Source organism: Manacus candei, unplaced genomic scaffold, assembly GCF_025592945.1.
Source record: "Manacus candei isolate 608988 ecotype Guabito, Panama unplaced genomic scaffold, ASM2559294v1 h1tg000024l, whole genome shotgun sequence".
Classification (NCBI taxonomy): Eukaryota; Metazoa; Chordata; class Aves; order Passeriformes; family Pipridae; genus Manacus; species Manacus candei.
This window is the reverse complement of record NW_026138072.1, coordinates 2,533,805-2,675,293: the sequence shown is the minus strand read 5'-3', so window position 1 is coordinate 2,675,293 and position 141,489 is coordinate 2,533,805. Positions and strand designations below refer to the sequence as shown.

General features: G+C 40.8%; 2 protein-coding genes across 2 annotated transcripts; one reads left to right on the top strand and one right to left on the bottom strand.

The window, feature by feature from the left end:
* Positions 1-58,725: 58,725 nt before the first annotated feature.
* On the top strand, positions 58,726-61,807 carry TMEM252 (transmembrane protein 252). The gene is made up of 2 exons (XM_051788401.1): positions 58,726-59,069; positions 60,920-61,807. The coding sequence occupies exons 1-2, from the start codon at positions 58,795-58,797 to the stop codon at positions 61,275-61,277; spliced, it is 633 nt and encodes a 210-aa protein (XP_051644361.1). The 5' UTR covers positions 58,726-58,794; the 3' UTR covers positions 61,278-61,807.
* Positions 61,808-66,771: 4,964 nt separating this feature from the next.
* Positions 66,772-140,536, bottom strand: PGM5 (phosphoglucomutase 5). Its single transcript, XM_051788395.1, has 11 exons — positions 140,122-140,536; positions 133,515-133,677; positions 130,874-131,020; positions 126,632-126,757; positions 124,045-124,235; positions 123,055-123,209; positions 90,718-90,833; positions 81,803-81,938; positions 80,666-80,849; positions 77,248-77,382; positions 66,772-69,145 (listed from the first exon to the last, which is right to left on the bottom strand). Exons 1-11 carry the CDS (start codon positions 140,380-140,382, stop codon positions 69,056-69,058), a joined length of 1,704 nt encoding a protein of 567 aa, XP_051644355.1. The 5' UTR covers positions 140,383-140,536; the 3' UTR covers positions 66,772-69,055.
* Between the last annotated feature and the right edge of the window lie 953 nt (positions 140,537-141,489).

Sequence of the window (141,489 nt, the reverse complement as noted above, 5' to 3'; positions counted from 1 at the left end):
CTGACTGGTGACTTTGGGAATTTGGGTTCTCCTTCTCCCCCACCACCTGCGAATCAAGCATCGCTGGATCCAGTGGGCAGTGACTATATCCATTCCTTTGCACTCTCAGCTTCTTTTTTCCCTTACTCTCATCCTGTTTTTTTCTCTCTCCTAAACAGTTTCTCCCGCCCCAAAAGTTATCTCTATGTTGCATCGTTTTATGACAACACCCAAAATGCTAGCATACTTGTTGATACAAAATTGTTAAAATAAACTTTGTTTTCAGACACAGATTATTTAGTGTTGTTTCACTTTAATCCACCCCAAGGGAATTATTGATAAAAACCTGAGTTACCCCCCCGCCCCGCCTTTTCTTGGGGCGGGTCGTAACAGTTGCCAGAGGGTCCTTTGGCTGGGAGGTACTTGATTTGTGGTCCCTGTTTTCTGGGTGGACACGTCCCACCACAGAATGACCTTTCCCTGTGAGTGCCAGGCAGTCAGACTAGGGACATGCAATAGAATCAGTAGAAGGTAAATAAACCACACGAAATACACTTCTTCTTTACAAGTACACCCAGCAAGTAGCAACTTCTGTAATTTGATGCCACCATGGTCAGAAATGTTTTAGATGAACACATGGACCACAGTTTTACTCAGGGATCTGGACAGGATGGCTCAGAGGGGTGTTCACCAACACGTCTTGTGCAAGAGCTATGGCTGTAGAGTCATTGGAGGAAAAGAGGTCCCAAGGAGGGCTGAGGCTTACATTTGTATCCCAAAAACTTCTCCCATTGCTGCAGCAGGAGATAGAATTTAGGTCTGCCAGCCTGATCCCACTAGAAGATCCTTGCACCCTAATGCATTCCCATGTCTCTGTGCATCAAGGCTTATTACATCTGGGTCTCAGGTGAGCTGCTAGAAGTTTTCTTTATTTGGTTCCAAGACAAGTACTTCACATGGATCCTCATAATCCTTTTAGGGCACAGAAACATATTAGGCATTGATTTGTGAACAGAGCATTGAGCAAAGGGGAGCAAATCTCTCACCCCAGGCCATGAAAGCACTCTGTAGTCTTTCTTGGAGTTGAGCACTGGTATTGTTATTTAAGTGCCTCATTTTTCAAACCATTTAACTAGAAGGCTATTCTCTAACTAGGTTGGATGCAGGGAAATACATCAATCCCCAGTACAGTGTGTTAGATACATGAGAAACAGGAAGGGATATGCTGTAAATGCCAACACCACATGATCATATTATGTGTGCTCAAAGCCATGTACTCTGACACACAGCCAGTCAGTCATGTCTACTGGCAGCTAACAACATTCTGTTCTGGAGGAAATCCTCACCAACTTGAGGTGCTGCGTCATGGCGCGTTTTCTCTGATGGAGAATGCTTCCATCTCTGTCCCTGAACAGAAAGAGCCAGAGCTGCTGCAGATAGTAATCTTCAAAATTATGCTATCAAGATATTTACATGTGTACAGCCTGGAGCAAAAAAAATCAGTGCTGTGACATGGCAATGATGAACCATTAGCTTCCTCAGGAGAAGTAACAGTTCTGCTGTGCTCACCACAGGCTCACTGGCTGGACACAATCAGATGTGATTCAGGACTGTCTGACTCAGCAGCTGTCAAGACTGCAGGTCATATGCCAGTGCAAAAGTCCTGTCAATCTGCATTCTTACATGGAAATACAAAAGGAATGTATGTGATCTACATGATAGCTGTAACGCTACACTATTAATCACATGGGTACATAGAGCTCCCAGGATAAGAGTGTGGATATACACATTGTGGTTCAGCAGAAGAATGACTTTTTTGGCTTCTCCATTTGTAGTCTTCTGTAATCTGCCATACTTCGCTCACCTTATCCCGTAGTAACTATAAGACCTCAGACTGCAGAAGAGTGATGCTGTCTGGAAGGCCAGAAGCCTGCTTTGCCAGCTGTGTGAACCTTTGTGGCACTGATGTTGGATGGATCTTGTCTTGTGGGGACAAGTCCACATCTGATTCCTCTGAGCAAATAGAAAATGCTCACCTTGATCTTCTAGGAGCAGGTATCATTTTGGATGTCTCACTCAAAACTGGGTCATCACATAACTGTCCTATGCAAATTCAGACCTCTGCAACCTATGGAGTTGGGCAACTTGAGGCACCCAAACTCACAAGCCATTTGTTAGATTTTATGCTAGTGCTGACTCATTTGCTCCCACAGTATCTGCATCAAGACAGTAACAAGACATGGGCAGAAGCTCAACCTCTCTCAGACATGTTTCCTAAGCAACCTGCAGAAGACAGTTTTCAGAAGCTTTTACAATTCCAGCAGGCTAGGTTTTATGCGCAGGTACCACTGATGTCTTAATGCCTTCAACTGCTAACAACTTTCCTTAGTATCTCTTAATTTATTTGTTCAATATTAATCATTAATTTGTACAAATTCTCATCAGTGTCACTACACCGCTGAATCTCTGTAGTCTTTTATTTACCCTGCTTAGATTTCTTTCACACAGAAGATTGGCATAACTCCCAAAAGACACGAAAATAACAAAGGATTGATTTCCACTGTGACAATTATTTGCCCATTTAAGTTATAAAGCAAGAAAGCCTGGCATGTAGATGACACTGGGTGAGACTGTCTACAGTAAGTGCTTCAGTCTGGAGATTTCATAGGAGAGAAATATACCATCATGTGAATGCAAAACAGTGATAAAAGCAAACAGAATTTATTTTTTGTAACAGTGGGACTTCAACTGCCATATTCTTGCCATCACTGGCTATTCTACCAGCAGTGCAACAACAACTACACAGCTATTTTACCACCCTTATCTCAATTCCTTCTGAATACTATAATACAAGTACTATTTCCTTCTTCCTCCTTTGCAATTATTTCCTCAGATAACATTATCTTCACTTGAATGTAGGCTCTAAGTAACTCAGTAACTCAAAGACAAAACATCACAGTGATGCTGTAGATAAAGCTAACTACACATTAAAAATGTACAAACCAAATGGCGAGGATGATGTAGTGTTGATTATTGGTATCAGAGAACTTGTAAAAACCAGATTAAAAATCATCAGAGTCATAAATTGTCAAATGCAGAATTATTGTCCACTGGGGCATAAACTGTAGTTACTACAATGATGACAATATATTTCCAGTGATTTTTGAAGATCTAATTTCATTCAACCATTACAAGCCTTGCAAAAAAATGGCTGGTATTTGGCTGAAATATCAAAACCCAAAATCCCTAAAGCCAAAACCAGAGCTCTGCTGAGCTTTACTACTGCTGCCAAAGCAGTGATATCTCATAGTGCAATGGACGCAAGGGAAAAGATATGGGCACTTCCTGGATGTTCCCATCACCTATTGTGTTCCCAGTTCACCGGTGAATCCCAGGCTGTAAGGGGCAGCTGAGGAATGGGCAATGGCAGAGTTCCTCATCTGCTTTTTGAAGATCAGAAAACTTTCCTCTACCACTTGCTCCTAGTGGCTGCATGCCAGCAGAGCTGCCAAGCCATGGGCAAAGGCACCCAGCTGCTCAGCAGGAATGTCAGATGGGGAGCAGCCCCAGCCCAACCAAGCACTGGGACATTGACTGTTTGGCAGGGGGCTGAAGAGGGTAAAGACAAAGGAGCAGGAGCTGATCCTGGCGGGATGCTCCTGACATCAAAACATTTATGACACAAATTGAGGTCATAGTAATAAGACAGTTACTATCTATTTCTGTTTGACTGTCTTATTTTTTAGCAGGGAAAAGCAGGCAATGCATTTTTCTGCTTTAAAAGAAAAACTATAGTCTTCTATTCATCAATAATTAATCCTATTTTTCCCTCTTTATTGGCTGCCAACTGTAAGAAACTACAGTCTCTCGAAGGATGAAGTCAGGATCCACACTAAGAAAGAGGATAACTGTCCTACACAGGACAGTGTTTTTTTTGTTCACCATCTGAAAGCAAACACTGACACATATAATGGCAGTAAATCACACAACTGACATTAGCATACAGTAGTCATCTACTTTGAATAGTGCTGTGAAATAATGCAGCACTATCAGAAACAGAAAGAAATTTCAGTTGTATAGTTCTTGATGCAAACTATACAAATCCTCATCTTCAAAGATAATGTAGAAGGTACACAGTGTAGGCTGTATATAAGTCCTAGCCCTTGCCTGGCTCCTTAGTCATCATCTCACAATTCCCACAGGGTGATAGTCTCCTTCCAGCATACACTGAGTCTGGCATGAGGTCCTTCACGGGCTGCAGGTGGATCTCCGCTCCACCACGGACCTCCATGGGCTGCAGGGGCACAGCTGCCTCACCACGGGCTGCAGGGGAATCTCTGCTCCAGTACCAGGAGTACCTCATCCCCTATCTTCTTCCCTAACCTCAGTGTCTACCAAGTGGTTTCTCTCACATAGTCTCATTCCTCTCTCTGCCTGCAGTTGCACAAGGTTTTTCCATCCCTTCCTTAAAGATGTTGTCTCAAATGTGCTGCCACCATTCCTGATGGGCTCAGTCTTGGCCAGAAGCAGGTCCACCCCAGAACCAACTGGCATTGACTCTGTTGGATGTGGAAAACACTTCTGGCATCTTCTCACAGAAGCCATCCCTGTAGTGCCCTCATCCCCCACCCCAAATTGTCACCACATAAACCAAATACACATAGAAAGTGATCATTTCTCAAAGATGCATTCAGACATACCATGTGAGAGAAAACTGTCTGAAACACTCTCTAGGAAGTGACCAAGGCAGGACTGTACTATGATTTCTATTCCTTCCTGGAACTGGGACTATTAAAACATTATTTGAGAAACAAAAGGAGTGGTATTTTAAGTATACCAGGGAGGCAAGATAAGTTGATGTACCATATAATTTTCTTCAAACCCTAGCTGAAGGGGATAAAACTAAAAGCAACTGTTTGAAATTGTGAAAGAAGACAAAGCAAAACCAGCTAAACAAGGAAGAACCACAGGCAACATTGAAAATAGGGCAGAAGTCTTAGTATCTGACAGCATTTAGTTTCAATTAATGTACAGTATTTAATCTCAATTAATGTAGTAACACAAATTATAGGATCTTGGGAATAAAATGTCAAAGAATAAAAGGAGTTCTTGCTGAACAGAGATTTTGTAAGAAATACAGTCATATATCTGTAACTTGTGCTTCTGAGTTCTTCCAGTGCTATAAAAAGGTAGTCACTCAATCAGCTTTGGAATTTCAGGTCTGACACATCTGGTTATATCCAATCCCACACAATTCCTCAATTGCTAGGAGCTTAAAAGAGTACTTCAAGATCAACCTGAAGACAACTGTCAGCAACAGCAAGTAATGAAGAAATATTTCAAAATACAGATATTTTGTTAGCAGTAGCAGTTATATGGATGAGGAAAATATTGCAAGGTCATAGTCACTTAGTTTAGAGTAGTTCATCAATACAGTGTTATCAAATTATCAAAGCAGTGTTCACATTGTGCCTCTGTGTGACAGATATGCAGACAGTGTTTCTGTGCAAATGAGCAGGTAGTAGAAAAACATGAATTTCTAAGTCTCATGGGTGTAGGTATAGGCAACAATTTTCAGAACAGATTACTGAAATAGATCATTAAAGTGCTAATCTTTGTGATTTAAAAAAACATTCTAACAAAATCTGACATCACCATTGTTCTATTTATTAGGGATGTAAACCAGGGAGTTAATAGAACAGCATGCTGTGGATCCATGTCTGGGATCCCTCATTACAACCTCCTTAGAAATTAGAGAAAGGAAAATATTTAATTTGACTAATAAAATGAAACTTTGATATGCTACATTTAATGCATGTCACAGGAACTTTGGATGGCCAGTTTGGACACTTATGTACACCTTCTGTCTGCCACTGCTCCAAAAATTTACTTTTGTTTTAATCAAATATCTCATGTTCTTAATATCTGGAAATACAGAAATGCTGGAGCTTTATTTCCATGGTACATTCTAGCATCTCTACATTATAACAAGATGAGACGAGAACAGATTCTTGGAGAAAGCTTTTGTAAGTAAAACCAACAATCCTGTTTCAAACTTTTATATGTGATTCAAATGGTAGAAGTAAAGTAGAGTTTCTGAACATTTCTTTATCCCCCACTGAAAATAGTTTATTAGTGAGAAAAAAATACTTGATCACAGGTTTAGATCTATGGCTTTGGTTCTATATGATACCCTGGCACAAGACTAACTTTAAATTTGTGAGCAGTCCTCTAAATTAAATTATTCACATTTCTAAATTAGTTATCCCATAAATAATGAGTCCTCTTTATGATTACCAAAGAAATTAAAACAATCGCTGGCAATCAATCCAGTCACTATACAAGTTAGATGTACAGTCTGTATCTTTCTTCCACCTTTCCTGCAATTCTAAAAGTTATTCTTAATTTGTGAATAAATTCTAATAGCAATGCATTAAACAGATGTGAAAATGGTGAGAGACAACTGATTATCAAATGCTATCAATTTCCTTTTTCTTTTATTGCCCCAAAATTATATCTCCCCTTAAAAAAAATCATTCAAACAAAAAAAAACATTTTACCATAGCTATATTAAGCAGAAATAAAAATCCAAGCATGGAAATTTCTAACTATCTCTGGTTACACTTTGCCACGATAGATGATCTGTGCTCCACAGAGCGTGTTCCTCAAAACTCAAGGTTCCATTTAGGTTTTCATTACCTGGGCTATCACAGTAATTTCAAAATTCCCTGTTTCTGAAAAGGGGATTATTTTTACACAGAGTTGCATTAGAAATCCTGCATTACAGGTCTTTTATTCTGTGCATTTCAAAAATGCTTCAGGCAGAGGAATATATTTTTCTCATATTCCATATTTTTGTCCTATGCAAAAAAAAAAAATACAGCCACATGTAAAAACTGACTGTGACTTCAAAATGCTGCATTTAACTGAAAGAACAAGGCTTCAAAGGTCAGTCAGCTACAGTATATACTGAAATGGATACAAAACAGTGACACTGTTGGAAAAAGTAATAGAATATTGATCTCCCTACTATTAGTGTATCAAAAAGGTAGAGAAAGCGATAAATTATCATCGTCTGTCATTGGAAGGATACTTGGGTCCCAGTAAACAAATGCAGAGTCTTCCTTCTAGATCTCTTCTATTGCTGCTTAATGCTGATAAAACGCTAGTTCTTGGATCAAGCCCCAGGATTGGAGGCAGTACATCAATATACAGAAAGTAGACAGAGAATCTTCAGTCCTAAGGCTAATTTAAGGATTCTTCTTACAGAAATGCTTTGTGATATCCATGCATATGCTTGTGGCTTTTCTGTCCTGCGTCTCACTATAAAATTGTAGGAGGAAAGCTAAGATCCATTTCTGACTTTTATATTTATTTAGAATTATCTTTATCATCACTGCTCTCTCCATTTTTTTAACTAATTGTAGGCAAGTGTTTATCTATTTAGCTACTAAGCTGACTACCTGATTTTACGAGCCCGTAATGCTCTGCCTCACTATCATCACTATTTGTAGGCCAGCTAGGGATGATCCTATGATCCATGTGAATAGACACATATGCTGCCCCTAACCTGAGTTGCTGGTGGTCAGTGTTGACCACAAGCACATCCCATTCTATTCAATAACCCGTAACTTGCTCTCTCCATAGAGTTGCAGAGCAACTGGGCAACAGTTAGTAAGAGGGAGAAAAGGTGGGAGAAAAAAAATTACCCGGAAGACCAGCATTTATTATCATTGCTGCTCTTGCCAATGAACTTAATGCACAAATCTAGGTTGCAATAAAACAGAATGCAAATTGAAAAACTAAAACAATCAGAGAAAGCGACATACAGGAACACATGCCCCATGATCACTGATTGTTCTTATTTAGTCATGAAAATACTAATCCTTCAGAAGACACACACCTATGCATCACATAGTGCATCAGTTAATGCACCCAAGACTCTACTCCTTCCTTTTAAGGAATAACTAGGCATCTGACAGCATACTCCAGCTGTAACACAGTGAAGTCTGCCCACAAGTACAATAAGGTGATAAAACAAGGCAACACGGCCCCCAGCAGAACCACAAGAAAAGAAAGACAAGGGGCAAAAAAGCAAGAAAAAAAGCAGGAAAAGAAAGGCAAGAAAAAAACCAAGAGATACACCAGATGAGGGCAAATATGCCAAGCTGCACCAGAATAGCAAAGGAAAGGTGATTATGGACTCAGGTCAAGGTGAAAATAAGATAGCGCTGCTTAAGAACAAAGGGTAAAGACCCAGTTTGGGCAGATGGGAGAGAGAAGGGTCAGGAAAGCACATAAGGGAAGAAGAGAAAAGTAGGAACGGGATTTGCACTAAGCCCACTAGTATGGTGGTGGGGTGGTCTCCAGGGCCTCTTTCTCTCCTTGCTCAAGTGTGAGACAGTATAAAGCACTAAAATGTATGCCAGTGCTTTTCTGTGCTAGATTTGTCAGTACTGCAGTCACTGCGATGCACATTTCCTCTAATCTACAACAGTATTTATTAGCAATTACTCATGTAAGAACTGGAAAAGGGTAGGTGATGTGTCATGGATTTAATATTGGTCCCACCATGCCTAGAGACTGCAGACCCCTTGCTAGTTTATAAAAAGACTAACAGGTAGAGCCTGAGGTAAGAGCAAATTAGAACAAATAATTTTAGAAGCAAATGTCAAATTACAAAACCTGTTTGGACTTCTAAACCACAAAGAATTGGAATGTGATCTAAATGTTGCTTTGCTCTAACACGTCTTTGCAAATGGAAGATTAGTAATACAAATCCATGAAATGTGTTGCCTTGTGTCTATTTCTTTTTTCTAAACCAAACATCCAAAAATATTATCATTCTATATTTTCCATTTTACACCTAACAAGCCAAATTTTCAAGTGAAATCAAAAGGTCATTTTCAAAAAAATACAGAACAATTACATGGCTAATTTTTGTTCAGTTACCTTGACAGCACCTACATAGCAGGTAATTTTTCTTCCAGATGGGCTATTATGTATCACACAGATACAGAAATGCAACTGATCTTACACAGATTGTAGCTCTTAGGGATTTGGTGCCTTTCTGATAAGTAGAAACAAAAGGCACAATGAAAACCCATTTCCCTACTCCTTCTTTACTATTGAATTCATGCATGATTTTAACATTTTAAATATTTTCTGAAATCAGGTTTAGCTCTAACAGTTCTTGCAAGACATTCGATTATAATAAGAATTTAATCCAGTAACATTGAGTTTCTCAGGAACTCTACTGAATTTACTACCAGGTCTATTGTTCTCATCTATGCACTTCTATGCAGATGTCCCCTTTTTATTTAATTCTCGTTAAAAGAACTTCTGTAGTTTTGCTTGATTCCCATTGATTAGAGTGGTAAAGAATGCTGTGCATCAATCATTGAGCAGTACAGTAACTCCATTAGCCCTGCAGCTGCTGCTGCAGATGCAACATATGCACTCTCACAGCAAGCACAGCTTTCTTAAAAAGCTGTGATGGTGCGTGGCGATGGTAGGATTCCTGTTCCCTGCCTGGGGCAGGTAACGATGCTTCAAGATCTAGGCAGCCTCTTCACTGTCTTCATCCTCTCTCAGCACAAGGATTTTACAGGGAGTTTTATGAATCACCTCCTTCTGAGAAATAGCACCTTTCAAGTCATATTTGAAGACATCAGAAGAGTTTTTTTCTGGTTCAGTTGTTCCCTGTTTGCCCCAGGAGCTCTGGAGAAGGCTGCAGAGCCAGCCCTCCATCTTGTGGGTCTGCACCATCTCCAGCCCGCTAGGATGAGGGAAACACAGACTCTCTAGACTGCAAGTGCTTTCTGGGTGCTAATAGCACAGCCTAGATGGAGAGTCCTCTTGTCAAACATACTTACTATTTTTCAGACAAGCAGAATTGGTCTATTTTCTCAGGTGGGTCAGTAAGTCAATTATCCTCCCAAGCAGCTCATTTACAATTAGTCATTTACAATGGAAGGGCCAAGATGAGGCATAGGCTCTCACAGCTTCTGTACCCGACTGTGGAGTCCATGCATGTGTGTCCTTCAAGGGGAGGAGGGCAATGACAGTGTCCCCACTCTGCCTGCCCCACTCTCCAGTGAAGGCAGGCACTGGAGGACTGGGAGCAAACGCTGGCACAGCCTTTGTCTGGTCTTATGGCAGCTGGCATGGAGCATACTGCAGAAGCAGAAACAAAGCTGGGCTCAAGAATGGGTTCAATTTTGCCCTTCTGGTCACCCAGAACTCAACTCCAGTTAAATGAAAATGTTTTGCAGAATTTACAGAAATTAAATTCATAAATAATGTCCAACAGTGGATTATCAAAGTGGGTGGCAGACCATAACAAAGATTTGACAAAATCCACTTCTACACTGGTATCGCAGGAGCTTAACTAAAAGTATTGGTTCTTGCTACTATATTTTAGAATTACCGTAATTTATGGTCCTTGCTTCACAAAGTTGCCACTGTTTCCTGATAGTGAAAGGGAGAAACAATATATATTTTTAAAATGTGTTTTTACTTTTTTATCTAAGAGAATGAAATCTACTCCCAGTCCCTATAGTACCAGCCTTTTGGAGGGCTGACAGCTTTCAGGGGCAGAGAAATGCAGAGAAGACAAAACTTAAGAATTAGTAATTGGTATGGATACAACGGGTAAAATATGAGAAAAGTCTAAGTGGCCATCTTACAAAACAGATCAATTCTGCGTTTATGCTGCTGACTGCAGAATCATTCCCTATGGTTTTTGACCACTGAGCCCTGGCTGTGGGAAAATGCCCCACCTCTTGCTCTGCAGCCCCAAGTCATCTGGAGCACTGAGTTGCAGGGCACTCAAGAGAGAAAGCAGAGACCTGAAAGCAGGGAACTGATTTCTCCTCCTAGATTAAAAAGTTAAAAAAAAAAAAAAAGGATTTCTTCATTTGGATGAAAGGCAGACATGTGAGTCAATGCCTGACAGCCTTGTTCTAAAAACCAGGCAGAAGGCTTAAACAGTCACTTTTATGTGTTTTTATGGACTTTGATTTTTTTCCCTGCACTATCAAATTTTTACAGCACCAGGATTTTGCCAACTGTGTGTGATACCAAAGCAGAAAGTTCTGCCAAAGGATTTACTTGAAGGTAGAGGAAGAAAGAAGGCAGTGTTCTTCAATTTTATGTCCAAGATGAGCAGTTTATAATGTCTGCATATTTAATGCACTTTGCATTGTTCTTGCATAATTCCAGCCTTGCTTTGGAAGCAAATACATGACTGATCATCTCAGTTGCGTTCAAAAGGTTCCATTTCTTGACACCAGCTGACATTTTTTGAATTGTTTACAGTGAGACATTGAAGCATTCATTACATGTCTCCTCAAAGCTTAACCTTCCAAGGTGAATGTCTAGGTTTCCTGACACTGGAACATCTCACCCAAAGACTGTTTGCAGTCTCACCCTTATGGCCCTTCAAACCAATCGCTGCCGTTCCATCAGCCTGCAAGCTCAGACAATTGAAAATTTGTGAAATCCAAAGAATATATTTTTTTCTTAAGGCAGGAAAGTGTCAAGCTCACTGTGAGAACCTCTGAAAGACAAACAGATAGAGGGTCTGCAGTGAACATCTTCCTCACCAGATGCAAATCTTCAAAACTGCCATATCAGGGAAGACACAGTTTGGTGCAGCAGACCCAGCTCGGGTCACGCCTGGGTCACTGCATTGATTCAAGACTGTGGATTAGAGTCTTACCTCTCCAAACTATTTTATGCCCTGCAGTGAAATACAAGTATCGTACTTGATGCATTGTTTGGAAATGTAATTGATTTTAAAGAGCTCGCAGTCTCTTGGATGAAGCCACTAATAGCACGGAAATCTGTTATCTTCATTCTAAAACTTGATGAATGCTATAAAGAACAAAACTCTACCTAACAATCTAATGAGTGTTTCTTTTTTGTATTTTCCTGTTCAGAAAACCTACATAAAAAGTAAGAAATTTATATCATGCTCTGATGAGTCAGGTAATGTGTTGAGGGTATACTGGCAGCATAAAGTGCACATTGCCCTATATCAAAACAGAAAAGTGTATGTGTGTGTACATGACTCTTATCTATGGACCTAAACACATGCAAAAGAGAACATGGGTGCAACAAGGTAAATACAACAAGATAAATGCATGTCCAGATTCAGCACAGGTTGGATACTAAACTTTACAAGTGTATGTATGCAAAAAAAAAAAAAATTATTTGTCTTCATCAGTTTCACAAGCTTTGCTCCATATATTCTTCTGGAAGAAAAGCTGAAAGTCTTATGTATAACTTATCAAAATATGCAAACATATAAGGAAAAGAGAAACAGCACTAAAGAACCCCAAGCAATCTGGCCAGTAAAGCATGCTGTGGTGTCCTTGACAGCCTTTCAGAGAGCTATAGAACTGGCTTAACTGGTCAGCCATATGCACAAAACTTTAGAAATATTTTCTGCTGTGCAGCATATAATCTGTAGATCAGTTCTTTTCTGATGGAGCACAAGCTGTGACAGTCCCATATTTTATGCATAGTAAACCACCTGTGTTCCTGTAAATCAATCCATCTGGTATAAATTAGAGTCTCCATGAAGGGAACTATTGGTTCTTGGGGTTTTTTATTCATCACAGAGGAAAATGTAAATATACTCTTTCTCTTTGTTTTTTGTTTTGGTTTTTTTTTCTTAATTTATCACAGAAGGAAACATAAATATACTCTTTCTCTTTGAAAATGAACATGAAGAAAATATGGCAATGCAGTGAAAGGAAAAGCACAGCATTAAAAACATGCACGACTATAACATTTTTTCTCTCCTGTCTCACAGGATATACAATGAGAGGTCATTTCACATCCTTATATTATCTCAACAGCACAACTGTATTTTGCATACAAAACCCAAGGGAGAAATTACTAGAGAGAAACTCCAGAGAAATCTATGTCAGCTTACCACATGGCTTTTTTGATCTGCAAAAGGGACTTTCTTCAACATCACACAGCATGAGCCATCAGTTGCAGATTTAATGATCTAAGCCACAGCCATTGCCACTCACAAGATTAGGATTTGGGCTCTGCACATACTACTGTACAATCTGAAGGGTGTAGGCAAAGCATCACTCCCATACTAGCTGAGCTAAATAAAGGAGTCTCATGTTTTGGGCAATTCAGTAAGGAATAAGATTTTCTGACAAATGCAGCTATGCCTTTTTTTTTCCTTGCAGAATAGATATTGGTAAAGTGCCAAATAATGTTTTGATAATGATGTTAAAGGACAGTTTTAAAACAACTCTTTATCCCACAGGTTTGCTAGGCCTGGAAATAGAAAAGAAAAAAAAAAAAGAAAAACCAAACCCAACCCAAACCCAACTATTTTATTTTACTCATAGCTTATGCCTCAGTCCAGCAGTTCCAGGAGCACCATGTTGATACTGTTGGCTAAGCCTTAGTACTTGAGATAGTCTCAGACACTTTACTGATACATACAAACAATAATCCCACAATAATATTGATTTCTAATTCCAATGACAGCGTCTCTATTACTAATACAAGCACCAGTATCAGAAAGATGCTGAGTATCTCAAAAAATAATTCATGCTGACAAAAAATTGCTAGGATTGCCACAGACTGCTAAAGGATATAATTCAGGAGCCTGGAGTTGGCACAAGGGATGGGGACTTTGCTCCCCCAGACTGGCTGCACCAAGAGCTGCCAACACTGCCACAGTGTTTCACTAAGGAAGTAATGCCTTTTTCCCATTTAGGCAATGCAATTGACAGATCTCAGGGTCTGTCACCCAAGTGGAGAGAATGAGTACCGAATTGCACAGAACAGCCCTCAGACAGGCTGGCCTTGATCCAGGGGAGCAAGGCGTGCTGAACACAGTGAAGCTGCAGATTGGGCTCAAGCATTTCACATGCAGCCCTTCATGAAACACATGTGGGGAAAAAGCCCTCTCGTGAGCATGCAGTTTTCTCCACATTGTAAAACATCATCTGTGCCAGAAAACTAACTGTACCCTGAGACGTATCAAAAGGTGATCAGCAGGTCGACGGAGGTGGTTCTGCCTCTCTATTCCACTGTGATGAGAAACCACCCAAAGCATTGCATTCAGTTCTGGGGCCTTCAGCATAAAAGCTTATGGACCTGTTGGAGTGAGTCGAGAGAAGGGCCATGGAGATGATCAGGAGCACATCTCCTGTGAGAACAGGCTGAGAAAGTGGGGGTTGCTCAGCCTGGAGGAGAGCAGTCTCTAGGGAGGCCTTCGAACAGCCTTCCAGTACCTAAAGGGGGCTACAGAAAAGCTGGAGGGGAACTTTTTACAAGGGCATGCAGTGATTGGACAAGGAGGAATGGCTTCAAACTGAAAGAGAGTAGGTTTAGATTAGATATTAGGAAGAAGTTCTTTACTGTGAGTGTCATGAGACATTGGAAGACATTGCCCAGAGAAGTTGTGATGCCCCATTCTTAGAAATGTTCAAGGTCAGGCTGGCTAGGGCTTTGAGCAACCTGACCTAGTGGAAGGTGTCCCTGCCCATGGTTGGGGGAACAAGAGGATCTTTAAGTTCCTTTCCAACCTAAACTCTTCTATGATTCCATGCAATTATTTCTCTGCAGATTATAAAATCAGGTAGTGTCACTGAGAAGCACAACAGAAGTAAAAAGTGACGTTGAAGAATGTCCTTATATCTATGAAAAAATGTCTTTCTGTCCACATGTGTCCCATGGTTTTGATTCCCCTCCCATTGCTTATGGTAATTACAGACACATAACAAGTTCCACAGTGCAAGGCAAGCTGCATTAATTCATACTGCTATTGGCTGAGTTTAGTTTGGTTTTTTGCAGTTTTTTTGTATCAGTGTCTGACAAACAGTGTTGCAGTTGCCAAGGGTTCTGGTGAGAGCAGCACAATTCTTCTGCAATGTCACCCAGTGTGGCCAGGAATGGTTGTAATCTCATAGACAAGCATTTAACTTATGCAGTGCCCTTTAAATCAATGTGCTAGGTACATACATTAATAATTAATATTGAAAAGCAATATAAAAATATGACAATGCTGCACATTTAATCCAATACAGTTACACCAAAGCTGAATTTGGTCTGCTGTATTGACTTTTGCAGTTAAAAACAGAAGCACAAATAACGCAGCAAATGAAAGAAAGAAAGAAAACAAATATTTTGCCATGGGGAAAATGAACCCAATGACTGAAAGAATAACTGTATGAAAGGATAGGTTAAAACCCAAAATACAAAACACACATTTCTGTGTACACAAAGCATTTGGAAAGCTTGTGCAGTGCTATGGCAGTATTTCCCTTACAAAATTATGCATGCTGAAGAAGAAAGGCAAAAACCAGCTTGTGGTAAGATGAGTGAATCTCAGCAACAACCATGTTCACTGCAGTGAAGTACACCCAGCTTTTGTTTTAATAAGCTCTCTGAAGCTGGAATTTTCACAAGGGCTTTTAAATTAGCTCTGCACCATCTTTGTTGTATGAGGGCAGGCTGTGTGTGCATCTATTACCCGCATAATGAATGTCAGAAAAGCAGAATACAAATTCAAGCTGTGGCCAATTAAAACTGGACTGGAAAATGTGCCAGGGGACTGTAGAGCAGCCACAGCTCTCTGCTAGTTACTGGCAAACCCATGGTCTGTGCTTTCAACTGTGGACTCATGCACATCCCTACCCCCCAACCAGTGCCAAAGCAAACACACTGTACATTGAGAGTTTTCCCTGCCAGCTTCACCAAGGATTTGGTTTGCCAAGTGCTGCACTTGGAGGGATTGCAGACCTCAGCACAGCTGAAGTGTGAGATCATTTCTGGACAAGACAGTCCCAGCCTACAAGTGCTCCCCACTTGCTTGGATGCTCAGTCCTGGGAAAGAAATACTGGAAAAAAACCAGTTTGCACTGAGACAAAACCAAATTAAGCAACACAAACCTTATAAAAAACTTTACAGTCCATATGATCAGAAATAAACCTTGGGGTGTCTCTGTCTTCCTGTACCCTGTAAAATCCTCATCAATCCCCTGCATCACTCATCCTTAATACTTGCAAGCGGGTTCAATTTTGAAATAGTGAATTACTGGGAGACAGAAAACCTTTCCCAAGTCAAAAAAAATCAGATATTCATATTCCTCCACTCTATTATAGTTTACTTGCCTCAAAGTTAATAGCTCCTCCATGTAGGTTACACACAAAAGTTTCCAATATTCTTTCCTTCCCCCGTGCACCATGCAGTATCTGTAACCTTAAAGAGATAAAATAGTCCAGCTGCTCCAAAATATTCAAAATTAACTCACAAAAGTCACTGTGGTCTTTACATTTCATGCTACAGCTTTTCCCTTAGAGATACTAAAAAGTTCAGAGACAGACAAGAGCAGGCTTGCAGAACTGAGCAAGAACAAACATGAACTAATCATTGAAGACAGCATAGTAAGCAGCAATTTCTTTTAAGACTGGTTTAATTAGAATAAAAGATCTTCTGTGCTCCAGACATAACACTTGATCAAGATGACATGATGCATTTGGATCACTTTAGGTTGGAGGAAAGAACCATTATGGAATAAACATCCCTTTTCCTATGGATTTTTCGTATCAGCATCTCTTCTTTTACATCATATATTGCAATGGTCCAAGCTGTGTTGCACAGGTGGCTTTTCTGAGGAAGGAAATAGCATTGGACAGACAGTAAGAAGCATCCAGGGGAACCCCAGTACTTAAAATTTCAGGTTTTGTGCCCCTGCTTTACAATTCAATATTTCCCAGGAGAGAGACTAGTGATGCCTTACCCTGTGGCACAGGAGTACTGATGTCTCACAGTCAGTGACAGCTGTGAAAGTGAAATTTGCATCTCTTTCATTAGCAGCAGCCAAGAGGAATTAGGTACAAATGGATAAAGACACCTTTAGCCTTTTAGTGGAAGCTACTATGTCATTGCTGTTTGCCCATATGATCTCCTACCTTTATAAAAGACTATCACGGCCTCACATCTATATATCCAGCTCTAGCAAAAGTTTCTGCACATTTGTAGTGTTGGGCATCACTCCTCAACAGGTAGTAATAGGAAGTCAAATAAAGGAGTATTGACACCTGGCAACATAAAGAGGCCAGAAGTAGCAGCTGGAGGATGCTAAGAAGGGATGAGATCTGCCTTTCCGCAGACTATGGCTGGGACATAGAGGACTCCTTGCCTCAGAGGCATTTTAACACAAGTGTTGAAGTGTGAAGTGTTGAAGTGTGAAGTGTTGAAGTGAAGTGCTCCCTATCTACCATGAGACTTTGAAATTTCTCTTGCCCAGGAATGAGCATTGGGTTTTGGGTGAACCATGGTGGTGACATGGGTGGTACCCTAGCACTGGTTTTCCCATCTTTGGCCTGTCTTAACTGAAATGAAGGGTAAGAGTGTTCACCATAAGATGAAAGGAAAAACAAAGGAGACTTTGTTCACCCACACACCTGTGAGGCCAAAGCTCCCATTTACCCAGTTTTCTGGGCAGGGTAGAGGGTTGCAGGGGTAGAGAAATGCTCTTTCTTTATCATCTGCAAGAAAAATATTTTCACCCCAATCGCCACACCTTTTAGCAACAGTTTTGCTGTAAAAGCAAAGACGCTGTCTGGCCCTGCTCTATTCTCACAACTTCTCTACAGTTCAAGGACTCTGCTTCATGGCCTCCAATGTAGTCTCTTGCTGGAACCATCAGCAGCAGCAGCAGGCCTTAGACAGGAATGGTCTGCTTGGTCTCACCAGGTCCATCACCAAGGTATGATGCTGTGGCTGGTAGAGGAAGGAGGGTATGAATGGCACAAGGGGCTCATGATTCAGGGATGTTCAATCAGCAGCTGAAGAATGAAGTTAGCACACCACTGTAGAACCAAGGAGAGCATTTTATACATTGGCTGTATGAAAATTGTATCACCATTTTCCCAAACCAAAAGCTGCTTTTATGGCTTGTGCAGCTCCATACTGCCACACAAATAAATGCCTTCATCCTGAGTGTGCTATTTTTGACTGGTATAGAGTTAATTTTCTTCATAGTGGTTAGTATGGGGCTATGTTTTGGTTCTGTGCTGCACACAGGTTGATAATATGCTTTTATTGTTTCTGAGCAATATTAAGCCTGCTCAGTAGGCTTTTCTACTTTTCTACTTTTCGTACTGCCACGCTGGCAAGGAAGCTGGTGGTGCATGGGAGTCTGGGAGGAGACACAGCCAGGACAAGAGACCCAAACTGACAAAAGGGATATTCCAGACCATATAGCAACATGCTCGGTATATAAATTGTAGGGGAGAAGGAGGAAGGGAGGGGGTGACATTTGGAGTGATAGTGTTTGTCTTCCCAAGTAACCGTTAAATATGATGGGCCCTGCACTCCTGGAGATGGCTGAACACCTGCCTGCCCATGAGAAGCAGTGAATTAATTCCTTGCTTTTCTTTGCTTGTGTACACGGCTTTTGCCGTGAGCTGTCTTTATCTCAACCCATCAGTTTTCTGCCTTTTACCCTTCCGATTCTCTCACCAGTCCCACTGGTGGGGAAGTGAGCGAGGAGGCTACATGTGACTTGGTTGCTAGCTGGGGTTAAACCATGATACAGGGCCAACAAGGAGGCCCAGTACCCAGCCTCTTCCAGAGGTCTCCTCCAGTGCCATACCTAGGACCATCAGCCCCTCATTCATTCCACTGCATTTTGGACAAGCTTTCAAGAGCAGGGTCACAGGATTGCCACTGCAGACAGGGATAAAGGTTTTCACTGACAAGTTTGCTGTGTTTAGTTATTGTTCCACTGATGCTTTCAAAGATCCGAAGTTACTGTATTTTTGTCCTGTCAAGTGTGATGACCAGCATTAACCTTTTTCATGCAAATCAATCATCTATTTATTTCCCTCTCCATGTGCTGTCTTCAACAACAGATTGATAATGAGGACAAATAGACAGAAAGAAACTGAATGATTAGGCCTTCACCTCAAAGGGTACTGTAATATCTGTCCCCATTTTCTTCCTTTTATCTCTGTTCTTAAGCATTGCCTTTCTCAAGGATAAAGAAAAAGGAAAGGAGAGGCAGGGGAAAAGACTGTCTTCCAGAATTCTGGCCCAGTGCAGACTTTTTATGCTTAGGCTCAGCTGTAGAAACAATTTCTGGTATTCACACACAAGGCTACAGTCAAAGATAATTGCTTGGCTTGGTTACTATATCTTAATGATCTCCCAAGCTATGTGGCACCATGGAGCTGTAGTGCCCAGCGTCTGTCGGCTGGACATACTTGAGCACACATACTTTGGGGTGTCATATTTTCTATACGCCTTTGTCTTCATAAAAGGGGAAAAAAATTGCCCAACATGGCAACAATGCCTCAGAGATTTTCTGGGGGCAGAAGTGTCAAAGGGCAGGGAGAATGTTAATGAAATTTGTGAGGCAACAAAAGGAATTTTTTATTTTTCTCCAATGATAGCTGAGCTTTCACACTGGAGCAAGAGGAAAAAAATCAAAATTAATAAAGCATAAGATACAAGACATTAAGTCAGAATTATAGTGCTGGAGCAGAGTTGTCCAGAGAATGAAATATGCTATAAATTAACCATCTGATTGCTATCAGAGCAGAGCACTGACATCTCACAAAATTTCTCTCTACAGCACTTCTCCTTTCATTCACAGTTTGCCTAATTCAGCACTTTTAGTATTGGAAAACAATCTCATTCCCTCATTGTTGATATTTTAATACACAGACTTGCACTCCTCTGGCAAAGGGGTGGGAGCAAAGAAAGCACGCCTATCGCTGCATAATCAGATGAGATGACTTCAACAGGATTGATGGATCGTCCCAATGATCTCTCTTGCTGCTCATGGCTCATGTCTCTAGTAGCATTTATTAATCCCAAGGGCAGGTCATGGTCAGGGAATGACACCTGTGCTAACTGTTCAGGGATGGGACAGTCTGTGCCAGGGTACAGGTGCTGCTGCCTCCCCAGCGTGGGAAATGCAAGATATTGATATTTCTCTCCTGCCAGTCATTGCTGGAGTCTCACCATGGACAAACAGAAGCATCTGCATCTCAGAGATTTACTTAAAAATGTAAGGTGAGATCTTATACTTTTTGATACTTTCCTGCTCTTTGAGGGCAAGGAAGATACCTGAAAACTACATTTATACCTCAGTAACACAGAAGAATTGAGAAATACAAAGCCATGTTTGATTGGAATATATAACACTTTGGCACCTGTGACCAAAGCTTTATCATACAAGGAAAAAGGGATGAAGAAGAATATATTAGGGATACTTTCAGTCTGGAAATACGTAAATCAGACAGCTAAGTGGTTCACAAATACCACCTTTCTTTAATGTTGTTGACAAGAAGTCCAGTAGTCATATAAAATTTGTGTTGTTCAGAAATAACTCGCGAAGTAATTTCTGTAAAATATCTTTATTCTCACAAACAACTGTTTGGCATTCAAAATTGTTTTTCTGTGATTCATCTGGCTAATGAGCCCAAATCATTGCTTTGGCTATGGCAAGGTTTAGACTCAGATTGCTGTAGCAAATTCATTCACTTAATAATTCCAAAACCACTGAAGTTTCCCAACATTGTTGCAAACCATTCACATAATCCCTATGTATCTCTGATGCGGAGCCAAACAGTGCTGCTCAAAACCAGCAGTGAGAAGCCACGCCAGATCAGCTAAAAGCCCCTCAGCGTGGCTATGACTGTCCCCCACCTTGGGGACCTCCACTCAATGAAGCGAATGGGACTGCTGGAGCTGGACAGATGGTGTTGCTAGTGCAACGCCTGAGTGGTTGTGAGTTGCCCTGCTGATTTCCTGAGCAGATACCCCAAAGCTCATCAGACAGTCACAGAATGGGAGGGACAACACACTTCTGCTCCTCGTCACCAAACAGGGAAGTCCCAAGCACATATGTTCAGCTCAGAGGACACTTTGCAGCACCAGTGTGTCTTGAGGCCCCAAGACTGAGAATCAGTGAAACACTGCTCGTATCTTCCTGACCCCAAATTATCAGAGGACCAAATAGAGAGTGTGATCATACACGAGAGAACCCAACCTGCCAATAACACATGGACTCCAACACTTCTGCAGGTGCCTTTGGCAGCAGATTCATTCTCTATGCTTTATATAAGATCATTATGTAATTCCTTGGAAAAAATAACTGAAAACAAGAGATGGGTGATAAGAAAGAACCAAGGAAGGCTGAAAAGAAAGCAGGATAGATTTTCTGCTTCTTCACCCATATGCTTGTATGAAGAATTACATACTTTTAATTGTGAAACCATTTCTTAAGCATAGTCTAGCCCATGAAACTCACTACGCAGCTTAAGTTTAAAAAGGAGAGTATTTTAATTACAGTGGCCTTCTTTAGAACTGCTTTGAAAGTTACTGGGAAAAGGTATTATCCAGGAGCTACATGTTCCTCCATCATTAAGGTCAGAGCTTTGCAGGATCCAAAACAATAACTGAACTACATTGTGAACTACCATTACAGTAAAAGATTTAATTTAAAGAGCCATGAGTTTTGACAATTATATAAGCTTTCATTATTCACAGCACACGCCTATTTCCTATCAAATGGGATTCTAAAGAAACTTCTTTTCTGGAAAGGCTAATCTCTGATTGCCCATTTCAGAGCCTTTTCATGTGTGCCTCAAAGATTCTTCAATTATTGCTGAAAACTAGATTAGATCCACGACTCATCCACTGTCACAATTTCCAAGATCCTATTACAAACAAGTATAATAAAAAGTATTGCAAAACCAACTTAGATTCTGCTTAAAGGAATTGTTTGGGGTTTTTTTACATGTTTAACATGCTCACATTAGTAACTATATACCCAGCCAATAAATTCTCTGTCTTTGTCCTAGAAGTTTGTCCATCATGCAGTTCCTTAACAAGGAGACTATTTTCAAGGTATTAGTCAACACTGAAACATCCATTTCAACTGAAGATACTTTAAAAGTTTAAGTAGGTAATCAAATGGTAACCCCTGTTATTAGCAATGTAGTTGCTACAAGATGCTTGCCTTGGCTATGTGACTGACAGGAGATGTGTGAGAGTATTTACTGTACATCAATTTCCAGCTACGCAGGAATTCAAAAAATGTGCAGTAACAAAAATCCCTCTTTCTTTGATAATTAAAAATTTAGTACCAGCAATCCTCCTGGTAAAAATGAGTAATGATCCAAGTAGTTCAACAAAAGAGAATGCATTTGTTACCACTCAGAAATGCTCAAACTGAATATATGGTCTTCTGTATAAAGCTTTCCTTCATAAACATATCTCAGTGCTTCATTCAATATTTCTGCCATACAAAGAATTAACTTGTATCCTTACAGATGTCATATACTTAAAAGACCTTTTAACTTCTGAAGAACATTATTTCTGTACAGGAAAAATTATCATTAAATATTTTTGCTTATGTTTTTTACCACAAGTTAAACATAGCTGCTTTTGAGTTTCACAAAGTAAACCACCCCAAATGTCCATTTTCCACTAATGAAGACATTAATCCAAAACATAAAACTTCTCTTAGTTCTTATTCTTCTTGGTCTGAAGTATTTAGAGCTGAGCTTCTATTGGCAAATGAGTGGTCCCCTGTCTTGGGTGACTGTATCCTATTTCTTTGATTTATTTCTTAGCATGAAAATCTTTACTGACAAGAAATCGATTCTCAGAGAAGAGTTAAATTGCACATGAAAACTGCATATTTGAGATTCTGGCAATAAAGACATTGTACCACTGCTTTCCCACCTGTGATGCTCATAATGGAAGGGTATGCAGAGGAGAAGACTTATATGATGGGTCGCTGTAAGTACCAGGGGTTTGTGGATATGGGCACTCAGTCCAAATGACCCAGAGAAAAGGCTACCAGGCAAGACTGTGAATGCTGCTGCAGCCAGCTGCCTCCAACAGGCTCACAAGCTTTGGGGACACCTTCCCAGAGGTCGGTGCAAACACTGGCCCAGGGGCAGCAGCCAGAAAGCAGCGGAAAGCTGGAGCCACAGAGGTTCTCTGCACTGCTTCGCCATCCTGTTACACTGCTGGGCTGCAAATACAAATTCAGGGCAGAAGAGACAGATTTAAAGTTTGTGCAGAGGTCTCTGGTGAGATTCAGCCAAAGATGGTGCCATGATCACAAGCAGCTAAGGACCTACTTTGTACAGAAATAATGTCAATCTAAAAAAACCCCACGACCAAAAATAAACAAAAGTAACTAACCAAACAAATAAACAAAAACCAAAAACCAAACCTGTATCTGAAAAGCATCTTCCAAATACTTCCTGCCTGTCTAAAATAATCTCCAAGGACTAATTTATATAATTTCACCTTTCAGCATCTCAGGCTCGTTATATGCCATATATTTATCCTGATTTACATACTGTTTGCATTATGCCAGTACAGTCTGGTATGCTAGATGTAGAGAGCAGAGTGAGAATGACCTAATGTTAAACATAAGTTCTATTTATGTATTTTCAAGTGATCAAGTTAATCTATGTGTACATCTCGAGTGTGAGAGTCACTAATCTGCCAGAGTAGTTGAAAACAGTCCCTTAAAAGGAGATATTGTTTCCCAGAAGGTGCAGAGAAGTGATTCTGCACAGATCTATGAAGATAACAATAGCTATCATAAGGCTTTACAGTAACTTCTCAACCACAAGGTACCATGAAAATGGAGCAGATCATAAAAGGCATTTCAGCCTAACTTCTAGAAAAGCCTGTGAATGAGTTCTTGCTAAGAAATGCGAAAATGTAGAAGATGATGTCAAAGTAACTCAAGCAGAAAGAGTGAATTATAATGTTATTCATACTCATACTCTTGAAGATAACTTAAGTTTTTCAAGAGTCACATATAGCTGTACCATATATTTTGTTAATTAAAAATATCCACATATGGCCTGTAATAAAGTACACCCTCTTTCAGCAGAGGAGAAAACTGGAGTCTTGGCTCAGGAGTACATAATTGTCTCTATGGGCACAGTTGTCTGAAACTCTGGAAAAAAACAAGCTTTTTTTCCTAGCTGTTTACCATTACAGAACTAAAAATAAATAATCCAAGGGTTTTGTGGGGTTTTTTTTGGTTTGTTGGTGTTTCTTTGTTTGACACTGGAGTACTGCCTTATGAGCTTTTTTATCTGCAAAAAGTGTGCTACAGCCAAACAGCTTGAATCTTGACAATAGATTATCTTTTGCAGATGAGTTTGGTACACAGGATGAAGAAACACTATCCATTTACAGATGAATTGAAAAGTGGGGTGAAATTTACTTCTAGATAATTGTTCCATTTAGATACTAAACCATGCAGCAAAATACACCATAGATAGTAATAATTTGATCCTAAAGACTATAACAAATTCTGAATCACTTTTATTCATCTGCCAAAACTGTTTCAGAATGATAAAAAATTCATTTTGTCAAATGTGAACATGTCTGAATACCAAAGCATCCCCTCACAAGACGATTATGCCTACATCATGCTAGTGAAAGGCTAAACATATGTATCAGCTAATATATTTTACTTCTAAATATCAGGTCAACTACAAAAATCTGACTTTGTATGCACTAACACATACAGACAATGCATTCGGTGAAGAAAAAGTTGAAATCCAAAGCTTGCTTCAGCAAACTGCTTTTTCTATAATCAAGGAACATCTTGGATCATCTTGTAGTCAAGCAAGGAATTGGAAAGTGATTGCACTCTATCATATGTTCAATCTCACACCTGATTGCAGTTTATGAACTGAGTTAGCAATTGAAACAGGCTAATCTTGCTCGATTCTTTCTTATTTTTTGTTTTGCAAAAAAAGATGCTGGCATTTCGATGTCTCAAGCTTGCCAGCAGGCTAGGTAGCATTTGTTTATATCGATAATATTGTTGGCTGAGAAACACAATAGTGTACTCATCTTTTAAGATCCTTGCTCCATTTGTAACCATCAAAGTACCATTTTAAATAGTAATAGGAAAATTACAATGACTGAACTTTCATTTTGAAGACCAGAAAGTATACTTTCTGTTTTTTGGAACAGACAGCAAGGAAAAATTAAGAATTCACCTTAGAACAGATGACATATAAAATATATGCATTCATCCCACTGCACTCAACATGGGAGGGGTATCTGAACTCTTCTCAATTCCTTTATCACCTGCTGTACTCAGCACCCAGGTCACATGTAGTCTGCATTCAGTTGGTCCACACTAGGAACACAAAATTCCCTCTCTAAAGTAAAGAGATCAGGCTGTGATCGCTCTCCTTCCCCAAGAAACCACAAGTACCCCTTTTCTGTGGATGGGGAATATGGTCTTTCCTCCGCAAGGCAGACTGCAACCCCACAGACTCCACCAATACTCCCTGAGCTGCGAATTCTTCCCATTTCTCTTCTCCCAGTACACCCTGCTGGGAGGCCTGGGATAGCTGGATATCTGCAAACTGTTGTCTTGGAATATCTCCGTGTCTGTACAGACTTTTATTGCATCAGTTACATTCAGATGGCATGTCCCACTTTCCTCCTAGACCCCGTGGAACAAACACCTTGCTTTGAAATGGAAGATGCTACTCTAGTTCTACAGTGACAGCAGTTGAAGACACTATACTGGGCAATGACTGGGTTCTAAGAAGTGGAACTGGTAGAAAATATTGCCCTGTGTTTACCTGAAAGAGCTCAGTAGGCTTTTAATTACAGCTGTAGGCCTGGTTTGTGGGCTTTGGGGTGCTCAGCTGGCACCTCTACCTTTCTGATGAAAGAATCAGTAAGACTGTATCACCTGCAAACTTTACTTCTTAAGTGTTTTCATAAATTTTGCTTTAAGTGTGATCTTTCCAAATGCATAACTACACTCATGGTAAAAACCTGTCAGAGGCTTGCAAGACAGCACTTCTCCACACTTCTTCTGGACAGAATGCAAAGCTCTTTCTGAGACAACACTGCTTGTCGCCAGCAGACATAGTTCATTAATTTATGAATTTTATAGACAAGGGGATATTTTCCTATGCAACTCTTACTACAACAGGCTTTTTCCCCCCACCCTTTATGAGATTCCTTCCAGTGGGCCAGCAGTGATGCTCACTGCCATAGCAATCACAGCCACAGTCACTCATCCTTTTTCCCAGACTGAATTTTCAAAACATGTCCCTGAAGGGGATGTCTTTGAATAGCTTAGTCAGAATTGTATTTAGCAACTCACTTTTGACCCTGGAATATGGAGGACTTGAGTCAGCAAGTATACAATAACTATGTTCCTACAGACTTCTTCACTCAAAGAAAAATCATGGACAGTGTGAGGTTTGAGACAGTTGCTTAATCATGGTATTAGAACAACTCCCTGCATTTATCAGCGAACAGTTTGGCAAAGACCACGGCTGATGTAACAGTTGTCTTATTTGCTTTCTCTAAAGCTAAAGTAGAAATGTAGGCCTTCCTTTTCTGCTTTAGATGCAATGGTATTTTGGAAAAATTGTTCCTTCCCTGGCAGAAATACAGTATATCAATAGATGGATTTCTTTTCCTCAGAGGTTCCTGTTACACCTAATTGAAAATTGAATTTTTACAGATAAAATATATTTCTGAAGTGAGGGATGGAGGGCCTTTGTTGTTATTCACCATAACTCAGTAATTAGAAGCTTGTAGCTAAATCCAAGTACTACAGCCAAGCACAAGCTGGTTTTTTTGTTTGGTTTTTTTTTTTTTGCTGTGGTGCCCCTTGCATTTTGAGCTATGCTACTGCCCAGCACTGCAGTGCATATTCTCACAAAGCAGCTATCAGCTCCTGAGCCACTGGGAAATTAAAAACAAAGATATGACTCACCAACATGTCAATCATACTGGAAAATTATATAATATGCAACACAGAGTATACCACAAGTAACTCAAAGCCCAAAGGACAATAAACCTTGAAGAAAATCACTACTTTTCTGATGGAGAACATTCTTCATTAGAATGGGTTCATCCATCACCAGCTGTCACAGCAGTTAAAATAAAACCAGATACAAACACATCAATATCTTAGATGATTTTTCTTTCCTCTTACATGCACAAGAAGCTTAAAAGAGATAACTCTATTAGTGCTTTATTAGTGCTTTATTTTTATAAATAAAGCACAAATTTATTTTACAAATAAAGTTCCTGCCAGCCCAAGATTTCACTCTCTAAAGTCTTTATAACATTCAGGCTTCAGTTGAGCTTGGCTTTGGTCAGCCTGTCAGGTACCTTGTGAAACTCCCAAGTTGGAGACTTTAGTTTTTTCCTGATTTCAAACAGCTTGCGCGTAACAGAGAGCTTTAACTTTCCCCTTATCTGGTTAACTTAGCAAAGCAGGAGAGACCAAAAACAGAGAGGACTCATGCAGAGTGTGTGCTCTAGCCTTCCTCTCACAGGCTGGGTAAGAAATCTCTGAGCGAATAGTGAGCCTTGGAAGAAGCAAAGTGGAAACATTCACAATTGCGCTGATTCATTTCTGGGGACCCTGAAGAAGCCAAAAGGGTATTCGCAGCAATCAGCTTCTTCCACAGCTTCTTCTTATGAAAAGCAGTACAGACCTCAACCCACACAGCAAAACATGTGAACTTGCTCCCATGCGCTATCTAATTAGTCTCAGTGGAGAGAGAACTCAAAATGTCAGCTCCTGCAAGTCCCGTTGACCTATATCAACTAAGAATCTGCCTTCTAAAAGCTCTCAAGAGGATATTAAATGGATTCAAGTGTGACATTCTCTATCACAACTGCCTGTTCAAGGAGAGCTGTACTGTAAAGGGTGAACAGAGTAGTTAGTACAAGGTTGCAAACATTAAGTTCTTTAATATCTAAACATTATCTTGTAGGATACTTCTATTTCAGTGATACCGAAGTCAAAAAGTGGGCACTCGCTGTGAGACATAGTCACTTCCCACCCAGGTACAGAGCAGTCTGCAACACTGGGCACACAACCCCTGCTTTTGTTTACTTTCTTTTGAGCCATTATATTTTCCTTAGAGTTTTGGGTAATGAACTCAAAGATAAGATAAACACTCTAGCAAAACAAAGTCAAAAGCATTTACAGGATTGTTCCTTTATTTTTTGATGAAAGTTTTCAGAATGAGAGTCTCATCTCAGATCTTTTTCATGCTACAACTTGGTGACACATAGCTTCCACCAGTCTCCATTTTGTGCTACCAGTGATCATAACCAGATACTCAAACAGACAGTAGTTGCTGGAAGCCACAGCTAGTCTCCAGTCCCTGCTACCCAGCTGAGTTTCTTTGGATAACACCTCTTTAGAGTTTGCCAGTCTATCACATTTTGCCTCTGCCCATATGCAGAACAGTCATGTTCTTTTGGATCATGCTCAGAAGCATTAAAAAAGGACTCTGCTGCTGCTGTTTGCTTACAAAGCATACTCCTTGTCAGAAGCTGGTGCAGGCAACAATATATTTACTACAGCATCTCACACAGTTCCATCTGCCAGACACTGCCAAGAGTTTTTCTGTAGCTTCTCCAAAGGAGAGGTAGCAGGACTGAGCTGTCCCTGCATCTCGCATCTGCCCTGGACAATAGTATTGGGAAAAGGAATAGAAACTTCTCCTCCCTCCCCACGTCTGTAGTAAGCCCTCCTGCCTCAAGCTCAGTAACAGCCAAGTGGCACTCAGCTGCTCCTTGGTGTGCCCACAGCACAACTGTTATTTTACATCCACAGGAGATGGACCTAAGTCAAAAAGTGCAAACCTAAAGCTGAATCTCCCAGAAACCACGGAGCTTACTGGTGTGGGGCTTTCCTGCATGGTGCCACCAAGACTGAACATGCTCTGCTGCAAGCTTAGGCTACAAAAGTTGACAGGGCCCATCCTGCTTCTGAAATCAGCTAGTTTCTCCTCTTTGACTGGAGAAATGAAGGGGATTACCCAGGAAGAACCCCCCAAAAAGGATGCAGTTGTCCAGGGAGTGTATGAGCCTGCAGGGAGTAGCTTTAGGGAGTGTATGAGCCTGGCGTTAGTACCGGAAGACAGTGTGAAAGACACCTGGGTACAGTGTGAACAGGTAAATGATCTGCTCTACCTAGTGGAAGAAGAAGTGGAAAGGCTACAGAGTATTACAGAGAGTGAAAGGGAAATAGACTGGTGGAATTAGACCCTTCTGACCCTGAGAGCAACCAGAGATGCCTCTCCCCTCTTGCCATCATGCAGAAGGAGGAGACCTCACATCTGGGATGGAAGGGAAATGGGTCCCTAACCGAGGAGGTAAAAGAATCCCCTCACAACTCCCATCACCTTCCCAGGTGCCCTTACAGAATAGGTATGAGGACCTGGCTCTAGAAAGTCAGGCAGATTACACTCCAGAAAAAATCTGTCTGGAGGGTCTCTCAGTTGTGCTCCATCTACCAGACAGATCATGACCTCAGGTATTAGGAAGAAAAGAAGGGTATTTGTAGTAGGTGACTCCCTTCTGAGGGGAACTGAGGGCCCTATATGCTGACTGGACCCATCCCACAGGGAAGTCTGCTGCCTCCCTGGGGCCCAGGTAGGGGATATTACCAGGAGATGCCTTCAACTAATTCAGCTCTCGGATTGTTACCCACTGTTGGTTGTCCAGGCTGGCAGTGATGAGGTTGATAAGAGGCTACCAGGGTAATTAAAAAGAACTTCAAGGCTCTGGGTCAAACAATTAATGGGACAGTAGCACAGGTGGTGCTCTGCTCAATTCCTGCAGCAGCAGGGCTGAATGGTGAAAGGCACAGGAAAACCCATATTATCAATAAATGGCTTAAGGCTGGTGTCATCAGTGAAATTTTGGGTTTTTTGATCACGGGGCAATTTTTATGGCACCAGGCCTGCTAGAGTCAGATGGGCTTTATTTATCTAGTAAGGGCAAAAGGGCTCTAGCCTATGAGTTGGCAGGGCTGATCAAGAGGGCTTTAAACCGAGTTTGAAGGGGGAAGGGGATGAAACAAGGCTTCCAGAGATGAGCCTAGGGGTGGGAAGCCAGAGTTGGAGGTGAAATCAGCAGCCCAGCTGAAGTGCATGTATACTATTGAACGCAGTATGGGTAACAAGCAAGAGGAGCTGGAAGCCATTGTGCAGCAGGAAAGCTATGATGTAGTTGCCATCACAGAAACATGGTGGGATGATTCGCATGACTGAAGTGCTGCCATGGGTGGCTACAAGCTCTTCAGAAGGGACAGGCAAGGTAGGAGAGGTGGAGGGGTGGCTCTATATGTTAGAGAGTTTCTTGACTCTGTAGAACTTGAGGTTAGTGGCAACAAGTTTGAGTACCTATGTGTAAGAACTGGGAGTAAGGCTAACAAAGCAGACATCCTGGTGGGAGTCTGTTATAGACCACCCAGCCAGGATGAAGATGTGGACGAATTATTCTATAAGCAGCTGGTGGATGTTTCAACATCGTCAGCCCTTGTTCTTGTGGGAGACTTTCACTAGCCAGATGTCTGCTGGGAACTCAACACAGAGGAGAGGAGGCAGTCTAGGAGGTTCTTGGAGTACATGGAGGATAGATTCTTGTGGCAGTTGTGAGTGAGGCTACCAGGGGTGGGGCCCTGTTAAACCTGCTGTTCACAAACAGAGAAGGGCTGGTGGGAAATGTGGTGGTCAGAGGCCGTCTGAAGTACAGTGACCATGAAATTGTAGAATTTTTAATACTTGGTGAAACAAGGAGGAGCATCAACAAAACCTCTGCCCTGGACTTCTGGAGGGCAGACTTTGGCCTATTCAGGAGGATGATTTGGAGAGTACCTTGGGAAACAGCACTAAAAAGCAAAGGGGTCCAGGAAGGGTGGATATACTTCAAGAAAGAAATCTTGAAAGCACAGGAGCAGGCTGTCCCTGTGTGCTGAAAGATGAGCCAGAGGGGAAGATGACTGGCCTGGCTAGGCAGGTAGCCTTTGCAGGAACTCAGGTTGAAAAAGAAGGTTTATCACTTTTGGAAAAAGGAGCAGACAACTCAGCAAGTGTTTAAGGATGTTGTTAGGTCATGCAGAAAGAAAATTAGAAAGATGAAAGCACAGTTTGAACTTAATCCAGCCACTTCTGTAAAGGATAATAAAAAGTGGTTTTATAAATATGTTAATAGCAAAAGGAGGGGCAAGGAAAACATCTGTTCTTTATTGGACACAGGGGGAGGAATACAGTTACCAAATATGAGGAAAAGGCTGCAGTAGATAACAGTTTGCCTCAGTTTTCAACAATAAGACAGGTCATCCTCAGGAAAACTGGCCTCCGGAGCTGGTAGACAGGGATGGGGAGCGGAATAGCTTGCCTGTAATCCAGAAGGAAGCAGTTGCTGCTGAGCCACTTGGATCCTCACAAGTCTGTGGGACCAGATGGGATCCATCCAAGGATTATGAGGGAGCTGGCGGAAGAGGTTGCCAAGCTGCTCTCCATCTTCTATTGCAAGTGCTGGCTCACTGGGGAGGTCTCAGATGACTGGAAGTTCACCAGTGTGATGCCTGTCCAAAAGAAGGGCCAGAAGGAGGATCTGGGAAACTACAGGCCTGTCAGCCTCAGTGCCTGACAAGGTCATGGAGCTGATCATCTTGAGTGCAATCATACGGCACCTATAGGATGGACAGGGAATTAGACACAGTCAGCAGGGATTTAGGAGGGTCAGGTGCTGCCTGACCAACCTGATCTCCACCTGGTGACCTGCCTGGTGAATGAGGAGAAGGCTACGGATATAGTCTACTTGGACTTTAGCAAAGTCTTTGACACAATTTCCCATGGCATACTCCTGAGAAAACTGCAGCCCAAGGCTTCAACAGGGGCACTCTGTGTTGGGTTAGGAACTGGCTGGAGGGCCGGGCCCAGAGAGTGGTGGTGAACGGGGCTGCATCCACTTGGCAGCTGCTCACTGATCCCCCAGGGATCAGTGTTAGGCCAAGTTATGTTTAATATCTTTATTGATGATCTGGATGAGGGGATTGAATCCACCATTAGCAAATTTGCACGACACCAAGATGGGGAGGAGTGTCAATCTGCTGGAGGGCAGGAGAGCTCTGCAGAGGGACCTGGACAGGTGGGATAGATGGGCTGAATCCAATGGCATGGAGGTTCAATAAGACCAAGTGCCGGGTCCTGCCCTTTGGCCACAACAACCCCCTGCAGTCCTACAGGCTGGGCACAGAGTGGCTGGAGAGTGACCAGGCAGAAAGGGACCTGGGGATACTGAATGACAGGAAGCTGAACATGAGCCAGCAGTGTGCCCAGGTGGCCAAGAAGGCCAATGACATCCTGGCCTGGATCAGGAACAGCGTGGCCAGCAGGACTAGGGAAGTGATTCTTGCCCTGTAGTCAGTGCTGGTGAGGCCACACTCTGACTACTGTGTCCAGTTCTGGGCCCTTCAATTTAGGAAGGACACTGAGGTGCTGGAGTGTGCCCAAAGAAGGGCAATGAGGCTGGTGAAGAGATTGGAGCACAAGTCCTATGCAGAGAGGCTGAGGGAGACAGGGTTGTTTAGCCTGGAGAAGAGGAGGTTCAGGGAAGACCTCATCACTGTCTACAACTCCCTGAAAGGAGTTTGTAGCCAGGTGGGGATTTGGTCTCTTCTCCCAGGCGACAGCAGTAGGACAAGTGGGCACAGTCTTAAGCTGTGTGAGGGGAGGTTAAGGTTAGACATTAGGAAGAAGTTCTTCACAGAAGGAGTGACTGGACATTGGAATGGACTGCCCAGTGATATGATGGAGTCACTGTCCCTGGAGGTGTTTAAGAAAAAACTGGATGTGTCAGTCAGTACCATGGTCTAGTTGACAAGATGGTGTTAGGCTGGACTTGATGATCTCAGAGGTCTTTTCCAGCCTAGTTGATGGCATAATTCTGTGAATTTTTAGAAAGAGAGAGAATGAAGCAACTTCAATCCCCCAGGCAGTAGTGCTAAAGCAGATGGTGAGATCTGCTGTGGAGAAAGATAACTACAAAGATTATAACAGCAAACCACGAGCCCTGACTATTACCAAATAACTACTGAAGTAGAAGGATCTGTCTGAAATCAAGTGATATACTAACTAAGGCTGAAATCTATAAAAGCAATGTTTTTTTTGGTGCTTCCATTAAAAACATAGACTCAGCAACCATCAGAAAGGACTTGGCTATGCAGTTTCAGTCAGCTACATTTAAAAGGATTTTTGGTGTCAGGTTCCAACAACCAGTTTAAAAAACTGGAGACCTATTACCTCAACAGCTTGTGGGAAATTAGCCTGGATAACAGCCACTTATGCTAATACATGCACAGTCTCCTTGAGAAATACAGTGTACCCACCCAAAACCACTTGGACACCTGGGTGGGGGAGCAGCAGCAGATGCTTTTCTTCTCAAGACCCAAAGGTTCAGAATATTAACAGTTAAGCTGCACCTGGGCCCCTTTTAAATAAAGAATGAGGGTGATTTTTATGGGAATCGTGCCCTCTGTTGATGCAAGTGAAACACTTCACCGAGATGATACTTCTACCTGAAGCATGGCTGCATCAGTAAGACACGTTCATATTTAGGAAGGGGTTGGTTTCATTTGTTTGGATAGGTTTTTAAAGCTATTTTTCAAATATACCCACAACATCTCCTGACAAGGTTTACACAGAAATGCACTAAGCTAGAGAAGGTTTTACTGGTCACTACCTATGAATTTCCTCTCTGGGATGAATGTGAGAAGAGCAGGACCATGTGTCCACCTCCCTCTGGTGACTATATCCCTCAGATAAGAGCAGCAGTGTCTGAAGTAAACAGTAGCAGGCAAGGACATGAGCTGCGATGTTGTGCAAGTTGGTCCATTTGCCTAATTTAAGTGTGTAAGTTAAAAAACAGAGTAAGAAGGAAAACAATAACAACAAATTAAGTCAAATTTATAGAATAATTTAAGACTTTCTCTTTTGATCCTTCAGATATTCATCTTTTCCAAATCATGTTTCTAACAAATATTGTCTCCCAAGAGAAATCAGGAGGCAACGAAGCTGTACAAATGTAGTATGCTGTATTTGACATCCAGAATATGCAATATGGCAATACAGAATGTGCATGAATTTTCCTTTAAGAGTGTTTTTTAAGCAAGGCTTAAACAACAGTCTAAGCAAGTGTTTTATCTCACTGGTGTGTAAGACTACATTGCATTGGCTGAGGTTAGATGTACCATTAAACCACTAGGGCAGCCCCTCCAAGCACGATTTTTTGCCTTCTGCCCTGTAAGACTTTTCTAACCAGATCAAGGTGTTATGTTCATTAGGGAGATTTCTAATAGCATTCACCTCAAGCCTTTCTAAAATCTCACTGCCTTGTGCTTTTTTTTGAATCCCTTTCTTCTACATACCTTCACACCACTGTATTCTTTTACATGTTTTTCACACTTCCTGTAACTGTAAACCACCCTTCCCAGCAATCAACCATAAATGTGTTATTTAATATCCTATGATAAGGGTATTTTCTATTTTTATTTTAAAAAATCATTACAAGCACTGATTTCAGATTTTGGTGCAGTTCTTGGATGCGAATTTCAAACAGATTGGCTGCAGGGTATGTGCACAGACACACATTTGCATGGAGAAAAATCTGAGAAGTTCTGTAAAGACTTGCTATTTCTGTCTCAGGAGTGAATATGTTATCAGAGATCAAGACATAAAACTTGGGAAAAAGCTAGTGTGGCTCAGACTTTCAAGCTTAAAGCCAAGGACTGACATCTGCCCAATAACTACATGGGCTGATTCCCTACAGAAAGAGAAAAGTCTCATGAGGATCCACAAAATTTTGTAAATGTCAATTAAATGTTGAAATTTCAGGTGATGCACTTAGCCTGACCCCCTGATTGCATTGTTGCCTCTGCCTAGGAAGGGACACAGCCATCTGTTATGCAGCAACACTGGCTTCCCCAGGCTTCACCATTTCTCCATAGGTAGGTAATATTTATCGCCTATTGACCATGTGAAGTGTCCACAAAAGGAGGCTGGCAGGGGAAGCCAACACCTTCACCTTCTTTGTTTCTTACCCACCTCGTCCTGTGGTGGCTAGCACTGCTGCTGCATAGCCTGGAAACAAGTCCTGCTCACCCTGCTCAGGCAAGAAACAACAGGCATGACTAATATGGAGAAAGTTACCAGGGTCAGATCATATTCCTGCAGATTTACTGTAGCCTGAAGGGAAAATGAATACTGATTCCTAACCCTTAGAGACTGCAATACTTACATAGCTATGCTAAAGCACCACACTGGAGAAGAGAAGGCTCTGGGGATACCTTATGGCTTTTCAGTATTTAAAGTAGGCCTGTAAGAAAGATGGGCACAAACTTTTTAGCAGGGGTCTGTTATGACAGGATGAGGCATAATGGTTTTAAACTGAAGGAGGGTTGATTTCGATTAAATATAGGAAATATAAGAAATACAAGATATTTATTATAATGAGGGTGGTAAAACACTGGCATGGGTTGCTCAGAGAAGTGGTAGATGCTCCATCCATGGAAGTGTTCAAGGTCAGGTTGGATGGGGCTCTGAGCCATCTGTTCTAGTGGAAGGTGTTCCTGCCCATTGCAAGGGGGTTGGAACTAGATGGTTTTTAAAGACCTCTTCCAACCCAAACCATTTTGTGATTTTATGATTACAGATAGAAGTGTAGGCTGTGATGAAAGCTTCACTTGCCACAAACAATGAAACACAAATGCAAAAGGATCCTTAAAGTTCCCCATTGCAATGACACACTGCAATGCCACTGAGAGCCCCATTAGGAAAGGATTATCTCTCTTAAAGTAGCTCAAACATCACAGGTGCTTTCAGAGGTGGCACAGAACCACAGAACCACCACAGAGGTAGCAAGGGGATTGCTCATAGAAGACAATAATAGATGCACAATTTCTTGGTTTCTTGCTCAGTTTGTCAAGGTTGTGTATCTTTATTTAAAAACTTATATAATCAAATAATATAGTACTCTTCAATTTTTATTACAGGGCTCACTTTTATTTGTTCAGGATAGATAATTACAATGTATCATGCTATGTTGCGCAACATTAAACATATCTACAGTCACTGTCATCACCTCACAAATATACATACTGTTTTATTTACACGAGTTTGACGTAAGAATAATACAGAAGGAGAGAGTGTGCTACAGAAAGAACAGGCTTCCCTTAAGCCTTTGCCTAAGTTTGATGAAAGAGGCTTTCCCATATTCTGTATTACCTGGCTGATTTCTTTTTAACCCGAAGTAGTAAAATAATCTCTGTGAGTCTAAAAATCTCATAGAATAATTCATCATAACCTATCAATTTACCTCATAGATAAATTCATTAGTTTCATAGATTGGAAGAAAGCCCCGGAGGTTTCTAATCCAACAACCTCCTTGAAACAGAGTTGATATCAAAATTGATGAGGTTTTTCATGGCCTCTCTCAGACAGTTTTTGTGAGGACAGAGACCTCACAGCACCCCTCAACAGCCTGTTTCTGTGTAATGACTGCCATAGTGAGGAACTGTTTCCTAATACCTGCTCAGAATTTTCCTTGGTGTGTCCTTTTACCTTTATATCTTGGAAAAGACACTGACTCCATGTCCTCTATAACCCTTAGGTACCTGGAAACAGCAATCAGATCCCCACGATTAGATCCCATTTTAGGCTTTTTACCTCCCAGCTGAACTTGGTTCACCTTCCAGGAGTGGCAAATTCGGATGTGTTGTGCCACCTCTGGCCTCTTGCAGAGTGCAGAGTAAGTGAAGTGTTCACGGAGGTGAGAGTAAAGTGCTCACTGAGGTGAGAGGAAACATATTTTTATTCTCTTAAACTGGCATTTTCAAGCCTAACTACTAATTACAGCTGACTATCAGGAAGTTTGTTTTTAAACATCAACTATTTTTCTCAATAGCCATGATTCCTATTCTGGCTCCACATCAGGAGCAGCAAAACAAGCAGAGCACAAATCACCGTGATCTGTGCTGCTTCCAGCTCAGCCAAACTCAGGAAATAGAGTTTCTCTGGGGACAGGACCACTCCGTCAGGCTGCCAGGCCAAGGACATGTGGTTGTGGATGGAAAAGCAGGAGTCTTCCATGGTCTGCGTTTTTCAGCATCAGTACTGATCTAGTACAATCCTAAACATCCACTGGTCAGATTATGTGACCAATACATCTGTTCCAGAACAAGCAGCAGTCACAAGTACTGAGGCCATGTTACTGAGAACACAGCTACGATGGGCAGGGCACGTCTCAAGGATGAAGGACCACCACCTCCCTAAGATCCTGCTTTATGGTGAACTTGCCACCGGCTGCGGCAAGAGAGGAACCCCGAGAAGATACAAGGACTCCCTGAAACAACATCTCAGCCTTGGCCATATTGATCAACATAATGGTCTATTCTGGCCTCCAGTCGGGAGGTCTGAAAACACGCCATTTATAACGCTGCTGATGCTTTTGAGAAAGCACGCAGGGTCACTCGAGGGGAAAAGACAACGCAGAAAGAATCACGTCTTGCAGAATATACCACCTAAGGAGTCTTTATGCCGTACCTTTTGCAACCGGATGTGCCTGTCTCGTATTGGCCTTTTTAGCCACCAATGTGGGTAGAGCCCTTCCCAAATCTTCGTTCACAAAGCCCAGCCATGAGTGAGATGAGTGAGAGTAACCGATCTAGTCCTCCTTTTGTTTGCCTGAGTGGGGAAACACACTGAAGAAAAAAACCTGGGCACTTAATTTATAAGCCTTTTGGAGGAAGGAATACCTTTTTTATACTTTCCATATAGTACCAAGGAAGCTGTCAGATTTTAAAGGGATTTACAAGCAGGTAGCTGTACTACTAGAAACGTAAGAAAATACGACATATATAAAAAACTCCAAAACTTGTCTTGCACTGAGCCACCAGTGGCTCAGCACTACCCTCGAAAGAAATACTGTTGATTTTAACACTGGGTTATGAACAGGGGCCTCTTCCCTGTTTAACTTAGAACAGATGAGGCTTCTTTACATCAGCTGTTCATGCTGCTGCCTGTGTTGTAAATGCCAGGGATATCAGATTTCTCCTGCTTTTTTAGATGTTTCCACTGTGATTCCTTAAAATAATAAAAAAGTTTAAAAGTTACCTAGCAGTATTACTAGTAGTCATAAATTTTAAAAGGAGATTAAAAAGCTGACTAAATGTCTTTTGGGACAGCTCTGATCCAAAGTCCTTCTGTTTGCATTCTCTGTACTCTTTGCTGACCATGCAAGTGGGCAAGCACATTGAGAATCACTGGGTGCAGGGATCCTCCTCCTCCTGACCCCTACTTGCATGCTGCTGGCTTCACACACTCCTGGGAGGTATGAGGAATTACCACATTCCCCGGTTGCATCTACATCAGGGACTTCCCACCCTCACAGGCCTGAATAATTAGTCATATTTTCCTTTGTCAGGGAAATAATCTCTTAGAATTATAGTAATATACATCTATTTGTTCTCAGACAACTGCAAGAGAAGTGTAGGGAACAGAACAAAGGTCTCTATGTAACGTTTGTCGACCTCACCAAGGCTTTTGATACTGTGAGCAGAAAAGGTCTGTGGCAGATTTTGGAACGTTTAGGTTGTCCCCCCAAGTTCCTTAAAATGATCATCTCACTCCATGAGGATCAACATAGCCAAGTCAGATATGGTAACACACTTTCTGAGCCCTTTTTAATTAAGAATGGTGTGAAACAAGGCTGCGGTATCTACATTCGATACCGTACTGATGGAAGCCTATTCAACCTAAGGCGACTGAAGGCCCACACTAAGACCTTAAACCATCTTGTCCGGGAGCTGCTCTATGCTGATGACGCCGCCCTTGTTGCCCACACAGAAGCAGCTCTGCAGCGTTTAACATCCTGCTTTGCAGATGCTGCTGAGCTCTTTGGGCTGGAAGTCAGCTTAAAGAAGACAGAAGTTCTCTATCAACCTGCACCTCAGGAAGTCTCCCATCATCCCCACATCACCATTGGCCAATCAGAGCTCAAATCAGTCCAGTAGTTTAATTACCCAGGCAGCCTCATCTCCTCGGATGGTAAGATTGACGGAGAGATAGACAACAGATTAGCAAAGGCATATAGTGCCTTTGGAAAGCTTCATAAAAGAGTTTGGTGAAATAAACACCTGAAGAAAAGTACCAAGATCAGTGTTTACAGAGCCATAGTGCTGTCTACTCTCTTATATGGTTCCGAATCATGGGTCATCTACCGCCACCACCTGCGACTCCTAGAACGCTTTCATCAACGCTGCCTCTGTACAATCCTAAACATCCACTGGTCAGATTTTGTGACCAATACATCTGTTCTGGAGCAAGCAGCAGTTACAAGTATAGAGGCCATGTTGATGAGAACACAGCTGCGATGGGCAGGGTACGTCTCAAGGATGAAGGACCACTGCCTCCATAAGACCCTGCTCTGTGGTGAATGTGCCACTGGCTGCCGCATGAGAGGAGCCCCGAAGAAAAGATACAAGGACTCCCTGAAACAACATCTCAGCCTTGGCCATATTGATCAACATCACTGGTCTACTCTGGCCTCCAATCGGGAGGTCTGGAGACACACCATCTATAACGCAGCTGTCTCCTTCGAGAACACACGCAGGATCACTCTCGAGGAGAAAAGGCAACACAGAAAGAACCATGTTTTGCAGAATATACCATCCAAAGAGTCTTTCTGCTGTGCCTTTTGCAATCAGATATGTCTGTCTCGTATTAGCCTCATAAGTCACCAACGTGCCTGTAACAAATGTGGATAGAGCCTTCCCAAATCTTCGTTCACGAAGACCAGCCATGAAGTGAATATACATCTATGCCTTCTTTGACACATGATAGGCATAAGTATCAGCAGACTTTTCAAAATGGGTTTTTTTTCACTCTCATCTCCTCTGTAGCTCTTTCTTTCACTTTAGCATCACCTAAAGCACAGATGAATTTTAATGGTGCCCACCTCATGTCAGTGCAGCACAGACAACTCTGTAGGTAACTACAGTGTGCCCTTGTGACCAAGAAGGCCAGTGGTATCCTGGGGTGCATTAGGAAGAATATTGCCAGGTTGAGGGAGGTAATCCTGCCCCTCTACATAGACCTGGTGATGCCACATCTGGAGGCTTCTCAGGACAACAGAGACATGGAGCTCCTTGAGCAGGTTCAGCGGTGGCTACAAAGGAGATTAAGGGAATAGATCACCTCACTTATGAGGAAAGTCTGAAAGAATTGGGCCTGTTCAGCCTCAAGAATCATACAATCATAGAATCATAGAATCAGCTAGGTTGGAAGGGACCTCTGATGTCATCAAGTCCAACCCTTGATCCAACACTGCCGTGGTTGCTAGACCATGGCACTAAGTGCCACATCCAGTCTCATCTTAAAAACCTCCAGAAGAATCCACCTGGGCAGTCTATTCCAACGCCTGATTACCCTCTCTGTAAAGAATTTCTTCCTAATATCTAACCTAAACCTCCCCTGGCACAGCTTAAGACCATGCCTTCTTGTTTTACTGAGAGCTGCCTGGGAGAAGAGTCTGATGCCCACCTGGCTACAACCTCTTTTCAGGCAGTTGTAGAGAGTGATGAGGTCTCCCCTGAGCCTCCTCTTCTCCAGGCTGAACAACCCCAGCTCTCTCAGCCTCTCCTCATAGGACTTGTGCTCCAGACCCCTCACCAGCCTTGTTGCTCTTCTCTGGACCTGCTCCAGCACCTCAATATCCTTCCTGAACTGTTGGTGAGAGTGCTGTTGCAGTCTGGTCAAAAGTGGTGGTTGCAGTCCAGTCGAGAGTGATGGTCTGCAGTCTGGTTGAGAGAGGTGATCTGCAGTCTTCCTTTGGATCCCACAAGTGGTTAAAAAAGTCCCAAGACTCCAAGATTATATATCCTCCAGTTCAGGCAGGAATGCTCAGTACCTCCCTCAGGGCAGGGGATTCCTTAATGGGTGTGAGGACAAGAGCAACTCCTATCTCGCAGGCCTCTTAACACCCAGTTTACAGCCTGGGGAGTCAGGCTCTATGTGCAGATGGTGTAAATGGTTCATTGATAACAGTGTCTGGGAAATGGCATGGAAGGCTATAGAATACAAAGTTTTGGGTTACACCCATACAATGATGAACTGGTCCCAGCTGTTCTAACTAAGACATAAGGTTCCAGAGCTGCTGAACATGACAGTCCTATTACATAAAGGGCATGCAAGTGTATCTCAATAGAATCAAAACTTTTAAGATCATCAAGTCTAACTATTAACCCAGCACTGCCAAGTCCACCGCTGAACTGCGTGCCCGAGTGCCACATCTACATGTCTTTTAAATAACTCCAGGTATAGTGACTCATCCACTTCCTCAGTCACCCTTGATGGGAATGCCATGCATGGGAATGCTTGACAACCCACTCTGTGAAGAAATTTTTCCTAATGTCCAATCTAAGCATTCCCTGGCACAACTTGAGGTCATTTCTTCTAGTCGCTTGTTACCTGGGGGAAGAGGCCAATCTGCACCTTGCACCAACCTCCTTTTGGGTAGTTGTAGAGAGCAATAATGTCCCACCTGAACCTCCTTTTCTCCAGACTAAACAGCCCCAGCTGTTTGTCATGAGACTTGTGTTCCAGATCCTTCACCAGCTCCATTGCCCCTCTCTGGTCTTGTTCTAGCACCTCAATGTTTCTTGTACTGAGGGGTCCAAAACTGGACACAGTACTCAGGATGTGGCCTTACCAGTGCTGAGTAGAGGGGGATGATCCCTGCCCTGGTCCTGCTGGACACACTACTGTTGATACAAGCCAGGATTCCACTGCTGTCCCTTATCTGGGAATGTATTTTAAAGAGAACATTGGAGACTTAAAGTTGTGTTGTTTTTTGGTTTGGTATTTTGGTAGCAATCTGAGCAGAGGTATCTCAGTGAAGAGCTACTGCATTTCACAGTATTGTTTAAGCTAAATGAGAAATGTGAACAGTCTACAAGGGTACTGGTGGGGTGTTGCTTACAAATTCCCTAGCATAACCAGTCCATGTTAGATGGGGCTTTGAGTAACCTGGTCTGGTGGAATGTGTGTGCTTAATTTAATACTTGGCATTTTAGATAAGCCAGGATTATATCAGCAGGCTACTACTGCCATTCAGTGGGAGTTACTGATATAACACTGGAATGGGATACAGAAAAGGATGCCTACACTGACAAACAGGAAGAGTTAATGTGAGAGAGGTCCATATCTATTTCAAGATCTTGAAAAAGATTTTAAAAAAAACGAAAATCACTGAAATGTGTGATTAGGTCTGTTGCAAGCTAAGAGCCCTACTACCAAGAGGTTTCCTCTCTCCCAAGCTTTCTTTGCCAGAGGGCTGCTCATGGATCCTCATCTATCACAAGCCATGAGTGCATGGTTCTCATGATACGGTAGCAAGGCCCCACCATAACCAAACAACTTTGTTTAATCTTTATTTGTCCCAAGAGGATCCCACAGGAAAGTCAAAAACTTTCTGTCAACAACACAAAAGGCTTTCTTTTTCTCTTACCCCGAACAGTGTTGAAGATCAGGTACTATTTATTTCCAAAAGACTACAAATGCCACTTAGAAAATGGTTTATTTTCCAGCATGTAGCAGAAACCCCACCACATGTCACAGGGGTAATAAACAGCTCTTTCAAAATCTATTTGCAAGAAAGAGTTTACAAATCAAAGCTTCAACAAAGCACACAAATTATTGTGCAAGAAGGGTGGGGGAGAGGGTACTTCTGAGTCAGGAAGAGGTACTCCTGCAGTTAATCAATCTGACCCCAAACAATTGTCAAATGTTTGTGACTCTTCCTAGGCTCAGCTTCAGCTGGAGTTAGCATTAGCGCAGAGCTTTGTGTCAGGGACAAAACTGATCCTAGAAGAGCTGTTGTTTTACCAAGACAGTCAAGACAACCACAGAGGACAAAGGCAAGAAAATGAGAAATGTTTCCTAACGAGCATACGCTATACACCAGTACAGAAAAACACCATAAACTGCAAGCGATGGTACACCATGTTGATGATTAATGCATCTACTCACTTATTCATTTAAGTCCAGCAAGTCCCTGGCCAGGGGTAGCCCTCATTGGTGGGAGTGACAGGGTGGTGGGAGATGGTCCTTGCCTTGCTTTGCCTTGCCTTTCTCTCTTTTATAATGATCTATTATGCTACATGTAGATTAATTCCTGTCAGATTCTCCATGCATGTGACACTGGCAAGATAGGCCTTATCAAAATATGCATTTTTGGCATCAAAATCATCCTAGTTTGAGGTTGATTTATCCTAGTTCCATATTGAAGTTTTCATAGAAACAGCAACTTCCCTTCAACAAGCCACTAACTTTCTTTGAAATCCTGTATGTCAGCAAAAGAATTTCCACACCTTTAAGTACCAGCAAAACAAACACTTAAAAGTTTATACTGCACACAGAGGCACATGATGAAATTTGTACCTCAGCCTGTGCTAAATGTGAACTTGTGTTAGCCCAAGGAGGTCTAGGGCAGGATGTTAGCAGTGTTATAGCTATTTCAGTAGCACTTTTAACTGCAGTAGGAATGCAAACTGGGAACCAGGCACTGTCCCCTCTTCCCATCCCACTGTCCTGCTCATCAGGCAAAGCCACAGACAGGCCAAAGGCAGCTTCTAAATGGGTAGTTTCTCTCAATTCCTCATATCTCTCTCCTCCAACTACAAGGAATACTGCTCTGCTCTGCTTTTGCTCCTGTAAAACACATAGCTAGGTGTGCACCTGGAAAAGGTAAAATCCCTAAATCACTTTGGATGGATAATTTTCCCCTGGGAAAGGGAGAAAGACTGACAAACCTTGATCTCGCAGGCTAACACGTGCCGCTTTGCCTTCATCACTGCAGTGGTATGAACATTGCATGGTACTGAGGCCCCCTCTCAGTTAAAAGTCTGAGGCAATGCACTCTTCCAGCAAGTTTGGGAGCCGAAATCCCTGACTTTCAGAGTATAAGAGCTTGCATGCAATTCTGTCTTCTATCCACAGGTGTCAGTGAAAGACTGTCACTTCTAAGATTTCTGGGGCAAAAAGTCATGGCGTTTTATTGAACCACGGAAGTTTAACGTAGTATAACTCCATGGCTGTAGGCTCATCACCTGGAAAGCATGCAGTTTAGAAAAAGAGTTCAAGAGACACGGCTTCCTGGCAAGTTCAGAAAAGACCATTCCTGGAATGAGGCAGGCTAAAGAATCAGCAGAGCAGTTCACTTCTACACTGGCCTAAGCCTTTCCTTTGTATCATAAAACCCTATCTGTTTTCTTTTAATTTCACAGGCCCGATATCTTCAGTTTCCCCATCCCGTGGCTCCTTTCATGTGCTAAATTCCCAGTGTATTTTCCCCTCATTTCCCTGGACTCTGCAGGCCCAAGCTCACCTTCTCTGTCAGCACTGGGTAGCTCTGCCTTATTTGCATTTTTCCACATTAATTACATTGAGCCACTTTGTACCTTCTGCAGCCCTTCTAGTTAAGACTTCCCAAACCGTTGTTAGTACTCTGAGAGTGATTGAAAGAGTGAGAGAGAGGAGAGCTCATGTATGTGATGAGAAGCACCCTAGACGTGGATGTTTTGCACTCCCCACTCCCAGCCCTGACTCATAGCGTTTATCTGGCCCTTGCAGTCACCAAGGCAAGACAGATCTTAAAGAGAACTGATGAGGCAAAGAGCTGGATGCTTGCAACTGTCCTCAGGGACATAAGATCAACTAAACTGCTGCACTCTCCAAGGGGTTTGCCCGGGCATGATGCTGTGGTATCTACATCTTTGTGATCTCCATTCAGTCAGGGCACTCCTTCGGAAGCAGACACAGCATAAAGCACCCCCTCACAGGATCCATCTGGGACCATTTGGGGATACAGATATGTCCTGATACACCCCTCCTACACAGGAGTTAGAGATGTATAGCAACTCTTTGCTGTGAGGGAGAAAAAGGAATTAGTCTTTCCCAAGCAGATCACGGCTCTATATTGTCCTAGCTGTATGAGCAGATGTCTACTGAGTCTTCACTTCTGAGAAAAACCCTGCATTGTGACCCTTTCCCATGGTAATGCATGCACTCCTCATCAGAACTTCCCTGCAGAAAAACCTTTCTGACAGGGAATGCACTGTGGTGTTAAATCATCCTCCCTTTTCAAAAGAGAGCCACAGATCAAGCAGCAAGACAGCTACATGTCTGCTCTGGTAATTTCACAACACAGCCAAGAGCGACTTTGGCTTCAGCTGAGAGCAGTGCCACTACCAGCTGCTGAGGCTGGCACAGTCTCAGCCAAGCCAAGGAACTCCTTCCCCTGGTTCTCCTCCTTGGAGGGGCTCTCAGCAGCAAGTTGAGGCTGAGCTGCTTTGCTCTGGGGCCCCTCCAGACATGCCAGACACGTGTGCCTGGAAGGGATGACTGGGGGCAGCTCTTTCAGATAACCAGAAGCTAAGACTGCTGTGCCTACAGGACTGTGTACCTTCAGAAGTTTTATCACTGCAGTTCTGGAAAAAGTAAAAAAAATACTTGTAAGCATCCTCACCCATCCTATGGAAGCTCTCTGTGGTGGGTCTGGCTGAGCTGGAATTTATTTCCCCACCGTAGCTCTGCATTGGTAGCTAGAGGAGCGTTGATAACACACCCATGTTTTGGCTACTGCTGAGCACAGCACTGTAACATTCAGCTGAGGGCGAGATCCCGGGAGGTGACACAAGTAGGCCAGCTGACCCAAACTGACCAAGGGGATATTCCGTACCATATGGTGTCAACCCAGATATAAGAGCTGAGGCAAGGAGCAGGACCGGAGGCACTCATTGTCTCTGATGGCTGCCTGCTGACAACTGTATGCATGCTGGAGCCCTGCTCCTCGGAGAAGTGCCTGACCATCGCTGCTTATGGGAAGTAGAGATTAACTGCTGGCTTCTGCTTTGTGTGCGTGCACACTGCTTTTGCTTTCTTTTTGCATAAGTACAAACTGCCTCATCACAACCCACGACTTGTGTTGTTTTCTTTTCCCATCCTTACTGTCTCCCCTGTCCGGCTGGGAAGGGGAGGGATAGAGCACCTGGGTGGACACCTGGTATTCAGCCAAGGTGAATCCACCACACTCTCACTTCTGTGAGATTCTGTTTTCCTTAACTTTCATTGTTCAAGATTTAAAAAGAATGTAGTTCGCTAAAATTTGAGAACTAATGACTGTTCATGAATTTTTATGTGAAGTGTAACCAGACATAGAACTACATTATACATTATCTTTTGAAAATACCACTTTACTTCCAACTGCTCAAAAATCCTTTTGCTTTGATTGTACCTGGAAAAGCAACAAACCCAACACTACAACCTGCAAAAACTTACATTTATCTGCACTGTTTACTGTCAATGAAGCAGTTTCATGCTTAACAATTTACAAATAATAGTTCTGATTCCTGTAAACCTTTCTAGCTGCCATTCTTTATCATAATCTGTAGAGGATCTACACAGTACTGAAGGCAAATGCCTCTGTTTTAAAAGCCACAATTATTCTATTGCATTGCAGAGCTAATTGAGCTCAAATTGAGCTAATTTGAGGTTTGATGATTTTTTTTTTTCTTGGAGGAAAAAATTTCATTAATGACTCATTAGTTTCAATTGATGACTATCACCAGTCATGTTAGTCTTTGCAGACTATTCCTATTGTGTGGAAAGGGATATTTGGTGCTCAGATTTGTGTTAAGACAGTGAAACAAGATCCTTGTAACTTCTCTCTAAGGTTGTTTCTGAGCCCTGCAGCTCTGGTCCTTCATACTGTTCAAGCTTGCACCTCCAAACAGTGGCCACCTGTGTGCAGGCTTTGAGGTGAGCCATGGATCAAGTGTCTCTGAACCCCTGAGCTGTGCACAGTCCTGTCTGACCACCTGGCTGGCTGAGTCAAGATTATGCAGCTGTCATATTAATACGTTATGTTAGTCATACCAGAGTTGCATCCATGGCAGATGGGCAGCAAAATCCTGGGGTGGGAGAAGCCTGCAGGAGAGAGACAGCAAGGCACTATTGCTGAGCTTCTGCCTCTGGAAGGAATAAAAAATATTTACTAGTGTTTGTGGAGGGCAGGTCGTGTTGAAAAGTACAATTAACACTGCCTCTGCTGCAGATTACCTTTGTAGCTGCTGTGTTTTCCTGCATCTCAGCAAGTTGGTTTGAACTAAGTATTGTAGGATTTATATCTAAAATTCTATTTATTTTTTTTTTTTGTTCTAGTAAGCCTTCCTGTACAGCAAATCTTGGAGAGAAAGCAACTCTAATTTCTGTATGAGCTGGTAAATACTGCGCAGCCTCACTTGTTGATAGGATGATAGTGTTGAATTTTATGTTTTACTTATGAGGTTTACTAAAGGTCTTCTTGACTGCACTTAATCGCTCAAGGTTTCTTTTGAAGTAAGGAATGAGTTAGGATTTATGGATTTATGTACGTGCAGGAAACAAATAGTAAAGAATCTATCAACTACTGCTTGCTGTCACAATCCAGCAGGTTAATATCACCTCAGTGTAGAGACAGACAGAGAACCATAGAAATTATTTTGTGACAATATGGTGTGATTTACTTTGCGTTCATGTTTTGGAAAATTGTTAATACGTGTATACCAAATGCATTCTACATATTATATGTGTATACTTTGGGATACAAAAGAAACTAAGTTCAAGTCACTTTCTGCTGTGCTCAGCTTCTGGTGCTTTTTTTTCCCCAGATATTAGAAGGCAATGATTTTATTGATGTCCATCTGTGGATGTCTGTCAGAAGAGATCACTCACAGTGAGTTTGAACTGAGTTGCCACCACCAGTACTGATATGCATGCTCAGAGATGAAAATATGGAGGGAAATTTGCTGCAGCAGTGCTGATCAGAGGTTTTTGTCTTAGCAGCCTTCTCTAAATGCAATAATAATTATTACTACCTCCTGGAAATACCCAAATTATCTGGCATATGTGTACTAGATGGAGGCTTTTTGTTATTTTCGAAAACAATGGAAGTACATTTCATAGATCTGAAAGCATAATACTTCATGGTAGTAAAGGGAACAACAAAAATTACTGTTGCTAGCTTGTTCATGGAGATGCTTGTTCATACTAGGCATTCACCAACATGTGAATCTCCCTCTTGCTGAAAACCTCCTCTGGCTATTCACGGTAAGAAAGCCTCATCTTTTGCACTACAGCATAAGTAAACTATCTCCTACTTGAAATACAACAGAAAGATAAATTATTCAGAAAAAGAGCTGCCTAGTGTGAAGCCTAGGAAAGCTATTCAGCTCAGTAACAGAAGTGAGTTAGATTGTTGACACAATTAATTGGAGAACAGGTTCACCTTAAATTTTGCAGATAAAATACCTCCAAAAAGCCTTTTATGTCTTCTTGCTTTGGAGGCAACAACTTGGGAAGGAAAAGATTGACATTATTTCTCACAGAGACTACATTGTTTTTTAATTAGAGTATATTATATGTATTTACAAGAGAGTAAATCTGTAGTTCAGAATAATCTGTTATATCAGTAGGTGAACTTCATAGCCCTTATGGAGTCTACATCCTCATTTTATGGAAATCTGTTTATTTAAGGTGTCTTGGGAATATGGGGCAGGGAAGCTAGTCACTGTGGATGTGAACTCACTGGTATTTAGTCCCTTTCTATCAAGCCAGATTGATAGCTGCTATTTTTTTACATCCTGCTTCAGAAATTAATCAAGAATTTCTTTCTTCTAAGTTTACTCATTTTCAGGCTACTTTGGCTATTTTGAATCCTTTTTTATCTCATGCTTCCATCACAGTAATTTTAATAGTTCTTTTCTTTCTGGCCTTGGTGCTCACTTGTTGATGTGTTTGTAGACAATAACCATATTGCCTCTCAGCTTTCATTTTTGCCAAGTACAACATGTCCAGTACTTTCAGTTCCTCCCTGTACAGTGGGCTGTTTTTTCAATTCTTCACTTCATAGTGCTTCTGTCTGTCTGATGCAGGTTCAAAGGATCCTTGACCAGGATAACATAAGCCATGTATAGCATCGTTGCCTTTGAATGTGGATGTTAACACTTCTCCATCCCTGAAGAAGAGATCTTTCTAGTACCAGCCCCATCACCTGTGCTGTTTAAAATCTCCTAAACTTTATACCCTAGAGAATAAAGGTGGCATTTGCTGCCTTTTTCCACTGTGGATATAGAATCCATCAAGGTGTAAGCAGTAGGGTACTAGACCACAAGCATGGTTTCTACCTCCCTTATGAAGCCATCAAGACCAAACTATTCAATCTAACCCTCCCCTGACACAGCTTCATGCCATTCCTTCGCCTTCTGTCACTGGTCACCAGAGAGAAGAGATCGTACCTGTGCCTCTGCTTTCCCTCATGAGGAAGCTGTAGGCCATGAAGAGATCTCATTATTGGAGAGATCTTGGACCTCCATGATGTTGCAGACGAGGTTGTATTTTAATACACATACATCAGCCTTTTTGACCAAAAATAGTGTCTACTCTCCCTCTCCATGCCCATGGGATGGCTTAGCCATTGACTTCAAGAGGGACCCCTCCTTTCCTGCAAACCCTTCATAACCACCCTAACAGATGCCTCTTCTGAGGTGGAAAATGCCTGTTAGTCTTCTCTAAGTGAAAGTCTTGTGATCTACAAAGGAGACAGAGTTTGCACATGCATTCTGTGGAGCTTCTGTTCCCATATGTGTGTGAGGGGATCTTCAAATCATAACAAGCAATGCCACCACTGTATTCTATATCAGTCTGCAAAGAGAACAGAGATTCTTCCCAGAGGCCTGGAGTTGGTCAGTTTTTGCAATGGGACTGTCAACCTCTGCATGCACCTGTGGGTGGTGAATTTCAGATCCTGTGACTGCAGGAGACATTCCTCCTTGAATCAACAGGGAGCTTTCAGTCTCCTGCATTCCATTTTCCTGTAAAGCAACTACCTATATGTAGGTCTCCTTGCTCCTTGCATTAATGAGCAGTGTTGTGCAGGTACTCCTTAACAGTATCAGCAGTCTGGTTTCTGAACTGAGATTTGAAGAGCCCTGAGGCTCTGCTAATGTTTCCATGTCCACTCACCAGAATGTAGACCTTCATCTCTAACCTCCACCTCTTGGGAGTCTCCTTATTGCTCTGGCCTCTCTTTTTTTTTTTTCTTTTTGTTAAGTATGGCTGACAAATTCTCCCTCAGTCAGGCCTGTTAATTTGCACAGAAGTGTGAAAGTTTTGTACAGTGCAAGCTTTGTACATGCCACAGGCTGTAGCTCTTTTCCATGTGTTTTCCCAGCCGACCCATATTTGTTCTAAGTGCTGCTTATATCGCTGTGCTTCTCTCTCTCTTTTGAAATTATTTTGCATTTTCTTGTTACATTCCCCTTCCTCACTTTTTTGGCAGGCCAAGTATGCTGCAAGTGCAGGAAACCTGCTTCTTTATAAACCTGACTGTTTGAATGATGGACTGTTGAGATTTACTTGGGTACTGAATAACCCAGTTAGTTCAAATAAGAGATGGGTAGACCCTTGCCAACAAAATCACATACATGCTCTGCAGTTAAGCAAATACAGATAATTGTAATTTCTGACATCAGATTCACTCTTGAAAATAGTTGTTTAAAAATATTTTAAGGCCTTATAACCTGGGACCATTTGTTAGTTTTGTGTAAAACTCTGTCAAAAGATATTTCTCTAAACTAGAGTAGGACTTTTGCATCTTTCCCACTTAAAATTCTAAAAAGTTACACCTATAACAATTAAGCTATATCAGTATAAAATATTTCACTGTAGAGTTTGGGCAACCTACTGGAATGACGTCAAATAAGAAGAGTTTCTGGAGGTTCAATCTAATTGTGTTACAATATTTAACTATTTGAAAGCAAATAGGAACTCTTGTTTTAATATTAAACCTTCCAGCACAACCAAACAGCTGGCTCTAATCTTTTTGTGCTTTGTTAGAACAAGAACTACCAGCAGCTCCTTCAGAGTTCACTTTTGATCTGTTTTTGACAAAACCAAGTCTTAAAGCCAAGCCAGAATACTTGACTTTGCTCCTGCTGCCCACGGGAAATAGGCATCAGTGCCAACAAGACTGTGCTTCAGCACCTTACTCACTGTAAAATTAAAGATTCGACAAGTGCCCAGGATACTCCTCACCTTTCCCAGAGAAGGACAGCACTTTTCATAAGGGCAATGTCATATATTTGCACACTTATCTGAGTCCTTTTTGGAAGCATCTGTAGGAGGTATATGTCTTGCTTCGACTCCTTGTACATAAAAATATTCTACTTTTAAATCTCATTTTAAAAATCTTAGGACAACCATCCTCTATGGAAACTAAGTATATAGGAGGAGCAAAAGGAAAAAAGAAGACTGACACATAAACTTTGAATGGAAAATTATGCTTTTTCACTTTCTTCCTAGGTAAATTTTTTCCCCAGACATTTTACACTGTCATTAAACAATATAATCAGCTAATTACCTATGATAGCACTGTTATCTAACCAGTGATTTTTACTAATTTTTTGTTAGAATTCTGCCAAAATCCTTACAGGTGTAATGGTGGAACTTGAAACTTTCTGTAAGATGAACACTTCAGCTGGCACATCATCTACATTATTGGTGCATGAACAAAAGGGAACTTGTCTCACGGACAGAGGATTGAGGATCCTCATTCATCAGGATCAAAGGTATCTGTGTTTGCTAAGCTGTGCTATAAAATTGCTTCCTACTCAGAAGTTGTACAGATATAACTCTCCTTGAGGCACCACTGTGTGAGGCAAACAGTTGGTAAAGAGTAGAACAGAAATTACCACCTTACATACCCACCCTACTAACTCACATTGCAGTGTTCACCCCACGGCTCCAATCCTTATGCTTAGGTAAACAGACACCAAAGCCATTTTTCTGGTGGACATGGTTTTTGTTAGCTTCTTTTTTTTTTTCATTTTAAAAGCTTTCTATTTTGCTGCGCATGAGAAATGATTTTAAGTTTTCCATTTTATTAGTAGTTTTAAAAATATGTTCATGTTTCACCACTCTTGTAAAAATGTGTATGATATCACAAATTTCTTTTTGAGTGGTATAATTCCAAAAACTAATTTGTTGAAGCCTTACATGTTTCAACAGGATACAGGATAAGCAATGACCTTTCCAAGTGAAATGCAAGTTGCCAAACAATCACAATTTTCAAATAATCCAGTGGAACATCCATGAAGTTCATTTTCAATCAGACTTCCTAAGAAGTACTTTTTGTGCGTCTGGACTGCTACCTTTTGACCTTGGTTTGCAGCCAATTCTGCTCAGCAACCTTTCCACCATATTAGCTATTCCCTTTCTGACCTGGTCCTCATTAGAAGCGACTTTCTTCCTGTTTTGTAAGAGGAATAGGAAATCTGCTCATCCAGCCTGATGCAGTCCAATACACTCACTGCCAATAAAACAATCAAGCTGTAAAGTGTTAGAGGAGTTGAAAAAGGCCAAGAACAACATTGTAGGAACTCTGGAAAATAAGAAAAATAGTGGAACCCCAATAATTAAAGATCATTATGGAGCTATTTCATCTTCTTATTTTTTTTTCCTTTTCCTTTATATACCTACTGTGTGAGATGGAGTAATTTGGAATCAAATGCTATTTTCAAGGATAACACACCCATAGCCTATTGCCATAGACTTAACTGACCTCCTAGAGAAACCATCAAACTTCTGCAACCTGCAAAAAAAAAAAGGAAGACCTCCAAAAGGAAAACAAGAGGCAGATATATTTCTTCCCCATAAAAGGGGCTACTATATACCTTTATCTACCGCAGCATCACAAGGACTAACCCCTCATTCTCTGTTACCCCTCCATCCACAGCTCCTGTGCAATGCTGAGCTATCTCTTCTCTGTTCATCTTGCAGTCACACTGCAGGCCTGCTCCCCACAGAGGGATGGGTTCTGCCTTTGCCATCCTGTGGAGCCAGCAGCTGCTACTGACAGGTCTGACTTGCTCCTCTTTAATTTCTTAGAATTGACAGTGAATTGGATGGGATAGAAAATTAGTTTTTCCTTGGCTAAAGTTTATAATGCAAAGCAGTTCCATTCCCTAAGTGAGGTGTAGCCTACTCACTGGCTTTTGATTCTTCTGAGAGTTTAAATATTTTTTTAGTTTTTGTAACTTCCTCATTAAAACTTTTTCAAACTATCTCTTTTAAACATTTTCCCCAGTATAGAAAGGGAGTGTATTTAAATTCTTAGATTTTTCCACATAGATAGAGTATCATTTCCTGTCCAGGTGTTCCTATAACAATTGACTTAGCCTCTATCACCACAGATATGATGCCATCATGTTCCAGCCATAAATTTGCCACATACAGATCAGTGAGTACAGATCTATATAGAAAAAAAGAAGTAGAAAGTATCAACATACTTGTTTCAGAAATACCATGTAGTGGAAGAATGGATTGAGATCTGAAACATCAAAAAACCCAGAAGTAAGAAAAAATATTTTACAAAGTAAAGTATGTTTAACAAATAGGGAGAAAGTAGAAATTATACAGGGAAAAAATATTATTGTAAATTCTGCTGAATCTAGTAGCCTATGGGGAAAAACAAATTGCAGGAAGAACATTCATCAATTCCTCTGTCACAACTTTAGGCAACCTGAATTTGGTGAAACCAGTGTCTAAAATGACAGTTTTCCATGATCCCCCAGCCCCTGAGAAGCACAAACCTGCACAACTGCTAAGTGGCAGCTCACATTAGTGGTAATCTGCTCCACTTAATGCCTTTTAAGGGAAGTTATCTGTTTGTTGTGCTCATCAGTTGCTTTTTGCAGTTGAATTTTTTGCCGTTTCTGCAGCTTGAACCTTACAACACAGTATAGGGAGGTGTGATCTGCCTATTCTAATAACCATCAGCCACAGCTTAAGCAGCTGGGGATAAACCTGTGAGTGGTATTCAGAGCTACCCAGCATAGCTTTGGGGCAGCTTCATGTCTAGGAAACCTGCTCATAAGAGATGTAATGCCTCTTGCAGCTGCTTCTGGGAGTTCACGGACACCTCTCAGGCCTTCCCTCAGTCCCAGTCTGAGGTGCTGGACTCCTTTATGGACTGCACAGGTCATGCTAGTGCTTCATGTCAGCTTCGTAGGCTCTCTGGCCGTGGGTGTTGGATGGTAACAGCTAGTGCTTAGAGAATTAAATCCTTTGTTGAACCTAGATTGATACCTGTGGGAGACTGATAATCTTTAGTGCTACCTTGACAAGTCAGAGGGAAAAGATATGATACCCCTCTCAGAAAACAGCAGTTATTATCCATGCATGCCCATTTCCCTCCCACGTCAATGTCTGTATGTATGCATGTGTATAGATATGGTTCTGTAAAGTAAGATACACAGGTATACCCAGAAACACCAAGGCAGTGGAAAGAATTCAAAGGTTTATTTAGAAGGCCAGAACACGAGGAACTTACAAATACCTCACAGTGCTATTAAGAACCAGGCCTCAGGGAGAAAAGGCAAGTTCTTTACCTCTCCAGGGCCTTTTTATCCTCTGTTTCTCCCTTGCCTTCCTGAGGCTTCTGTACATGTCTGTTAGGGTTATCTCTCTTGGCGTAGCAGAGAGAGAGATTACATAGCTTTCTGCAATCCCCTCTGGACTGCAGAGGGAAAAAACCCCATATAATGCTCTTGAAAAAGCCCTTTGCAGGCTTCCTAACAAAAAGGATTTTCTAGCTTTCCGGTTACAAATTGTTGCAAAAGCACAACTATTCCTACAGTTCTATCATACGTACCTCTTGTACTTCCATCTTGGCTCATCCTCAAGGCCTGCTGTAACAGGTCTTTCGGAAAATGAGCCAGCTCACCTCGTGGAAAGTTATGTATTGGTAACTGTTGTGACAGCAGCCCACAGCCTGTGTGCCGTGTAAGCACATGGACTAAAACCACATGAAAAATGAACTTGTCACGTTTACAGCCAATTTCCAACCTCTATATGCATCACATGGACTTGTGCTTTTACCATGGGATGACAAGAACAGAATTCATCTTCTCTGTAGGGAATCCTCATTACAAAAGAACTAACTCACGTTAAAAGTACCAATGCACAACATTCACTTCCATCAAGGAAACACATTACAGGAGAGATCACTGTGAACCAGGTGGGCTGTAAGCTTCCACACCACAAAGATAAAAAAATTTATATTTCATTAGCAAATATGTATGGGCAAGATGCAGACAAACAGACAGAGCAGTTCGTTCTCATCATAAGGATCAGAAAATTGTATTCAGCAATAGAGAGCATTTTTAGTTCAAATTTCATTATTATTATTCCATAAGAAGTAGCACAGACCATGCTGGCACAAAATGCTGAACTCCTTAGACAGACAAAGAGGTTCAGCCCTGTATGTATCAGCACTCTGCTAAAATGTTGAACAATGCAGAGGTTTTACCTGCACAATGCTTCACTGGGTTGTCCTCTCTGTGAAGGGTGCAGTAAAAGCAGTAACTCTGAGTAATAACACACCTGTGCCCATGCCAGGCTCACATGAAGCAGTTCAACTGCTGGAGAAGAATCTGTGCTGCCAGTGTTGCAGTGGTCTGAGCCTCTCTGCTCACTGCTTCACAGTGAGGTGGGGGTAAATCAATTTGCCCTTTCCCTAGCAAAAATTGGGATAGCCCAGGAACATATTAAACTTACCTGACTCCAGGCTGGAGTGAGTGCTGCAGCCTTTCTTCCATGTGGTGACAGGGACCAGATCCATCCTGGAAATGCATATTCAGTGTAGGCATCAATTAAACTACTATTTCAGCAAGAGGAGATCTAGAGCCCAAGATCAAAGGTCTGTTAGCTGTATCTCGATGTGATGGGAGGTCAGCAGAGTGTTTTTCATGGCTGATGCAGGTTTTTAAGGGCAGGTGAAACTCCTTCCAAGCAGGCCAGTAGTTTTGCAGCAGCAGCAGGGGTCCTGACCAGAGCTATTGTCTGCATCTTGTATCTATGACAACTGGACTAAGAAAAGCACATTCCTGAAGGGGAATAAGAGCTTATCTCTTTCAGGGACATGCAGGTGAGGAGCATGCACCACTGAGAATCAGATTGCTGCTGCTATCCAAAATTTTCTACCAACTCCCCTAACTGAACTGCTCTGCCTGAAAACCTGTGGCAGTGATCTAGAACAAGACATGAGCTCCCAAGGGGAAGCTTTACTGAGCAATTTTCTTTTCTATTCATCCATGATCAGGAAAGACAATGTGTCTCTCAAAATTATTAGCAAATTTTGGGGGGCAGAAGGGAAACAAAACCGTAGATATAAGTACATAATTAGTACCTGCTTTCCAGCCTGCATCATGTGAAAATGCGAGGAGGAGAAACTTGCCATGGTACAGGCTGCGATCTAGGGTTCAAGACATGTAAGTGGAACATGTATGACAGTTATGTGCATTCAAGGCATCGGGAGATTTGTTGTATTGAAATAGGTCTGTGAATTGCTATTGTGTATAGTGATCCTGACACCAATCTCTGTTGTTCAAATGCCAGAGAATCACAAGAATATTGATGGTCTACTAAGTTATAAGAGATAATTTCCTTCTTGTCATAATTCAATAGGGTAAGTATAGCACAGAAATTCATATGTGAACATAAGCTTCAAGTACACACATCAGAATAAAATAAATAGGTGACTTCTGCTGAAGGAAAATGTGACTTACACAAAATATGTCCTGTTGGAATTGTCAGAAGGCACTGCAGAGTGGAAAACACCCAATTTACTTTACCTGTTTTATCATATCAGTCACAGATCAACTGGCACTCACTCACAGCCTCACCTGCACATGAAGCAGTGCCATCCTTCCTTAGTGATGTTTAGGTGTCTATAGCCAAGGCCTGACAGAACAGGACTATCACAACTTTGGCAGGGTTTTGCCCTAAAATGAAGACTACCCCAGATCACTCCTTGCCTGAACCCTTCCTTAGGAAGGGTAGCAGCTGGTCTTGCTGTACTTTCACTTTTATTATGACATAAGACTGACCCACTTTAGAAAAATTCTATCTAATGATTATATTGTTTAATGAGATTTGTTCTCATTGTTGACATTCTGATAGATACTGAAAAGAAACTGTGAGAATCTCGTCATAGATCCTTTGAGAACTAAAGATGCAGTAATGATGGTGGGAGCTCAAAAAAATTGTGCCTGATCAGAATGTGTGGTAGCTTGGTACCAACTGCTGCTTTCTCATAAGTATTCTGATTTGTTGTAAATGAACATCTGCCACATTTGGATAAACACGAGGCAGAAAAATAAAGTGCTGGTTGAGCAGATATGCAACATCACATGAGATACCACAAAGTTTCAGTGAGATATAACGTGGGATTGTGTACTGTTTTGCAGTCACACAGGTACAGCCCAGGACACCAAATGACAGGAGACCCAGTACTTTGAAGAACCCTGACCAGTCAAAAATCAAAATTGTCTCCTCTAAGTTGATGATATGAAGCTCAGGCATCCTATTGAAAGTGCCTGTGTAGAGTTTTCCCCTCCAGAGCTGCAGGGAAGGTCTACATTAAGAAGAGCTGGAGCTTTCTTCATCTCATCAAACATGACTTCTGCTTTAAGTATTTGCATACTAGACCCAAGCGGTGTATTAGAAAGTTTTGTCACACTGACTACGGAAGTCCCACAGTTCCCCCAGACTGCAGTAGTAAAATGAAGAGTCCACAGCAGGTAGGAAGAAACCTTTTTATAGGCAATGGCAGAAAATCTTCGTAATCATTTGTTGCTATCCATATGTAAATCACCTCACTGAATATCACTCAACAATACCTGCAATGAACTCATTATTTCAGTGAAGATTTGAGACTAAAACTATTTTTCACATTGTTCCCTGTTCTGATTTATTCACTGTGTGCAATGGAGATTTTGCAACAAACCTAGGTAAGGTCTTGTTAATAACTTCATTGCTGAAAATATAATTAGTAATCTTTCAAATAAGGTAGCATCTTTAGACAAGTCAAGTTCTGATTCTGAAGTTTGCTACACCCTGTTGAAAACTAGTGGCTATATGCTCCAATAGGAAATAATTTGGCTAATCCTAAAGACTGTTTTTTGTATTGAAGGTAGCAATATTTAGGCCTCAAATCTGTTGATAGCAAGCATCTCTGAATTTCAAATGTCTAAATTTATTTGGAAAACTGATTATAGCTGTTCTTGCATAGCTTTGAGTATTGACCCTTTTGAAAATCAGTCAACAAAACTTGCTGGAAGAGAGAACAGATAAATGATAAAGGAATCAGAGTACAATTGAACCTGCAGACAAAGAAGATTTCTTATATGCCTTTTTTTCTTTGACATGATGTAATCTTGATTTCTTTCATTTTATGTACTAAATTCAGTTACTATAACACATTGCAAGCTAGAAATTATATCCTTTTCCAAAGAACTATTAAAAATATCAAGGGAGTTGAATAATGTGGTAAAGGCAGGAGGCCAAAATCCAATGAAAGATGAAAATGGATGATTAAGAAAAAAGCATATTTGCTCTTCAAACCTTTAATGAGGAATTATGAACTGCATTTTTGTAGGTTGTTTTTCTTCTAAAGTCAAATAAGCAAAATTTAACAAATGCAGGTCTCATTCATAAACAGCAAAGTGTATAAACCACTGCAAATCATAACATGCAATTAATGAAGCAGTCCAGTATGCACTCTGGAGTTTACAGAAACAAAGGAATGGTTCAAGAAGTTTCTGCTTCCTTCCTTGAAGTACGTAGAAGGTTACAAATTAATCTCAAAAGAGTTTATAAATCTCTCAGAGTTAATGAGTGTCTTAAAACTGCCTGCTTCTCTTAATTGCCTAAGGCCAGTTGGTCCTGGAGTATATAAAGTACCCATGCACGAAGATGAGAAGTACAGCCAAGAGAGCCAGCAAACAAACAGCAGACAGGAACAAAGTGCTGTGTCTGCTGTGAAAGATGCCAAAAGATGTTTTTACCTTCGTTCGTCTTTTTGTGCTCTTACTCAGTTTCTCCACTATTTGTCTGGGAGTCCTTTGCATTTCCACAAATTCCTCCATGTGCAGATGTGGAAATAATGAGCTAGTGTTTTATTGCCTGATAGTTTTGGGGCTCTTTCTCCTTGTTACTGGCATTTTCTGGAGCACTTTCCATGAAGTCTTGAAATACAGGGCCCTTGGCATCATCATTCGAAATCCCAGTCACCGAGAACTACGTGTCTGCACCATAGACAGGTATGTGCTGCAGTTTGCTGCTGATGATTTGGGAGGGAGGGATGGTATTTTGCAAATATACTGTCAGACAAAAGGAGCAATAAAAGGTTTTTACAAAATTTTACAAAATTTTATATTTACTATAGAAAACTGTAGTCTGAAATTTTATTTGCTAGAGCAAGGAGCAACGTGCAAGCAGTAATTCATGCAAGTGATACAGAATGTAAGGTTTACTAGAGGAAATAGAGAAGGTTTCACAGTTTCCAAAGTTTCCAAAGCCACACACGGAGGCAGCAGGTGAAGCTATACCAACTTCATGCAGGAGCATCCCGAGTTCCATCTCAACAGACGATTTCAGATGTGCTGCTGTAGAGCAGGTGCTTATATAAGTTATCAACATTGAGGTATGCAGGGAGCTTCAGCTCATTATATGGCTCCTGCTAAAGTTTTCTGGTCTAACTGTCCTCCCTATTTGAGAACCTCATGAAGTTCAACAAGGCCAAGTGCAAGATGCTGCACCTGGATTGGGACAAACCCAAGCATGAACACAGGCTGGGCCAAGAATGAATTGAGAGCAGCCCTGGGGGGAAGGACTTGGGCTGCTGGTTGATGAGTAGCTCAGCATGACTTGGCAATGTGCCCTAGCAGCCCAGAAAGCCAATAGAATCCTGGGCTGCATCAAAAGCAGCATGAGCAGCAGGTCAAGGGAAGGCATTCTGACTCTCTACCCTGCTTTTTGAGTCCCCACCTGGAGCACTGCATCCAGTTCTGGGATCCTCGGCACAGGAAGGACATTGACCTGCTAGAATGGGTCCAGAGGAGGGCCACAAAGATAATCAGGAGGCTGGAACACTTCTCCTGTCAAGACAGGCTGAGAGAGCTGGGGTTGATCAGCCTGGAAAAGGCTCCACTGAGGCTTTATAGCACCTTCCAATACCTGAAGGGAACTTACAGGAAAGGTGGAGAGGGACTTTTCACAAGAGCATGTAGTGACAGGGCAAGGGGGAATGGTTTCAAACTGAGAAGGGTTATGTTTAGATTAGATACTAGGAAAAAATGGTATACTGTGAGGATGGTGAGTCACTGAAACAGGTTGTCCAGAGTTGTGGATACCCCATCCCTGAAAGTGTTGAAGGCCAGGTTGGATGGGGCTCTGAGCAACCTGGTCTAGTGGAAGGTGTCCCTGCCCATGGCAGGGGGTGTGTAACTAAATGATCTTCAAGTTCCCTTCCAACCCAAAACATTCTGTGATCCTACAATTTTATTTCTTAACAAAGTCGGATGCTTTGAGAGAGAGAGTTTCTTAAACTGGCATTAGGCCTTGCAAAAGCCTTTAACAGGGTCACTGGATACAAATTACTTTTCCTGGACTGTTTTGGAAACTGCACCAGAAACACTGACAATAGGTTCTCTAAAGTCACTATAAAAGCAACATTTGGCAAATTTTGGTTACATAAGTAGAGTCATACAAAATGCATTTTAACACTGTGGAAAACAATGGTTATTGTAATAGTAAATAACTTTGAACAGTGATTTCAATCTTCTTTCAAATTAAACTTTTCTCAGGCACCTGTTGAAATATGAGCACGAGTGTTTGTATGTCAGGGGTGGGAATTTTCATGGGGAAGGCTTGTCCTTTTAGAATGTTGTGTTTTAATAAAACATTCTGTACAAAGCCACAGGAAAAGATCCCAGCTATGCCTACCTTTTTAATTTAATATATTTCATTGTTCTAAACCTATTTAGGTTTTCATTTACAGTTTAAGCCTCATCTAAACTTCAGAAGTATAACAGACAAAGCACCTAACCAAGCTCTGTGAGATAAATCACATTTCACCATAAAGTGTTTCTTTTCGGACTGCTTATTTTAGGCCTGACTTCTACCCTCCCTCCTATGAAGACTGCACAGATCCTGAAAAACAGACTTCCCCACTATCAATTGCCTTCACAGTAAAACAGCAAGAAGCCATCAATGTCCCTCCACCTCCATACAGTGAAAGCAGTGCAGAGTTCGTCAGTGAAACAAATGAGCAGGAACAGCCACCACCATACAAGTTGTGTGTGTGGGAGCTATGGCAGCAGCAAACAGCTGACCAAGACTCAAACCCCAGACTGGAGTCAAATTCTCATATATCCATGCAAGAAATCAGTTACCAACAGGATATAGACTTCCAGGGGACCTCAGAAAGAGCAACATCTGTCAGAACATCTGAGATGGGCAGCCAGTAAAATTCCGCATCTGTGAAGCAGGGAAAACTGGAGGAAGACTTGTGTCAGTGACCCCAAGTAGTACACTACTTAAGGTAAAATTGCACAGGAAAAACATTGACCATTTGTCAGTGTGAGTGGAGTTAGAGGTGATATATAAAGATGCTCAGTATTCCAAAGCAGAATAAATCTCCATAGAGATAGAAATGTTCAGGCTGTATCTTATAGGAGTCACCATCAATGGTAATAGAAGTTTCTTACACTACAAGATAAATGAAGCATCATGCTCTTATTAGTCCTAAATGTCTTGTGCCTTGTAAGGAGTTTCAAATGAAAGCCTTCATTTGTGGTTTTGAAACATTAGCTGACTTGGGAAACCTATTTACTCAGCTTTTGTTTGAAATTTGTAGATTATTTTTTATAACTGATTATTTTTGTATTGTATGCCTTTCAAGTTATGTGTTTTATTTTGGGGTAAAGATATCTGCTGTTTTACTGTTGATTTCATGAATAAATTTTGTAATTAAAACAAATAAATGCCTTATATAATACGAGAGGTCCATGATTCCAGATAAGGACACAAGAAAATATGCCTCCTAGCTGCCAAAAAGAGAATCCTGGTTATGCTCACAGCTCCTCAGAGGAAACTACCAATTGCAGGAGGAAAAATCATCTCTGACTCCTCTGAGCTACCTCTAAGGGCAGTTGCTTCCACTGCAGCTTACTCAAGACTATGGGAACTGAGAAAGGGACCCTGTAGCCTGTTTCTGACACAAGTTACCTCATAATTACACAACAAATACCAGAAAAAAGGACAGTCTTGGATATATACCCTTCCTTCCACAAAATCACGAAGGCAAATTTGCATCCAGGCACCATCACCTGTAATTCCAGACGACAAGAAAAATTTCAAGAAGGCTCCTTGAGATTTGAACCTGCAACATTCACTATAGATGAGTTTTCCTCTTTTGGTTGGAAGGGACCTCTAGAGGTCATCTAGTCCAAACCCTGGCAATGAGCTGGATTGCATTGCTCAGAGCCCCATCCAACTTCACTCTAAGATAAACACATGCAGGTATTCTTCCCAAAAATGTCGAGGCAGTGGAAGGATTAAAAAAAAAAAAAAGAAGAAGAGGTTTATTTTAGATGCAAGGACCACTTCTTTTTTTGATCTTACACACATCAGGCCCCAGGGGCAAAGGCAATGTTCCTCCTCCTCCAAGGCTATTTTATCTTTTCTCTCTCCTCCTCTACTCTCTTTCTGGCCCAAAGAGGACTTGTGCATGTCTGCAAACATGTTGTCTCTCTGCATACCAGAAAGCAAGGCTGAGAACTTCTCTTGCCATGCGGGGGAGGTTGGGGGGGCGGGTGGGGAAGCATTAAAATTCCCTTTGAGAAAGGGTTACCATTTAGGCAGAGAGCCTTCCTAGCAAAACGAGTTCTAACCTTTTGCTACAAATTCTTCCAGAAATGTATCTATTCCTACACTGACCTCGAATTTGTTCAGGAATGGGCTCCTACCATCCCTCTGGGCAACCTGGTTTTGGTTTTGTTACACACCAGCGAAACAGAAAAGCTATCACACTTTCCAGATGCCCACATACTGTAAAATTACAAGTTAAGCACTATGGCTGTACATGCACTGGAAATGCAAGCCATGGTGGTAACAATAGCTAAGGCCAGGGAACTGACAATTGCATCAGTTTTGTCCCTCAAAGAATTTCATCCTTTATGGGAAAAACATACAAACCTTCCGTTGCTTTAAGCAAAAAGAAAAGCAGAGTAAAATGGGGTGAACAAACTACAGAGAAAGAAAAATCAGTTCAAGGTAAGTTGATGATGAGAAATGTATTAAAACATCCAGAGTCTAAAATAGAGCCCCTGAAAAGAAGTTGATAGAAGATGCTATCAGCATATAAAGATTTTTCAAAGTGACTGAGAAGCAGCACAGCACAGAGAACAATAAAAGCCAGAAGTACACATTATTTCCAGTTGAAGTGAGGATCTACTATGCCAAGTGATCTTGTTACAGTCTTACTTCTGTATCTTACTACCATATCCATCCCCCAAAATCTCTTGCTTCTCTATTCCAGAGTCCCAGATCCTGAAGGCAGTGGGCACAAGTATTGTTGCAATGAGACTGATCAGCCACGAGATATCCCATGGCAAAATGCCTGTCCTGCATGTTCAACTTCTTTTTTTTTCCTCCACTGGAAATCAAACTTTTCCACTAGGTAACTACTCATGCAAGACCAAATGAGTGGGAAATGGCTGAGACTACGGTTCTGAGTCATACTGAGAGCAAGTACTGCAGGAGTAGCCCTGAAGTTTGCTCTTGGACCAGTTTGCTATAGGAAATTCGTTCAGATGCTTTCCACATAGTTTATGAACAAACAGGAAGAGCTAAACCTCCCTTCCTTTCTCCCAGTTCCAGGAAAGCCCTGCAGATGTTGTGAGGTCTCAATGGGTCCAGAAATGTGAAACTGAAGAAAACTGCATCTTCCACCTGCAGTATGCCATAAAGTATTTGATACATGAAAGTTACTGAGATAAAAAGAACATTAAAGTTAATACCTAATATTTTGATACAATCTGGTATTTTGATACAATCACTTTGTCTTTTCAGGTAATGAACTATTTGATTATGAACTTAATGAAAAATGGCATGGGCAATGAGCTCAAAAATAGCAGCAAAGGCTTTTAAACAGTTTGCTTTTGATCAAATTTAATAGCATGAAGTCATATTTGCCAAGAATAGCAGCTGGAAATTTTAAGTTTAAAGGACTTTTCTTTGGGCAGAAGGACAGAACCAGTCAAACTAAGGCTTCAGAACAGAACAGATTCTTTCAGTGCATTGACAAATAACTTCCTGACACTGGTGACTGAGGAGCCAATAAGATGCTGCTGTCCTCACACTCACAATACCAAGAAGTGGGTGGGCACATGAAGGTTTTTGCTGCATTGATCATGAGACAATGGATTCAGAATTCTTAGAGGAGCAAAAAGGACAAAAGGTGAGACCAAAGCTTGCAGAGCAGACTTTAGCATCTTCAGAGATCTGCTTGGAAGAGTCCCATGGGTTACAGCCCTGGAGAAGAGATAAATCCAGGACAGCTGTTTGATTTTCAAGGATTGCCTCCTTCAAGCTTATGAATGGTTCATTCTGACATGTAGAAATCAAACAAAGGCAGCAGGAAGCCTGCATGGATGGACAGGATGCTCCTGACTAAACCCAGATGTGAAAAGGAAATGTATGATAAGTGGAAGCAGGGACGACTGAACTAGGAGGACAACATGCCTGTCAACTGCATGATTGACACTGTCTATCCAATCATGTGGGGTTGAGATCAGGAAAGCCAAAGCCCACTTGGAGTTGAATGAGGTGAGGAATGTGAAGGGTAATGGGAAAAGTTTCTACATGTACATAAGTTGAAAGAGGGCACAGAAAAGGCTGAAGTGCTCAAAGCTTTCTTTGTGTCCATCTTTACTGGTAAAACCAGCCTTCAGGCATTATAGGCCCTCAAGACCAAAGGAAAAATCTGAGACAAGGAAGACTTACCTTGGGTGGAGCAAGAACAGGTCAGGGAGCACATGGAATGCATGCACAGAGCTGAAGAAGCTGAGTCATGCCATTGCAAGGCCACCCTCCATTACCTCTGAAAGATTGTGGGTGACTGGGAGAGACCCCTGAGAGAGGAAATATCACTCGTGTCTGTAAGAGAAGGAGGATCTGGGAAGTTACAGCCTGGCCAGCCTCGCCTTAGTTTCTGGGAGGTGATGGAATAACCAATCCTGGAAATCCTTGTCAAAGCCATGAAGGACAAGAAGGTGATTAGGAGTAATCAGCATGGATTTATGAAGAGCAAGTGATGCTTAACCAACTTGATGACCTTCTACAATGAGATGAGTGGCTTAGTGGATGAGGAGAGAGTAGCGGATAAGGAGAGAGTACCGAATGTTGTTTGCTTCACCTTTAGTAAGGCTTTTGACACCATATCCAAAAACATCTTCAGACTGACAAAATATGATTTAAATAAGTGGACAGTGACATGGATTGAAAAGCAGCTAAACAGCCAGTCCAGAAGGTTGTGAGCACTGCCACAAAGTTCATCTGGAGGCCAGTCACCAGCAGCGTAACCCAGAGGTCAATCCTGGAGCAAATACTGGCATCATGTGGATAATGGGGCAGAGCACATCTTCAGTGGTTTTGTAAGGACTGGAAGGAGCACTCCAGGCAGATTTGCTGCCATTAAGAGGGATCTATGTAGGCTGGAGAAACGGGCCAACAGGAACCTCATGAAGTTCAACAAAGGAAAATGTGATGTCCTGCCCTTGGGGAGGAACAAATCCAAGCACCAGTACATGCTGCAGCTAGTGGGCTGGAAAACAGCTCCACAGAGAAGAACCCGGCAGTCAACTAGCTGATAACACACCAGCAACGCACCTGCATAGCAAAGACAGCCAATGGCATCCTGGGCTGCATCAGGAAAAGCATCACCAGCAGTTGGAGGAAGGTGATCCTTTCCCTTTGCTCAGCACAGTAAGAGTAAGATACAACTGAAGGGCTGAGTCTGAGCTTGCCAAGTACAAAAGAGACATGGACATACTGGAGCACCTCCAGCAAAAGGCCAGAAAGATGAAGGGAATGGACCATTTGTCATATGACAAGAGACTCAGAGAGCTACGAGTGTTTAGTCTGTAAGACAGAAGGTTAGTAAGGAATCTTATTTCTGTAAATACTTGATAGTAAAGAAAAAAGTGTATGGACTCAGGTTCTTCTCAGTGGTGCCCAATGACAGGACAAGAGGCAATGGGCACAAACTGAATCGCACAAAATTCCATATGACCACTCAGGGAAGTTTTGGGTTTGGGTTTTTTTTTCACTACAGGAGCTGTCAATTACTTGAACAGTTCACCCTGAGGTGGTTGTGGAGTCTCAGCCCTCGGATATAATCAAAACCCAACTTGATATGGTCCTGGGCAGCTTCCTCTACATGATCCTGCTGTGAGCTGGGACATGGACTAGGTGATTTTAGTCCTGATGAACTAGGTGGCCCCTTCCAAACTCAAGGATTCTGTGATTCTGTGGTTCAGGTGAGTAGTATTGCCTTACAAATTGTCTCTGAACACAGAGAGAATACGAGGTTTTGGGAAACAGAATTATGTCCAAATAAATATTAGTGCAATCACAGCTGAACAATAAAGGAATCTTGCAATTTCCAGACTTGAGGAAACTGCTTATTCAAAAATAGCACAGAAGGGTGTAGGTCTCTGTCACAGCACCTAGACACTGTGATAAGATGAACAGAATTAATAACAGTTTTCCCTCTGCTAGATGTACGGGGAGTTTTTAGGAGCCTTGCATTTTTGTGTAACTTTGTATATGTTGCTTTTTTTCCCAAGCATTCATCATTCACGTTAATAATTAAAAGACCTCAGGAAATGCAGCACACTTTGTGAGACTATGGCTACAGTCCTTCCCCACATGCATCAGATATAAAGATATACACTGTACTTCAGCCTTACAAAGTTTTATTCATTTTCTTGCAGAGAAAAGTAATTACCTTTTATCAGTATCACCCATCTTTATAAAAAAAGGGACATGGAGCCCAAGACAAAGTCAATATCAAGATTTTAAAATATACTTTTTGTTTATCATGACTGCCTTCAGGAAAGCAGACTGTCATCTTCTGCAGCTCTAGTGATAGCTTTCTGATAAAAGCACAGGTGTGATTCTTCACAGTCCTCATCTGTTCCTTGTGAGTCTTTTCCATTGCATCCTGAAAAGACACCTGGCTTCAGAACATCTTACCTTTCGAAGTGCGTTGTTCCCATCCCAGAAAAGCTTGACAAATGGGATATTCCATAGCATAAATAGCTAGCTCACTATGTGATCAAAAACTATTTCATTGTCAGAGAACATGTAGGAGATTTTACAAGTCTTAGTGAGCTCCCTTTCAGAACGTTCTTTCATGCAACCCAGTAATTTGAACTGTCATAATCCAGAGTGTGTGACTATGTGTGATCTACTAGTCAGGAGCTTACTATCTTGCACCTAGAGGAGTTTGATCTATAATAAATATAAAATATTAGATAAACCAAGTTTCTTCCAGAAATGTTCTTTGCAAGGTTTCTGTAAAGATGAATACTCTTACACTCAAAAGCAGATGTCCAAACTGTGTGAGAATGCCATTGTCATATAAGAGAAAAATCTTTATAAAAAGAACTAAAGTCTTAAAATCTCATTTGGTTTATGGGAATATGTAATGGTAAGGTAAGAAAGTATGTGACAACATTAGTACCTCATTCGTTTAGATTCAATTAAGTAATAATGTAACTGTATTAAAGGCAGTTTTATTAGGATGCTTCAAAGTGCAGTATGTCTTGTCCACAATTACATATTAAGACAGATATACAGCATTACTCTTTATTGTGTACTAAGTGCCATAGCCTTTTTTTGACAGAAGTGTTGAAAGAAATAAAAACAATTTCCTTTGCTGCAATATTATATAAATTGCACTAAAATTTGACAACCACAATGAATTAAAATACACTGTAAAGAGGCAAGTTGCACAAAGCCACCCTGATGAATGATACAAGCGAACAACAAAGCAAAGCTTTGAAACAAATGACATGCAAAGTGTTTGTGTTCTTCTTCAGGGCACAGTATTGTAGCTAGAACCACAGTATCATTTCACAAGCAGAAAAATGCTGATGTCCATATCCCCAACAGCCTTCTCAGATCTATGCTGAGACGCCTTTTGCACTCCCCAAATTTTTATTCCATGATCCACTGTCACTAAGAATCTAACAGAAACCGTGTTCAGCTAGTGAATCGATCAAGTATTTCTATTTAATTTATTAGTTTTTTTAATCCCCTGTGCACTTATTTCACTTTGTAGTAGTGGAGCATGAGTATTCCAAAGACTTAAAAGACTTCTGTAACTCCTTCATAAAGAATTGCTGAACTTGCAATAATCACCTTTCAAACACAGTAAGAACCAGTATCATCTCCTGACATGAGGAATATTTCAAAAGACAGTCAGATTTCATAGCCAACATAGTGCTGGAAGGATAAAATCAGCTCTACAGCACAAATGTCTCCCTTTGGAGGAAAACAACCAAACAGTCAAAAAATCTGGAAAATCTAAAGGCACAAGTCACATTGATATGCTTTAAAAGCAGGGGTAAAAAAAAATACGGAATAACCCCTTCTTTGGGAGCATGTGTAAATGTGTATACAACACTGCTGTCAGTGTGCATCTGTGAGCAACAGGAAAGGCAGGAGAGGAGGCATAATTGTCCAGTGACGAAATACATAGTTCAGTATACAGCCCTTACGACATGCTCATACATGCTCTGTATGCTTTTTATAAATTGACAAGAAGGTGACAATATTCCCAAACAATATTCACCAAGTATGTCTTTGCTTTGCAACTCCTCCCCCTCTCTCCATAATTGAAATTTCTCCAACTTTTATCACAGCATTCAAAACCAAGCAGTTGTCATTTTCTGTCACACTGCTGACAACATTTGAAGATTAAGGCCTCTTTGGTTATATTGTTATCTGAAATTAAGATATTGCAGGTAAAACAAAGAAGTCAATATACTATTGCATTTGGAGATCAATGCAAGTGATTATACTCAATGTTATATTGAATTTTAGTTCCCACTCTGCCTTTCTCCCCAAGAAAACTTTTAAAATCATACAAGGCACAAATGGCTAACAAGTCTTAACAAGGTTCAGTCTCTTCCTTGCTGTTTCTCTTTTGGCCCTGGTTTAACAATCTTCTGTGACTTCAGGTAATGACAGTGGGTCCCTTTCGTCCTGTCCTCTCATGAATCTGAGATATTTTCAGTGCGATTGCTATAAGAGGACTCAGCACAGCCTAAAGAGGGAGAAATACATTGAATTACATTAAGCATAAATATCAAAAGACATCAGACATTTATAAATCCTTCTTTTAACTGTAGAATTATATAATAATAGTAAATAATTCAACAATATGAAAAACTGACACAGCCATAGTTATACTTGGTATAACGAAGTATCATGTTTAGCATGTTTTGTGAAGTGTTACACTGACTATACCTAAGCTATGCAGAAAAGAGAAACCACTAAATACACTGTACTGATAATGTTTCTATGTCACAGGAATTGTGGAGCTCTTGTGAAATCTGCTGTACAAAAAAACTAGAAAAAATTGTACAAAAGTAGAATTGTTTCCATTCTGATAAGTGGAAGCCACACAGATGATATTTTCCTCCCAAACACACTTACTCTGTGAAGCTTAAGGTCAGAAGGTACTGTAACAACTACCCAAATAGAATTCACAGAAGTGTGTTTTGAGTAATACCACATGTTGATAGGATAAATTTACAGACATATTTTTATAACCTTAATATAATCAATACTTTTAATCTCTTTCAGCCACCTAACAGTTTTTGACAGGATGAGGTATTTGCTTTATTTACACAAGCAGTCAGATGGTTCAGTCAAAAGACTGAAGAGACTAGCTGTGCAAGTATTCATGCAGTAACACCATGAATGCCATTGGTGTCCAGTGAGTTTATGATTAAACTTAGTAATGCACAAGCATGAGTGGTCTGACATGTTATTGTTAAAAAAGCTCCATATTTGTAGATATCTATCTAGTGAATAATTACTGAAGCAGAACACAAGTCTATTAAAGTCAAACATACTTAGAGAAGATTAATATGCAGAACATAAATTCACATCTGTGAGCAAATGCTGCAAAAGTAAATATTAAAATATGCCAATCTATAAGGTCTGGATGACACCAAAGCATATGAACTTCTCTGGCACTCTTCTAAGAAACCTTTTCCTTATGTAATCTAAAACAAAGGGAAAATTTAAAAAGCAACCCTGCTGACCAGTTTCACTAGACTCTGCTTTCTTAGGCAACAAATGCATTCAACATTAAAATTAAAAAATAAACCAAGCAACACTTTATACAATGTTGGAACAAAACACAAAATCAAATGAGTTTATGTGACATCCATTTACATAAACAATTTAGGTGCTGCACTTTTGCCAAATGATTTCACTTGTTACTAAATGTTCTTCTTGTCACAACCACGCTTCTCAACAGAGAAAGTCGTTCTCCAATTCTGTCTTCTCATACTTCAATTTAAATATATTTTCTTCATCCAGAAGATACAAAAAAGTGAAAGTGCATTATATTTGGAATGGCAAGAGCAGGACAGAATAACAAGGAACTACAATTGCACATGCCTTTTAAAAACTTCTTTACCTCTGCCATGAATAATTTACACTTCAGTTGCAACAGAAAAATCCCAGCCAGCAATCACTTATCATTAATATGACTCTAGAAAGCCTTCTATATCTCAAAGAAATCATGATTTAAAAATATTTTTCAAATGGTTCTTTCTACTTAAGAAATTGTAAAACTTTATGATTGATATGCCAGCTCAAAAAATAATTGCAATCACTCAGTACGTTAAATAACACATTTATCTCTTGGTAACTTTTTAGGAGATATGGTATTTTATCCTTTAGACAAAATTAAAGAATTGAAAATTTACAGAACTGATTTAATCAGAATTTTACTTTAGTAACCACAGACAGAAGTTATATCTCTAAAAAAATAACTGGTAGCAATGATTACTCGTACCACGAAATAAATCAAGCAAGCAGATATCCAACATCAGGCAAATAAAGATTAAAAGCTTTTTCCTAGGGAATAATCTGTACCAGAGTTGTCAGAAGCATATCATTCCTGCTTGGCTCATGTAGTGTTTTTTCTCTCTGTGATCTTGCAAGAAAATTCCATACAACTCACGCTCTTCTAATCAAGGTCTCACATAAGATTTGTCCCATGATGCACGTGGTTTATCAAGGGTTAGGCAGGGCTGAAATGTACCTCCTTGCAGGTTAAAAGCTCTGCATGTCTCTGGAGTTTGGCTTAAGAAAATAATTTTCTCAGAATAGGTGCATAAATGCCATCTATATGTCAAGAAACACCTTGTGAAAGCCTTCTATGTGTAGCTTTTATGCTAAAACCTGGTAACTTTCATCACAAGTTCATGCAGTTCTGATGCAAAATCAGCTGTCCAGGCTTAGCCTGGAAATCCCATGAGGCTCTTTAGCTTCTCCCCAAGCCTGCAATGAATTTCAGTCTTATTAGGAAAAGCAATTTTACACAGTCTATGCACAGACATTTTCCATAGATCTTAAATTCACTTTTCACAGTCTCAAAAACAAGTTGCCCCATCGGTCTCATCAGTGAACAGAATTCCGCAGAATTTATCTGGGACAAATAAAACAAACAAACACTAAGGGAATGGTAATACTTTCAAATAGGATCTAAATGTTTTAGTGAACATCAGGTAACTACAACTCTCTTTTATTGTTCTCAAACTTTTGTTTTGTCTTCTCTTACTGCACCCATCTGCATTTTGCATTCAGCATCGTGTCCACCAGTGCTCTTCTGGGCTCTCTCAGCTTTACATATACACAAGTGAAGGTACACAGTGGAACACTAGGATCAAAGTTATTATATTTGTATGCATGTATATATATTTGTATGTATGTTATTATTTGTAAAACCATTAAACATTAAACAACATATTCCTTGTATCCACATGGAGAAGTAATGTAAGGCCATCTGAATTAGCCAGTCTTAAAAGAGTGTCCTACTGGGGAAAAAGATTCAGCAACAATTGGTTAAACCTTGTATGACTAGACACCTAGGCACCTGAAATACTAATAGTCAAAAAGACACATACAGAAAGTAATTATTTCAGATCAAGCATGTGGACCTTGTGACAGATTTCTAAGCAGTGCTGGCATAGTACTCCATGTTCCAAAAGAATGCACCTCCCTGGAACAATTGTTAATGGCTCAGAATTAAAGAAAGATAAATAAGTGGGTTAGTACAGAATGAAGTTATCATAAAAGGGCTATAGTTTAACTCCTGGTATTCTGTCATGATAAAAGATGTGCCAAGTCTTTACCATCTGTGCATATTCTCTCTCTAAAAACTGCTATCAAACCTTAAATTCTATGTCTTCAATTGTTTGTCTATCAGTTTTAGTATCAATTAAAGTAGTTCTCTAGTTTATAATGGCAGCCTTGAGAAAAACATACTTGCAGAATGCTTTGAACTCAACAACATCGGTAATTGCTAGGTGGTGTTATCATTGTATAAATCATGATAAGCCTTGACATTTCAGACATGGGCTAGAAATCCTTTTCTCTCCTAACGCTTAAATTAATTCTCAGTTCTTCTCTTTTTATCATTTAAACATTACACGAGAGGTTGCTCAGACAGGTCAGGGTAATGAGACAGCTAGAACAAGGACACAGGGAAACTGAGAAATAACTCCTTCCTTTCTTACCTATTCCTGCCTACACATCATTTTCCCCTGCTTCATGTGACCGCTTAAAGCTGTTGTTAGCGCTCTGTAACCTAGGCAACACAATCACTATCATATGAACTAAACGAAAGAAAAACAAAGGCAGAAGAGAGGGGCAAATCCCCCAAAGCACGTTTTGATGGCCTTATTTATCAGAAGGAGCTTTTCCTTCGGCTTTAATATTTTAAAAGTCAAACCAATACACTTACAAAGCAACACTAAAGTGATTCGAGAGACACAAATAATGGAATGAAACAACTACAAAGGGAGCTTAGCAGTTCACTGACGTCTGGCACCACAGCTGTACCTCCTGCAGAGCTTCTGCCTTAGGGGCTCAACACACAGCTCAGCTCAAGCTGCTTTGGCCTTGCATTCCAAAAAAACCCAGAAGTCTTCGGAAAGGTTTACGCCACAGCAACCTGTCCTGAAAGATCTAAGCAATGCAGATGTTCATCGTGGAACAAACTGAACCTACTTTGTAATATCCACAGCACTGGTGGTGAGGTTTATTGCCACGAAGCAGCACACTTTCCACAGGAAAAAAGGTAACTGACCTCTCTGCTCAGAGAGGTCTCCCGGTCAACTCAAATAAAATAATAATAAAGGTCGGAAAGTCAGTTCTGCCCCTAGAATAGAGGAGGGCATGCATGATGGGTGAAACGGATAGGAAGAAAATGTAAACCGAGTGGTGCATGGAAACATCTATGTTTGCAACAGATTAGTTCTTTTCTAGTATGTCCAAAGAGGAATGAGCAAAGATCAGGTTTAGTGAACTAATTTCTTTGATTCATGAAATATTTTATAATTACTCTCACATGATCTATTTCCATTGCAGTCTCAGATGATTTAAAATTTGTTCACTGTATACTGTAGTTCAACTCCAGCCAGCAACTAAGTACCACGCAGCTGCTTGCTCACTCCCCTGCCCCTGGTGAGATTGGCAGAGAATTGGAAAAGACAAAACCCGTGGGTTGAGATAAGCACAGGTTAATAACTGAAATAAACTAAAATATGATAATAATATGAATGATAAAAGGAAAAAGAGAGAGGAATAAAATGCAAACAAACCCCACAAGCGATGCACAATACAACAGTTCACCACCCACTGACTCTGCTCAGCCTGTCTCTGCGCAGTGATCAGCCCCTCACAGCCAACTCCCTGCAGTTTATACACTGAACATGGCATCCTGTTGTATGGCATATCCCTTTGGCCAGTTCAAGTCATCTGTCAAAGTTATGCTCCCTCCTGGATTCTTGTGCACTTCCTCACTGGCAGAGCATGGGAAACTGAAAAGTCCTTAACATACTTACTGCACTACTCAGCAACAACTAAAACATCATTGTGTTATCAACATTATTCTCATACCAAATCCAAAACACAGCACTGTACCAGCTACTAAGAAGAAAACTAACTCAGACAAAACCAGAACAACTTTATATGATTTTTCTGGACCATACTGTATGTTTTAATAGCTGACCAGAGCCATGCTAAAAGACTCAATGCTTCAAAAGTAAAGAGAGGTAATAATTCTCTAGTAAACTGAGCTTGTGCTTAAGGTTGTATCAATGTCCTGACAGAACCATATAGACTCCTTTCGTTTTATCCCTATTAAGTGATAGTGGATGCGAGGACTTCTGGATTGTTGATTTCAGTTCTCAGCTCTTGGATAAACTCACACCACAATCAATCACTTTATATAATCACTCATATATACTACCACACGTAACACAATATTTTCACATACCAAACAAGGTCCACATGCAAATCAGTTTGTTTTTTCCTCTGCTACTTGCCATTCAAAAATCGTTTCGGAAATTCAGTGTTTGATGATCAAGATATATTTTTGACCTTTTTTTTTCTTTTTTTTTAATTGGCTTGCCTTTTCCAATTAACACACAAAGAAACAACTCATGTCCCAAAATCCTGGCTGCTGCTAATCTCATGATTCTGTAGCTAACTAGCATGTTCTTTACTAGTCTTCGGCAAAAGCAATTGCAACATCTGTGATTCACTGCATCTCATTTAAGGAGTACCCAATATAGATTGCACAAGACTCAGGGAGGTGGCTGATGCAGTTGCAAAGCCACTCTTCGTGATATTTGAAAAGTCGTGGCAATCAGGTGAAGTCTCAGGTGACTGGAATAGGGGAAACGTACCCATCTTTAAAAAGGACAGAAAGGAAGACCCTGGGAACTACCACCCTGTCAGCCTCCTCTCTGTGCCTGGGAAGATCATGGAACAGATCCTCCTAGAAGCTATACTAGGGCACATGGAAGACAGGGAGGTGATTCGGGACAGCCAGCAGAGTTTCACAAAAGGTAAGTCGTGCCTGACCAACTGAGTGGCCTTCTAGGATGGAGTGACTACAGCAGTGGACAAGGAAAGGGCTACAGATGTCACTTATTTTGACTTCTGTGAAGTTTTTGACATGGTACCCCGCAATATCCTTCTCTCTAAATTGGAGAGAGATGGATTTGATGGGTGGACTGTTAGATGGATGAGAAATTGGTTGGATGGTGGAATCCAGAGGGTAGTGGTCAACAGCTAAGAGTCCCAAAGGATGTCAGTGACAAGTGGTGTCCCTAAGGGTCCATACTGGGATGAGTGTTATTTAATATCTTCATTAATGACCACAGACAAGGGGATCAAGTGCACCCTCAGCAAATTTGCAGATGACACCAAGCCAAGGGGTGCAGTTGACACACCTGAAGGATGGGACACCATCCATAGGAACCTGGACAAGCTCAAGAAGTGGGTCCATGGGAATCCTATGAGGTTTAATAAGACCAAGAGCAAGGTGCTGCACCTGGGTCAAGACAAATCCCGGTATCAATACAGGCTGGGGGATGAACAGATTGAGAGCAGGCCTGTTGAGAAGGTCTTGGGGGTTCTGGTGCATGAGAGGCTGGACATGACCCAGCAATGTGCACTCGCCAACCAGAAATCAAAATGTATTCTGGGCTCCATCAAAAGCAGCATGGCCAGCAGGTCAAGGGAGGTGGTTCTGCCCCTGTACTCTGCTCTTGGTGAGACCCTACCTGGAGTACTCTGTAGCTTCGAGGGTGCTCAGCTCAAGAAGGACATGGATCTGTTGGAGTGAGTCCAAAGGAGGGCCATCAAGCTGATTAGGGGGATAGAGCACCTTACCTATGAGGAAAAGCTGAGAGAATTGGATTTGTTCAGCCTGGAAAAGAAGAGGCTTCAGGGTTACCTAACTGTGGCCTTCCAGTACCTGAAGGGAGCCTACAAGAAAAATGGAATTCAGCTTGAGGCTGTGGTGGGTCCATCTAGGAGCCAGCTGGAACTGGCTCTTTTTGACAAGGAGACAGCTTCTGGTAACTTCTCACAGAAGCCACCCCTGTAGCCCCCTTGCTATCAAAACCTTGCCATGTAAATCCAATACAGTAGCAGCTGTAAATGGGATTGTAGCAGTGTTCTTCCCTAGTCAAAATACATCAATGATCTTGCTAGTGGGTAAACCTGGATACACAGAAAACCAATAAAATTGCTAAAAGAAGGTCCTTCACTCTGTTAGAGCTTTAACATGATAAGTATTCTATCCAAGAAGTTACTGAGGATGCAAACTGTTACTTAAAAACAAAAGCAAATAAAATTAATAAATCATATCTGCAGGCATGGAGTCTGCAACATTTCTGTAAAAACTGAAGCACTTTTTGTGACTGATAGACAATGTTTAACAGCACAAGAAGAAACTTGCTAAGTTTATGGTGAGAATCTGGTGAAAAGGCAACACCAAACATTTACCTAGGGTTCAAACGCATTTGAAAGCTTTTATGTTTTGGGACATTTGCATTTGCATTCCAGTCATGAACACACAGCTACACGGGACTTAAAACTACAGTGTTTTGATTTACCACAACCAAATGCTTAACCTCTTTTCCATGAAACATCCTTAGTCCTCTCTTGTATATCACAGCATAAAGGTGGTTTCCTGAGAAAAATCTAGTGTGTGAAACATGATTTTTATTAATTGCTCTAGGCATCTGCTGGACTTTACAACAACTTGCTTTCAACATTCACTCTTCTTAGGAAAAAATCTGGTTATGATATAATTCTTAGACAACTGCAAGTCTTTCCCTTAAAAGGAATCTCTACATTGTTTAGCATCTGGCATCCATATTTCCTAACTGTAGTCTCACCATGAGGAATCCTTGGGATGCCCTGACTTCCAGACAATCTTCTTGAAAAATGGTCATCTTATTTTTAAAATATTGTTCTAGAACTTGGATTATGACCCTTTAAAAAATAGTGAAAAAAATTCAAACTAGAATGTCTTCTCTTAACAGACCTGGAGTCGTTGCCCAGAATTCATCACCAGGCATTTCAGCCCTTGAGAGTGCTAGATATTAGTGTGCCTTTTTGTTGTGTAGATATTACACAAACATATATTAAAACTGCTGTTCCTGCCACAAAGCGAGTACATTTACAAGACTAGGAAAATCATCTACAAACACAGTAAACCAGTCCAAACACTGAGTGTTACTTCTGATTAAAGATGAGAACCCATAGCCACTGCTATTACAGAGATAATGCATTACTTATTGACGTACTACAATCCTATTTCATTACCTGTGGTTCCTTATTGTGTTGGCTAGGATCCTTTTCATAACTCTCTGCATAGATCCGGAGAGTAGCTCTCACATGACTTGAAGCACTCATTCTGAAGATGAGCCTGGAAGCATCTGAAAAAATAATCCGTAGCCCCTATGAGAGAAGAAGAAACAGCATATATGTAGGGTGGTAGTAACTTTACAAATCACCATTCACTGCTTTAAAATAAAAAGTGAAAGGTAGAGGCATTTGGATGCAATTCCTGTTTCCCTGGAACTTTGGACAACTCCTTCATTCCTCTTTTTCTCCATTAAAGACTAGAAATTATGTTGTACATTCCCTCCCACTCTTCATAACAAATACTCTCTTACTGCTGTTTTTATTTTCTTGACCTGATTTGTTCTTGTTCCATGTGGCAGAGCGCAAAATCAGTGGTCTGAGAAATAGGTATGATATCTCCAAGGATGAGTGGCCTAAGAAATACAGAATCCCAGGATCAAAAACCAGTTGTCAGCAGTGAATACAAAAGACAGGATCAGTTGCTGGCCCTCAAAGACCATGCACTAATATCTGACTGCAAGAATTTCAATAAGTTTGTAGTACAACTTGGAAAACTTTAGGTGTAATTAATTTCAAGTACACTAATTAATGCACATTAACTGTGTGTATAATAAAAGTGATTGATTAATTTATTAATTAACTGTGAATTTGCTCTTTGCTCCCATCTTCACCTCTTTTTTTCTTTCTTCATTCCCCATTTTGTACAGCATATATAAACCAGAGTTTATATACCTGGATCCACAGTTTCTCTACAGGGGGGCCATTTCAGACCACAGAACCAAATTGCACAGATGAATAGTTATAGTGTTGCAATATTCTACCAGTTCTGCACTAATATGAAGAACTGTAAATGGTACCCTCAGACTAAGTGTCACCTCTGTTTTGCCACTGAATTTTAGTTCCCCTTAGTCCTGCTGTTGTCAAATGCCTAGTGCATAAACTGAGACCCTTGTTACTTTTGTTTAAAGGGTAGTAAACCATTAAAAAATGAGAGAACAGAATTAAAAGAGATGCATTTTGTTCTTCCAGTTTTATCAGCACCTTGAGAAGACACTGATGTTCGAAACCCAGTGCTCCAATATTCTAAAGAATAAGTAAAACCGTTGTTTTCTCAGTTATATGCCAAAACATCTTCAGCACCACATAAAGCATTGATTGGTTGATAACTACAGAATCATAGTATGGTTTAGGTTGGAAGGACCTTTAAAGGTCATCCCATCCAATCCCCCTGCAATGTCCAGGAGCATCTTCAACAAGATCTGGTTGCTCAGAGTGTCATCCAAACTGATCTTTAATGTTTCTAGGGATGGGGCACCCACCACCAATCTGGGCAACCTATTCCAGTGTTTCACCACCCTCACTAAAAAAAAAGTCTTCCTTATACCTAGTCTGAGTCTACTTTTTTAGTTTAAAGCCATTACTACTTATCCTGTTGCAACAGGCTCTGCTAAAAGGATTGTCCCCACGTTTCTTACAAGCCCCCTTTAAGTACTGAAAAGGCCACAATAAGGTCTCCCTGGAGCCTTCTGTCTCTTAGTGAATGGGCAACTTGTACCTTTCATCCTTATAATTCAAATTTCACACAAAAATGCAACTGGTTCCATTCCTGGCTTGCTGGATCCTCAGGAGCAGCATTGTTATGTGCTTGTGTTCGCAAAAGCTAGCACAACAGCACTTAAAATAAAAATAAAAACAGTCTTCAAGAGCAGCAAAATGTTTAATTTAATGTTATGTCTTATTACTGCACTGTGATATTCCTGTGTTTCAACAGACAAAATTAATTAGAAGCTACAATCTTAGCGTATTTTTGCGGCCTATTTTCTTGTTGCTGTATTTGTTTTCTGAATATGTAGTTTATTAACACTGATTAATTAGCATGTAGCCAGCTTTTCATTCACTGAATATAAAGTGCTCTCCCCTACCTACCAGGGAACAAAACTTGGAACAAGTTCCTGCACACATAGCTGGAAAATCCACATGAAGCTCAGGACAGCCTGGAAGAGGCATCTGCATTTAGAGGATGAGCAAACTACCTGAGGATAATGGTAGCAGTGAACTCTTGTTTCTTTGGCATGGATCAACGTCCTCTCCTATTTTATCGTGCTTGGAGAATCCCACTGAGGCTGCAGACACATGGAGCTAGGAATGTGTCCTTGCCAAAAGGCAAACTGGTTGAACTGTACTCTGAATAATTAAGAGCTTCTCCCTGTGACAAAATATGCTTTCTGATTTTAGGTCTCCTTTTCAGAGTCCATCTGATAACAGGTCAAGTCATGTTTCTCTGTTTGTGTTACACAGTGACATGAATTAGCAATTATATTCCAATATAGAGCAAGGGCTCTGGATGAAAATTAAGGGAAAGAAAAGTGCAATGAAAATCCACAAGCTGTTTTTTTAAAGTACACAGGTCACAAGTCTGCCATGCCTATAATTTTCCACTGGACTTGGATATGACAATATCCTCATATCTTGTTTCAATAGTAATACACACAGAGAGTAGCTCAGTGGCAGATGGGCTGCTTATGTTTTCTGGATGCAACAATGAATGTAAACTATAAAGACTTTCAGCAGAATGGCATGACAACAGTTTTAATGGCTTGTAATATCATTTGCTAGGGTCTGGTCAGGTCAAGTAATTAAAAAAACAGAGAAATCAGGACAAAAAATATAAATAACATAAAATCAGGACAAATTTTAACATGAGTCATAGCTCATATTCAAGATACTTGAATATACATTTACACTTGGCAAAAGTGCATGGGTACTCTTGAGCACATAATGAGTTTCAAAACACTGAAGGCTCAGTTTGAACTGCAGTTCTTGATAGCTAAGGAATCCAATATAGGCAGAGCCCAGAAGGAACTGGTGATTTGGACTAGAAAAGTCAATTGTGCCCACAGAGGGTACAATCTACTAAAGTCCTCTGCATGCTACTGGCTACAATAGATATTTTACCTTAATTATGTAAATCCTGTGGGTCACCAAGAGCAAGAAAATTCTAACTTTTTTTGTAATACATGCATATAGATAGAAAATAGAAAAAGGAAAGATCTTCTTTTTATATGACATTTTCCACTGTTCTGGAAAGGGAACCCTCCCTATACATGCATTGCTGTCAACAGAGACTTCATCCCATCCTATGTTCACTGTGACGCTACTGTCTCCAATTATGTACAGCAAGTGCAAGCTAAACCAGAGGTGGATTATCTTATCCAGACCAAGCTGATCTTAAGTAGAAAATGCAGTATCTATCAAAGCAAAGAAAACATCATCCTATAAATAAACGGACAGTCTTGCCAGCTGAACTTTAGAAACAACACTGTTGGAGACAACATGACAACTGCGAAACCTTGTTACTCCATGACTACAGCCATACCTGTCTTTTGGTCACAGTGCCATCCACAGGATCTACGAACTCAAAGCTGTCTGTTCTTTCCACACTGTAGATACTGTTACCCACAGCAAACTGCTGATGGCTGAATGATTTGTCAGTGATCAAAGCTTCCAGGTCTCTCATTATGAAATATGCTGTTCTGGGTTCCAGCGCTTCATAATCAAACCTTGCATATATATCAAAAAAAAGGCAGAACCAAGAAGTAAGTCCTCAGAGCCCCAGAGAAGACAGTTCTGCTTTCACAGAACTCTATATACTCAAAATTAGCAATTTATTGATCACTTCAAAAATCAGAGGTGGACCAATGAAGTACTGATTGCAAATTAAACCAGCACACAAGTGCAAGTCCTGTGCAATCTGACTATTACATGTGTGCAGCACAGTTCTGCACTGGCCACCTGACTCTGAGTCAACAGAAATAATTTAGAAAATGCATAGTTTCTAAAGTAGCATAGAAAACATCACTGATACACAGCTAGCTTTCCAAAATTAAGGACACAGTGCAGTGCTCAACAGACAAGGGAGACAGAGAAAACTTTGCTACAAGTTTTGAGGAACAGCTACATGCAAAAAACCTTACAAATTGCAAGCTCCTCTGTATTTAGTCTGGATTAAGAGAGGGGCAGAAGCTAAAATGTAAAAGACAGCTAGAATTCACCATTTTGAGACCTTAATAAAAATAAGTAAATTTTGGATCCTTGGAGGAATTATCCTAAATTGAAAGTAAGCATAGTTTCAGTTTTCACTAAAACATTGTCATATGGAAGCACTGGCAGAAAAAAATGTAGGAGTAAATGTTACTGGGATTGATTCTTTTTCAATGTCATGTAACAAGCTACACCTACACATTTCACAAGTAAATAATTAAAACCTTTCTGCCATTCAATATCAGAAAATTCAATTACTCATACACTAGCAGCAACATATATATGCTGCTCTTTCTTCTGCCACTTACTCATCAGGAAAAACCTGCCTACAGAACAGCGATAATCCATGGCAGATTTTCATTCAGCAAATGCACACCTAAGTGCAGCTGAGCATATCTAAACAAACAATGACTGTAGCAGAATTCTCCTATCAACTGTATAAGTTCCTGAGCCTTTTCCTCATTTTTCTCACCTGCAGTAGTAGTGCCGGCCAAATTTTGCCCAGTGATCCCTGACAATCTCTTCCACACTCTGCTTTCGGGCTGCTAGGATTGAAAGCCAAACTAGCACAGCCCACAGTCCATCTTTCTCTCGAAGGTGATCAGACCCTAAAGAGACAGACATAAAAGTGCATTATTTGGTATCACTGCAAATCAGGTAAGGAAGGTGGGCAGATGTCTAATTTAACTTTGTATGTCACATAAAGTCATCGATAGTACTAATCTAAGCACCTCTAACATATTCCAGTCAGATAATCAGAAATGAAGTTTAAAATATGATTTATTAATACATGACAAAATCCGTATTTCTCAAGTTAAATAAAAATATGTACAAGTGTTTGAAAAAAACCAGTAGTAGTAGTAAAACAATTTTAGCCATGATTCCTGCCCACTGAAGGGTATTTTCACCTCTGCTACTGTTTTCCAGAATGGGGCTAGATATGCAAACCTAGCCATGAACCAGAACGTTCTGTGTTCAGAGTCATGTTCAACAGCATCTTCTTATCTCTGCAGATGTTCATCTGTCAAGCTGCAGTGAAAGAATTTTCAGAATGTTCATGATCTCCCATCAGGACAAAATCCAAGAGCTTGAAAAGATTTTTGTAGCAAAAAAACCCCAAAGCAAACCAGAGAATGGCACTTTTTCTCCTTTCTACATTTCTCTATACCATCTAAAGATGTTTGGATACCCAGATCTAAACCCCTTGCTAGGTTTATATTTCAGGAGAAGTTATTCCAACAATGAAGACCAGCAACAATTTTGCAATATCCCATAGGATTTAGCATATAGTCTCAGATCCAATTAAGATCCAAGATCCCTGACATTCAGTAGTAATGAAGACAATTATATAAGCTCATAGACTCATGAAAATTGAAGAGAGATCAAATATGTGGCCACTGCTCTGGGATAATATACTAGATTTGGCTGAAGTTTGTTAGCTGCAACCTTATGGTTTTCTGTCTAGATGTACATTATTGAAATCCTGAGTACAAAGCAAGTGCAATAATTCAGACATTTTCTCCATTTTGTTTTCTCCATTAATTAACTACTGTTTATAGAGGCAACCAGTTGAACTGTCTGTGTCGTCAGAAGATACTTAGCAAAATCCTCCAGAGAGGAATCTAAATAGTTTTAGGTTGAAAACCTGTTTTCCGAAGTATCCTCCTTCCTCAAACACAAAAATCCTATTGCAGCAAGACTGCTTTGCAGTGCTGTGGTTTTACATAACAGCCTGCAAGGTCCACACAGTCAGCTGCGTTTTGCTACTGGCAGAGGACATAGTTCCCATAATGTAAATTGATTCCCTGAAGCTGCTAAACCTGTGAAAAACTGTTAACATATTAAAGGTATATAAGGAAAATAACAAGACGTGCAGAGAGCAACAGGGTGATTCTTTGGGTTCAGTCTTCCAGTCACTCCTGATGCCTTGAACCTGCAGTCCCACTTTTTAGGAGAGATCAACAATCAGGACAGCAGCCCCTACTCATATGGTTTTGCTAAGAGCTTGTTGTCCTGGGTCTGCCACAGCTCTGACTGGCACTTGCACTTCTTGTGTTACATTCAACCTCAACACCCTGAATCTAACATTATCCACTTAAATAAATGCAAATTTCTATTCAGCACAATATCCAAGTTGTATGGGAATGGTTACTGAACACTTGTAACATGGAGAAAGACTTTCATGAAGATAAATTATGTTTGTGTCTATGTGTTAGGTGTTACAGAAAAGGGCATTTAAGATTTAAGAGCTGAGACAGTAACGTTCCTTTGCATCTGCAAAGTGGCTGTCATGATAGTAAGAGCACCTCCTTTGTGCTACTTTTTATCTGTCTTGAACTGTAATCTGGGAGCTCTCTGGAACAACAGCCAGAGTTCAGGGCTGATCCTTGAGAAGCTGCTGTAGGAGGAGCCACAGCTCACTTTGTTCCCTGCTTGTGAGCCCTGCCTGCTGTGAAGGCACGGAGTGCCAAACAATCAGAAGAAAAAGGGCAGTGTTATTTATGAGCTCCCAAAGCTTTGCAAATAGCTTCAGACCAGAAAGGAAAACAAATGTCCTTCTACAGGAAGTCAGTCCTTCAGACAGTCAGGTCATAGAATCAAGGAATTGTCTGGGTTGGAAGGGACCTTAAAGGTCATCCCTCACCTTTTCTTCTACCTCCTTGCAGTAACATGCTAGATCAGCTTAAAGATACCTTCTACACGAACACCAGCACTATGTCCTATGGATAACAAAGTCAGCTTCCTATAAGGCAAAGCAGACAGCACAGTCACAGTCCTTAGAACCATATCCAAGATAATGGTACAGGCTTCTGCCCCTGCCACCAAAAGAGAACTCTAGAAGAGAATTGTCACTTCCCCCTCAGCATATACATCGTTCTTCTGGTAACAGCAGGAAAAGTCATCAGGTCACCCAAGGGGCTGGGGACACTCAGGGGACTGGGAGCACCGGAGGCTCCCCTAGGCCAGCAGGGCAGGAGTAGCCAGGGCCCATCCTGCTGCTCCAGGAGCAGGGCAGCCAGGTGCACCAGGGCAAACCCCAGCCCCGGGCATCAGGCACATCCCTGGGGATGGGGATAGGGCAAGGCCAGGCCAGGATGTGGGGTCATGGGTAGGCCTGGCTTGGGGAGGGCCTTAGGCAGGCATGGCAGGGCTGTGGGGAGCTGGAGACTGGCCCTGTTGCAGCATTGCTGGAGTTGGGGTTGACAGCCTGGGTGCTGCTCCTGGGCAGTGGAGGAGCCCCAGGGGGCCAGGCAGGACACTCGTAACAGCAAGGTCACCCAGCGAGCTCACCCCACCATGGCTGTTCTTTTCCTTCTTAACCTACCTGCCTCTCCTTTCAGCCATTCATCCTTAGCACCGAAAAATTCTGTTTCACCTACAAAGTCATCTCTGTTGCTGGTATCACCAGCCACTTAAACGGCTTAAGTGTCTCAACAGACACCAGCAAGAAGTGGAGACATGGCACTAAGCTTAACCCCTTAGCAACTTGTTCCAAGGTAAATGACCATTTATTCTCCCGTTGTGTAACACTCTGCAGACTGCAGGCCAGCAAATCATACCATGAAAGGCACAGCAGTCATTCAGCAAAATGGTCTATACATCATGACCACTGAGCAACGGGCCGAGCTGAACACCAAAGAAATGCATTTGGATTTAACAAACACTTTGAATATGTTTCACTGAACCAAAACGTTCCAATGAAACATGGGCAGGAGCATTTCTGGAAGGCTCTCTACTGTGAATCTACACTACTGTGTAACTCTGAACTTTGTTCTGACATGGCTTAAGTTCATAAATCTATATGAGGAGGGCTGAATGTATATACATAATATTCTTCTAATCAATTTAGGAGCTTTGGCATGTGGTCTGTCCTTGCATGTCCTTCAGGAGGACATAAATTGTTGCTTCTCTGGAAAGAGAAAGGATTGGGAGAAAGTAATCCAAAGGCAAAAGTCTGGATGGAAAAGCTGGAAACAACCCAAGTGTTTCAGAATCAAAAGTCACCAATTAAAAATGCTAGCCTGACATGAGTATAGTATGTGTGCCCAGGAAGTGTCTCAGTTCATCAGTCTTAACAGAAGGAAAATTGACAGTTGGGATTTCTCAGCACTAGTTTATTCCCCCTCTTTTATTTCACTAGCACATCCATCAACTGTGTTACTGTATGCACATATGCTGCTGCAATTATTGCCCTTCCTTCTTTTAGCAAATTAAAATCTATTACTGCAATGCTATTAGTCAACTCTGATTTTCACCTTTCACCTTTCATACAGTTGTCTGTAAGTGTCTTTGGTTACTCTCTCTTAACTTATTCCTACCTCCCAGTGCCGCGGTCCAAAAAGGGGGGGATGGGACCGTAGCACACCACGGGTCCGGGACACAAAGGTGGCATGCAGGTAGAATCCTTTATTCACGCGTGCACCCGGTCTTTTATCAGCTCGGGAGGGGAAAGGGACAGAACATAGGGCGGAGCATGAGACAGACAAGCGAGGGGACAAACAAGGATAGGGACACGGGCAAAAGGGGGAGGAACGGGGGAAGCAGGGAGCAGGCAAACTCATGGCAAGCCTGGGCACTGTGTAGTGTGAATACAATGAAACCACATAATAACAGTAAAGTCCATGTAATAACTGTAAGGTCCATATAATAAAATCCTGTCAATTGCTGTATGTTTTTCTCCACGCCTGGAACTGTTCCTGTCCTGAATCTTGCTCCTTCAGCCCAGCTCACACTGTAGAAACTCCAGGGAGGGAGTTCGTTCCTCTGTCTCAGTTCAGCTAACACCCTTCTGTGCTTTATGGATCCAGTGGATCTGCAGAGGTAGACCTGACCTGCGCAAAGGGAACAAGGAGGTGCCTTGCAACTATGTATTCCTGAAATCCAAATAGTAATATCCCTCCCAACTTGCTGAGGGGTCTCAGAGTCAGTATGATTCTCAGTGCTACTTTTAATTGAAACATCCACAGATTTAATGAATTGTGTTTAATGAGCTGAAGTAAAAAGGGAAAACAGAGGAGTCAACCATTCATTTTTCTGATTTAACTATTACATGTAATTTGTCATTGTTCAGGGAAATTATAATACCTGCAATACCTGTTTCAACAATTTATTTTTAAGTTAATCTGTTATTTCTCCATATAACAAAGCAAAAGTTATTTTTTACTGCTGCAACAGTCAATTGCTATGTCGAGACTCAGAGTGAACAACCTGGGAAAAATTCTCAGAGCATGTTACCATTCATAAAGAAGTACTCAGCTTACACAGGTTTAAATGGAAAAAAAGTTTTCAGAGGCAGTAGCTTGAGAAACAAAGTAAGTTCATGCAAATATGTTCATATTATGATTTTTCTGCTCTTTGAAAGCTGTTGGCCATATATGCTGGCTTTTACGTCTAACTTAGATATCTGAGATATCCAATTCTGATAGGGACAGCAAGCCTTGAGGGCCATATGCACAAATAAAATGTAATTGCTTTTCCCTAACTTAGTCATCACTGTCTAGCATATTGCATTTTATAAATGTGACTTTAAAACAAGGAAAATCACAGGAGTACACAAACACACAGTAAATAATGTTGTTTGCACACACTTTGAGTCCTTCAATTTCCAGCAATTTGAAACTTGATATTTTAGGTAAATGAAAATTTAGGAGCATTCTGATCTTTTCTTTTATTCAAGTTAATGAGATTATTTTAGATTTGTGTTACTGTAACAGATACCAAAGAGCTCTTTGGAGGCTTTCATTCATTTTAGCAACAGCACGTAATTATATTCCCCACTAGTTCTTCTTCTGCATAATCTTTCAGGGAAAGGTGGTTGATGTTAATAGAATCTAGAAATTTGGAACGAAGCAAGCAAATTTATAGAAGTTGTAGCAATTACTGAAGTGGCTTAAACTGCAGAGAGATAAATCAGCTCTCCTAATCCCGATTAATAGTTTTCTGATGAAATTGAGAAACTAATTGCTGCTACTCATGCCCCTCTTTAAACTGTATGTTGGGCATTAGTCATAGAACCAGAAAGCTACTAACTTTATCTGACAAGGTCCCCACACTGCTACAAAAATGGAAGAAGTTTTTAAAGCACTGGTTGAGTTCCAAGATCAGCTGCCAGAAAACAAGTTTGGGAAACACAGCTCTATGAGATGTTTTCAAAATCTTTTGTCCTTTTATAGTAGAAAATTTGCTTTTATTTACTTGTCGGAGCAAAGTCCCTTGTGTTATAAAACTAGGGCTCTGCATTACTTGGAAATACCAGCTGAGCTAAATTACCTGGGTACACAAGCAATCGCTTTCCAATGCAGTTTGATGATAGAATGTGGATTTTTTAAAACTCCTTCCTCTTGCCCAGAGCACCAAGTTTCCCACTCTGATCACTATATGGTACATTTATATAAATATTCCATGCTGAAAGCTGAAGAACTGCCAAGTTTCAACTCCCTAAATAGATATGATTGAGCAGAAGCTGTGAAATTGATTCAAATGCCCAATACTGGCAGAAACTTGTGAGGGTCACACAGTTTAGGACATTATTAAAAGACTCGCAATGAGGTAAATATTTGCTGCCAAAAATAGCTCACATTGCTAAAGTATTGGTCATCTACAAACCAGACTATGTTTTACTAATAAACCTGCTGGTATATGAGGACACATTTCAGACAGCTGCATTGAACTGAAAGATGATAAGGAAAATGAGCCAGGGAGAAAAACAAACTTTAGGCATCATAATCGTTGCATAATTGCCTATGTAAGTATCACATAGTCACATAGTCACAGAATGGGTAAGGTTGCAAGGGACCACAGTAGGGCATCTGATCCAATCTCCTTGTTCAAGCAGGGTCATCCTAGAGCATATGGTAGAGGATTGCATCCAGACAGTTCTTGAATGTCTCCAGTGAGGGAGACTCCACAACCTCTTGAGGAACTCTCTTCCTGTCATCTGTGTTTTTTACACAGCAACTACACATGCACTGAAGAATTTAAACCCCATGCTCAAGTTCTCTGGATGCCCATGGGATTGAATCTTGAGGGTCCAGATTTGCCCTTAGATGGAATTGGATTAAATTGGAGGTCAAAAGGCTTTCTGCACTGAAGTGCTGCAGGTACAATAAAGTTCATCTGACAAGAACATACTGTGATGCAGAGATATTGCTGTAGAACAGCTCTCCGTGCTGGCAGTAATACGTTGTTCAAGAACCCTTAGAATTCACAAGAGACAGGGTTTATCAGTAATCTGAAGAATTAATGACAGGATAGGAGCACCAGATTAATACAAGAATACAGAGAGTGCTAGGAATGCAGAGACTGGTCTGAGATCAGGAGACAGGAGCTGCAAATTTGGAAGAGAGGCTATAGTACAAAATGCAATTGTTTTAGGGCCCTACAGAAAGATACAAGCAAAGGAAAAAGTCAAGGGCAAGAACAGAGAGAAGTTAGGGGAATTTTATTGCCTATTTGGAACAGACAAACCCCAGATGCCCCTCCTTGACCTCCATGAGTGTTTCCCTTCCCAAATTAAACCACTATCAGATACTGAGGATAATAAACTTAGCCAATACAGATCACAATATCCTCACTTTTCAGTAGATCAAGATCTCAACCCCCCTGTTTGTTTTACATACCTCTACAGATAAACCTGCATGAAGCAGGATATGCTGCACTCTGTGGGCTAAGGTATCTAGACGTACTTCAGCCTATGGGAACTCACCATCAAAACTCATACAAGTTCCTTCCAGTTAAAACCCACGCTTCCCTTTCTTCAGTATGATGTTAACGGTAGGATACTTTTTCAAAAGAACTGGGGTGCTAATGAGGTCATACTGGTGCCTCTAAACCCACTGAAGTTTCGTGAAAGTATCTGGTTTTGCATGAGCAGGAGGAACTTCAAATATTTAGAGGGAAGAGGTACAGAACTGGCCTGGTGAAAAAGCATCAAAAAGCAGTGAGAGTTGAAAACTCCCAGTTCATACCTCTCATGGGCAAATAGAGGCAGAGTTCAACAACACACCACAACAAATAGCAGTATATTCTGACAGGTCAAGATCTTCCTACCCTTCTCTTCAAATTAAAAATCATTCAGTGACCTTGCAGAACACCCTGTAGAGAAAGTATCTATTCAAAAGATACTTCAAGGCAATACAAACCTGCGCCACTCACAGCGATTAGTCAAGGCATCCAGGTTGCTAATCATGGGAAATTGGTTACCATTCACAACAAAAAGAAAATTAACATTCATTATTAATTTAAATTCTCTTCCTTCTTACTTACAGACATCTAAAGAAATCTAACATATTTTTGGTTCTTCCATTGTAGTCCATTCAGATCTATACAGTAAATGACACATAGAGTGGCATGTCTATGCATTAAAGGTATCCTCATTTTTAAAGAAGTAGCATTCTGCTCTAATTGACCTCAACCAACAAACCGAATACTTGACTTAACTCAATTTGAGAAAAATGTAACAAGTTTCACTGCATGGTAAATAATTTTCTACAAAAAGCTGCAGCCAAAGAATTTCACATTCAAAATAAAGAACTCCATGGAACTCACATCAAAATATAGAATAAACTATTAATCAGGTATATGGTTAAATTATTCCGGTACATGATCCTGTGCCAGAATCCAGTAAAAGAAAAAAAAGACCCATTCTGAAATTTATTCAGTTTTTCTCATAAACTAAAGCCATATTTGTGCAGATTTACAGACTACATATTTTAGTTGTCTGCTCTAATGCTTCCTGTCAGCACTATATTCCTGATGACTCAGATTTGTTGTTCATTCTGCATTCTGTTGCTTGACTGGTTCTTGTGATAGATAAGAGAGAAATACCCAGGGAAAACAGAGATGGTAATACGTAACTGAATTTCTTCTGATGATGATTTTATCTGAGGTTTGAGTAATTGTGATGTTTCAAAAAGGGTTGCCTGTAACAGGTTTGCTTAGACACATCATTGGAAATACCAATCCTCATACTTTGTATACCTAATCACATTAGGAAAAACCACGTGGTTTCCATATGGGCAAAATCCCTCCAAATGCTGTTGCAGTCTGTGAAAAGACTATTACAGTGGAAACAGTGAAACCTTTCTGCATTATGTTCAGGTCAGAAGAGAGTGCCAGGCACCTCCAAAAGCTGTCTGCACAGTAATAAGTTTGCCTGTCACTTCTGAACATCTGTCTTCTACATTTTTCACACCTCTGGTGGAGGTGATGGACACCACAGTTGAAAGATGACCCTCAAAATGTGAACAACAGACAGTTCTCCAGTACAAAACAGTTCCAGCACAAAACAGTTAATTCGTTGATTCTTTTGGGTTTGACTTGAGGCATCCAGAAAATTAAAAGTTGTCAATAAAAGTCTGTGGCAATTTTAGAGTATGTATTACTTACCAGTGCCAAAACTCTCCTCTCCACAAAGTGAACAACGTCCAGAGTCCATGAGATTGGAAAAGTATCTCCATCCTGCTGGTGTCTCATACACAGGAACCTTCATTACTTTGGCCACTCTGGAATAAAACATCACAAGATTAAGACAGTGTTTTTCTTACATATGATATGAGGTCATTTGAAGAATATTCTAGGTCTCACTACACTTCCTGACAGCTGGGCTATAAGTTAAAAAAACAAACAAGAACAGATCAACACCATTCAAAACTGACCCTTGTCTCAGAACCCAACTTCAACCAGAATCCAGGTACGTTTATACACTAAGTGTAGTATTTTGGAAAATGTAGGATGTTAGCTCAATGGGCTTTACCAGTATCTTTCTCTTCTTACTGAGCAAGAAACAGTTAACTCTAGATACATGGTTTTGTTATACTAATATTTTTAATGAAAGTTAAAGTACCATATTGAAGTACCTTCCTTTACAAAATACAGGTGGTCAAAATCAATATGCTTGAAAGACTTGTACTTCTGTTAATGTGTTCAAAGCCCAAGACAATACAGGGAAGTTTCCATGACACAGAATGCCCTTTAAAAACCTTTCCCCATCTCAGACTGAATCTGAACATGAACTGTTCCCTGATTTTCCCTGTCTCCTCTGACACACAAGATGGGCCCTCTCACTATCTGGGTGACGTGTCAGTATTTTCAAGGACCAAAATTAACTACCATATAATCTGTATGTGTGTTCTCTTCCCCAGGTTGTTAACTGGTAACTATTCATATTATAAGCTATGATGAAAAAATCCCTTATTGGACTAAAAAACATGAAAGAAAGAAAACAAAACCCACCCAACAACTCTAAAAAACTCACCACCAAAATGGGATTTATGTAGAATGAATATTACCAATCTTCTTATTTCTAATGATATTTGCTGGTTTTCATTGTGTGCCTAGGATTTTCAGGACCAACTGTTTTATAATCCGAAAAATAAGAATTGAGATACAGTGAAGCAATCTGACCAACTAACAAAGACCTTATGACTGCTCCAACATTCATACCTAACAAACATTTCCTGAAGCAAGAAAATTTACATAATTTTAACTGCAGTCAAGCCCAGGCAAAGTAGATCAATCAAAGCTGGATTCAACGCACTTAATACAATCCACCCAGAAGTTACATGTCAAGGTGAAAGCAGTCATCACTCTGATCAACAGAGAGACACCTGTTTTCTGACAGTACAGCACTCTGTCTTAAATTAGGTACATAAAGTAGATGGGATGAACTGTCTAAATGTCAGCACTAACCCCTTCAAAACCTACCTAAATGACAGAATCACAGAATCATCAAGGTTGTAAGACACCTCAAAGATCATCTAGATCAAACATCAACCTAGAATGACCATAATCACCCCTAAACCATATCCCAAGTGCCGCTTCCAGAGGCCACTTCAACGTTTCCAGAGATGGTTACTCTACCACCTCCATCAGCAATTTATTCCAATGTCTAATCATTCTTTCAGTGAAAAAAAAATTCTAATATCCAATCTGAACCTTCCCTCACAAAACATAAGGCCATTTCTTCTTGTCCTTTCACTTGAAACATGGAAGAAGAGACCAACCTTTGCCTCACTGCAGCCTCTTTTTAGGTAGTTGTAGAGAGCAGTAGGGTTCCCTCTCAGCTTCCTTTTCTCCACGTTAAATAACCCCAGGTCCCTCAGCTGCTCCTCATATGCCTGGTGCTCCAGACCCTTCACCAGATCCATTGCCCTTCTCCAGATTTACTCCAGCACCTCCATGTCTTTCTTGTAGTGAGAGGCCCGGAACTGAACACAAGATTCAAGGTGGGACCTCACCAGTGCTGAGTACAGGGGGACAATCCCTTCCCTGGTCCTGCTGGCCACACTATTGCTGATACAGGCCACGATGACATTGGCCTCCTTGGCCACCTGGGCACATTGCTGGATCATGTACAGCTGCTGTCAACCAGCACCTCCAGGGCCTTTTCCACCAGGCAGCTTTCCAGCCACTCTTCCCCAGCCTGTAGTGCTGCCTGGGGTTGTTGTGACCCAAGTGTAGGACCTGGCACTTTGCTTTATTGAATCTCATGCAATTGTCCTCAGCTCATCGATCCAGCCTGTCCAGACACGTCTACATACTATTTCTACCCTCCAGCAGTTCAGCACTCCTGCCTGACTTGGCGTCGTCTGTGAACTTACTGAGGGTGCACTCAATCCCCTTATCCAAATCATTGATAAAGATGTTAAAACAGGATCAGCCCCAGTTCTGAGTCCTGGGGAACACCATTAGTGACCGGCCACTAACTGTACTTAGTCCCATTCACCATGGTAAGTGGTGACATGACAGTTCAGCCCTTACGTACTGTCTCCGAAATCTTTACATTGTTAACTAACACTGATATTAAGTCCCCAAATAAACATTTCTTTTATGTAAGAAATATCCATTGCTATCTATGTTTCCTCCTATTCAGCCTAAGTGTTAATTTTTGTACTTATGTATTACACCTAAAAAGAGTGATTTTTAAATGAGACAGAGTAACTGTCCACAAGTAACCATTGCTGATATTTATTTGAAAAGAGCTGAAGATGTACATGAAGAAAAAAGTATTATTAAAATGGTTAATCCTAAACTGAGCTTTCATATGTCTGGTTTAGAGGTAGAGGTAGGTGTATACCTCCTTGTGTTAATACAGCACTATATATATTATTGACCCTTAGAAATGCTGCTGCATAAGGGAGGTTTCAGAGTGTGCAGCAGAATAGGTTTTTGTCTGGTTCTGTAAAAAAATCAAGAACATAAAAGGATTTAATGTCTGTATGACAGTAACTGCAGGTTGGAAACAGGACTGTACTGCCAAAAAAATAGAAAACAATAAACCAGAAAACAATAGCTAACATGCTGGAAGAACAAAACCAGTTCTCTCGAGGTAGTCTAACAATACAGTAGGAATATGTTTGCTTGCAGAAATGTTCCCACATCCCGATACTGTTTTTGGAGAAGGAAATCATTTCCCTTTCACTTTTCTGTATTCCTCTGGCCTGAGGATAAACAGCCTAGAATGAACTTACCTTGATCAGTAAGCACCAAAAACTTTCAGAGGCTGTAGCAGTTTTCAAAGATTTCTACACACTAGGCTAGCACTGAAAATACAAATGTTTTTTCTGTTGGCATGCTTCTTTTTTATTGACATTATTGAAATAAAGAATCATCACTGGAAGTCTCAATAAGTGCAGAATGTGACTTTATGCAACCTATGACCACCCAGAAAACATGAGAAGGGTTCCCACAGGAAGATGCAAAAATTCTCAAAGCTGCAGACTCAGAGAAATAATGTATTGCATCAGATCAAACAAATAATCACACAAAATACAGGAAAACACCCTCAGAGGAAGGAAACTAATATGTGACTGTGAAATTACGAGATCTTCAAAGCCAGGGAAAACAGAGATAAGATGCAGGAAAGGGGAGGGATTTTTTTTTTAATGTTCCTACATCTACATCTTTCTAAACAAAAAATGTGACTGGTATTACTTCAGTGGAGAGAAATCAAAAAAATACATATAACCTTCATTTACTAAAACTTTTTTTTTTACTTAACCAATCTGATTTTTTGTAGGCAAAATAACTAAATCAGAGCTTTCAGTCACAAAAGCCAGGTTTTTGTTTAAAGAAGTTCCAGCTGAGACTGGTAGAATCCCTGTGGACCAAAATTTGGAAATTAGTTTCTATGTAACATTGGAAGTTTCCAGCACTATTTAATGCAGCATATGGTTTCATTACAAGCTTGATAGATGTTAGGCAAAAAAATGCTTAGGATGAGGGTTTCAGAAACTTGTAATTCTGCAAGAACAACTGCTGATAAGTCACAGTAAGGATTTTAATCTATAACAAATCACAGATCCATTAATTACATTCTATGATGTTTTTAGCAATGTACCTTCACAGGACAGTTCAAACAAGACTATGTATGTACAGCTTTTCAAGTTTCTCTTCCCTTTCCAGCTTTCACTGGAATCCCTAAATTTGGGGAATCAGAAGTGGAAAACCAAGTGGTTAAGAAAAAGAGTTTTGTCTATATGAGATTTCTTGATGAGATAGAATACTACTTCTCTCAGAAAGTTAGTTTTGGAACTAGTACTGCAAAGGGTTTATATCTTGCAGAGGTCTCACTCAACAGCGTAAACTTTGTATTTTCTTATATTTGTATAAGGATATACGTATAAGATACTGATGCAGTAGTGCACCTATAAGGGCAAAACCTCAGGCTCTGAGTTGTTGGGGTGTAGGTATTGGCTGTCAAAAGGCCTGACTTGATAGATGGAATATAGTTCCAGAGCAATTTAAAATAAAAACTGGGTAAAAATATGCCCTATGAATAGGTTCATTTTCCTTGTTTGAAGTAAAGGCATTCTATTTATGTCTAACCATACAGTTGATATACCTGTGTTTATGTGTTCCATGAGTATGAACTATGTAGAAAGACTACAAATGACCACAGACACTCTGGTTCTTGTCATCTTGGACATTTAATGGGACTGACTTCAAACAGTCCTCTTGATTACCTTCTTTCAGTGCAAGTGCTCACTACATCAGTGAGATTACACAATAAAGATTCTTCAGTCTGTGTGTAGCACTAATTAGCTCTTGCTAGACTAGGAAACAGAGTATTTACACTTGAAATTAAACTGAAAATACCTTAGTTATTCTGACCATATCAGAGCTAAGGGCGTTTATGTTCCCAGTATGCTGAAATACTAATTAAGGAGAAAAAGATAAATCAAAGAACAGTGAACTGTACTTTTTGCAATTACACGCATTATTTAAAACTATATTTTCTGAAATTAAAAAAAGCAGGAGTAGATGCTTTTAAATGCGGAGATAAAATGAGTTAAAATAAGAATAAAAATTCTTGTACTGTTATATAGTTAAATTTACCCTCCTACTGTACAGTTTCACTGTCATTTTTATTTTGAAGAGCTAGTCCCACACTACCTGTGCAGACTGCCCTCTTTTCTTTCAAATCTGAGGAGAATGCATACAATGCAACCATGAGAAGCAGTTTCATCCCTAGAAAACAGAATTATTAGAGAGTTTAGTACCAAAACAGAAATGTTAAGCCAATTCTTAAACTCCACAATAAGTCTTACCTAAGCATGAGCTTGCCAGTTTATAATAAAGGTAATAATGAACATTAATTATAACCTTCATAATAAAGATCAGGATTTTTACAAACTTCCTGACAGATTAAAAAAAAAATTAACAGCTAGTTCTAATATTACCGCTTCTGCACCAGGCAACTGAACTACTAACTGTACAGCTGCACAGCTGAATATCCCAAGTCTTCTTCCTTATACTTCATAGACACCTACATGTCACCTAACTAGGAAAATAGAGGGTATAGGACTCTTGATAGTCCACATTATTTTCCTTTGAATTACAGTAAAAATACTAGCCTGCTTAAGCTGTGTAAAAAGATACTTTTCCATTAAAAAAATGTTCTTTTATTTACAAGTGTTAAAGAAATATCCTTGTGATACCTTTCTTTTAGTTTTCAGTAGAGACAAGAGACTATTTTTTTCAGGTGGGCTAATAAAGCAAAGTGGTCCTCGAGAGTATCTCCCAGACACCGTGGCTTTGCACTAGCAAAATATCTCTGAAATCAGCAGAATTACCCTGACTTACATTAACCAAAGTCAGAGGGAAGTTTTCTCCAACCTAATCTATATAATGCCACAAAAACCTCCTGATGAATACAAGTCATTCAAATAAAATAAATGGCCTGTGGCAAGCTGACTTTCTTGTGCCCAGTGAAACTCCAAGACTAGATGCGTCAATCAAACAAAATTATCCTGCCAAAGCTGTGATGCCTATTCATCACAAAGATAAAGGTCACAACACTGGGAGAAGAGCTTTCTTTGACAGGCCTCATGATGCAAATGACTGGCCAGAGCTTTGCATTGCAGGTGAAATGCCAGTGTAAACTGGGATAAACTGTCTAGGGTAAACTGCAGCAATCCATTAATTTTGGAGTCTTAACTTGGAGGAAGAAATAAATAGTAATGAAAAAAAAAAACACTAGAGAAGCAGCTATTGCATGCCCTTGTCTCCTACTTTACACCACCTGTAAGTATCAGCTGACATGTGGAAGATGCTCACAGACACCTGGGTGAATAGGCTTCAAAACAAAGACTGGTGTTCTGTGGACACAATTATTTTCAATCCTACTCCTCTCTGTGATGCCAGCACTAAGGAAGACAAGGTGCTGTAACTTAGAGACCAGCAAGCCTTACTCTGCAGAAGGGTAAGCACTGTCAGGCCCTAATAATAAGGAATTAAAGGAATTTGTGGGACAGACATGAGGGCCACTGAAGGGTACTGTGTGGCAGCAGCATCTGATAAGAGATCAAACCTCTGTAAAGGTTTCTTTCAGAGTTACTACGGCTATAGAAAAAAAAGGTTTCCCTTTTTTTTCTAAATCTCTCCTTAGCCACTGAAGTAGCCTGTGCTATCTAATCTCCAGCTGATAAAAGCCTCATTTGATTTAAGGTCTGAATATTTTATTTCAAAGACAAGACTACAATTTGACTGAAATCAAGAAAACTTGTTTTGCTTTCCTCTTCTTCAGGAAAAGAATTAAAGGTATCACAAGTAAGGATCCACATCTGATTTATCAAGAAAATAATTTCTCTAGCTAAAAATAAGTCTTCACACAGTCTAGCCTTAGCATACAAATCTTTGTATCTGACATTTTACTGCTTGAATTGCTTGAATTTTTTTTCTAACACTCTGGATACTTCTGAGATCGACACAACTGATTATGTTTGCCTACGTTATTTTTCCATCCCTTTAATAAAAATCTGTTCGGGTTGTTTTCTAACTATATAATATAGACTATTCCTTCAGTGTACTTGCAACCAGACGCAAACTTTAATGGGCTCATTCTTTTGGAGTACCCTCTTCAACATTTAGATTTCATTTGCCAAAAAAAAAAAAAAGAAAAAAAAATTAACTTTATTGACACCATATTAATTGCCCTTTTAGTCATCAAGTACCTAGCCCACTCTCACTGCATGACGTCTCCAGTTGTTCTTCTGTGGTGTCTTCTTCCTGATGCTTGAGAGCTCTTTGCCACTTCATTTTTCAACTTTTAAAGTCTAATTCAGCTCACCTTTGGTCAGTTTCTCTTCATTCTTATTATTTCTCAAGATGCAAGAGTCGTGAACTAAATTGTTATAACATCTATTTTCAATCCCATCTGTAAGTCTCCCCTTTTTATCTGTGCAACTCCAATAGACTAAGAAATTCACAGCAGCAGCAATGACAGCACAAGCACTGGCACCAAGTATAATGTGAAATGGATGTTCTGCTTCTGGATGTTTTCACTCTGTCTGCACCACCTTCCCTTAAAAGGCTTCAACTGCATATTGTGCAAGGAGCAGAGCTAAAACAGCCACCTCCTTTATATGGTCAAGTATTACAGTGTTACTCCTTCCCAGTCTTTAATTTATTAAGTAAAAAAGCAGTGGAATGCTAAGCCCTTGCACACAACACAGATAACCAGGACACACCACTAAGATAAGATGTAAGCTGTCATGTTTGGCAGAGAGACTGTCAGGAGCATAAGGCAGAAAAAAATAGGCAGTAAACAAATGCCTTTACTTTTTGCTTTCTAGTATGCTACATCTCACAAAGAACAATTAAAAATCAATTAAAATCAGAAATCAATTAAAAAAAAGCATTTGAAGGCAATTTAACTATAAAGGATCAAAAAAATTTAGCTTTTTTTTTTTTGTTTTGCTTCCTTCCAACCCCTGCAATGCTTTAACTAAAGTACTTATGCAGCTGGACTGAAGGTATGCTGAATCAAGCTCTGGCGTTCAGGAGTAGTTTCTGTCTTGATAACTCGATTTTTTTGGATGACAATAGTTCTGCGGACAGTTAGGCATTAATAATAATTGCAGAAATCATCATTAGATTCTAATCAGGACTTTGAATTGATTTCCTGTCAATGGAGTCACATGGCACTCATGTAACGTAACTGCAGTGCCAACTAACTGTTCCAATATTGTCTCCTGCTGCTCAGTCTCACATCGGCCTTTCTCTATGTTTGAAATCTTTCAACAGGAAAAACTAAAAATTACCCTAGCAGAAAGGCAAAGTTATAGAATCACAGAGTCATAGAATCACAGGATGGGCTGGGTTGGAAGCGACTTTAAAGGTCATCTTGTTCCAGCAGTCCTGCCATAGGCAAGGATGCCACCCACCGGATCGCATTTCTCCAAGCCCCGTCCAACAGCCTTGAACACTTCTAGGAATGGGGCATCCACAACTTCTCTGGTCAACCTGTTTCAGTGCCTCACTACCCTATGCTAAAGAATCTCCTCCTAATATCTATTCTAAACATCCTGTATTTCAGTCTAAAACCATTCACCCTTGTCCTGTCACTATCTGCCCATGTCAAAAGCTGCTCTCACTCCTTTTATAAAAGCTCTTTAGTACTGGAAGGCTGCAATGAGGTCTCCCCGCAGCCTTTTCTTCTCCAGGCTGAACAACTCCAGGTCTCTCAGCCTAACTTCATAGGAGAGGTGCTTCAGCCTTCTGATCATCTTCATGGCCCTCCTCTGGACTCGTTCCAATGGGTCCACATCTTTCTGATGCTGATGACCCCAGAGATGGATGCAGTACTTCAGGTGGGATCTCACCAGGGCAGAGTAGAGGGGGAGAATCACCTCCCTTGACCTGCTGGCCACCCATCATTTGATGCAGACCAGGATGTAGTCGGCTTTCTGGGCTGTGAGCACACATTGCCAGCTCATGTCCAGCTTTTCATCCACAAGAACTCACAATTTCTTGTCCACAGGGCTGCTCTCAATGAGTTCTTCTCTCAGTGTGTACTCATGTCTGGGATTGCTCTGACCCAGGTGCAGCACCTTGCACTTGGACTTGTGGAATCTCATGGGGTTCTCATGGGCCCACTTCTCAAGCTTGTCCACACCTTGATAGTATCTCTTCCTTCTGTTGTGTCAATTGCACCACTCAGCTTCATGTCATCTGCAAACCTTCTGAGGGTGCACTCAACCTCACTGTCAATATCATTGGTAAAGATATTGAAGAGCACTGGTCCCCAGAGAGAGCCCTGAGGGACAGCACTCATCACCAGCCCCCACCTGGACATAAAGCCATGGACCACAACTCTTTGGCTACATCTATCCAGCCAATTCCTTATCCACTGAATAGTCCATCCATCAAATCCATTGCCTTCAGTTTGGAGATAAGATGCCATGTGGGACCATGTCAGAGGCACTGCAGAAAACTAGATAAATGACATCTGATGGTCTTCCTTTGTTGGTCTTCCCTTGTCAGCCATTGTAGTCACTCCATCATACAAAGCCATCAGACCAGTCAGGCACAATCTGTCCTTAGCAAAGCCATGCTGGCTGCCTTGGATTGTTGCCTTGTCTTGCGTGTGCCTTAGCATTGCTTCCATGAGGTTCTGCTCCGTGATCTTCCCAGGCACAGAAGTGAGGTTCATCGGTCTGTAGCTCCCTATGTCTTCCTTTCTCTATTTTTTAAAAATAGGACTGATTCTTCCCTTTTTCCAGTCACCAGGGACTTTGTCTAACCACCATGACCTTTTAAGTATGATGGAGAGTGGCCTGGCAACAACATTAGCCAACTCCCTCCAGACCCTGGGATGCATCTCATCAGATCCCATAATCTTGTGCCTATTTAGCTTCATCAAGTAGTCTCACATTTGCTCTTTGTGACAGTGGCAGAAACTTCACTCCTGCAACCCCCACCTGGAGGTTCAGGGACTTGAGAAACATGGGAAGCCCAACTGCCAGTGAAAACTAAGGTGAAGAACTCACTGACTACCTCAGACTTCTCCATATCTGTTTTCACCAGTTCTCCCTTCTCATTTATCAAGATGGGAACACTCTCCTTGGTCTTTTTTTTCTGACCTATGTTCTTATAGAATCCTTTCTTATTATTCTTCAGATCCTTTGCCAAGTCCCATTCCATCTGTGCCTTAGCTTTCCTGACCCATCCCTACACACCCAAACCATATCTCTGTACTCTTCCCAGGTCACCTGTCCCTGCTCCTACTGGCTGTGCACTTCTTTCTTATTCCCCAGTTTGAGGAGCAGATCCTTGCTCAGCCATGCCAGTTTCTGTCCTGCACTGCTTGATTTCCTAAACACTGGGATGGAGAGCTCTTGTGTGCTAAGAAAAGTGGTCTTAAAGAGTTGCCAGCTCTGGTCTGCTCCTCTGTCCCTAAAGACAATTTCCCAGGGGATCACATCCACAGAACAGCTGGAAGCTTGTTCTTCTAAAATTCAGGGTCCAGACTTTGCTCCTTGCCAGGCCTGTGTTCCTCAGGATCATTAACTCAACCCAGGCATGGTTGCTACAGCCTAGGCTGCTTCCAATCTTAACGTCTCTAATGAGTTCATATGCACTGGTCCAGGTCCAGTAATGCTTCTCCTTTCATTGGTTTCTCTAATAAATCCCATAAACACAATCTATCTTGCTTGTGTCTTGTAATACAAAGCAACCATACATACACAGTAGAAACAGCTACATGGAACACATCCATGTTCAGCACAATGAACACCATACTCAAGGACTACTGTGAGCAATACCAGCTGCTTGGCTTTAAATTTCTAAACCAACAAATTTAAAACTTAGTACCTCCCTTTGGGTAGTTCAAGTTCATCGGACTTTATCTGTCTCCCTTGGGAGCAGACTTGAAAAGGCTTGCACCATCACAAGGGTGATTAGAACACTCACCAGGGAACTTAGGCTCCCAAACACCCACAGAGAGGCACTGCAATCATATTCCTTGTTGTCACCTGTAGGTCATGGTGTGAACACACAGTGCTGTATTTCATACCAAGATTTCCTACAGAGGCTCTGTAATACCTCAGTCAAATGTTACAAGCACCTTGTGCAACAAATCAAAAAGGTAGCACTTTTAAAAGTACTTGACACTTTTACAAAATAATGGAAAACTAATTTGCACCTCAGTCCCAAAAGACAACTTTCTGATTCAGTCGATCTCAGGGGGTAAAAGTAAATTCATGTGCCTAATTCCATAGCCAGCTACAGTGCCAGGGGAGCAGTGCAGAACTGAAATGCATTTGTAAGTAGCCCAATAGCTGCAGCACAGCTCTGATTTGCATCTCGGAGAAAGGGCTGCAGAATGCTACTGCCTCCTCCCTGCTCTTCAGGGAGTAAGTGGGCAAAGTAAAAATAGCTAGCATGGCTCCTTGCTGAGTCTGCCTTTGCCTTCAAAACTAATGTGATAATCCTGTCCCCTATGGGCAGGAGGTGCAAAGGTACTTTTTATGGGCACTGTACTTTAACCTAGTCTCACTAATTTGCTGTGAACTGCCACTGATGCAGAATTCACTGGTGAACAGGGATGATAAATGCACCTCTAACAAATACACAAAGCAGATGGCATGCAAAGCTGGAATTTTTCACCCCATATTTGCAGGTGCTGCAAATAGGTTATTGTTGTTATGATCAAGACATGAAATTACTGTCAATTTTAAAACTATCAAGGGCATGCAAGTTACATATGTATTATCACAGTGAGATTGTTACCATTCTCAACTTGTGAGCATGAATCATTAAAGAATCTGTTTTCTGGGAAGTTAAATTACTTTTAAGAAATCACAAGAACTTTTAAGAAGTTACTTTTTACCAATATACAGCCTTAGTTTTAAGACCTTGAGTATAGCTTTGGCTTATAAGTTCCTCTCTGAAGTCTGGATGATAATAGAGAATCTAGGCAATGAGATTCTACAAAAGAAAAAAGTTCTCTGAAGAGTTAAATGTTTAATTCAATGTAATTGAAATTTGTACATACAGAAACTAAGAACTATCCTTCTTTTTGAGGAAATACAGCCCCAAAAAAATTCCATCATAAAAAAATGGATTTTAGCATAAGCTCCTTAATTAATACAGGAAACTGGCCAGTAAGTCTGTGGCATCTGTTTCTGTTCAGTCAGACTATTATGGTATAGACACTGCTGTCAGCATGAAAGCAGTGTAGGTCAGACTACAAAACACAATTCTTCGCAGTCTCCAGAAAAAAAAAATAAAAAACCCAAAACCAAACAACCTAAATCCCTTCTGTCAGCTTAAAAAAAAAATCACAGCACAGATTTTAGTTTGGAGCAGATCTTGGATCTTCAGAAAGGAATCAGAAGTGGACACAACTACTAGATGACAGATTTTTACACAATAATAATGAAATTTAACTGAATAAATACTGGTTCGGTGGTGCTTGCTATGAGTAGAGCTACTAAGGACCACTATCTTGTTCACCTGTAATAAGTACATTAGCAGGTCAAGAAAAAAAACAATATTACTGCCTTTGTTTTTAAAAGAAAAGTTAATTTAATCATAATGCAAAACCTTTAATTTAAGATGAAGCATTTGTGCTCTTATTATGATCAACGGAACCAGGTCTTATGTGAATTCACATTTAACTGCTAGAAAAGACTCTCAGGTACTTTTTACCAGGAATTAGTTAAGTGTAAAACTCCTTTTCTAAACTATTAATAATTTTACCCTTTTGAACTCCTCACATTGCCAGCACTTATCTTTCTCTTCCACTGAATGATACAATTCAGAATGAATCCCCTGTATTTAAAGCTAACCCAGACTGCCAACCTCTATGCCTGTATCTGGACTGAGTTTGCTAAGAGCAAACATTTATTTTAAGTGCCATATTTACAACAGTGTTCTTTTCTGTTGTGTGTGAGGGAAAACACAGACCTGACAGGATGGGAATAAACAAGAAAGAAGAGCAGAAACAAGTGTGCAGCATTTTTCAGGGGCAGCTCCACAAATTTTGTAGGCAAAATTTTTGTGGGAGAAGAGGACTAGAGTGATAGAAGCTCTGCTGGATACTCACCCACCTTAGGCACCTCTTAAGGTGCAAATGGTATATGCCACATGGAGCAACTGAGCACGGTTCAGGTATCTGCAACCTCAGGGTGAAGAAGCTACCTGTTAATCTGGTCCCATCAGTATGGCACTGTGCCTCAGTTGGTTTCCTTCAAAGACCAAGTTTGGTGCTTTGCTAGCACAAACACATAGGTGGAGGGACTCTAGACAATATCTCTGCGCTGCTCTATATGATACCATGAAGACACATGGGCTTATCCAGGTTTCAATGAAAAACACTACACTGTGTGAAGCAGCCATAATTCAGGCTTTGCTGAATTAACTGCACTGTATTTTCCTTAAATGGAGCCGTGTTCAGAATGTTCTGAGTTGTGCTCTTCCTAACCCTTTCCCTTCCACGTCTTCTTATATATTTTTGGCCCTGCACCATCATGCCACCCACACTGATATTTATGAAGAGAAGCAACCTCAGAGGTTTGTACTGGGGAATGCTGACTCAGTCACAGCACAACTTCAACTTCTCCTTTACAGGACAAGTGTTTTATACAAGGAGTCAGTGCCAAAAAGAGATGAGTACATAACAAAATGGAGAAAAAGAAAAAACAGCAAAGTAATGGAAAAAATAGTGCTTTTGTGCAACATTTCTTTTTTCTATATTCTCCACCAATTTATTTTTTTAATAAACTTTTATAAAAGGCTTTCATGTTTCCATTCAGATCTCTGGGAGTTCTCATGAGTCCAAAAGTTAACTGTGCTTAATTATTAGTCGCTGAACTAATACCAAGAGGCACAGGAGAAACACAGACTCCTTGCCCATTATTGTCTCAGGTATGGCAATACTCTTAGACATGCTGAAGCATTACCAAGACTCTCATTCATTCATTCATTAACAACAAACTTTTAATGTGCTGATTGATCCATTTGAAGAATTTAAAAAAAGATATTGCCAGGTTTTCCACAATTTTTTCTAGTGAAACAAAGAACTGACTGATCTGATACAAATAACAAAATTCTCTGAAAACTATGACATGTGGGACTTGATACATTCTGCATTTGATAGTAGTGCAAGGACAGAAAAGAAAGGGTCTGACAGGTTAGTTCAAGCTGCAGTTAAGTATTATTACAGTAAACTCAGCATGACAATCTACCACTACTTCATTTCAGTGAGTTACAAGAACATAAATTAACTCTCTAATAATGCTGCCTGAGTGATGCCCACCACAAAGACAATTTTTGCAAAGGAGCAAAGAGAGTTTTAAAATGGACAAGGAGCACACAGCTCACAGACTGCTAACAGTGCAAACAAGATTCTCAAACTGGCAAAAACAAGCATGAATCAAGAATCGTAAGCCATTTAAATGATGGGAGAAGGAGAAAAACAAACCATATTTGTGCAGAGATTTGGCAAAAAGAAGCAAAGAGAGCTTGAGTTGTACCTGATTGAGATTTGATTCACTTGAACAAGAGGAGGTAATCTCAGAGAACGATCAGCTCACAGTAGTGTTCCTGAGAACATACGACTTTAGACAACCGTTTCTTTTGTTTCTGAAGAACAATCTACACAGGATTCTAACCAGAGAATTAGAGATTCTAACTGGGAGGGGTGCAGAATTAGCTCTTGATTCTGAAAGACTCAAGAGCCAAGAGCTGGTGTGCCCAAGGGCTGACAATCAATGCTAACTGTCCCACAAATGAGCTATCCTTGTCCCATCTTCTCTAAGAAATCAATCTGCGCTTGGGAAGAAAGATACCAAGGAAAATGTGACACTGGATGATTGTAGAGATAAAACAACCCAGCAGTGAGTGATCAGCCAGTCAGGAGCAGCTGCTAAAGAACTTCATTCTACAATTTACAAATAGATCTACGATTAAGCTAATTTCCTAACACAACTCAGTAGTAAGTGCATGGAGACATTTGCCATAGCTATATTATTGCTCTCTGGCATCACAGAAAGATTCTGCAGGCCAGTCAAACCACCCATAACTACACACACCACACCTGAGATCCACAGTGACAAACACAATTTTAAAAAAAGAGCAATCTTTTAAGGAAATTTACAGACTATGGCTTAGTCCACACTGTAACATTCTGGCAACCTAAAGATGTTGCTTTATGTTGTAATAAATGATACTTGGACAGCAAAACTCACTAGTAAGTTTCATCAACAAGAAAGCCCATACTTCTTGTCATAAACTCAAATGACTGATATGACTGATAAAAGTGATGAAAACATGAAGATTCTCACTGGTCTCCTATCCAAATCAGTCAGAGTAAAAGACTGTTTATGCATTACAGTCATAAGCTATATATATGGGAAACATTTCTTCTTTTTAACATAAATAACACAACCCCCATGTATAATATGCAATTTCATGAAAAGTGCCATCATTGCCTTTGAAATGTACTTTTCCACAAACTCAAACTTACAAATCTGAAAACTTCTAAAGTATTACAGTAACTAACATTGTTTTCAACTGTTTCTCTTGGTTACAAACATATTGGAAAGCTTTGCATAAAATGCAGTCTGTGTAACTCTTTTATTATGGGGTTGTTTTCCTCAGTGTGTGGGATGTTAACAGGTGTACTCATCATGATGTTCCACACCAAATGCTGTCTCATGTTGCTTTAGTCATCAGTTTGAGATTCAGATCCAAAACACATAACTTTGCACCCTCTTTTGTAAATGTTTCAAGAGTCAACTCCCAAAGGAAGTATAACCTTCAGGACAGAGTGCCTGTGACTCTGTGCCTTTTGAATATTTCATTGTCCCCTTCACACGAGCTCTTATAGAATGATTAGAAACAGCTGTTGACATATACGGTATCTAGATATGGCTGTGCTAAAAGTAAGGATAAAGCAAGAGACAAAAGCTGCTTTGCTACAGACAACTAGCAAACACACACATTTCTGTGAGTATATAATGAGTGAGAGATGTGCTTTGGCAGCAACATACCCCAAAAGAATTTTTTCGATAATAAAACCAGCTGGCATAGTGCTCAGAGGCTCTGTGAGGTGAAATTAGAATCATAAAATTTCTCAGGTTGGAAGGGACCCATAGGGATCACCAAGTCCAACTCCCTACTCCTTGCAGAATGACCTAACAATTAATGATATGACTGAGAATCATCCAGATGCTCCTTGAACTCTGGCAGACATGGTGCTGCAACCACTTCTCTGGGGAGCCTGTTCTAGTGACAAATTGCACACATATGTACTGTAGATCAACAGAGTATTTGAGGTTTGATTGTAAAGTTCATAATAGTAATGAAGAAAAGTCCAACCATCTGGCAAGCATGTGGCCATGCTCTCCAGATGTACTGCAGTAATGCCTAAGGTTATTCATGCCCTTCTTTCCCTTCCTGGCTGAGACACAAGAATCTCTTTTCATTATTATTTCAGCATTCATATGCTTATTGAGTAAGTTAACTCCTCCTTGTCAATAAATTAAAGGACAAGAGAATGCATGGTGATCAGGTATGGTGACTTCTACCATTTTGTGAACTTTTACCTAACAAAGGTAATTCCTGTAAAGATTCCAAGTTTATTTTAGCCTCCAAATTCTGCCATGGCTCGGCAGCAGAAAGATTATGCCTTGTTTTGACAAAGATCCTGTCCACTTTTTTTTATGACTGCAACTAACTGTATTAGACAGTCTGCCCCATTTCCAAGAGAATGACCTGTGACTAGCTCAGCTGTGCAAGCAAAGTCAGGATTTTTTCAATATACATCCAGAAGAACACATATCAATACTATGTTGTAGTATGCTGTATTAACAGCCTGACTTATGGCTGGTTTACTGAATAAGGCAAGTAGGGGAACAACTTTCTAAATGCATGGAAGCAACAGAAACAAACAAAAAGACTCAAGCAGATTAAAGCAAGCCAGTCCCTGGAAAGTGAAGCTTACCTACTAACATAAGACACACCTGACCACAAAATGACACAAATTTATTTCAGCAGTGGACTTTGTCCCATTAAGGATTTGGCAAAAGCTTCGTATTCAGTACAACAATGAAATAACAGAAGGGTCTGTAATGCATGCAAACTGTAGAAAAACAAAAGGAAGTTCAATGCTTGAACAAGGAACAACCAACATTTAAAGCCTTCACATCTTCCCACCCTCAAAAAGGGATACTTCGTGTTCTGGTCTTGAGTTCTTCAGAGTTACTGCTGCATACAGAGCCCATGTGTTTTGCAGCAATAAAAATGGTCTATGAAGGCAAGGAGGAAGCATTTTTAGGTTCTCCTATTCTATAGAAACTGTGAGGAATGTTTTATTATACCAGAAAAGTGACATAATACTTTACGAGGTGTAATAAAGAAAGAAGTATTCTCCTTACCTCCTTCTGCAGATACTTACTGAGGTGAGCCTCAGTAATATCATAACTAAAGGTGGCAAGACCTGTGGTCTTTTTCAGGAAATGCAATAATTCTATGAACTAAGTACAGGGAAAAGACCCTCCATTAACTCAGGAGTACATACAGTTCATAATCGTTAGCCTTTTCAGGCATATTACAATGAGGTCAGCTGGTTCACTGTGCCTGTGCTCAGACGAAGACGCAAGCCAGATGTCAGTATAATCACCACATGTGTTACAAAACTTTATACTGACAGCAATTCAAATTGCGTTATCAGTACTCTGAATTGTCTGAATAATAGAAAGAATAGCTATAGGTGCATATCAGAAGTTACTGGTTGCTTCCACAGCCTCTCCTTCACCTTTCAAGTCCTATACTACTTCCATCCTCTCATGCAGAGAATGAAGAGAATTAGGAAAAAACAGTTCTGTTTCTCCAGATGGGTAATTTCCTAGTTTAAAAGAAAATTAAAATGTAAACAATTTAAGGCAACATGAACCTTTTCTATAAATCATCTTTCTGTTACATAGTAACTACAAGACTGCAAGGGTGCAGGCAGGCTCAAGAGTCTTGGTAGCATTAGGACTTTTCAGCACAGATCTCTTCATAGGAACACAGTACTATTAATAATTCAGACTGGAAGTGACCATGCGAGGTCTCTGTCCAACCTCCTGACTATAAGATGAAGTTTCTCATGGTTTTATCTAGTTGGACATTGAACAACTTCCCTCTTTCAAATTTCATTGCCTCTTATCCTTCCACCATGTGCAGCAGTGAAGTGTCTGGCTCCAGCTTCCTGACAGGCACTCTGCAGGCACAGCTGCTGTTGGGTCCCACCAAAGCCATCCATCTCCAGGCTGAACAAACTCCATTCCCCAGCCTCTCCTTTTAGGGCACTCTTCTTTAAGGCCCTCACTTCTGTTGGTGATCCTATGCTGAACTCACTCCAGTTTACTGATGTCTTTCCTGTAGTGGGGATCCCCAAACCAAACACAGTATCTGGGAGTGATTTCATACATGGTGAGCAGAGAATAATCACTTCCCTCACTCTCTGTACCACATTCTTATTCATCCCAGTGTGCCTCTGGCTCTTCCAGTTCCAGGGCACACAGTTGGCCCTTGCCTAGCCCACTGTCCACTGGGACCCTAGGCTGTCTCTGCAGAGCTGCTCCTCAGCTCCTCTCCTCCAGCCTGCATCACTGTAAGGTTCTCCCTTTTTAAGGGTAGGATTTGTGGTTTGTCCTTGCTGAATTTCACTAGGTCTTTGCCATCCACTCCTGCCAACTGTCCAGGTTCCCCTGACTGTATCAAAAATAGCGTGGCCAGCAGGACTAGGGCAGTATGATCATCCTTCTGTACTAGGCATTGATGAGGCTGCATCTTGAATCTTGTGTTCAGTTTTGGGCCCCTCATTTCAAAAAGAACACTGAGATGCAGAAATGTGTCCAGAGAAGGGCAACGAAGTTTATAAAGGGTATAGAAAACATGTTGTATGAGGAGCAGCTGAGGGATGTGGGTTTGTTTAGTCTAGAGAATAAGAGGTTCAGGGGGGATCTCATCACTGTCTACAACTACCTGAAAAGAGGCTGTAGTGAGGCAGAGGCTGACCTCTTCTACTGTGTCTGCAGAGAGAGGACAAGAGGAAATGGCCTTCAGCTGAGACAGGGGAGATTCAGATTAGAGGATGGAAAAAAAAATTCACTCTTAGGGTGGTCAGGCATTGGAATAGGTTGCCCAGGGAAGTGGTGGAGTCACCATCCATGGATGTGTTCAAGACACATCTGGATCTGGTGATAAGGTTTAGTGGTTGAGGGGTTACAGGGGTGGTGCTGGGTGGTGGTTGGAGTGGATGATCTTGTAGGTCTCTTCCAACCTTGATGATTCTATGATTCTGTGACTGGTAGCTCTGCTCTCCAGCACACTAACAGGCACCTCTCCAATTTGGTGTCATCTGTAAACTTGGTTAAAGCATCCTCCACCCCCTCCTTCAGACCACTGATAAAGATGTTAAACAGGACAGGTCACAGAACAGACCCTGCAGTACCCCACTTTTTACCAGTTCATTAACCAATGGCCCTTGAATCTGACAATCAAACCAGACTTTTACCCACCTAGTTGTCCACCCATCCAAATCAGAAAGTCCTGAGCTGAGTACAAGAATGCTGTGGGACACAGTTTCAAAAGCTTTGCTAAAATGGCAGTAAAGGACATCTGCTATCCCAACCTCATCAACAGATTCAATTGTTTTATCATCCAGGTAATCAAGTTTGTTGGATACAATTGATTCCAGCAGCTCCCTAATGATGCCATTTAAATTTGGATTGCCTTGTTAACACTAGTTCTCCTTTTTCTCTCTTGCTAACTGTTCTGTGGATTTTAGAGACTGAAAATTAATAAGTGCTCTGTGTGATTATGAGACTTGGTTGGGAAGGGAAAGGAAAAAAGCAGTTTCACAACTTTATGATAGTGTTCATAGAAACAGAAAAAATTCAGAAAGAAGAAGAAACTACAATATGCCATAGATACAGACTACTACTACAGAATCACAGAATTGTTGATGTTGGAAATATTTTAGGCCTCTTTCATTTCCCCATAAAAGAAAATAGAAGACAATGTTTCTTCTCCTTCAAAATTAATATAACAATTCAAGTGATTATGACCTAAAGTAAGATCTGTTCTAACAGGACTTTCAAATTTCTTCAAATAATGTTAAATACCCTGGGTCTGTCACAGTCTTACAGAGATCTTCTTCAAAACACATAGAATGTAAAGAACAATCTCCTGTCTTCTTAATTTGTAAAGAAGAAGGGTAAGAAGATTATACTTTAATACAGAGTAGAAGCAGAATTTTAAACACACTGTTTTGAAATTCTGTGCCAGGAAAGTTTTTTCTGAAATCAGAAGGAAGTCTTCTCCCTGAGTGTCACCCACTTACAAGAAATCCTTTGATAGGAGATGTTGCTCTCAGGCTGACACCAGCTGTACTGTCCAGCATGGGCAAAACACGTTCAGACACGCTAAGCCATGTGGGAGCCTTTCTAGGTTGAAGCGTATATATGCAAGACTGCACAAGCCCTTGAAAGAAAAAGGGCCTTCAAACTTTCTTTAGTACTCACAAAGTCTTCTGTAACTGACTTGCTGCAGGATTCCTTCCAGTATTTTAATTAAAACACTTTTGGACTTTTTATGAGAACATCTGTGGGAATTCCTGTTCTTTATTCATAGCAGTATACTTTTTGAGATATAAGACAGATGCAGCTCTAAGAAAAGTGTGGACTTCCTATTACCCAACATCTGTCTGTTGCACAGTGCAAGGCCTGCTGGCAAGATTTTGCAAAAAGCTTCTTTTTCTCAGGTAGTTTTTCAGATACAGCACATTAAGCCTGTTTGTTAAAACTGCAAATACACATACTTCTTTCTTAACAGGAGTGAATCAATTTTACAGAATGTAAATCCCACACTCTCTAACTTCGGTTGAAAAACTGACCTCATTTTCAGCCAAAGCCTAAGTTGGAAACAGAGCACTGCATAGTTTTTAACTCTTGTTTTCTTCTCAAATGAAGAAAGCTTTCAGTACACCTTTCTGGGCTCAGTCCTGCAAGCTTCACATTGCGCAACCAATGAAGCTGCTCATTTTAAGCTAAGCAGCTGTAGCAGTCCTCTCCAAGCACAGGCCAGAATGCAACTACCTATGAATGAGAGTAAGAACTGTATGTTGTGTAAGGTTGCTCTGCAGCCTGCCACTCTCAATAGGGAACAGCTGCCTCCAGGCCCAGAACTGGCCAGTAAATCCCTCTCAGACCTAAAAACTAAGTTGAGTGCCAAGTGAAAGGAAGCAATACACAGGACTGCCTAATGTCTCTCACCATTCATCCATAAAGGACGACACAGAGTTTCCTACTGATATTTCACAGGACACTAACATGTTTTCTGTCCTTTTCTTCATGAGCAGCCACTGCACACAAGATTAATTCTCTCCTGGAAAATTCAAAAGTATGCAATACACTGAGATATGTTACTTCTCATCTTTCACTGAGAAAGTATTTGAGGGTCTGATTGCTGCTATCGTGAAAAGTATCAAGAATAAACATTTACCCCACATACATAAAAATGAGGCCTGTCATGACTATTGCATGTTTTCATCAGTGCAGGCTAGGATAATGAAAGACTGGGTAGTCAAGCATATTGTGGGCCTGCAACAGTCAAATAAACTACACTGCACTAAAGCATGCCAAATCAAACATCAAAGAAAACATAAAGACCAAGACAACTCCTTAAAGATATCCTTTAAAATATTTGCAATGATAAATCACTTCCACTGCTTAGAAAACATTCAGAGATGAAAGGATAGCAGCTAGAGTACAAGTACATTGTAAAACTAAGATGCACAGCTAATCAAAGAACATTCATGCCTTGCAATGATAGTTGTTTTTTCCGCCACAAGTCTTCTCAAACATGTCACATCTGTGTAAATAAAACATTTAGAATATATTTGAAAGTTGATACAGAAAAAACTCCAGAATTTTCTATTATGTTTCAAACGTTAAACTACAGTCATGAAGGTTTTATGCAGCTGTCCTTCTGCAGTATTCCAGAACATAAATTGTCCTTCTGCTCTATCTAATTTAAAAACTGCTTGTATGTGACATGGATTCAGTTTGACAGAGGTGTCTTAAAAAATGCACAGCAAGTCTATTTCAGACAAGAGACAGTGAGACTGAATTATCCTACTGAAGGAAGATAAAAAGAGTGAGGTCACGACTGGCATAACTTGAGCAAATCGCAGTCACGGAGTGAATGCAGTATGAACCATGTACAAAGACGTATTTATAATTTGGAGAAGTAATTTTGTGGGGAAAATCCCTTACAACTCAACAGTAAAGGACATACATGTAGAGAACAAGAAATTCACAGTGCCTATCCTGCTTCTGGCACAAACTTCTTCAGATGATCAACAATGTAGGAGAAATGTACATGAAAAGACAGACAAAAAAATCCATGCGGCCTTGTAATATAATAATTCAAGGACATAATCACAAAGGCACAAGTGGAATGTGGTGTGCTGTTCTCTATGGCCAGAGGTATATATATGAAGAAAAGGAGGAGAAACTGGATGGCAAAGAAATGGGAAAAGAGGAACAGGGGAAGAACACAGAAACTTAAAAGATAAGAAGGAGAAAAAAGACGGATAAAAATACAAGGAATTGTTTAGCAAAAGAGTAGAAGAAATAAAAGCTGGAAGAAAAAGAGGGAGATAAGGAAGTGGGGGAAAGGAGCAGGAGAAGGAACAGGAAGAAGAACAGGAAGATTGGGAGAAGTGGTTGGACTCGATCTTATGAGTCTTTTCCAACCTAAATGTTTCTATGATTTAAGTAAAGTTCCTGATGTGCTTCGGACAAAATGTTTCTTGCTACAAGGGTCAACCTCCTTCTTGCACCCAAGATAGATTGTTTAGAGCTCACGGCATCTCTGCCCTTCACAAGGGCCCTTCATCAAGATGTTTCTTTAAAAGTCTCAGAACACTCATTGTCAAGGCAGGGCCCCTTAAAACCTGTCTCTAGATGACCAGAGAGTGAACAGACAATCAGCAGACAGAACACTGACATATTAAAGCTGCATTAAAAGATGGGTTCCCAGATGTAAAATGGTAGGGTTCTGCACAGTGAACTGCTTAGCTTTACCCTGGCTAAGTGTAATCAGAGCAGCTACATGCTGTTGAAACTACCTAGCTGTAGAAACATGGTAGCAGGTGATGCTAGTCACAGCAGTATTCTCTCAAAAACTCTTTTCTGCAGTAATCATCTTGATTGCTATTTTCCACACACCTAGCTTCATATTTCCTACAGCAACAATTTTTACTTACCCTTGTGAGTCTCATTTTGTAGACTGTTAGCTAACATCTCAGTATTTCATTTCCTTTCCTGTTATGCAGACATCAGATAAATCAGAATACAAGGATATGAAACAAGAACAGTTTTTTGAACAGGGTACACAGGTTCACATTCCCCACAAGAAAAAGAACATCGACCTAAGGGTACGTATTGCCAGAGAATTGAAACCTGGAGACGTGCTGCCACAGTCCTGTTGATGTTGGAGCATATTAAAGCAGATGTTTCCTGTAAAGTGTTATGTTCTCCCTACAGCACATACTAGTATATTCCAGCAGTCACTTCGAGCAAACATATGCAAATGTTAAATATTTTGAGTGAATTATCTTGTAATCCACTGCTCCATTTGTTCATGTTGTATTCCTAAGCAATATTTAGAGTCCTCTGGATTATTGCTTCCTTCTGTTTAATAATGCACTGTGAAAAACTACTACACAACACATCATCATGCACAAAAGTGAAAAAGGATCAGATTTTCTAACTCCTTTCTTTAAATTACTGTGTATGATGTTTTTCTTTAATATAGCTAAGGAAAAGCTCTAGTTCAGTAATTGTGGGCACACAATATGGACACACCATAAAAAGAGGTGGGTTTCATTTGCTCTCTAGCATATATTTCAGGGGAGATGTCCATAATCTCAGAATAGAGTAGCCAAGTAGACAGAATTGATCCAGTTCTCCCACATAAGAGCTACTCTTATTACCAAGGTCCAGAAGCAGGTCAAAAGAGACAGCTGAGTACACTACAGAAAGATTCATTTTGTAAACACAAATCAAATTACACCATTCAGGTAATAGTGGGGCTCTAAAGACCAAAGAACTGCTATCTCAGAGATACTGAGATGATATTATCAAATATAGTATTTCTATCAGAATTCAGCTTTTTCTCACAAAAAGAACATGAAGGGATGTTCACATACAAGATACTTTTGGTCACCATTATCTGTTTCTGTATTCTAGTAACATGTGTTGGGAAAAGATTTCCAATTGTTTTAGTTTCCCATAGAGTAGTGACTGTATTATTTAATCATAGTTAGATGTGCTTAAAGTTAGAATTCCTAGCTTCTTCAGAAAGAGAAATAAGCAAAATATAAGCTTCTTTTAATTTCCTAGGCACTACTTCTGCTATCCTACTGCACCTACTATTATAAATATTGCTATGTCATTTTCAATCATCTTTATTTTAACACAGTTTTTCTACTTCTAGTGTTAGAACAAAATACAGAAAATAAGAAATAGCACTCAACAGCACAGCAGAATTTTTTTCAATACTCTGTTTATGAAACATGCTTTCCCTTCGTTGTTAATCAGATGTTGTTCTTATTCTTGTCCATACTATTACATGATGTAGATAACAGTTGGCCTGAAAGTCCTTTTCCTTTATTTATTTCTTCAAATTCATTAACAAAATAGATTTTTCAAAGTACTTTTAAACAACTATTTCCATGGAACTGGAAGATACAAAACATGCATTAAAGGCCAAATTATGACTAATTCAAGCTGTCATACTTAGGATTAAATGAACTGAGGTAAGTGGGACATGTCTAAGAAACCCACAGGTATAGACTAGCATGAATAAGAACAAAACTTACCACTTAGTCTCTGAATATATGAAGATCTGCTATGCATCTACTACCTCAAATGGAATAAATGCTAATTTTAATTAATGCCAGATATGAGAGAAATATTTCAGTATTTAAAGTTTTTGGTTTAGATATTGTATTTGGTCTACATGGCAGGGTTTGTTAATCGGAGGCTGCAGGAGTGGCCTCTATGAGAAGATGCCCTGGCTGCCCCATGCCAGACACAGCCAGTTCCAGTCAGCTTCAACAGACCAGCTGGACACAAACGAGCCTAGCAGCCAAGCTGGTGGCCCTTCTCGGAAAACATACTTTAAAAGGGCAAGTGGGGATTGAGGAAGAAACAGCCCTGTAAATGCCAAGGTCAGACAGGAGGGAAGGGGAGGAAAAAATGCTCTAGGTGCTGGGGCAGAGATTACCCTGCAGCCCATGGAGAGAGCAATGGTGGAGCAAGTGGATATTTTCTGACAGAAAATGCAGTGAGTAGAGAACCCACACTGGTCCAATTATTTAATAGTTGCAAAGAAGGCAAAAGCCACGCAGTTTTGGGAAGTTATGCAAACAGGATAGATTATAGCTAACATCCAATGACAATTTCTAACATTTCACTCAAAACTTTCAGCTTATGTCATTAAAACACTACATGGAAGTTCACTAGGATTTATTTAATGAAGTCCATTTTGAGCAATACCCATAAGGTTTCACGCTCAGATAATTTTTTCACTCACCTTAAAAATTATACTTTCTACTATAACTAGCACTATGTAACACAAGAGTCTTCTAAAGACAAGAGTGAGGTGAGGGATGAGTGTGAAGGACCAGGAATCAGAATGCGGAAAATCTCAGAAATGGAAAAATATGTACAGTGATTGAAAGGACTTTGTGATACAGACTTTACAGTTATTATGTATATACACATCGTATGCTTCCCCAAAATTTGTATCTCCTGGGCATGTCCTGCAGATTGGCTGGAGAAGCTGCAGAGAGGGGACAGCCTCCATTTGCCCCTTCTCTCCCCGGTTCCTCCCTCTTTTGCCCGTGTCCCTATCCTGGTTTGTCCCCTCACTTATCTGTCTCATGCTCTGCCCTATGTTCTGGCCCTTTCCCCTCCCGAACTGATAAAAGACCTGGTGCATGCGTGAATAAAGCATTCTACCTGCATCCCACCTTTGTGTCCCAGACCCGTGCTGTGCCACGGTCCCCCCCCTTTTTGGACCGCAGCAGATGAGCACAGAAGACTCACCCTCAGAAGAGCAGGAATATCTTGATGAACACTTAAACAAACCAGATATATAGTAGTCCATGAGGTCTCAGGTGCTGACAGACATTCCTATCTCTAAGGGTGTCATGAAAGAATATCTACAGAACTACAAACCAGTTTCACATTTATCCCTCGGTGATGAAGCAACCAGTCATTTTCAAGTCAGGGAGGACAAGAAGATCCTCCCTGAGAGGTCAGCATGGATTTATGAAGACAAAATTATGACTGACCAACTCGATAGTCTTCTACAATGAGTTAACTGTCTCAGATAATAAGGAGAGCGCAGTAGATATTGTCTATCTTGACTTTTGCAAGGCTTTTAACTGTCTCTCCCTCAGGCCTCACAGACAAAATGATGAAACATAGAAAGCCTGAGACAATAGAAGTGAACTGAAAAATGTCTGAGTTCCAAGGCTCAAATGGTTGTGGTCAGCAGCATAAAAATTCAGTTGGAGGTCAGTCATTGGGGGTTCCCCCTATGGAACAATACTGTGACCAACAATGTTTAATGTCTTCATTAATGACCTGGAAAATAGAGCAGAGTGCACCCTTAGCAAGTTTACAGATGATACAACACTAGAAGGATTTATACACCAGAAGATTGTGCTAACATTCAGGTGGACCTTAACTGGCTGAAAAAACTGGCAAACAGGAACCTCATGAAAGTCAATACAGGGTAAAGCCACCAAGCCCTGCACATGGAGAGGAATAACTCCAGCACATACTGGGGGCCAAACAGCAGGACAGCAGAAAACAACCTGAAGTCCTGGTAGACAGGGAATTGACCTTAAGCCAGAAATAATCCCTTAGGGCAAAGAAAGCCAACAATATCCTAGATAGCATTAGAATTGCACTGCCAACAGGTGTGGGGAATTGGGTCTTCCTCACTACTCACCACTGGTGAGGCAAACTGGGGGTTTGAGTCCAGTTCTGGGCCTACTGGAGCAGTTCTGGAAAAGTGACACAAAGTTGGCTAAGGGATTGGACCATATCAGGAGAGACTGAGAAAGATGGTATTTTTCATCTCAAAGAGAGAAAGTTAAGAAAGTTAATCTTGCCAATGTGCGTAAACACCCAGTTTGGGGGTTGGGGAGTAACAAAGACAGAGCCAGATTTTTCTTACAGTGCCCAGTAACAGAATAAGATGCAATGGATACAAACTGAAATTCAGCAAATTCTGTTTCCACTTATGAGAAAACTTTTCTACTCTGAGAGTAGTAAAATACTGGCAAAATTTACCCAGAAAGACTGTGGAGTCTCCATCCTTGGAGATGACTCAAAATCTGTGTGGACATAGCAACACACTCTAGCTGACCCTGCTTTGAACCAAGGAGTTGCACTAGACAATGTCCAGGCATCCCTTCCAGCCTCCACTATTCTCTGATTATTTTATTCTTTTCTGCCAGAATTAATAGTCATAGTACAGTTTTTTAATTATTTTTTTATATTTTCTTTGTAATGTGTGAGCTTGAATCATGAACTTTATAGGTAGATATACAAAACAGTTCTGTAATAATTGTCCCTGAAGCATGTAGGACCAGTCCATGAGAAAGGAATAAAAGGGATCAAGAAACAAAATACACAATAGATTTAAAGCACACACTTATAAGCAGTAACCAGTCAAGGGCAACAAAGAAAGCTTCTATATATATATCAGTGATAAACAGAAGACTAGGAAAAATGTGGACTCCCTCCAGAAAGAAATGGAAAACCTGGTTACCCAGGACATGCAGAAGGCTGAGGTACTCAATGACATTTGCCTCAGTTTTCACCAGCAAGTGCTCCAGCCACACTGCCTAAGTTGAAGAATGCAAAGGGAGAGACTTGGAGAATGAAGAACTGCCTGTTGTAGGAGAAGATCAGGTTCAAGACCACTTAAGGAACCTGAAGGTGTACAAGTCCACAGGATCAAATGAGATGTATCCATGGGTCCTGAGGGAACTGCTGAAAGAAATTGCTAAGCCACTACCTATCATATTTAAGAAATCATGGCAGTCTGGTGAAGTCATTTCCCAATGACCAGAAAAGGGGAAACATAATTCCCATTTTCAAAAAAGTAAAAAAGGAAGATCTGGGGAACTACAAGCCAGTGAATCTCACCTTGGTGTCTTGCAAGATCATGAAGCAGATCCTCCTGGAAACTATGCTAAAGCACATGGAAAATAAGGAAGCAATTGGTGATAGCCAGCATGGCTTCACTAAGGGCAAGTTGTGCATGACAAATTTGGGGGCCTTCTATGACAGGGTTACAGTGTTAGCGGATAAAGGAAGAGCTCGGTCCTGCACAGCATCCTTATCTCTAAATTGGAAAGAAATGGATTTGAGAGATGGACCACTCAGCAGGATAAGGAAATGGTCGGATATTCTCACTCAAAGAGTTATCAATAGATCAATGTCAAAGTGGCAAATGGCATTCCTTGGGGATTGGTCTTGGAACTGGCACTGCTTAACAGCTTTGTTGGCAACACGAACAGTGGGACTGTGTGCACCCTCAGCAAGTTCATGATGACACCAATCTGTGTGGTTGTAGTGGGTTGACCCTGGCTGGATGTCAGGTACCCACTAAAGCCACCCTCTCACTCTCCCTCTGCAGTTGGACAGAGGAGAGAGAAAAAAAACAGCTAAGGATTCATGAGTTGAGATAACAGCTGGGAGAGGTCACTTACTGATTACCTTCACAGGCAAAACAGACTCAAAGTGGGGATAGCACTTAAATTTATTACTAACAGGATAAGAGCCAAAGAGTGAGAAATAAAAGTCTTCCCCCCATCCCTCCTTCCTTCTGTGTTCTCCCTCCTCCCACCTAGCGGTGCAGGGGAAAGGGGAATGGGGATTACAGTCAGTTGTTGTTTCTGCCGCTGCTCAGAGAGAGGAGCCCTTTCCCTGCTCCCGTGGGGTCCCTCCCACAGGAGACAGTCCTTGATGGACCTCTCCAGCGTGAGTCCATCCCTCAGGCAGCAGTTCTTCCCAAACTGCTGTCACGTGGGTCACTCCTCCATGGGGTGCAGTCCTTCATGGGTGAGCTCTACCAACGTGAGTCCCCCACAGGGGCCACAAGTCCTACACAGGAAAAATCTGCTCCAGCATGGGCTCCTCTCCACGGGCTGCAGGTCTCCAGCAGGACTCTGCTCCATCTTGGGCCTCCCACGGGTTCACAGCCTCCTTCATGCATCCCCCTGCTCCAGCAGGGGCTCCTCCATGAGGTGCAGGTGGGTCTCTGCACCCCGATGTTCCTCCGTGGGCTGCAGGGGCACAGCTGCTCCACCACGGTCTGCACCACGGGCTGCAGGGGCCACAGCTCCAGCTCCTGGAGCACCTCCTCCCCTTCCTTCTGCACTGACCTTGGTGTCTGCATTGTTGTTCCCATGTTCTCACTCTGCTCTTCCCTGGCTGGAATTCTTTCTGCGCAACAATCTTCTGTTCTTAAATATGTTATCACAGAGGCATTACTATTACTCCTGATTTGCTTGGCCTTGGCCAGCGGCAGGAAGTCCATCCTGGATCCGGCTGGCATTGGCTCCACCAGACAGGGGAAGCTTCTAACAGAAGCCACCCCTCTAGCCCCCTCCCCCCCACTCCCACTACCAAAACCCAGCCACAGAAATCCACTACAGTGGTGTGGTCTACATGTTGGAGTGAAGGGATGGCACCCCTAGGAACCTTGACAAACTTGAGAGCTGGGCCCATGCAAACCTCTTGAAGTTCAACAAAGACAAGGGCAAGGTCCTGCATGAAGGTCAGGGTAAACCCAAGAACAAACAGAGGCTGGAAGGAGAACTGAATGAGAGCAGCCCTGTGGACAAGGACTTGGGGGTGTTGTTGATGAGACTCTCAATGTGACTCAGCAATGTGTGCTTGCAGCCCAGAAAAACAACTGTATCCCAGAAAAACAACTGTATCCCGGGCTGCAATACAAGAAGGGTGGCCAGCAGGTCAACCCTCTACACTGCACTTGTAAGACCTCACTGAGCATCCAGCTCAGGGGTTCTCAGCACAAGAAAGATGTGGCTCTGTTGGAGTAGTTCCTGAGGAGGACCACAAAGATGATCAGAGGGCTGGTCTCTCCTATGAAGACAAGATGAGAGAGTTGGGGCTGTTCATTCTGGAGAAAAGAAGGCCCAAGAGAGACTTCTAAGTAGCCTTCCAGCAACGAAGGGAGTCTACAAGAGAGCTGGAGAGGAACTTTTATACAAGGGCGTGTAGTGACAGGATGACAGGGATCGGCATCAAACTGAAAGAGAGCAGGTTTAGATTAGTTATCTGGAAGAAATTCTTTACTGTGAGGATGGTGAGGCACTGGAACAGGTTGTCGAGAGGAGTTGTAGATGTCCCATCCCTGGAAGTGTTCAAGGCCAGGTTCGATGGGGCTCTGAGCAACCCGGTCTAGTGGTTAGGTGTCCCTGCCTGTGGCAAGGGGTTGGAACTAGATGGTCTACAGTGAACTACATGACAACATGTAACTTTTAAGGCTTCAAGAAAACAAAGACAATCACAAAATGAAATAAAAAAAAAAAATTCAAGTGTCCTGGACACAGACTGAAAACCTCATAACAATAAATATTTGTAAAAACAGCTGGGAAAATATTTACATCCCTCCATCATTATCAATTGCTCAGTTTTATTTAATAATCAGGCTTAGCTCCACAGAACTAAATAAGGCAGTAATCATCACAGGACGATCTTTGCACCAGAAGGTCAAGTAAACATTGTAAAGAACATAATTCAAACAGTCACAGTGTTATTGAAGGGGACTCCAGTCCATGCTTTCTGACATATTTATCAAACTTCATGACAGGAAGACAGACTAAAATATATAAATGTCATTGTTCCTTCAAGTCTAACAGGAATTAAGATATGATGGTGTTCATATACAAAATGAACTCTATTTATTTTATATCATATTTCAATATAACATTATCTTTGTCACTTAAACAATGAGATTTTTGGATCTCTGAGCTGAATAAACAAAATACATCATACACTGACCTAACAGTACTTGCTTAAACTAGACGATCTACCCACAAGTAAGGAACATTTTCCTGAAGACTCTGTCAAGTATTAGAGGATGCTGAAAGCTCTGAATTTAGTAACTTTTAGAAACTTCCTGAATAGGCAAACTGTAGAGAGAGTAATCAAACTTTTTATACAAGCAACATTTAATTTTAAAATAACTGTTTTCTGATTAGACACATTTAATGGGGGCAGCAGATCACTCTTGTCTTAGTAAAGCTATGCAATCAGATCTACATTGAGACACAAGGGATTTAGCGAACACTTTTTTCACAGAGTATATACAGCAATAGGTATGGCCAGTCTTCGCGAGCGAAGATTTGGGAAAGGTCATTACCCTTCGAGCCTGCGCAGTGGATTTTTTAGGTGAGACACAGTGTGCGCTGAACTGAGCCCACCCTTTAATCCTGAGGTTCATCTGCCGGGGCCGAGCGAGCTCGGACGGTGGCAGTGAGGTCCTCAGGACGTAGGTTTGTTTAGAGTGACCTTCTCTTAGATGGATGGCCTTACAGGGCTGACGAGCTCCTTCTGCCCCGGGGAGTTCCCTGACCGGGAATTGAACCCGGGCCGCGGCGGTGAGAGCACCGCATCCTAACCACTAGACCACCAGGGGGCCCCCCACATACATCAATAATATTTAGCTTAATCATCTTATCCTGATATTTACAGAAAATTGAGGCCTGGGTGAGACTTGTCCAAAGTTCAGCTGCTAACACAAGATGCTCATCCAGCAAATCTTTAAAGAGTAGACTGGACTTGTCAGAAATAGCTTTAGATATACTTTTAATCTGTCTTAAAACTGGGAATGGATTTCATGACTGCCTGCAGTCACTTCTGGGACATTTTTTAATCTAACAGATTATATATTTCAACATCTTATAATTAGAGAGGGGGTTTTGGTTTTTTAATACTTGTTGAGTACTGAATTAGTACTTTATCTGTTTTAAACTTCCATGACTTTCATAAGAAGGGCTGCCAGATAAACTATAAAACATTATTTACTAATAAAAAGAGTCAAGTTTTCTGGAAAAGGAATTACCAGTCAAAGACTTGTACATTAGATTTAACCTATTTATTTCTTTTCCAGATTGAATTAAACTCTTTTCATGCAAGTTAAGATGGGAAAAATTAGTTTAGATAAAATCTAAATGTCATCAAACTAGTTAAAACCATAAAGCACATAAAGCTGGTGAAAATTAGAAGCTCTTATCAAAAGACTTCACAATGTTAGAATTGCTACATAATAAAAATAGAGATAACTAAAGTAATGACCAAGGTGATACAAATAAATGTTTCATCTTACTTGTCCAGGGCTGTGCTGGTAGGCATGCTCCTGCCAAATCCTCGGACACCCATCTGACAAAAGTAAGGAATGCAAGACAGATTGGCAGCAATTATAGCCAATGAATCTGATGCGTTCACAAAGAAACCATTTTGGCCAAGAATCATGTAGCGGTCCTGGAGAAGAAAAGAAATTCAAAAAAGAAATTATAATTCTGTGTATTGTGGAGCCGTAATTTTTTTACTAGATCCAATGCAGGTAGAGAAAAAAAGGAACAGGCTTTGGCTTACTCGCATCCCTCTTTGGGCAGAATAATTCACTGGCATCATCCTGGCAGGTTTACAATCTCACTATCACACCATCACTCCCTCCTGCCTTGCAAATCAAAGCTCCAGATCAGCCTCTAGCTCCAGCCGCCTACATGTCACTTCAGCACTTCTGTTCCTGCCGAGGGAATGCTTGTGTAGGAGAATCTTTTTGCCAATGACACACACTATTAGGTGAGCAGGAGGGTGTTTTGTGTTTACTGACAATAGAAAACAGTTTCTGCTCTTCAGAACCTTTTCAACCTTCTCCCACCCTGTCAGGCCAAAAAGTTTCTGTAATACTTTGTTGTTTATAATGTTGATAATATGATATTAAAATTAAAATAAACAGAGATTATGATTCAATGCTTCATTTAGCTAAAAATCCCTTAATTTATGATGCTAACCAAAATGGACTTAACATTGTTAGGTCTTACTGTGACAAATCCATATTATGTATATATGCTGTCTCTTTCTAAATAATTCTGCCTTCAAATCCTGCTTGACTTGCAATCATCTGCAGAGGCAAATTGCAACATATGTGTCTGATTGATGGGTTGCAAATTCTACCATCTGTACCTGAAAGTAATACCACTTTCAGCTTAAATCCATTACTGAAAAGCAAATAAATTATACTTACACGTCCCATATCTGACCTCAGACAAAACAACAATAGTGAAACCTCAAGACAGATCAAAATACTTACTCCATCAGCATCAAAAGCTGCTCCAAATCCATACTCTCCACCTTTCATAGCCTCCAGCAAGGCAGTTGCATATGTTAAATTTGGATCAGGAGGCTGTCCACCAAAATCCTCCAGAGGAATACAGTTTATGGCAGAATTTGCAGGAGCTCCCAATTCATCACACAAGATTCTTCTCACATAAGGTCCCATAACTGCAAAAAACAGAAGTCTGCCATGCAACCACTAAAGCGTATGCTTGACACTGAAATTTTTCACAGCACTGGGGAGAGCTGATATAAAACATACTTTACATAGCAACTCTATACATCTGTCCGAACAACAAAACCCAAACTCTTATTTCACAGAGAAGTATGTGATTGTTCTTCCAGTAAATAATTAATTTGTTATTCAGTATAAAACACACAGTTCACCTCTACAGGAAGTGAAAAAGTAATCACTGAATGGGGAAAGATGAAATTTTTATTTCTCCATTATTAAGTAAAGAAATTATCATATGCATAAAGGGTTTTTTCTCACCTAGCATGAAAATAAAATGCTATTCTATGTGTCCTGGGATGCAAACAACAGTTTAACACATAATAGCAAGAAAAGTAAACAGCAGGGGAATGTAAATGGGAAATACACCTACCTTAATGTTCCCGTTCACGTGAAAATTGCAATAGATTTGGACATCAAAGAATTTTAGTATATTTTAGTTGCTACCATGCAGATAATGAATAAAAGCTTTCTCAAAACTAACTCCAAAATACTTCTCTTCTTTTTTTTTTTGTTAAAGATATGGCCAATTAAGACCCTAGTTTGTGCTATTATATACCATAAGTATTGTATGCATTTGGTGACTAATCAGCCACTAACTGAGCACTCTGTGAACAGGTGCCTCAGAGGTGAAAAAATACAAGTGACTGGTCTGTCTCTCATGCCCTCTCTTCCTCCTACCTTATTCTGAGATCTTGCTAACTGGAACAACTGTGACCAAAGGTAAAACCATGTGAGAACCTTGTTTCCAAGAAAATTTAACTCTGTATACCATACCATGATTCAGGTTCTTATCAAAAGTAGACTCCTGACAAATTACTCTTTTTTTATTCCAGTGTTAAAATACCAATGTTTGCAGCATAAAAACACATTCCAGAGGCGCAAATCGAAGACAAATTTCAGAAGACAGCTTTTCAACATACATATGTGGTCCTCTCTAATGTTCACTACACTGTGGCTAGTAACTCACTTTTGGCTAATGCATCTCATACAGAAAGTCTTCTGATCATATGCCATCAAGAGAAGGGCAAACCCCAACTACCTTTGATAGATTGCTCCAATGGTTATTGACCATTACTCATGAATATGTGAGCGACATTTCAATCTGGATTTGCCTGGACTCAACTTCTCTCTCTATTGATTCTTTTTGGCATTTTTGGGAATAACAGACTGAACAATAATTTTTCTGCAGAAAAAAACCCCGACAACTTACTTTGTTGTACAAAGAAATAGTCTTGTATACACTTAATCTATGTGTACTTTATATTATAGTATGGATATTACTGCACCAAGATGCAAGGTCACAAAGCTTGTAAATAAAGGTCATTACCTTGTAAAAAAGAAACGAAGTATTTGGGTAACGTTCTCTCCAGTACTGTACATGACAGCAGGCAGTGCCTTTCTTATTGCTCTCTCTACATTGTTTGAGGACACGATTCGCCCTTTTGCCACAGCCTGGCAAAACTGGGTGTTCACACCGACTGATGCAGACTATAATCCTTGGCCATGGCCTGTGAACTGGGTGTTCACACTGACTGTGAACCCACTATGATATTTTGAAGACTATCACACTGTATTAGAGGTCAAGACTAAAATGCTTTACATAAGTTTTCTAAGTCTATACAGCTCTCTTTATTGGTTGATTTTTGTAATCCCATTAAAGAATGAAACCTGTTTTGTTTGATGGAATTGGCTTTCCATAAGATGATGTTGAACATTCTTACTTATGCTCCTATCCTTCAACTCATTATCTGTAGAAATTTTTACTTACATTTTGATACTATAGCCTAAGATAGATCTCATGCTTATCTATGTCTTCCCAAGTGACACAGCTTATATTTTTTTTAATACTGGTCCCCTTGCTGTCTTCTGTGACACTTTCAACTTGTCTGCAGTACACTGAAATTAGTGAGACAGAGGTCTCAGCCAACTCTGTAAGGGCTTCTGGGTACAATTTATTCCGACTTATCTAGTTTTATAACATTTAGAATTTGCTCTTAGTAGAGGCTCCTTGGTCACTGGATACTGCAACATACTTAATGGCAAGATTACCTCATCCTGCTTCCTTCCAAATGCAGAAAGAGAACTTTAATTGGATACATATGCCTTTGCTTATTTATGAAGTAAGATAAACTCCTTTGCCTAGTAAGCAATCTAACCCATTGTTAAGATTGCCTTTGTTGGTAGTATAAGGTTCAAATCCTTTCTTATTACCCTTAACATTATATAAAAGTCTGACTTTTATATTCTGTACTGTTATTGAGAAACCATTGCCGTGTAACATTTTTTATCAGGAAACTATTTCTGTCCTGACAGCCACTTAAGTTCATACCTCCATTCATGGCATCAATCCTTATTTTAATCTGGTTGGGTCCGGTCAGCAAATTTCTGATCGCATTGAAGTCAAAAATACTTCGAAGGAGATTGAGGTAGATTTCCACAGAATCCACAATTTCCACTAGAAAAATTACACAGAAAAAAGTGATTACAGTTCACACATGGGATCCAGCACAGTTCCACCAGTCATGTAACTCAACTGATGTCAGAGCACACAACCTCTACATAACATGGATTTGCTCTGAAGCCCATAGAGGCAAAGTCAAAGACTCCTGCTGCCTTCAGTGTGGCAACCATTAAGCTGAAAAGATAAACAGTTTTGCCTGCTAAAAAACCGCAGAGATAATGTAAGTTGACAGTTCATATTTCACTGAGAACATTAAAGAGAGTACATTCTATCAAAGTAAACTCTTTATATATCATTCACTAAGCCGCCGAAAAACTTTCCAAGTTAAATAGGTTTATTCTATTCTAGTCTTCTGATAGCAGTATCTATCTGCATCATTCCATCAAGAGAGATATACAGCCTATTCTTCTAAATTCTGGCACCAGGAATACCTGTGTCCAGTTTGTTGGCAATCTAACAGACTTTGGCATTGTATACCTCACTGATTTAGAAAAGTAAGGCTCAGATACAACATCTGTTTTTCGTTAAGGCCTTGATAACTTGAATTTTAAATTCATAAGCAGAGCACTACTAGTTCTTATGGATGTAAAACATTAAACTAAAATGTATCAATGAAAATAAGTCTGTCATAAGGAAAGCAGTTACTAAACAACTGTCAAAAGCCATGCTTCTCAGTAATCTTGGAACGAATTATTTTTCCTGATTAAATTAAAAAGCATATGTTATAAAAATGTCTTTTCATCTGGTTAAATAAGTATCTTAAAATATTTTAGTTACAAGTTAAAATATTACTTAGAATGTCAGCCAGTTTTGCTCAGAAACACTAACCTTGCCCTAATGCTCTTCTTTCAGGTAACATGAAAATGACACAGACATTTTTTGAGCCTGAGTAAAACACTTAGAATAGATTGTGATAATACGCTTGAAGGAAGAAACAAAAAAGGCTCTCAAGAATGAAAAACAATCTCTAAAACCTACTTGAAAATTAGTCAGTTCTATGGTATACGTTGAAAGTCTCGAGCTTTCAGTAAAATGATATTATTGCATATCTTCTATGCCCTGCTCCTAGCAGTATTTTAGTAGGCTCTAAGCTTTACACATATGAACAAATGTGCATCTGCAGTGGAGTTGCTCGCACACGTCAATACAAAGTGCATGTAGGATTAAAGTCCAAAAATTATTTTAGCTCCTATCAATCCCAACTCAGTTGCTTCAACACCTCTGTAGGCTTGATTCACAGGAATTAGTTCATACAACAGAAAAAGTAGAAGTTTTAAATACATCAGATAGTACCTTAAATTACTTTTAAAATTACTTTCATTCTTTCTGCACTTTCAACCTGCATTCAAATTTGTGTAAACTACACTTACTTGTGCACTTATAGGCCAATTACATTGCTTCAGCAGGGTTCCCTGGTAGCTCTACTGTCTCAGGTTGATGTATTGTTAGAAGACAAGATTGGGAAATGTTTTTTTAATATAAAAACATAACAGAAAAATTGCATCTATTTGTATGCACTTTTATACTAATGTGGGGGAGGGTTGTCTCATTTTCATTTAGAAACATACAATTTGGAGAGATTAAAAAGCTTGAAAAAACAAAATTTAAAATTCTGGCAATTTTTTGATTCTGGAGTGGTGCTGGAGCTGAATTTTCTTTGCTTTTTGTGTGCCTGAAAAACCCAAATGTGTTCTTTGCAATAAAATAAAAAAAAACCAAAACCACCAAACACCAAAAAACCCAAAATAAAACAAAAAAAAAAACAAACACAAACCAAATAAAACAAAACATAAGTGAATGGGTTTTTTAATGAAAAACTTTATTTCTCAAATGTAAAGTTTGGGTGGAAAAAAAAACTAGCTTTAATTCTAGGGCATCAGGAACGAGCAAAAGTTTTTGAGGCCACGCAGAGTTTTACAGTATTTGAAATATATGAAATAGATATGGAATAGATATGAAATAGATATGAAATTTGAAACATATGTCAGAACCCCTTCCTTTGCTTCTGACTCCTTCAAGGAGATAGCTAAGTTAGATCATTTTGAATCAAGTGTAGGCATAAAAGTATTCACATGCTTAAAATTAAACGTGCTTCAGCACTCCCTTTAGATTTGGAGTCACTGGATGCATAGTGCCACAACTTTTCAGAAAGTGTGAGCAAAGAATGAATAAACTTAGATTCTCACAAACTCATCTGTCAATTAGACTTCCATAAGCAAACCATTCCTAGTCCAAAACAGTTTTTGTTTGGTGTTTAACTACTAGCAAGCATAAGCACATATATTTGGCAAAGATATTTGGCTAAAAGCTGAGGCCTGATGCACTTGAAGTCTGTAGTTCAGATTCCCTATGTGCAAAATGAACATAACACTTACCTACAGATGAACACAGCATCAGACACAAGCAAGAGGAGCTGGAAACCATGGTTCAATTAGAAAACTATGGCTTAATTGCCATCACAGAAACATGGTGGGACAAGTCACATGACTGGAGCACTGCAACTAAGGGCTACAAGCTTTTTGGAAGAGACAGGCTTAGAAGGAAGGGTGGGGTGTTGTGCTCTCTGTTAAGGAAGGGAGAGATTGCAAAGAGCTGTCCCTGAGAAACAGCCATGAACAGACTGAGACCCTGGGCTTGAAAATCAAGGTGCAGACCAACAAAGGACACTTCGTGGTTGGGGTCTACTACAGGCCACTTGACCAGCGGAGTCTGTTGATGACACCTTTGCTTTATTAAAAAAAAAAAAAACTACCTCCACTGGCAACCTCAAACTTCACTCCAAACTCTCCTCCAAGTCTCCCTAGCTAGATGTTAAACTAATTCTAGCAGCTGCTTTGATCTTTCAGATGATATATGACAGAACAATGTCATCTGCCTAGACTTTTTCGAGGCCTTTGACACAGTCCCACGCAACCTCTTATCTCCGAACTGGAGACACATGGACTATTCAGTGGATAAGGAATCAGCTGGCTGACACAACCAGAGACTTGTGGGTACTGGCTCTATGTCCAGGTGGAGGCCAGTGAGGAGTGGTTTCCTTGAGGGGTCTGTCTTGGGACTGATGCTCTTTAATACGTTTATCAATGACATTGACAGTGAGATCAAGTGCACCCTCAGCAGGTTTGTAGATGACATAAAACTGGTTGGTGCAACTGACACAACAGAAGGAAGGGGTGCCAAGCGGAGGTACCTGGACAAGCTTGACATGTGGGTCCATGAGAACCTCCTGAGGTTCAGAAAGTCCAGACACGAATACAGACTGGGAGAACTCACTGAGAGCAGCCGTGCAGAGAAGGACTTGGAGTTCTTGTGGATGAAAAGCTGGGCACAAGCCAGAAATGTGCACTTGCAGCAAAAAAAGCCAGCTATATCCAGGGCTGCATCACAAGACAGATGGCCAGCAGGTCAAGGGAGGTGATTCTCCCCCTCTATGCTTCCCTCATAAGACCCCACCTGGAGTGCTGTGTCAAGCTCTGGGGTCCTCAGCACCAAACGGACATGGACCTGTTGGAGCAGGTCCAAGGTAAGGCCATGAAGATGATCAGAGGGCTGGAGCACCTCTCCTATGATGTCAGGCTGAGAGAGAGAGGTAAGATTGGTCAGCCTGGAGAAGAGAAGGCTCTGAGGAGACCATATAGTAGCCTTCCAGTATCTTAAAGGAGGTTTATACAAAGACTTTCAACACAAGCGAATAGTGGTAGGACAAGATGGAAGGGTTTTAAACTAAAGGAGGAGAAATTTAGATTAGATTTTATGAAGAAATTCTTTACTGTGAGGGCAGTGAGGGCAGTGAGGCACTGCAATAAGTTGCCCAGAGATGTTCTGGATGACCCATTCCCGCCAGTGTGCAAGGCCAGGCTGGATGGAGCTCTGAGTAACCTGTGGAGGATGTGCCTGCCCACGGCAGGGGTGGTCGGAACGAGATGATCTTTAAGGTACATTCCAATAAAAACCATCTTATGATTCTATACTGACTTTTATTTTAATAACTTTTAGTAAGGCATTTTGAAGAACAAAAGTTTTGTTTTTGTAATTACGCATTATGATTCTGCAGCAATACTAATATTTAGACTCAATGTATTTAGCATGCATAAAAGCAGACATTGCTACCTCGGAAAGGTTTGAATTTGTTCTCCAGATCAAATTCTTGTCTTCCCAGGCGTGATAAATCAACTCTGAGATCAGGACAAATTGCATATTCCTCCAAGGTTTTGCTGATTTGATAGATTTTTTCTGAAACCATATCTGGAGCAGGTCCTAAAAGAGAAAATAATGTGGTAGGTAATTTCTGTTAAATGAAGGTTCCCTATTTTAAAAGTGCTATAGCAAACATTTTTCAGAATATATTGGAGTTAGTACAGAATAAACACAAAGTACTACAGTAAATAAGGTCCGTTCTTTCACCACAACATAAGTTTAAAATGTTTTTTGCAAAAATAAAACATGGAAATATAGTGCGTTACACACAACATTTTGATTTACGTAGAGTATTTAAATCAATCATTACCCAGGAGCAGGGAGGATGAGGGAAGCAAAAAACACACAGTCATCTTTGAGTTTATTGCTCAAAGACTGCCTTTTTTTATTCTTCATAGAATCTCAATGTAGTTATTAAAGGAAAGCCTGTCCTTCAGCAGCAGTTTCTGTTGTTTCATAGCACTTTCTGCAAATGCACACTTCAGAAGGTCTGCTAGTTTGGTGTTCCACATTATTTCATTAGAAAAAATGATCACTTTTAAATGCCTTAGCAGTTTGACAGTGGTGCTGTATTGCAGTTTTCCTCCAATAGCTTAATGAAATTTATCTTTGTTGGAATTTAAAATACCTTAATTGCTCAACAATTAGTAATCTCAACCTGAAATAATTATGTCATTCAGAAACAGAAAACATATCTTACTTGTGAATTACTTTCACTGCCAAAGCCTGAAAAATGGCTCTGCTTTTAAAGATTTACTGTTAACCAAATAAAAGTTGCAGGCTTGATGCAAAAATTACTAGATGAATTATGCCATATGTAGTGCAAGTCCTTTCTGGCTTATCTGACTCTGCATAGCTTATACTAAAGCCACGCTTTCACTCTAAAAATTATTTCCTTTAGTCTCTTTTATGTGTTCTCTCTCCTGTGCCAAAGTGCCTTTGAAGATTTTTTCAGTGCTAATTTCCCATTATATGCCGTGTAGCTTTGCCATGTAAATTAGTGTGGTCCATCTCAGATGCAGTGTACCAGATGTTCCAAACCAATACAATAAGTAACAGTCACTTAACTCTTCATTCGGTTTAGAATACTACTTCTTACTCATCTAATTCAAACCCATTCAAAGGGTGAGGACAGATTTCATTAGCTCCAGATCATCCTTGATAGATGGATGTCTTATCTATTGATATTTCCAGCTAAGGAGATCCCACAGTGTCACCCTACATTTTCTTGTACAGTTATAGAAACAAAACACTTCTGCTTGACCTGGATCAATAGATTGAGAAATAACGTAGAGCAACGATAACCTTCCCTAGGAGCTTGTTGCTGTGTCTAGCCATTCTCTTACTTCAAAAGCCTTACCTAATTATCAGCCCACATTTTCTCAGCTGTAACTTAAACTAATTGCTTTTCTTTATGTCCCCAATGATTAACATAAATACTTGAACCTTGTGATTTTTGTTTGAGGAGTGTTTCATATATAAAGCTTAATAGACTTTTTGAATTCTCTTTAAAAAGGCAAAGTACACTAAAAAGACTTCCCCACCAACTGTTTCCCATTTATCATAGAGATTTTAGGTATACATGGTGTTTTAAAGTTTATAGAGTGCTAATACATCTAACAGTTTGGCTCTGGTATGTGTGTGCTGTGACCCTGGCTTTCTCACTGGATGCCCTTACACAGTCCCTCTAATCTCTCTGGGATTCAAGCCTATTCTGTTTATAAAATCTCATTCATTTAACCCTGGACATTTTTTTGAAAAAGGGACAAGGGAGAAGCACCCTCTTCTCAAGTTCACCCACTTCCAAAATGGGGAAGGAAAGATTTTAAAAACACTTTCAGATCAGTTTTTTCAGGTAGAAAACACTATACGTATGAGGTATACAAGGTGTCAGCAACTGCCACCATAATGTTTTATGGGTGTACACAGATATATAATATAAAACATACTGAATGCGTAACATACCTACCTGCATTAGCTTGACAGTTTTGGAAAACAGGACATTAGCTATATACCCAAATTCCGTTATTCAGGGGTGGAACTGCAGTAGTTAAAATTGTACAACCCTTTCCCTGGGTAAGACCAGTTACTTCCTGGGTAAACATAAGAAGTGCTTTCTTCCATACAAGACAATGAGTTATACTGCTTACAGCATTTCTGAAATTACATGCTTTAAAGTAAATGCCAAGACAAGCAACACAAATATGAGCAGAACAGAGCTCCCTCATAAGTATCTTTATAAAAGTATCTTTATATGGAACTGTTACAGTGATCTGGGAGACTACATATAATACTGTAAAAACAGGATAGCAAACCTCTTGTTTATAGAAATCTCACAGCTACTACAAAGACTTCAGTAAGGATTTAATGCTTATTGTACAGATCCATGCAGACAAATACACCCCTATTACCAAAAAAAAGAAAAAAGAGACACCTGTGTTCTTCACAGTTTTAACAGAGAAAGTGAAAAACACATAAAGGCAGCTAGTTATCCTTGTCAGCATATTTTCAGCATACTAAGATGCAATGTTGTAGTATGTTGCTAAACCCATACCTCCATTGGCAACTTCAAACTTGACTCCAAATTCTCCTCCAGGTCCTCCAGGACTGTGGCTAGCTGTTAGAATAATTCCACCAGCTGCTTTGATCTTTCGGATGATACATGAAACAGCAGGTGTGGATAAGATACCATTCTGTCCAATAACTAATCTGCCGATCTAGGTGGAAAAAAAAAGCCAAAGTACTCTGAATAGTACTACATTTTTTTAGAATTAATATATAAACACACACATATGGGCATTTATGTACAGAATACAAATGGTAAAGTCCTAGTATGGAACATGTTCTTTTGCAGAGAAATATACATACATGCGTTGGTTGCATGCTAATCTGGAGCACTGACAAAAAACATTGTATCCTGGCACATTAAACACCAGTGGACTGTGTACTGACAGTAAAGCAAGAGCACAGTCATGACAGCGATTTGCAAAGCTCCCAAGCATAGCACTGGGCCATGATCCTGCTACCAAACCTTTCCAGGTATCCTCACAAATCAGCAAACCCCCTCAGATACCAATATAGTTTAGGGCTGACTGTGTCGATGCAGCTTTCAGGTCTGGGGCTTTAACCAGCATGAAAGAGAATGGCCCTTCAAAGAGCAGCCTTTCAGTGCAACCACAAGCATCACTACACACTAGGACCAGCAGTCTCTTGCAGTTACACCTCTATTGCCAAGGCACCATTGGATGTCCTGCTCCATAGAAAACATTGCTCCTCTTTCAGCCATCAGTGACTCCTGGGCTATTCCAAATGAACAGGGTGTGTTTCCCGGGGCACAGCTGAGCAGGGTAAGTTCCCACCATTCTTAAAGTGAAAAAAGACCTTATAGGTGGTGTTATTAAACTCTGACTCAATGTGTTTGGTATTATGCAGTTCCACTGTAAGGTTCCAATTTCAAAACCTTGCCTTCATCCCCTACACAGATACTACAGCTTCAGCTGAACATAAATAATCTAGAAGCCAACCAGAAATGTATTTACAAAGAAATACAAAAGAGTTCCAATTTCTGGGAAACAGGCAGACAAAAAAAAAAAAGAGAGAAGGGGAGGTTAGTGTCACAGATGAGAACTGATGCAGCTGCATATAGAGCTGAAAAGTGTATCGCTAATGTTCAGGGTTTTTTAATAACATCACTATAAAAAACAACCCCACCCCCACCACTACTGAGTAGTAGTTTGGGAAGGGGCAGAGAGTGGGTAGAGGGAGAGCCAGAACACTGAATTCTTCCCACTCCCCATGTGAAAACAGACTGGGAGTTTAACTTCAGTTTTTGTTCTCAAGTTTGAAGGAGATTTGATAGCTCTCTGTGGCAAAGCAGCAGTACATGAGGTGCTACTTTTCTCCTTTCCATAAAGAGCTGTTCCTTCACATACAGATGACCTTCCGGTCACTCATGTGAAGCACTTAATTACTCAGAAGTGCAGTTGCAAATAATTTCAGAAAAGCAAAGGATTAATAGATTATTTATTCAGCCTGCTTTTGTGAACTATTTTAGTTTAAAAAAATAGGATTTCTACAAAGAAATTATCAACTTCTAAAGTAAGCACAAGTTACTTTTTGATAGCTCTCGCAAAGCACAGGCTATGGTTAGCCATTTCTCTTTCACTGAGAAGTAAAAGATCTGCTTTCAAATTTTAAAAAAATGCAGAGAAAATGCATTCTATTAACTGAGATTTCTACCTCAAGATCTGAGGATACAATGATTGGTTGTCCACCCGGTTTTCTTTTCACAGTTTTTGCAGCTAATTTTGAAGCCTATGGATTGTTGCTGGAAAACAGGAGAGCTATCAAAATTATAAATACAGTTCACGTAAATCTTCAAGGTTCATTTGACTTGTTCTTACTACTATTAGAAAAATGTTTTGTTTCACTGTCTTTTTTTCTCCCAGGTTGGAACAATTCCAAAGGAGAGGGGAAAAAAAAGTTAAGAAACAAAAAAAAATATTATGGAAAGAAAAACATGATGAAAATAAATACTGAAAATGTTTGTTTTGAATATTGTCTCTCCCTTTTTTAAACTACGAAGCATGTAGAAAGCTAGACCAATGACTCAATCTTCCAAACACAGCTGTCAGAAATGGGTGCCAGCTCTTAAAACAGCATTGTGTATGGGTAAGCAAAAGGAATATAACAGTGATAACATTTTACATAATGCTTGAAAACCACAAAACTAAATTTATCTCAAGGTACTCAAGTATAAATGCATTTATACTTGCCTACAGGCTTATCATGAGTACATTTTCTGTACTTCTAAACTACTGAGTTTAAGTTTTTGCCTTCGTGCACATCAAAACTGTATTTTTAAAAGTTAATACTCAGATTATTCAGAATGCATAAATTACCTAGCACCTACCATATTTCATTTTTCCCGCTCAACTGGAGTTACATAAACTAGTTTACCCATTTTTCTGGATGCAAAATATTTATATAAACATGAGTAATTTGTTTTGCTTTCAGCATTTTTCAGAAGGCTATCATTTCTATACTACTTAGAAGTATTTATTATACTAATTTCTATGCTATAGAAATACTGCAATACTTAGTATTTCAAATTAAGGATTTTGAAGTCAAATTACATGAATGATAAACCGGTATTTTATTTGCAGTGACTACTATAAAGTTTCACCTTATATTAAGGTCTTCAGTGCTTTTACAAAACTCCCTGAGGACACTGCAGATCTTAGAGGTGTAAATGTGCTACCCATCTTCCTCTGCTTTCTTGTTTTGGTGGCAAGAATGCAGAATGTCATCTTCTCTTGGCTCAGAAGCTCTTAATTTTGTCTCTGAACCAAATACTAAATGGACATTTAGTTAACTCTTTAATCAATTTAATTAATATCAGATTTTATAGACTTCTCACAATCTGGGCTAAAAAAGTAACCAAATATTATCCACACACTGACTCACAATTAAAGTTTTAGTAACATTGTTCTGAAAAACTTGGACAGTTTCATAGCGTTGAAAGATTATCTTTGGAATTCAAAAACTTGCATGGCTACAAGATCACAGGCATGTAATGTCTCTTCTAATACTTTGTCCCTACGCCACATTATAATTTGTCACTCTACGTTTAGTAGCAACAGCAGAAACAAAGATCCTCAGCAAATGGTTACAGCTGAAAGAATAAAATAACAAGTACTTTACAAGAACATTTTTATGCAATATTACCGCTTGCAGCTGTGCATTTTCAGACAATTCAGTTGATTGTCATGGAGTCACTTAATGCTTTTTTTAATTATTTTTTTTAAGTAATCTCTCATATGCCTCAGTCAACTATACTCAAAAGAACATGAAGCAAGCAAATTACATCCTGAACAACATGAGGCTGTGTCTTCCCATCATTTACTACAGTACTCTAAAGATGACTGAGCACTACAATCTATGTAGAAGCAAATAAATCAATCACACATGGCCAGGAAAGGAGGCCAAGATTCACATGGAAGGCCATGGAAACTAAAAACAACATGGTATTATATAGAATACAACTGTAAAACTCAACTCTCTGCCATCTCAAACTTCTACAGCATTACTCAACAATCTCTCTAGAATGTTGTCATGACTTTCCATATTCAGTGGATGATCGTCAGCTTCTGATCTGCCACTGAGACTCACAAATAGCAGCTTCTCATTTAAACCTATCCCAAACTTTGCATCAAAAATGAGACACCCTATACAGTTGGTGGGTCTAATGGAATATTTGCATCTAAGTTGTAGAGGAACTGTATTGCAACTGATGGAGCTTTTTACCTCAGTTCTTCTAGACATTAAGGCTGAAGGATGCTACTACTGGCAGGACACTGGTGAAAAGAGCAACAGAGCCTCAGATGTTGTCCTACCACTACTTTGTAAAACTGCTTGTTGTAACCCAGAATGGTACAGAACCTCTGTCTGGCCTTCTTCACTCTGCCCCACCCTCCCATGACATGCAGTCCCTTACCCGAATGTGTTTGCTCCAGCCCCAGCTGTGTGCCCCATTTAAGGGTGACCCTGATTAGCCACCTTCAGCTCTGAACAGAAAGATTTGTGGGTGCATGTGCTGCTTGCAACTGCAGAGCATGGACCAGGCTATAGCTGCTGCCACCAGTGGAAGTCTACACAGGCTATAGCTATGGAGCATGTACCTTCAGCCCTGAGGTGGATGGCATGAGCCAGTGGGATCGAGGATAAGGAGAAGGCAGGCCAAGCACTGCCAGCTGACTGGGAAGTGGACCTCATCTCATTCCTTGTACTGGAGTCTATGCCAATTGTGCTAGGCTGTTAACACAGGGGGAATGTGGGATGAGTCACCGAGTTAGAACAAGAGGAACCTAGCAACTCTAAAGGGCAATACATTTACAGTTGATAATAGAAAGCCATTTTTATTTTTGTACTCAGCAGGCACAACTAACAGTTACACTCAGTATGTGTCTCCCAGGAAGGAGATTTAAGTTCAGTTTCTCAGCAACATGTGGCTATCCCTCTCCTGGAACTCAGGGTGGCTTAAGGTTTTCAATGCAGCTTCAAGGCTTCCACACATTTCATCCAATCCTGCCTACCTCAGTTCACTTCTTTCCCTGTGATAGGACCTACATTCCTTCTAGTGACATTAATACGATCCAAGGGGAGAGATCTTTGCCCTCGTGGGTCTTTCCTTCCTCTCTCCCAACTTACATAGCACAGCACTAAACAGTGCCATCAAGAAGGTTTAGATATTTTCCCACCAGGTGTATTTTAACAGCCAAAAAACAAAACACACCAATAGTACTCACTAAATAAATGTGAGGCTTAAGCATTTATAGTGTGCTTGAGAGAAATAGAGGGTGACCAGGGTGAAAATGTTAGAGAGGGAAAGAAACATTAGCAGATGGAAATGGGAAGTCTTTTCAGTATTAGTAGCTCCCCACCAGCTGGCCTACCAAATTTGTGAGGACTGTGCCACTAGTAAAAGTATCATGAATGAATTCAGATATTTGTGGGAACTGTGAGCACAAAAGTTTGGGGATTGGCTTCAGAACACTAGTGAGAAACTGTTTCCAAGAAACTTGCAGTAAATTAAGCAAGTGGAATCATTATTATAGCAAGGTGCCAGAAACATGTGAAACGAACTCTCCTGAGATCAGAAAGATATTCAAGGAAGAAAGAGCAAGATGGGGAGTGTGACAGAAGCAGCAGGAAGGAAGCAGGCTGACAGAAAAAATTAGTCAGCATAACCTGGTTGAGAAGCCCCTGCTGTTCTATACTCTAAATTTCTTTTCTTTTTCAGTACCTCAGTCCTTGTGGTCACACTGCAGCTGTAACCCACTCTTGTAGCTCCTGCCAGTGTGCAAGGACAGGCAAGGATCTCAGCCTCAGTAGGGCAGTTCTTGCCACCAGACTCTTGCTTTAATTGTTGCTGCACTTTATCCCACCTGTACTACCCTTGCCACTGTCCTCACTTTAACCACTGTCCCCTGACAGCCCTTCTCACACCCAGGGCCACATAAACCCTCGCATCTGCACCAACTCCCTGTGTGAATGGCTATTTTGCACAAGGAAGCCAGCATGTAACATAAACAGTCTCTCTGAAATCCCCAGTATCACTAAGCATCAGCTCGATGCTATCAGTGTGTTGAGAACATGCTTTAGGAATAATTCTAAAATACTCATTATTAATATCAGACTGGGTAGTCTATATAGCTTGTTTGTGACAACAAATCAGCAGGAAAAAATTTGGACAGATACAGAGATTCATTTCAAAGTTGAAAGAATGAGTTTTTGGAAAAAATTAAATTCCATACCAAAAGATCTATAAAACCATATCACTCCTTTTGCCAAATCTAGAGAATCAATTTAGCCACCATAACAAGAGATAGTAGCTTCAGTTCTTCTTTGAAGTGGGAACTTCAAGCCTACATTATCTGGTATTTCCAGCTGTCTGTACATATATATCCACAAACGAATGTGCATGTATCTAACAGAAGACAACAGTTTTCTACTCAAGTTCTTTCCTATTTTCAAAACTGTAGAAGAGAAATCTGTATCCCATGTGGCCACAAAGGCTTCTGCGACTGCAGTCTTCTTGCATTTTGTAACTCGTTTGCAAGTGCACAACAGAAAAGAATGATTATTTTCTTAAGATGTAGCCAAAATGCTGAACTCCTCTTCCCTCAATAGTACCATTTTCCTTGAATATTTCTAAAATATCCTGAGCAGCAAATACATTTCTGATACCTTTGTTTCCCACGCACATATTTTTAAGTCTTGCTACATTTTCTCCTTCAGAGTGAACCCTATGTTTCAACTGCCATTCCTTCCTCACTCTAAAATAAAGTGAAACAGCACGGCACAGCTGGCAGTCTCCTGCGGGTGCCACCATCCCCACCGTCAAACCCCGACGGAGCCACCACCCATGGCAAAGCCCAGCAGAGGGGACACACGAGCCGGCACGGGCTGGCTCGGGCACCTGACGGGTAGAGCGCCGAAACAGCCGGACGCGAAGTTCCTCCTGGTTTTATTTGTATATTGAGCGCTGTCCGGGTGACGACACTGGAAGGTTCTCCCCATGCTCAGGGACCGCTGGTGCGGGCACAGCGCGGGTCCCGCTGCAGGGAGGGGGCGAAGGGGAGGGCGAGGGGGCCGCTTACCCCGTTGGCCGCGGCCATCTGAACGACGATCTCGATGGCCGTCTTGCTGAAGTACCTGCCGTCGCTGCCCACCACCATGGTGCAGCCCTGCCGGTCGCGAAGGTCGACGGAGGAGAGCAGGCTCTGCACGAAGTTGGGCAGGTAGTTGCGCTGGCTCTCGAAGAGCGCCGTGGGCCGCCGCAGCCCCCCGCCGCCCGTCGGCCGCTGGTCCTCGTAGGGCGCTGTCTGCACGGTCAGCACCGGGATGGGGGTCCGCTCCATGGCGGCCGCCGCCCGCCCGGCTGTGGCTCCGCTGGGCAGCGGCAGCCCTGGCGCAGGGTGCCGACCAGGCGGAGGGGAGCCCACAGGCGTCTCCCCGGCGGGGGCGGGCCAGCTCAGCCCTCGGCGGCCCGTGGCGGGAGCCCGGCGCCGCGGGGGAGCCGGGGCGGGCGCGGGGTGCGCGCCGCCCCTTCCCCGCCCGCCCCGCCGGGGCCCCCGCCGGCGCCTGGCCGTCAGCGAGGGTGCTCGCGGCTCGACAGGCCGCTGCCATCGCCATGCGGCGGCCCCGGCCAAAAATAACCTTGGAAAGCGAAGCCGAGAGCTGCGTCTCCTGCCAGGGATGTAATTGGAGGCAGCGAGGAGCGGGCGAGCCAGCGCCACACACTTGCTCGGGGGGATCACGGTCTGTCAGCGCTGGGGCCGTCCCCCGACCCCCGCCGGCCGCCGCCGGGCCGCAGCAGCCGCAGCAGCCGCCTACCTCTGGGCATGGAGAACAGCCGGCGGCAAAGCTTAGTTCACTGACATATGTGTTCATTCTGGTTTAATTAGATGCAGAGGTGGTGGCCCTAGTGATTGTGAAGATGCCTGGCGTTTCCCTGTATAAAGGCCGTAACTGTTACAGATGCCTGTAACTGTCAAACATCAGCAGAATTTTGCCATCCAAAGGCTGGTTTCACACTGCACCCACGCAGGACAACCCTGTTGGCTGGAGAGCTGGAAAAAATAATTGTGTAACCTCGATGTCATTCTTGTGTTAAAGAAATCCCTGGTGTACACCTGCACCTGAGCAGGCAAAAGCAATTTTGTAAGGCATTTTTCTGCTCTCTACGAAAGAGACTGCTCATAAACTTCCTATAAGTCCAACAGAGTGTCATGGCTCAATAAGACAACAGGTTAGCTCTGTGACAGGAGGTGGCTGGGCAAACATGGGGTAAACTGCTTTTATCTCTTACACAGACTAAGAACTCATTAGGAATCAGTGAGCGTCACCTGATGAATGGTAACAAGAGGAATTCAGTCATGGTTTTGACCTCTATTTCTATAGACTCTTTGGTGGTTCATAGCAGACAGAGTGTGACAGTTTCAGATACAATTGTCTGCTACACATCC

Bases quoted from the DNA above. Each gene is read 5' to 3' on its own strand.
- TMEM252 (XM_051788401.1), top strand. From the start codon at position 58,795: ATGCCAAAAGATGTTTTTACCTTCGTTCGTCTTTTTGTGCTCTTACTC. The intron at 59,070-60,919 runs GTATGTGCTGCA...TGCTTATTTTAG, and splicing joins CGTGTCTGCACCATAGACAG to GCCTGACTTCTACCCTCCCT.
- PGM5 (XM_051788395.1), bottom strand. From the start codon at position 140,382: ATGGAGCGGACCCCCATCCCGGTGCTGACCGTGCAGACAGCGCCCTAC. The intron at 126,758-130,873 runs GTAGCAATGTCT...TAATTTTTCTAG, and splicing joins CAAATTCAAACCTTTCCGAG to TGGAAATTGTGGATTCTGTG. The intron at 69,146-77,247 runs GTAATGAAATAG...CTCCCTCTTTAG, and splicing joins AACACAATAAGGAACCACAG to GCTGTGCTGAGTCCTCTTAT.